The sequence below is a fragment of the Narcine bancroftii genome, chromosome 3 (genome assembly GCF_036971445.1).
Source record: "Narcine bancroftii isolate sNarBan1 chromosome 3, sNarBan1.hap1, whole genome shotgun sequence".
NCBI classification, from domain to species: domain Eukaryota; kingdom Metazoa; phylum Chordata; class Chondrichthyes; order Torpediniformes; family Narcinidae; genus Narcine; species Narcine bancroftii.
The window spans coordinates 79,775,115-79,919,293 of NC_091471.1; the positions used below are offsets into that span (position 1 = coordinate 79,775,115).

The window sequence follows — 144,179 nt, forward strand, 5'->3', positions numbered from 1 at the left end:
TGCTTAAAGCTCTCCATCCTACTCTCCTTCTTTAATAGTTGACGATTTGACCAATTCCTATCCAATATCTCCTGATATGCCTCAGTATTATTGTGATTTTTTAAATCACAGGCTTTCATTGAATATTCTATCTTCTGATGCCATGTATCAATAGATCGAATGTTGATCATGGAAAAAGCAGATCAAACCTTATTTAATCCATTAAAATGATTACACATTCACTTTGAAATAGTTCAGTCCTTTTGGGATGAGGCCAAGGGGAAACTTCCACTGACAAGAGAATGAGACCTACTTGAGCAGGAAGAAGCTGGTGGAAATACACCCACAGATGTGGGGTCTGAAAAAGTGCATTTCTTGGTGTGTTGGGAAGAATTAAATGAGTCGGTTGGCGCTCGTCACGTTGTGCCTAACCGAGTGAGCGAGCTGCTCCCTTGCCCTGCCCCTGTTGTCGGAGCTCGCTTGCTCAGACTGGTTACGTGGGTTTTTCCTCTCTGATTGGGGCAGTCGGTCGGACAGACAGAGAGGCTGGAAGTTCTCTGTGAAGGTTCTCGGTTCCTCTTCCCCGTGGTGTTTTGTCCCCCGTCTCCGGGACCCCGCGGGGAGCTGATCCTCTGTTTCTCTCGCAGGATTTGTGTACATCTGGTGTCTGAAGCGGCCGCTCATTGGAGAGAGGAAACAAATCGCCGAGCAGCAGGGAAGGGGGAGGGAAACGAGCAGTCGCCCCGCGCAGCCTCTCCGGCGGCCGGTCCGGCGAGGGAGCGAGGGAGCCGTGCGTGGGTGAGCTGGAGGGTCCGCCCTAGAGGGGACCGACCGAGCGCAGCCCGCGGGACTGTGGGGGGTGGTGGGGGGGGGGGGGGGGGTGATGGCGCTCCAGGCTCGGGCTCTCTACGATTTCCAGAGTGAGAACGTGGGCGAGATCTCGGTGCGGGAGGATGAGATGCTCACCGTGTACAGCGAGCATGACATCGAGGGCTGGCTGGAGGGAGCCAACAGCCGCGGCGAGCGCGGCCTCTTCCCGGCCTCGTACGTGCAGATTCTGCGGGGCGGCGGGAGCAGCAACGCCGAGCCTCCCGCTTCCCGTTACGCCAACGTGCCCAGCGGCGTCGGCTATGACCCCCCGGCCTCGGCGGTGCCGCCCCAGGCCCAGCCCCCCGGCGGCTTTGCGCTGCCGGCATGTCCCGCCGCCAGCCCCTTCTGCCCGCCGCCTCTGGTGCAGCCGGGGGCAGGAGGAGGAGGCGGCGGCTTCGCGGGGCTGCAGCAACAGCCATCGGGCAGCGGCGACGACGACGACTGGGACGACGACTGGGACGACAGCTCGACGGTGGCGGACGAACCGTTGGCGTCGGCGGGGCCGGGGGGCGGCGGCTGCTCGGATTTCGACGGGTCGGGCCGCTACAAAGTGAGCGTGGGCGCCGGCGGCCGGGCCGCCTCGGGCTCCGTCTCCTCGTCCGCCTCCGCCAAGAGCACGGCCACGGTCGGCAGGAACCTCAACCGCTTCTCCACCTTCGTCAAGTCGGGCGGCGAGGCGTTCATTCTGGGCGAGGCGGCCGGCTTCGTCAAGGACGGCGACAAGATCTGCGTGGTGTTGGGGCCGCACGGCCCCGAGTGGCAGGAGAACCCCTACCCGTTCTCCTGCTCCATCGACGAGCCCACCAAGCAGACCAAGTTCAAAGGGATCAAGAGCTACATCTCCTACCGCCTGGTGCCCAGCCACACCCAGAGCCAGGTCAACCGGCGCTACAAGCACTTCGACTGGCTGTACGGGCGCCTGGTGGAGAAGTTCCCCGTCATCTCGGTGCCCCACATCCCCGAGAAACAAGCCACGGGCCGCTTCGAAGAGGACTTCATCTCCAAGCGCAAGAAGGGGCTGATCCTGTGGATGAACCACATGACGAGCCACCCGGTGCTCGCCCGCTGCGACGTCTTCCAGCACTTCCTCACCTGCAACGACGAGAAGGCCTGGAAGCAGGGCAAGCGCAAAGCCGAGAAGGACGACATGGTGGGCGCCAACTTCTTCCTGACGCTCAGCACCCCGCCCACCCCCCTGGATCTGCAGGAGGTGGAGAGCCGGGTGGACGGGTTCAAGGCGTTCACCAAGAGGATGGACGAGAGCGTGTTCCAGCTCAGCCACACTGCCAACGAGTTTGCCAGGAAGCAGGTGGTCGGTTTCAAGAAGGAGTACCAGAAAGTCGGCACCTCCTTCCGATTGCTCAGCCAAGCTTTCGAGATGGACCAGCAGTCGTTCTCGGTCGGACTTAATCGTGCCATTGCCTTTACTGGAGACGTCTACGACACCATTGGAGAACTTTTTGCAGAACAACCGAAGCAAGATATAGACCCAGTTGTGGACTTGTTAGCTCTTTACCAGGGCCATCTGACCAACTTTCCTGATATCATCCACGTCCAGAAAGGTATCTGTATATTTTTTTCTGGGTTTTTTTTACCAAGAAAGGTAGCATGTTTCATCCTCGCAATTTGCGAGATATCGTAGCCCTTTCACCCGGTTGTAACCTTTGTGAGCGAAGGGCAAGTCTGTCAGATTGATTTGGTGTCTTGAGCCATTCAGGTTAATGCCAACTTTCGGACATAACTTGCATGTCGTCCACCAATGCTCAGGTGTTAGCTTTTTGATTACACTTTGCTTTTGTGGTTTGCATGACTTTAAAATGTCTCCGAAGTCACAGTAAATGGGCATACATGGTGGTGGGGGGGGGGGGGGGTCACATTATTATTTTCCTGTAAAATCTGGAAAAATACCAAATTTAGCCATTTTATCAGTTTTGTTGCACGCTTTCCAAAAGCATTTTCTGAATCTTTCATGGTGTGTGGTCTTGTGAAATGTTTCCTGGTGATTATGCATTCATATTTCGATTTGTGATGTCCTCTATTATAACGATGACACTTTGTATGATGCAACTGTTATGATTTGTATTGTGATGTTTTGGTTTAGAAACACTGTATGTTGATGTATGATGCCCTGGAGTAGTACCAAAATCTTCAGTTCTGTGAAATTTTCTTATTGGATTGTATTCTTCAACTACTTTTTTTTTAGTTTTGTTGTACAGTTCCCCGGGCCCCCATCCCAAAAGCATATGGTTTGAAAACAAAACAATATTCTGACTACTTCTAATCAGGTCCAATAATCCAGCATCCCATTGCACAGGTATCTCGATAGTCTGCCATCTGGCTCATTTACTATTCTGGAATATGAGCCAAATGCATGCGGTGTGTCCATCCAGACCCAGGGGTCCAGAGATCGATCAACCTGATGACTGATGTTTGAGCAGGTGCATGACCACTGCCAGGGTCCACAATGCTTGTCTATTGTCTTAAAGTTGCCAGGTTCATTGGGTAAAATTATTATTCTACTCTTTCATGTGTCTTTAAAAAAAGTGTTGAGATCTTGATAAGATTAACAATCAATAATAGAGAAAGTTTGCCAGCCCAGTACTACCAAAGAACCAAAAGAGTGCTGGTGTATTAGAGTTTTACTGTATTTTAGAATTTGATAACCAATTAACTTCAAAGGACAGGAAGTACCCATGGAAAGAAATGGACTTGAGAATGTGCACTAGCATCAAGGGCAATTTCTTCCCTGGTGTTGTCATGCTTTTCAATGGACCTCTTCGAAAAACCATGCTGCCCTTGTGCCATTTTAACTGAACGTTTTGTCTGTAACAACATACTCTACTGCTTGTTCTCAAGGATCGATTCATTTGTCTAGTTACCATACAAAGATTATCACTGTCTTAAAATGTGATCATAAAATATTTTGGATCAGCACATTTTTTTCCAAGTGGCATACTGATGAAAAAACATTGATTGTTCATTATTCCCTAAGGATGCTGCCTGGCTTGGTGAGTCCCGCCAGGTCTGTTTGTTTGCTCAAGATTCCAGTGTCTGCAGTTCTGTCTGTGTGTGTGTGTTTTTTTTAAGTTAAAGATTTGGAAAGCCAGAGGTTGAGTTGCTGTTTTGAGGTGTTGAAACATCATTAAAATGTCATATTCTGTATCTGATGCCCAGTCACTATTTTTATGAATTCTAAGTATAGGAGATGTTTGGGGGCCTTTTTATTTTCCTAATTGTCTGCTGAAAAATTAGTCTGTTGACTATAAAGTATTGCGTCTAATCTGTCAGGAGGTCCAGGGATTGCTAGGCTGCCAACTTATTAAAACCAGTTCTCAAGTTACGTTACACTGATGTAAAGCTTCTAAAACCAAATTTTAATATATGACTGGAAGGTCTTTAAAACTTATCAGTTATTTTCAGTCGAGAAGTTGCATGCTTTCTCTAATAACATTTGCTTTTCAGACTAGTTAACTACAAGATTTAAGGCAGTTTTATTTTCAATATTATCTTTATGATAAATTTGTCATGCAAATATGTGCCCAAAGTACTTTTGCCTCATTCATTTTTTTTTTTGCTAATCAGATTTGCAATATAAAAATAAACAACTGTTAAAATTATGTGAAGATGCTATTATTGAAACAAGACACAGCGGTCTTAAAGATTTCAGCTGAATTAGATTTGAGAACTGGTTCCATCAAATTTGAAGGCATCGTACTATTGTTAAATTTGTCCGCATTACTTGAGTTACAAGAGTGGCTGCTTTGGGAAATCTAAAATTTGACAAAGTGAGTCATGAGTTGAGCCAGATGTAGGGTTAGATTAGTGTTACTCTATACTCCATTTCCAGGGAATGTTTAAATATAATGTAAAATTTTGTGATTCTTGATCATTAAAATTCACATATTTAAAGAAGCCAGCAAGTGTATAATCTACTTTTTGTTAAACAAATTCTCTGTTTAAACCATAACTGAAATCTGCAAGCTGCTGAGTCAGACTGCTGATGCATCATCTTCTAAACGCTTACACTGTTTTTCAATTTTCATCACTAAGCTGTTGTTGGCTATGTAAAAGATGGGCATCTCTCAGCTACCCTAGTAACATTGTAAGAGTGTTCTCATCCTTTAACCAAAGACAACTTTTTAGGGAAGCATAATGTGGTCTAACTAATAAAACTGCTGTCGTTTGTGGGGCTATGAATTGAAAATGTGCTTAAAATCATTTGGTCTAATATGTTGGGTTTGAAGTTCTGCATTTGGGAAATGTTAGCAGTGTGTTATTCATTTACTCAAATGTTTTAGTTTGGGAGGGGAAGAAAGTCGATTTCACCAGATGGGATGACACTGCTATAAAATCAAAATGGGATTGGAAATAACATCACAATTGGGAACAGATGGCATGGTGAAGAGGGGGAGGGGAAGGTTTGAAATAGTCTGAAGGGAGTCAAGTGTGCACCAGTTACCCAACTGAGAAGTTTTTAATGATTCAGTTATCTAACTTGTGTAACGTTTGCAAGTGCAATCAATTGTACCATTAGTCTAATTGTGAGATGTAAAGCATAATTCAGAAGTGTAATGTTCTTGGAAAACAAACCTATTTACTTATGTTTTGTGTAGTTTAGATGCACTTAAAATCTTAATTCAGACTAGATATTACAAAATTGATACTGGGTTCTTTTACTTATTATAGTCTACAGTTTAAAAAGAAAGCATGCTTTCCAGAAAAAAAAACATTCTCTTCCAGTTGTTCACCATCTAACTGATTTAAAGACGAGCCTTTGGTGATGTTTCTACATGGATTATCTTTACTTCAATAAATTTGTTAAACAAAGAAACTCACAGCATAATAATTGGTGATGTAAATCTTTCAAATTGTTATGCATAGAGATTCATTTCTGGTACCTGTCTGTAAGTAGCTTTTATTTCAATATTTTTCTTTATGCATTTAGATTAATTGATAATTTATCTAAGGTTTCCACTATTGTAGGCATTATCATTTTGAGGATAAGTAAACACAGAGCATAGTTTGCTTTCAGCAAGAATTCAGATGATCAAAATCCAAAGTTTCATCCACACTGCCTATTAAATGCATATTAGGGGAAATAAGCAATATGGTATCTAGGCAACCGACTTGGAGATCTGATTTTCTTCTCCTTTGTGATTTTTTTTGGGATTGGATTTGAGCAAATCTGAAAGTATATATGTTTATCCTTAAAGTTGGTTTATGAAATCAAAACTGAATGCAAACTTCAAGGTTGCTTTAATTTGATATTTTCTATGTAAATAAGCTTAAAAAAAAATGAACCTTGTATGGTCTAGTCCAGCCATTCTCAACGGGGCCCCTACATCTCCCCCACTCCCTGTGGGCCACAGCACATTTAAATAAAGACCTTGTTTTCCTTTCACTTCACATAACAAATGTTTTTTTTTTGCGTAGTACAAAATAAGTCAAAACTTGACTGCCTCTAAGTAAAATGTGTGTTACGAACCCAGAGGACCCCAAAACCCAGCAGCAATAGATATTCACCAAGACAAATGGTTACTTAAAAGCAACTTTTGTTTAATTATCTTTAAACTTTAACTTATCGCTATTGACTTAACTAACCTAACTTAACCCCCTTCTAATTCCAAGTGCACGAGTATGTTCTGTGTGTGTAAGTTCAGAAAAGTTCTTTGGTTCACAGTTCAATCTCACTTCTCATTCTTTCAAGTTCACTGGTTGTAGCCAATTCTTATTATGTGCACAGAATTTAACATTTATAATGTTCACCAGGCTTTGGTGCTTGAAAGGTAAATGGTTACCGCTCAGGAAGGTTCTTGTCAGTTTAGAGAGAGCTTTATTGTTCCAGGACATCCACAACTGATTCCTTTTTAATCAGCCACTCCAGAGTCTTGCTGACGAAACTTGCCCCTTTCAGGGTTCTCCAGATGATAATCTCTTTCAGGTCATAACAAAGTTCCTTTTTGTTTCCCTTATTCCAAGTGAAACATTAGACAGCCAGTCCTCTCCTCTTGCATGAACCACAAGGGCTTTGACCAGGCTGAATTAAGAACTCACAACCTGTCTTCCAAATGGGGTTTTCCACAAGCTTGTGCCCTGTTCCAGTCCCAGCTGCTGTTGCTGACTGTAACACTGTAGGAGTGATCTCTGTGTGTGTCTCTCTGAGAAAAAGCCTGTTTTACTCTCTCTGCTTGCAAAACCACATGACCCTCTTAGAACAGCTCCAGACAATCTGTGGCTTTGACAAGATCTTTCATCTTTTGCCTTTTTGTAAACAACAATCCATGAGTGAAGTCTCTTGGGCACTCTCCAAAGCTTTTGCAAAGACTCCAAGGCCCTGACATGTCTAGCATTAGCAGAGCTCCAGCATTTCAAATAAGATCTGTTTTAAAATGTGTGTGACCTACACTAACAAACCTTTCCCAATTTATCTCCCCAAAGCATATCTATATATTCTGTCACAAGTGGTCCCATATAATTTGAGCCAAAATAAGTTGAGAATGGCTGGTGTAGTCTATAAAGTCAAACAAAGCATTACTAATCAGTTTGTATTCAAATATTCATTATTTGTGACTAATTTGGGACAATTTACATACTAGAGAATTGAATGCTATGTATATGAGGATTCCATATCTTTTTGTGTGTGCTGTTTTTTGAGGAAATGTGGAACTGAAAGAAATGGTTCAGATTTTGCCTGATTTATTTGTGCAAAATTTATTCGGTCTGGTTCCTACATGGCACTTCCCCCCCCCCCCCCCACCCCCAACTCCCACCCATCCCAATCCATTTTATTTACTTCTTTAATGTTCTATGCTTTAGACTTTTCTGACAGTAAATGATCGAGGATAAGGTGTCAATAATATTTATTGTGCTACATTCAAATGCTGTTGCCTGAATCAAAATTGTGAGAACCATTAATGTATCCATCTAAATCTTCCCAATATATTGTCTTATTTTCTATTTCTTTCCCAGCACTTGTGCTTGATAGATCAACTATTTGCTCATTGTCCTGTTTTTCTGCATTCCTTTTTAAAGCTATTCTCAAAAAGTGCCAGCCATCTTTAAGATCTTTTCACTTCTGCCAATTCCTAAGAAGTATGATGTTGAATTTGTACTTATTTTTCTCCCAGATCTGTTCTGCCAGCAGGATAAATTCTGTTATCGTTGTGTAATTTCAGCAGTGTTGGCTTGTGCTTTCCTTTATCATTTTTAAAAATAAATATTTTAATAATCTTTAATATTTTTAATTGTAGTTTTCCTAATTTAACATATAACAACAAACATGGTGGACTCTTGCTAATTCATCTCTGGGTATACTCGTATAGTGGTCTTGGTTACTGTAATAATACAGTAAAACACCATCTCTCTGGAATTCAAACAATTGACAGCCTCAAGCAGTTGGCAAAAAGCAATTTTCTATTCTCTTGATTCCTTTTCTCTCCCATTCTCTTTAAAAAAAAAGTTGTCTATTGTAAAAGGGATTAGTGGATTTTGTGTCAATAGCATTTTTGGTATTTGGTAATTTTTTTTTTCTTTCTGCGTGTATCTTCTTCCATATTTTAAGTAAGTGATGCAGTACTGGTGAATGTTATATTGCACCAGCTTTTCATCCCATTTATAAAGTATATGCTCTGGTACTTTTTCTCCTATTTTATCTAGTTCTATCTTAGTCCAATCCAGTTTTTCTCCCGTCTGGTAAAAATCTGATAAGTACCTTAATTGCGCTGCTCTCTAATAATTTTTGAAGTTTGGTAACTGCAATCCACCTTGATTATACCTCTCTGTTAATTTATCTAGCTCTACCCTCTATATTTTCCCTTTCCATAAGATCTTCCTTGTTATTCTCTTTGGTTCTGCAAAGATTTTCTCTGTTAAGGGAATTGGTAGCATTTGAAATAAGTATTGTACCCATAGGAATACGTTCATTTTAATGTAATTCACTCTCCCTATCAACGTTAGCGGTAATTGACTCCAATTTTCCAAGTCTTCCTGTATTTTCCTTATTAATGGTTGATAATTTAGTTTTTACAAGTGCTTTAGGTTGTTGTCTATCCTGATACATAGGTATTGAATCGCTTGTGATTGCCATTTAAATGGAGATCCTTTTTTGAGTTCTGTATAGTCTGCATTACTCATTGGCATCACTTCGCTTTTATTTATGTTGATCTTAGACCAAGCTATTTCTCCATACTCCTTCAGTTGGTTGTATAACTCTTATTGATTTCTCTGGTTCTGTTAGGTATACTATGATGTCGTCTGCGAATAGACTGATTTTTGTACTCATTCTCCTTTATTTTTATCCCTTTTATTTTATTTTCCTTTCTTATCAGCTCTGCCAATTGTTCTATTGCCAAGGTGAACAGTGAGGGGAACAATGGGCATCCCTGCTTAGTTGATCTGCTTAGTTTGAACTGGCTCGATACATATCCATTCACCACTACTTTTGCCAACGGTCCATTATATAATGACCTAATCCAATTAATATATTTTTCTGGCAGATTAAATTTCTGTAACAGTTTAAATAAGTAGTTCCACTCTACCTTGTCAAAAGCTTTCTTTGCGTCTAACACAACTGTCACTGTTGGTCTTTTATTCCCTTGAGCTGCATGAATTGAATTAATAAATTTACAAACATAGTCCGCTGTTCGTCTTTTCTTGACAAATACAGTTTGGTCTTGTTTTACTATTTTTGGTACACAGTCGGCCAATCTGTTTGCTAATAATTTTGTTATTATAATTTGCTTTTAGTAAGGATATTGGTCTGTATGATGCTGGTGTTAATGGGTCCTTCTCCATCTGTGATTATTGCTGTCTTGCATGATTCTGGTAAGTTTTGTGTTTCTTCCACCTGATTCATTACTTCCAGAAGGGGTGGAATTAATAACTCTTTAAATGTTTTATAAAATTCTATTGGAAATCCATCCTCCCCTGGTGTTTTATTGTTTGGCATCTTTCTTAATATGTCCTGTACTTCTTCTATTTCAAACAGTTTGATCAGTTTGCTTTCATTGATCTCTATTGGGTTGTATGTGATTTGTTTATCCTTTTTCCTTGTCGCCAATACGGTTCTTTTAGCTTGCTCTATTTTAGGTTGCCAGGCCAATATTTTGTTTTTTTCACCCAATTCGTAATACTTTTGCTTTGTTTTCATTATGTTCTTCTCCACCTTGTACGTTTGTAATATTTCGTATTTTATTTTTTTGTCCGCCAACTCTCTTTTTTTCTTTATATCCTCCCTTTTCACTAATTTCTTTTCTGTAATTGCTATCTCCCTTTCCAGCTGTTCTATTTTCCAATTGTATTCCTTTTTCATCTTAGTTACATAATTTATTATCTGCCCTCTGATGAAAGCTTTCATTGCATCCCATAGTATAAATTTATCTTTTACAGATTCTGTGTTTGTCTCAAAGTATGTTTTAATTTAGCATTCAATAAACTCTCTAAATTCCTGCCTTTTGAGTAGCATGGGGTTTAACCTCCATCTATATGTTCTTGGTGGGATTTCCTCCAGTTGTATTGCTAATAGTAGGGGTGAATGATCTGAATGTAGTCTAGCTTTGTACTCCGTTTTCCTGGACAACCAAAACATATCAATCTTTGAGTATGTTGTGCCAATTCGAATAATATGAATATTCTCTCTCTTTTGCATGTTGCATCCTCCATATAGCCATTAGTTTCATTTCTTGCATTAATTTAACCATACATTTGGCTACTTGATTCTTTTTGTTAGCTATCTTTCCAGTTTTATCCAACACTGGATCCAAATTAAGGTTAAAATCCCCTCCTATCAGTATGTTTCCTTGTGTATCTGCAATCTTCAAAAAAATATCTTGCATAAACTCTTGATCTTCATCATTAGGTGCATATATATTGAGCAAATTCCAAAATTCTGAGTATATCTGACACTTTATCATTACATACCTTCCCGCTGGGTCTGCTATTTCTTCCTTTATCTTGATTGGTACATTTTTGTTAACTAGTATGGCTACAGCTCTAGTTTTGAATTATATGATGCTGCCGCTACATATCCTACGCAGTCGCACTTCAATTTGTTATGTTCCACCTCGGTTGGATGCGTTTCCTGTACAAATGCTACATCTATTTTTTCCTTTTTCTGTAATGTTAGTATCCTTTTCCTTTTAATTTGGTTATGTATTCCATTAATGTTTATGGTCATATAATTTAATGTGGCCATTTTATATCTTTGTTTTCACTTCTTTTCTGCCTCCTCAGCACCCCATCCCCTTTCTTCCATTATTGTTGTTTTAAGTTTTCCTTTTTAATCTCAATATATGACAACACACTTAAAACATAAAATACCCCAACAATCCCCACAACCAATAACACTTTAACCCCAAATGAACCCCCCTCCCTTTGGGTTGCCCCTTGTCCCTTGTCGGGCAACCACAACTCCCCTTTCCATTTGGTTTGCGATAATACTAGCAAGTGTCTACTGATTTTGCAGTGACCGTTGTTCTTCCCCCCACCCCTCCCCCACCCCGAGAACACTTTTTCTGTACATATAACAAAGCTCATATTTGGGAGGGGGGGGAAACTATTTATTAACAGTTGAAGGACAAATACGGAATGACTCACGGTACAATGTTTACATACTATTAATTGAAAGCTTATTTAAAGGACAAATTGGGAAGCAGACTGAGACTACCAGAAGGAAGCAGCTTTGAATATGTAATTACAAACACAATGATAATTAAAAGATTTATAAAAAGCGTGTACATTAAGCTGCAAGGCAAGGAAAATGATGAAATGAGGTACAAATCTAAACAAAGGTGGGAAAAGGATTTAAATATAAGGATAAAGAATGAAACATGGGAAAAGTTATGTTCTGGAACTATGAAGAACACAATAAACACAAGACTACGTATGATACAATATAATTGGTTACACAGGCTATGTATCACCCCTCAGAAATTAAAAGAATGGGACCCAACAATATCGGATAGATGCTTTCGCTGTAAACAAGAAATTGGAACAACAATACACGCAATTTGGACATGCTCAAAAGTGACTACTTTTTGGGAAGAGCTAAATAAGATATTAAAACACAAAAAAACATGCCCAAAAAATCCAGAAATTTTTCTTTTAAATAACATAAGAAGAACTAGGTCTCAAATTGGATAGAGCAGAAAAATTATTCATTATGATAGCCTTAGCAGTAGCAAAAAAATGTTTAAAGTCAACTTGGAAAATGGAAGAGAGCCTGAAAATACAACAATGGTACATGGAAATGAATAAGTGTATTCCATTGGAACATATAATTTAAAATACAAAGTTACATTGTTTGAACAAATTTGGGAACCATACATGAAATATAACAGAAAATGCTGGCCTCGAACCTCCACCTCCTAAAATGATAAGAAGATAAACATGTCTTTCATTTTTGTTTTTCTTTTGTATGAAGATGTTGTTTTGTTGTATTTTATATGTTTAAGATTTATTGGTTTTGGAGGGGGAGGGAAAGGGGAGAAAAAAAGGAAAATATCACTGTTTATATTTAATGAGAAATATTTGTACATATTTTGGTTGATATGGTTCATAACGATAATTAAAAAGTTACAAAAAAAGCAGCTGGCAAAAAAAATTGATAAAAATAAATAAATTGAAAGAAATGTGTTTTTTTAAAAAAATGCACACTTTTAAAATTGCAGAAGTTCTCTGAAGTAACACATAAACTCTTGGTGAAGACGGGAGCAAATATTCATTCAGCGGAGTTCTTCGGTCATGCTCTGCTCATAGCAGCTCTTTAAATAAAGTTGTGTGAAACGGCAATGGCATCTTGCAGGATGAATGAAGAGCTGGTTTTATGCTGGCAGCTGGTTAAGAGTGAGACTTGGAGCTTAAGTAGTTCTGCAATGAATTGATCTGCAAACCTAGGCACAGCCATCTTGGTTATTTCAGCTTGGCAGGTTGCCAGAAAACTATTCTTGGCACAGCCTTTTGTTAAGTCTTGGAAAATCAGGCCTCGCATAGTAGTGCCTGTTTAAAATTTGACCTGTGATTCAAGATTAAACTTTACAAAGTTAGGGCACTAGGCAAAATCCAGAATTATTGGCATACTCTAAGGCAGCCATTCTCAATATGGGCCCTCCGCCCACCCCCTCCTCTGCCAAACCCACCAACGGCCACAGCACATGAAAGTAAAATTATTTTCTTTTCACTTAGTGACAAATATGTAGTTGGTAGGACAAAAGTACAGAAGAAACCATCTAAACTTGACTGCTTTTGTCATAAATTTTGAGCAGAGTCCTAAGGGGGCCCATAGCCAAAAAAAAAAGATTGAAAATGGCTGCTGTAATGAGTTGGTGATATTCCATGCAAAATAAATTGTTAAAACATTCAAATCATTGTAATTTTGCCATTTGGTAGAATATAGCTTTTGCTACAACATAATTTCATGAGGATTAGAATAAAGCCATCTTTAGAAACTTAATGGTTTTAAAGAGAGGAGTGCAAGTTTGTGGTTTTTAATGTCTGGATATAGTGGTTCGTGCACTACATTTGGCACCTACTAATTAATATGAGATCTCACTTGAGAGTTTGCTGTTCTATACATAACGTACGGATGCACCAGTATTTTTGTGGCAGCTGCACAGGCTTTTTCCTCCAGTTTTGATTCTTTAGGCCTTTGCACCTGACGAGGGGGAAAAATTTATTTACCAAAACCCCCGTGAAGTCAATGTACTGTGCTTCTGACACATTCTCCAAGGTAAACCTTTTTTAAAGCATAAGAGAAGAATTTGGCCATTCAGCACATTAAAGTTTTCTCCCCCATTTTGAATGTGGCTGATGTATTTATCCACTCAACCCCATTCTCCTGGCAACTCTTATCCCTTTTGATACCTTTACTAATCAAAGATCCTGTCAGCCTCTTTTTTTAAAAAATATGCCCAATAATTTGGTCTCCACAGCTGTTTGTGGCAACAAATTCCATATATTCATCTGCTGACTGAAGAAATTTCTCTTCATCTCTGTTTAAAACGATGTCTTTTTATTCTGAGGTTTTGCCCTCTGGTCTTGGATGCTCCCAATAATGGAAACCATATCCACTCTATCCAGGTTTTTCAATATTCATAAGATGTCAATGAGACACTTTCTCTTAACTCCCCCCACCTCCACAACAACTACCCTTCAGCAAATACATTTGCAGAGCCATCAAGTGCTCTTTGTATGTTAATCCTCTCATCTCAGCAATCATTCTCATACACCTCCTCTGGTCCTTTCTTGCATAAGGCCCCCAAAACTACACACAATACTCCAAGTGTGGCCCAACCAATGCTTTACAAAGCCTCAGCATTACATCCTTGCTCTTGTATTTTAGTCCTCTCAGATTGAATGCAATTGTTGCACTTCTGTTCTTTATTATCCACTCAACCAACAAGTTAACCATTAGGAACTGCACTGGAACTCTCAAGTCCCTTTTGGACCTCTGCTTTCTGAATTATTTCCATTTAGAAACTAGTCTATACCGTTAATCCTATTCCAAAGTGCATCACCCTACATTTTCCTATGTTGTATTCTATCTTACTTTGCTCATTCTGTCAATCTATCAAAGTCCCTCTGAAGGTTCCCTGCTTCCTGATCACTATCTGCCCCTTCCATCTTCATATCATTCACAAACTTGGCCAAGAAGCCATTAATTCCATTATCGAAATTGTTTATATACAGTGTAAAAAGTGGCTGACCTAGTACTGACCCCTGCAGAACACTATTAGTTGCTGGCACCCTGCCAGAAAATGCTCCCTTGATTTCCACTCTCATTTCTACCAGTCAGCCAATCTTCTATCCATGTCAGCAACCTTTCTGTAATACCATGGGCTTCTGTTTAGCAGCCTTGTGGGTGGTATATTGAGGCCTTCTGAAAATTCAAGTAAACAACATCCACTGACTGCCTATCCTGTTTGTTAGTTCAAAGAATTCCAATAAACTTATTAGTTAAGATCTCCCTGAGATCTTTGGCCTATTTATCATGTGCTTTCAAATACCCCAAAAACTCAATAATAGACTAGAATGTTTCCAACTGAATTTAGGTTAACTGGCCTATAATTTCTTCTGCCTCTATCCCTTCTTAAAGAGTAGAGTTACATTTGTAATTTTCCAGTCAGATCATTCATCAAGGGGAGTTGTCTTGCTGTAGCTCCATTTCAAATATGATTTATCCTCTTTGTATTCTAATCCTTTGGTAAAGTGTCACTTGCCTTTTAGAAATTTTTTTCCTCATGACCAGATTACCTAAATTTCAACAGAGTATATTGTATTGCACCCATAATGACTCTCTGGACAATCAAGATCATAAATTGAGCAGATTATAATTGCCTTTGGAGGCATACAAGAGATAATATAGTGTGAGAAACAGAAGTACCTTCACAGATTTCGCTCGAGACAAAAATTGAGAACAAAGAACATTTATTGTACAACAGTGCAAAGTTGGGTGCTTCCCCTTACCATGGGAGTACACACACATACTTTTATACAGTTCATTTCAGTGTAGAGGTACCCTCCCCCCCCCCCTTAACATTCTTCTGCCTCCTGGATTGGTTTGGCATTTGGTAATTCTGTCTGCCTACATGCAGTTTCTGTAAACTTGAAAGACCACCATGGGGTCCCATCATGTCACTGTCTGGGTCCCATCATGTCATTGTCCTTATTCATGAATCTGCCTTTATCCTTATTCACACAATTCAACCCCCAGGACTTACTAATTCTGCAGAACTTGCTAATTATCACTATAACCCTTATTCTATTATACTTGCGTAACCCTTCCTCACACTCTTATCGGAATTCATCCTTATCGGAATTCATCCCTACTCAGCACTTTCTTAACTTCCTCTAATCTAGTCTAGTATTCCTTATATTCATTCATACTAGCTTTACTTCCTATATTCTATTATCTCTCACAATCCACATTTTTTCTTTAGCTACGTTAGTAAATTCTCAACTGGAAGCTTGGTCTTTTTTTCCAGCGGGTCAGCAAATGAACTGCCATCTCAGCATCATATGCAGACGGAGTTTGGGAAACATACATCCTTTGGGTTGCAGTGATCTGATGAAGGGTCTGTTGAATTAAACACTGCACACAAGTCATTAGGCAGGGAAGTATCATGATGGCTAAAATAACGAGTCCAACTGCTATAAGTCACCAGTAAAAAGTTCAACCGCCTGACCATTGTGACCGTTGTCATCAATTGATCTTCCACAAACGCTGCCCTCAGCAGCCAACAAGTAATCGAGAGCCAGGCGGTTTTGATAAACTGTAGCTCGTATGTGTCATTGTTCTTCAGCCAATAAATCCAAGGCCGTCACTGTCTGTTTGGTGATAATCTCCAAAACTGCCTGGAGTCTGATTAAACGGTTTAAATGCCAAACAGCTGTGGTACTCTGGAGCAGCTTGAGCCGTTGACAACTGGAATTCCCCTTATAGTGATGGCTTTTAGCCTTCCGAATGTATTCGTGACCCAAAGGATGATTTACAAGATGCCAAGTTGGGGGGGGAGCGTTTATTGTTACCTAACCTGTGAGTAGCAGCTTGTCTGCGAGCATTAGCATATACACCCCCTTTATCCCTACTCCAGGTATAGCCCTGACTAATGTTCTGCCTATCATTTTCCCACCATCTTCTTTGTACCATATTCTTAGCACTCATCTCTTTAATATCTGTAGAGGCCGGGACGCAAACCCAATCCACTCCCCAGGCAGTTCTGTTTCCCTGGTCCATGTTGGGATCCTAAATTAAGCCATACTAAATAAGGTACCCCACTATGAATATACTCTATACCTGTGCCCTGTCTGCATTCTAAAGGTAAACTTGTCCATTCCTCAAAGTAATTATCACCACTGCTGCCCCTATTCCAGGAGGACTTAATACATTGTGTACAATTGGGTGGTTTCCCAAAAATTGGGAACCAGCAGAAAAACAATACAGCAAATAATTAAAAAAATTACAGCACCTTTTCCCAACGTAGCATAACTTTCAGACCAGAAGGATGCGAGACTGCACGCCAGGTGGAGGGTATATTATCAACGTCTTTAGTCCGTGGATTAGCTTGTTTAATGCGTTGTATGTGAGTCCACCCCTTTTCTTTTGTTCGCACTGCAGTGTCTGTAATCAGAAGTACACAGTAAGGGCCGTCCCATATTGGTTTTAGTTTATGGTCTTGCCACGCTTTTACATATACCCAATCACCAGGTTTAATAGAATGAATAGGATAGTCCAGGGGTGGGTTTTGAGCTAATAAACCTTTCTGTCTTAAGTCATATAGAGAAGTAGAAAGTCCCCGTAAATATTTAGATATGTACTGGTCATTAGCCTCAGGGGTAGGGGTAGCAGTGTGGAATCCCATGTAAGGAAGACCAAAGATCATTTCATATGGTGAGACAGCAAGGTCCTTACGAGGAGCTGTGCGAGTCCTAATTAAAGCTAAGGGTAAGCATTTAATCCAGGAGAGGCCAGTTTCCTCATAAAGTCGAGTGAGTTGATTTTTCAGGGTCTGATTCATCCGTTCAACACGGCCTGACCTCTGGGGGTGCCATGGGGTATGTAACTGCCAATCTATTCCCAGGATTTTACACACACCCTGGAGTACCTGAGAGGTAAAATGTGTACCAAGATCTGAGTCAATGGTTTGAATAATGCCATAACGCGGAATAACAGACTCTAGTAATATCCGATAACAGTGCTAGCACGATCATTAGGGGTCGGGAAAGCCTCAACCCATCGAGTAAAATGATCCACCATCACCAGGAGGTATTTATAAGCCCCTATCTTAGGTAATTCTGTGAAGTCAATCTGTATTCGTTGAAACGGGTGTACGGCTATATCGCGACCGCCAGGCATTACCTAGCACATGACTTTCTTATTCACTCGCTGACAGATTGGGCACCCCCGAGTACTTTGCTTGGCTATAGTGTATATTCCCGAGCAATTAAAGGACCGTACAAAAGCATCAACAAGTGCCTGTGTTCCCCAATGTGTCTGCTGGTGGAGCTGATCAATAATTTGCCGAGCCAAGGCTTTGTTCAGTACTTGCTGTCCCTCTGCCGTCCACCACAACCCATCGGCAGTTTGACGCATTCTCTGGTCTTTCATATAAACCTCCTCTTCCCGTTAAAAGATGGGAGTCTTTTTAACCTCATGTGGGGTGGGCAGTAACGGCTGCATGTCTATTTTCTCTGTGAGTGCAGCCTGTTTGGCAGCTTCATCTGCCCGTCTGTTCCCCTGTGCTTCAGAACTGTCAATAATTTGATGGCCCCGTACATGAACTACAGCTATCTCCTCAGGTAACATAAGAGCATCCAAGGATTGAACAATTAAGTTTTCATTGATCAACTTTTGTCCTTTCCCAGTTATCATTCCCCACTCTTTCCAAATCTTTCCAAAGGTGTGCACTACACCAAAAGCATACTTTGAGTCGGTATAGATTGTGCCCACCTTTCCCTCTAAATCCTGGAGAGCTCTACAGAGGGCATATAATTCACAGGATTGTGCCGACCAATGACCGGGAAGACGACCGGCTTCAATCACAACTCCTTCATTCCCATCCACTACACTATACCCGTTATACCGAATGCTGTCAATGCAGTGGGAAGATCCATCAATAAACCATACTTTCTTTTTCTTTCTCTAACTGTGGAGGAGGAGGGGAAGGTAAAGAAGGGTAAAGCGGAGGTGAGAGGGGGAAGATAGGAGCCGGCACAGGGGGAGCATAAGGTGGAGGAAGGGAATGTAACACATCCCATCCTTGTACTTCAGGGGCAGAAGGTTCCTCATCCTTGTTCTTACATTCCTTTTCGCTCAAAATCATTTGATCAAACGATCCACTGAGCCAACAGGCTGCATATTCTCTGCTCTCGGTACTACCTTCTTTAATTTGCGAGAGCCAGATGTTCAATGCCTGACACATCCAGTCCTCGTCGGATCCGAACTTTGGCCAATGTACCGAACTCCCTTTTATCGGATTCTTAACCCATTCCTGATAGCAATACCTGACCATGGTCTGTTTATCTTTCCCACGGGTTTTACCCGCACCCCAATCAGATAACATTAATCCTAACGGACTATGTTTAGGTATCTGATCTTCCTGTCCTTCTTTAGGACTGTTTCCCTTGCTACTTACTCCTCCCATACTAGCAGGTAAATAAATTCCTAGCGCGCTTCCTTAACGTTCTCCCTTCGTTTGTTCTCAATGCCTCTTCTCGGATATCACTCACTTCATCCACTAACCAGTCACCCGTCGTCCATGAGTCCAGCTGAATCAGCCGGGGTGCACCTACCCTCGTCGTCGGGCACTCTGTCAGTGGAGGGAGTGGGATCCCGGACGAGCCCCCATTTGTGAGAAACAGAAGTTCCTTCACAGATTTCGCTCGAGACAAAAATTGAGAACAAAGAACATTTTTTGTACAACAATGCAAAGTTGGGTGCTTTCCCCTTACCCTGGGAATACACACGTACACTGGGGCTCACCCAACTTTTATACAGTTTCTGTAAACTTGAAAGACCATAGGGTATCCTGTCTGGGTCCCATCATGTCATTGTCCTTATTCATGAATCTGCCTTTGTCCTTATTCACACAATTCAACCCCCAGGACTTACTAATTCTGCAGAACTTGCTAATTCTTTCTATCACTAAGACCCTTATTCTATTATACTTGCGTAGTAACCCTTCCTCACACTCTATCGGAATTCATCCTTACTCAGCACTTACTTAACTTCCTCTAATCTAGTCTAGTATTCCTTATTTCATTCATACTAGCTTTACTTCCTATATTCTATTATCTCTCACAGTAGTGAATTAAATTTTTTATTGTGGATGCGGAACAGCCCTTGCTCCAAACATATCTTGGCACTGCCAATTTTTTCCTGTTACATTACCCCATGTCTGCTTCCTCCACTAATGCATAACTCTTCAATTGTATCAACCTCCACTCCACTATCAAATTTTCAAATTTATTTGGATACTTTTTCCCACTTCTTTTCCCTTGACCTGCCTGTCTCCATCTCAGGAGACAAACTGTATGCTAACATTTACTACGAACCCACTGGCTCCCACAGCTACCTGGACCTCACTATCTCCTAAACTGTGTGTTCTGTAAGAATAGTATCCTTTCTTTCCCTGATGAGGCTCTCTTGGACATATGAATTATCCTTTTTTTTAGTGAATATCGCTTCCCCTGTACCATAGAGCAATCTCCTGGTTTTTTTTTCCATTTGAGTTCTTGTTTTTCCCCTCCCCTCCCACCCCCCCCCCCGCCAAAAAAAAAGACTTTCCTTTTGTCTTCACATTTCACCCCATCAGCTTCTATTTTCAGCACATTGTCCTTTGTCATTTTGGCCAGATTCAACTTGATCCCACCACTGGCCACAATCACCCCTTCACACCCCTTTGTCTTCCGCAGGGATTGATTACTCTGTGACTCCTTTGTCTGCTCTACCTTCCCCACACACCTCTCCTTAATGAATCATATTTTCCCCTTCAACTGCAGGAGGTGCCACACTTACTCTTGTACCTCCTCCCTCATCATTATTCATGACCCAAACAATTCTTCCATGAGGCAAAGATTCATGTTCAACCAATGTAACCTTATCCACTGCATTTGATACTTCCAAGATGACCTCCTTGACATTGGTGAGACCAAGCATAGACTTGTCAGTTTTGCAGAGCACCTGCGTGTTTTCCACAATGTACTGGAAAATAGAAGACATAACAAACCTCTGCTCTTCATTGGGTGGGGGTGGTGGTGGGGGGGTGGGTGAGGAACAATGCTGCTTGTTATTTTATGGCTTTGAAATTTAGATACTATAAATTACTGCATTAAAACACAAAGTCACTTTCTTGGTTTTTAAAAACAAGTTCTTGAAACGGAAAAAACAAAAGTATTCTTAAGTTGTGGTCTCTGATCTTAAAACCTTGACTTGGTGAAGCCCCTAACACGGAAGTTGCAACACGTTAAAAGCATTTGATTTATCATAGATTTTATTTTGTTCTGCAAAAATGATTTTTTTAACTCTAATATACTGTCAGATATGCTTTTCTTATGGCTTTCAACTGGCCATGTAAAATTAATACTTCTAAATATTAGGGCAGTTTTGAATAGGTACAAATATCGAATGATTTTCTGCTTTAAATTTATCTTAAGCGACATTATGTTGAGATATTAGCTGTGATAACATCAGCTGAATTTTACAGTTGTAGGTGACATTATGGAGTTGATATTTTTATTAGTCCTTTGATCATTGCTAATTTTGGACTGTATGGTTCAGACACCTATATTTAAATACAATTAAAGTTCTACAGTAAGGAAGCGATCTGTGCCGACTAGGCTAGTCCCATTTGCCAGTTTTTGATCTACATCTCTTGATCTTTCCTATTGATGTATCTGTCTTTTGATTCTATTCCTTACCCTCAATTCCTTTGTCTCCACTGCATCTCTTCCCAACGTGAGATCTTCCATTGTAGAGCATCTGAGGTCTTGTCATCGTCCTGCTTCAGGAAAAAGTGGCTTCCCCTCTACTGACATTTACGTGGTCTCAGCTGCATCTCCTCTATTTTCTGTACATCTACCATTGGCCCATTCCGTCCCGAGATGCAACAAGGTCAGGATTCCTCTTGTACTCAACCAGCAATTTTACAATCTACAATGGGATTCCACCATCAGATGCTCTCCTCTCCCTCTCTGCTTTCCATAGGGGTTCTGGGAATCATTTGTCCACATCTCTGCCCTTGAATTGCTCTCTTGGTACTTATTTCTGTGACAGTAAGAAATGTTACCCTTGCATCAACAACTCTTCCCTCTCCACTCTATTTGGGGCCCAAAGCACTCCTTCCAAATGAAGCAGCACTTCACAAGATCTGTAGGGGTCATTTACTGCACCTGGTGCTCCCAATATGACTTCCTTTGTGTTGAAGAGCTGGATGCAGACTGGGAGGTTTTTTTGAGCTCCTTAGCTCTATCTGCTGCAAGAAAAAGACCTCCCAATTGCCATCCATACTAATTCTATATACCTTTCCCACCTGACATGTCTGTTTAAGGCCTTGTGTACTGCCAGAGGCCACCCACAAATTGGAGGAACAACACTTTGTATTCAGTCTCTGCAATCTTCAGCTAGGAGTATCAACATAGATCTCCAAAATCCTTTAACCCCCTTCCTTAGCCTCTCTCTTTCCCTATCCCTCCTTTGCCTCTTCCTCCAGTTCCCTACCTCTTCCCTTTCCTCTGCTGCCAGAGAGCTGCAATCTCTACCCTTAAATTTATTAGTTATTTTTCACTTTTACTCGCTTGCCTTTATCTACCCATTACTTCCTGCCTGTTAGCCTGTGCTCCTCCCTTCCTTCCTCTCCTCTTCTCTCTCCACCCCCACCTTTTTATTCAGGCATCTGGTTGTTTTTTCTTGTACCTGACGAAGGGTGTAGGCACAGAACATTGGTTATCCATTATATCCTATGGATACTGCCTGATTTGCTGAGTTTCTCCAGCACATTTGTATATTGCACTTGACCCCAGTAGCTGTAGATTTTCCTGTTGAAAGCCCTGGTCTCTTTGTTCAGCACATTCCCCAGGGCCTTGCCATTCACTGTACAAATCCTACCTTATTTTAATCTCTGAAACTAAGACACCTTGCACTTGTCACAGTTAAATTTCATCAGTCATCCTTGGCTCACTTTCCTCATTTATTGGGATCCTGTTATGATCTTGGATAACCACCTTCTCCGCCACTATTACCACTAATCTTGGTATTATCTGTAAACTTACCCCTCCATAAATCTTCGTCCACGAAGCCAAGCCAAAGAGAGAAGAGACTTAATAACCATGGTTTGTGCCTAGACCCTTCGTCAGGTATGAGAAATAACAACCAGATGGCTGAATAAAAAGTGGGGGTGGAGAGAGAAAGGGGAGGAGTACAGGCGAACAGGCAGGAAGCATGGGTGGATAAAGAGAAGATGGTAGAAGTGAAAATAACTAAGTTAAAGGGTAGAGATTGTCATCCATGTCATTAATGTAGATTGAAAAAATCCGTAGAACCAGCACCGATCCTTGTGGCACATCATGGATGACAGTCCTCCGATTTGAACCCTCTGCTAACACCTTATATTTTAGATCCAATATTTGGAAGCACTTTCGCAAATAGTCAAATTTGATACACTTTATAAAAAATGTCAGTGGGATTTTCAAGATTTTATTTTGGTGTACATTCTTTATCTAATGAGGTTTTTCAAGTGGGTCTGTGGTAGATCTATAGAATGTTCATAATAAAATTTTAATGTTCTAATTGTAATATTGTTTAAGTGTGTCTGGGACAGGATCAAATCTAAAGTGGTGCATGACCTAGATGTAGATGGGCTTGTGTTAGGTGAATACTCTTGAATGTGTGTGGGTTGTATTTTTTGAGGTAAGAACTTTTAAAGCTAACTGGGAGGATTTTGGGAGGAAGAATTTTCCACCATATCCTTCCAGAAATTGTGAAGGAATGGTAGGTGACCATTAACAAGCAGCAACAGTTGAGGAGAGCAAGGATGCAACTGTGGAGTTGGGATATTTATGTTAATATCACAAGAAGAGGATAATTGAATGACTACAAGACATTGAGAAGCAAGTGGTCATCCAAAGGGAAAATGATGGTTGGGAATGGTGATATCTATAATTGTTTTTTAGTAGAGCTAACCTTAAATGTCAGATTACTTTTTAATGGCCAAGCTTCAACTCATCAGTGCAAATGCAAAATATTTATTAAATGGGTGGTTGAGCAACCGGAGCTAACTCTTTATGATATTCATCTTGAACTAAACACATAGAAAATCAGAACCTCATTCATTCCTGTCTAAGGGCTTAAATGGATATAGGATCTATAAAGCATATTGAATCTGCTTGGCTATTCATCAATGGAATTTTGTTCCCAGAGGTTTCCAGGGTTGAATGAGGGAGATGAGCTAGGACTGAGGTGAAGTTGTCAAGCTGTAGGCAATAAAAAGTTCATTGAATGTTTCTGGAACAAAAGAGGCAATGAAGGTTTTGGATAATTATGGGGGTAGGCACTCTTGATGATGGTCCTTGTTGCAGAGATTGAAAGCAGACCGATTCTGTTTCACTCATGGTAGACAAGAATTAAATTAGTTGCAAGAGAAGCATGGTTTTTTTGGTAATATTGGAGGAAATTGCTATTTACTTGTACTGGATGCAGTTAAATAGCACCTAGAAATGGAACTGGATGAGGATCAGTATGCAGCTAGAAGAAATTGAGTGTTTTGGAACATAACAGGCAGCATGAAACAAAGTTGGAAGAAGGATGATGACTGAGGAGTAACCTAAGAGAATAAAGCAAAGAGCTATGGATATGGAACCTTATTGTAGATGTGCCTCCAGCTTAATAGGTGAGACTGGAAGCAAGCTGGTGCAGTCCACAAGACATTATAAGCAGATAGTGGAATCAAATAAACATGATTGAAAGGAATTACATGAAATATAGATGTGAATTTGGAGATCTGTGGCACATTTGACTTTTGGAGAAGCTTTGAGATAGGGTGGTAATTGGCAAGGATCCGGAGTCTTGGGTGTTTTTATTTTTTTTCACACTATGAACCATATTAACCAAAATATACACAAACATTTCCCTCTTGAATATGCAGTGTCATTTTCTCCCCTTACCCTCCTCCCTTCCCCCTCTCCTTCCCACCCCCCTACCCACCCACTCAACGTTCAACATATATGATACATTAAACCCATTAAACAATGTCATCACACAATGAAAATAAACAAGAAAATTGTGTCATCTACTTTTACACACTGGGTCAGTTCATTTCGTCGTCTTCTCATTCTGTCATTTTAGGGGGTGGAGGACCGCGGTAGGCCCACTCTGTTGTGTTCCATTTATGGTTCCCAAATTTGTTTCAATACTGTGACGTTATTTCTTAAATTATATGTTATTTTTTCCAATGGAATACATTTATTCATTTCTATGTACCTCTGCTGTACTCTCAGGCTTCTTCTGATTTCCAGGTTGACATTATACATTTTTTTGCTACAGGTAAGGCTATCATAATAAATAGTTTTTGTGCTTCATCCAAATTGAGTCCTAGTTCTTTACTTCTTATATTACTTAGAAGAAAGATCTCTGGATTTTTTGGTATGCTGCTTTTTGAGATTTTATTTAATACCTGATTTAGATCTTCCCAAAACTTTTCCACTTTCTCACATGCCCAAATTGCATGCACTGTTGTTCCTGTTTCCTTCTTACAGCAAAAACATCTATCTGATACTGTTAGGTCCCATTTATTTAACTTTTGGGGCATGGTGTATAGCCTGTGTTATTTTTATTTTTAAAAAAATATACAATTATATTGTATCATGCGTAACCTCGTGTTTATTGTATTTCTCATAGTTCCAGAGCATAGTTTTTCCCATCACTAATCTCTTTCACAATAGATAACCTTTCCTTTAGAGAATGGGAGAGAAAAGGGATCAAAAGAATAGAAAATTGTTTTTTGGGAAATAATTTATCTTTTGAACAAATGAAGTACAAATATAGTATAACTCACGGTACAATGTTTGCATACCACCAACTGAAAACCTACTTGAAGAACAAATTGGGAAGCAGGCTGAGGCTGAGGCTGAGAAGGAAGCATCTTTGAATATGTGATTATATGATAATTAAAAGATTTATAACAAACATGTACACCAAACAAAAGTGGGAACAAGATCTAAACATAAAGATAAAAAATGAAAAATGGGTAGTTTTTTTTTGAGGAATGAGCTGGTGTGGTTTTATTTAAAAGCCAAATTGAATTCCAATTCAATTTCTCTTTGTATGATCTCTCAGTAGTTCTGTGGCAATCACAATGCAAGTTTGGCATAACAAGCCAAGTTCTTGTATTTGTTTGTGGAATGGGACCCTCAATAGCAATAAAATCAAATTAAGGTTGGCTTCATTAAATGTGATGTTGGATAAAGCATAAAGCTGAAATAACAGATTGAAAACCTACATCTCTGTGACTACCTCACCTATACTCCAGCCTGCAAAGAATGGTGTGCGTGCGTAGGACTGTTTTGTGTAAAGAACTGTAGGATTCGACAGAACATTTTCCCAGTGTTTATACTTTTTTTAAAAAAAACACATATTTGAGGACAGTGGTCAGTTTCTGCAATGGATATATGCTAACAGAAGAGCTTATGTTTAATTTAGACATTGTCTTTGTTGCAGACATAGTGGCTGAAGGACCTATTCCCTGTGCTGTCCTGTTTTCAGAATCAAAATTTATTGTCATGAAGTTCAGTGTTTTGCGACAGCGTTGTAGTGCAAATATTCATATTTACGAACCATTTTACAACAATATAAAAATAATATTAAAAATAGTAATGCACAAAAAGGAAGGCACTATCTTTGGTTCATTGATTATCTGATGGTAGCAGGGAAGAAGCTGTCCTTGTCCCACTGAGTCCTCATCTTGAGGCTCCTGTACCTTTTTCCCTGGTGGTAGCAGAGTGAAGAGGCCATGGACTGAGTGGTGGGGGTCTTTGAGGATGAAGGCTGCTTTTTTTAAGACACCGCCTCGTGGATGTCCTCAATGGAGTGGAATCTGATGCCTATGGTGTTGCAGCTTGAGTTAACAATCCTCTGAAGTTTTTCCTTGTCCTGAGATTTAGCGCCTCTATACCAGACAGTGATGCCATCAGCCCGTATGTTCTCCACTGTACACCTGTAGAAGTTTTCGAGCGTCTTCAGTGGCATACCGAATCTCTTCGAGCACCTCACAAAGTATAGCCGCTGGCAGGCCTTCTTTGAGATTGCATCATCGTGGAGGCTCCAAGACAGATCCTTGGAGATGATGACACTATTACAAGCTCCCGTTTTGGTAAAATGGGATTGTCACTGTAAGGGGTAGTATAGACAGGAGGGACTGAATGGTCACATTTAACATTTCACATAAGCACAAGTCGCAGCCCAGCGATAATTCAATAGATTGGAAGAACTGAGGGAAAGTTTATCAGTCTTTCCAGAATTTGATACATTTGCAGACACATTGTGATTTTGCAAAGGGAGAACCATTCTGATGGCTGGAGAGAAAACCGCTTTTGAAAGGAGCTCTTGAGGCAGCCACTTTTGTGAAATCAATAGCAAAGCATGCTCTGTGAATTACTGGGCCTTTTCGGTGGATTGACCTGTGCCAGGGGGGTCTTTTGGGAACCAAAGTTCTTCATTTTGATTGTGACTAACAGTGAAATTCACTTGGAGAGACTGCTTCATTTTAAGTGAGTTGCAGTGAAGTTACTTGGAGAGATCGGTGCCAGGGTCTTGGAAGCTTTGTGGAGGCTGCCCATTTTGTCTCTTGCCTGCAAAAGGACTGGGATTGTTATGACCACAGCTCATGTGGGTGGACATTTCTTCAAAGACAATGCAAGGAGAATTTGAGTCTGTAGCAGCCACGACTCCTGTCTCCCCATCAGTTCAACATTAATTCTGTGCATCACATTTCAAAGGCCTACACTTCAACTCTGAATTTAAAAGACTGAACTTTGAAGTAACTTTTTAGATGTTGGAGGACTGAGTTGTGTTCTCGTGACTTCCTTCTGAAGTCCACAGCCAGCGCCTTGGTTTTGCTAAGATTAAGTGCAAGATTATTGTTGTGACACCACTCAAAGAGCTGCTCTATCTCCCTCTTGTACTCTTCCTCTTTGCTTTTTGTGATTCTGCCGACATCTGTGATGTCATTGGCAAACTTATAGATAGCATTGGAATTATGCCTGGCCACATAGTCATGGGTGTATAAGGAGTAGAATGGTGGACTAAGTATGCATCCTTGGGGTGTGCCTGTGTTGATAATCAAGATTCAATTTATTGTCATAAAAATAAAACAGTCTCCTATTATATAAAATTACTTTTTGCCTGCTGCAAGGCATATAGATTTGTCATAGGCAGAAATTGCCTAGGTGCCTCTTGCATTTCTTTGAGAAAAAGAAGCAAAAGAGAGTTGTGTTCCCCCCCACCACCCCCACCTAGAGTTACCAAGTGTCTGTAGATTCGCCTCCAGTGCTTCCGCAGCCACCCAGAGTCCAGTCCAAACCATTGGCAATCTGAGCTCCATATCCGAACTTGTGACGTGTTCAGGGAACCTTCGGCACCCTCAGCACTCCTTGCATCCCGGTTCCGATACCTGGTACTCTTTTGTCTCCAGCAGTCTGGCGCGAGTCTCCCAACAGCAGTCTCCAGCAGCCTACCGCTTCCATGGGTTCCACGCTTCAAGTCACCAGCAGCCCACCACTGGTCCATGGCCACAGTCCCATGGATTGTCTTTCTGCTTCTCCTTCTCAGATGGGGGGGGGGAAATTGGTCCTCCCATCCTCTGGTGTCCTGCTCCAGTCTTGCGCTTCTCCAGAGTCTGCAACTCTTCATGGTTGCTACCGATTATTAGGTGCTGCCATCTTGGGCTCAGACCCCGTGGTTGCAGGATTTCAAATAAAACCATTGACTCCATCAACGAGCCGTTCAAAGTCCATTCGGAGCTGATGGCAGTCTACTGGGTGGCTGGACCCCGTGGGAGCACTGCATCTTCGCTCCCTCACTCCCCGTGGGTCTGCACCAGCGGCAACGCTGCCATCTTCTCCTTGAGGAGGATGAGTTGCTTCCAATTCATACTGACTGTGGTATTCCGATGAGAAAGGATCCAGTTAATTCTGACCATGACCTGCCTCTCAAAGCAGTTTCTCACAGTTGAAGTTAGTGCAACTGGCCGATTAATCGTTGAGACAACTCACACTACTCTTCTTGGCCATCGGAATGATTGATGCTCTTTTTGAAGCAGGTGACAACCTCCTGACTGATGCAACGAGAGGTTGAAAATGTCAGTTAACACTCAGGCTAGTTGGTTTGCGCAGATTTTCAGAACCCAAATAAGTACGCCATCAGGGCCTGACGCCTTGCAAGTGTTCACCCTCTTGGATGATGTTTTAAAGTCATCCTCAGAGACAAAATTCTACAGTATGTTCTGCAGAGAACCGGTGAAGGAAAGGCAATATTCTTAACAATGGAGTAATTGGTGGAGGAAATTTGGCGATCTAGCCTCACGATTGACCTTCCTTACAACTAATTTGAATCACTAGAGCAGGGGTGTCAAACTCAAATTCACGGAGGGCCAAAATTAAAAACTTGGACTAAGTCGATGGCCGAACTAAATATTTATTGAAAATTTTCAACAACATCTGCATGTTTTCTCTTCTTTCAACATATGTAATGTTAAACTTTTTCTTATTAAAATAAATGTTTAATAATAGTTTTGGATAAACTCTTTCCAGAAGCATTAACAAATGAGAAATAAAATATTCAATAAATAATATTTCTCTATAGAGGATTTGTCAAATGTTGCTAGTGTGCTGTTGAATAGTAAAATCTGAGGGCTATTGAGAAAGTGGGAGAATAACATGATTCCTGAAACAATCAAATGGGTGACTGATTGTGGGCATGAACTCTAGCAGGGTTATTTGCCATGCCCTTTTTCCATTGGTACAGATATCCTTTGATTTACACACTTTTCAAGTTTTATGCCTAATGAGCTTGTATCCAGGTGCAGGACCATTTTGTTTAAACTTTATTTAAAATTTTATGACATAAATAAAATAAAAATTACATTTAAAGAAATAATAAAAAATAAGATAATAAAAATTAGAATACTACATCATTAAACTACACAAATTAACCCCCCCAATAATTATAACACAACATTAATCATCTAATTTAAAATTAATCCAACCCTCCCCCCAAAATAAAGAGTGAAGAATTAATTAACAATGTTGTAAATAAAATAGAAAAAACCCCACTTACGAAAAAAAGGATAAAACTTAACAACAACAAAAAATCAATACTAAAATAATACCCTTAAACATATATTTAAATCAAACATAATTCATGTATTTAACAAATGAAATCCACTTTAAAACTAAATTCAAATATTAAAATAATATATCAACCACATATCTGTTATACAAAAAATCATAATTAATAATACATAAATACAGAATTTCCATTAATACCAAGTTTCCTTTATAATTCATCGAGAGAACAAAAACATCCCTTAGAAAAACAATCAGATAAACTTTTTATTCCCTTCCCCTCCCCTTATATAAAAAAAAGAAAAAAAGTTCAAACTCTTATAAAATTCTCCATATTCTTCATTTATAACATCTTCAAAATTCTCTATCAAAATTAACTTAATTTTATTAAACTCTTCTCCCTCAATGTATTTGTACTTAATTTTCTTCTTCTTCTTATCACCTTTCCCCTCATCTTCCTCTTCATCTAATTCAACATCCTCAATTTTTGACTTATTATCTTCTGTGGCATCATCCTCTTAAAAAAGAAAAAAAAACCCCAAAAAAAGAGAAAAAAAGGAGAGAAAAAAAACCTCCTAATTCCCTCTCAATTACAATCAAAACAAAAAGAGTTTAAAAAAAATTACTTAATTTAAAAAAAAATAAAAATAAAACCTTAACTTCTTAACCCAAAAATTAAAAAGAAAAAAAAACAGGTCGGAGGTCACAACTACCTCCTCCTGTTTAAATCGCCCAAAGCGCTAACTCCCCCAAAATATTGGGTGTGAGATAACTCACAGGTAGCTGATGACTTCTGGAAACTAGTGCCCACCCAGTTCCCTCTCCCAACTCCCATTTCATTAAACTATCATCATTATTTAAACTATTTAAACTCTTTTCAAAAAAAAGATAAAAGATTTATTTTTTTAAATCAACGTTACCACTTTGAAACGAAGAATAAAAAACATGCCCAACCCATTCACGTTTGAGTTTCAAATGTTCCTTATCTATTAAATGAGTTTCCTTTGCCATTGCTGTCACATTTGTGGCCCGAAATGTAAAGTTAATAAAACATCGAACGCAAGTTTTATCAGGTAAACTTCTCAGTGTCTTTATTTTCCAGTTTCCTTTGTTCTCCTGCTTGTGCTCTTATCTCTCCCTCATACCACGTGACTTCCGGTACATCTCATACATATTCATTATCATGACATCCCTCTTTTAATCAGAAATAAACTTTACCTTCACTTACCAATATCCCTCGGAAACCTACAAACATCGTAACTAATGGTAATACAATAACTCAACTACATAAAATTTACTTCCTACAGCTCTCATACATGCACTTTATGATATAAGATTAAAATACTGTCCCAAAGTTCTTATTAAAACTATGGCACAAAGTCTTCGTATCGTTTGGGCGCTTTCCGGTTTCGTTTCGACCTGCCTGCGATATTGTCGTCGCTTCTCGGTTGTTCACTCTCAGCGTCGGAAATACTGCTCGCCACGGCTTCGGGTGTTTCTGGCGCTCTAGTCACTTCATCAGGAGTGCTGGTAACTGCCTCTGGAACATCATCAGGTCTCTCAGTTTCAGCATCTCGTATTGGCCTTTCAACCTCTTCGCTCGATGTATCTCTGGACTGGTACCTTTTTACACCTGATACATTTCTCTTATACAGGACTCCAGTTGGAGACTTGACTGTCACCATACTGCCACTTCTGGATACGACAGTATAGGGTTGATGGTAATAAGGTGTGTCTAGCTTACCACCAGTTTCATGCCTCACTAGAACATTATCTCCTGGCATGATGTCTGAGTACTTGGCTCCACGTTTCGAATCTGTGTACAGCTTTGCTGCACCTTTCTTTTCAGCATCGTGGTCCCTCATCTCCTGGTCGTCTCGGATTTCCTTTATTTCTGGCATTTTTGTGCATATTTTTCTCCCAAAAAATGCTTCTGCAGGACTTTTTCCAGTGGTTGCATGAGGCATTGCTCGATATACAGCCACATAAGATAGCAATGCTTCTCGCCAATTTTGTCCTTCTGCGTGTGCAATCCTCAATGGTTTTTCAATGGACTGATTTTGTCTCTCTACTTCTCCGTTGGCTTGCGGCCATTTCGGAGTTACTTTATGATGGTGGATACCTGTGGTCCTCATGTATTCTGCAAATGTCTCTGAAATGAATTGTGGACCATTGTCAGAATATAATGTAACAGGTAATCCATATCTTGCGAATATCTCTGCTAATGCTTGTATTGTTTTTTTCAGTGGTTGTGGACTTCAACACCATGTACTCATAGTATCTGCTGTAGTAATCTATCACTACCATAATTGATTCCCCCGTCGGTAAAGGTCCAAGAAAATCAATAGCTACGTCGATCCATGGTCCTGTCGGGAGTTGCGTACTCCGGATCGGTTCTGGCGGATTACTCCTACTTGTGATTTGACATCCGTGACAAGTTTTAACAAATTTCTCGGCGTCTTTATCATAACCTGGCCACCATACCTTGGTCCTGAGGTTTTGCTTGGTACCAACAATACTTAGGTGTCCTTCATGCGCTAAGGATACGATCTTCGGTCTCAATCTTTGCGGTATGACCAATTTGCAACCTCTTAATACACACTGTCTGATGCAACAAAGTTCGTCTCTAATGGGAATGTAAGCCTTGTGAGTACACTTGTCCCATTGTCCACTCTGTATGCATTCTCTTACTTCCATGAGTTCTGGATCACGTTCGGATTCTCTCTCGACTTCCTTCGTAGTCATAGCTTTCGGTGTCGACTGAATAGCTACGAAGCGTACAAAGCTCTCTGTTTCTGTTCCCAATTCTGACTTGGATTGTGGACCACCAACCTTCACCAATCTGGACAGCGGATCAGCAATGTTTGCTTTCCCTGCAATGTGGATTACTTTATATTTGTAGGGTTGTAGTCTGAGTACCCATCTCTCTATTCTGGCACATGGTTTGGATCTAGGTGCATAGATCACCTCTAATGACTTATGATCTGTGATGAGTTCAAATTCAATGCCGTATAAATATGCATGGAACCTCTCACAGGCCCATACAAGTCCGAGTGCTTCTTTCTCTGTCTGAGAGTACCTTCTTTCCACATCTGATAATGATCTGCTGGCATAGGCAATGATTCTTGGTCCTCCATCATACATCTGGACCAACACGGCTCCTAAACCAACCGGGCTGGCATCCGCTATGACTTTGGTTGATGCCGCCGGATCGTAATATCCAAGAATTTTTGCATCTGTCAGGCTTTGCTTCAGCGCTGTGAACGCTTTCTTCTGCTCAGATCCAAAATGAAAAGGTACACCTTTCCTGGTTAGTTTCCTTAGTGGTTCTGCCACTGTAGCGAAATTAGGAATGAACTTTGCACAAAAATTGACCAATCCCAGGAAACTCCTCACCTCTGTTGCGTTCTGAGGTGCACGTGCCTCTTCAATAGCTTTCACCTTGGCCTCTGCAGGGTTTAGTCCTTCCCGTGTAAGTCTGTGTCCCATGAAGTCCATTTCTGACTGACACACCGAACTGGCACTTGTTTCCATTCACGGTAAGGCCTGCCTCCTGTAGTCTAGATAGTACACGCCTCAACCGTTTGTCATGCTCTTCCTTCGTTGGTGCATGGACTATGATGTCGTCAGAAATGTTGGCAACTCCAGGAATGCCTTGAATCACTTGATGGATTTCATACTGGTAGATCTCCGAAGCTGCATTAATTCCAAATGATAGTCTCTTGTAACGATACAATCCACAGTGAGTCACAAATGTTGTGACATCTCAGGAACCTGGATCCAGCTCTAATTGATGATGGCCCCATTTCAGATCAATTTTTGAGAATACCTTGCTGGTAGTTAGTTCTTAAAGTATTTCCTCCACTGTTGGTATAGGGTGTCGTTCTCTAATTATAGCTTCATTGGCCATTCTCATGTCAACACATAGTCTTATGTCACCCTTTGGTTTGGGCACAGTCACTATGGGACTGACCCATTGTGTCGAATGTTCCACCGATTCAATAATGTCTTGTTCAATCAATTCTTTAATTTTGGCTTCGACTTTCCCATGAAGTCCAAACGGAGTTCGGCGCATTGGTTGTGCCTTGGGTTTGACCGTTTCATCTACCGCTAGCTTCAATTGTCGACCTTTCAGCTTTCCTACTCCTTGGAAGACTGCGGGGAATTCTTGCTTCATATCCTCGTATGACTGAATTGAATTGACACAAGCTCCAATATGAAGTATTGCCAGGTCTTGCGCTGTGCTTCTACTCAGCAATGGTTCTTTCCTCTCTTCTATGACCATAAACTCTGCTTCGGTGTACTTATCTCCAGCTTCAACAGTTGCAGTAAAACATCCAATGGTCTGCAATGGCTTGGTTGCTGTGTATGGATACAGTTTCTTGGAACACTTCTTTGAGGTACAGATGATCTTTTTCCATTTCAACTTCTCCCATAAATGTCGATCAATCACATTACTGTCACTGCCTGAGTCTACAGTGACCTGCACTGTCACTCCACCAATGATCACTGGGACCTTCTCATGATGTACTTCATTCAACGTAAATTGGTAACAACTCTGTCCCTCCTGGGTATCATCATCGTCACCGTCTATCTGGCGAATGGTATCTTTCTTTCCAGGATACTTTCCTTTCCCCCAGGCTTTGCCTTTGGAAGTTGTACTCTTCCTCTTCTGGTCTGCATTGGACTTGCTTTTGCACTTCTTTGCAAAGTGGTCTTTACCTCCACACTTTCTGCAAACTTTGCCTTTGGCTGGGCAATATGGGTCTTTTCCAAAGTGACCTCGGTTTCCACATCGATAACACTCCACGTCCTGTGTCGACGTATATCTTGGCTGGTTATGGCGATGTGAGAGCCTCTTAATTTGCTGGCTTGAGTTGTCTTTCAGGGTCATGGTATGAAATTGCCCTTCAACAGCCTCTAATGCAGCAGCAATGGCTAAAGCATCGGTGAGTTCCAACTCACTCCCTCTTTCCAGTAGACGTCTTCTGAGTTTATCTGATCTGCAGTGCTGTACGACTTGATCCAATAATTGGTTGTCCAAATCAGTGGGCATGTAATTGCATCCAACAGCTAGCTGGCATAGTCTCGTCACGTACTGAGCAATTGTCTGGCCATCTTCTTGTCTCGTTCTCCGAAACAAATGGCGTTGAAATGTAGCATTCGGTGTCACTACATAGTGTGCATTTAATGCATCTACCGCTTTCCGGTACTCATCCTTTCTTCCAGTATTCAAAAGTGTCTTAAATGTTTCCCGAACTGCGGGTCCCGCAGTGAAAAGAAGTAACGCCCTCCTCTGCGCTTTTTGTTCAACTGTACCGGTATCTAGAAATAGGCCACGACTGTCGGCGTAGGATTCAAATTCTTCCAGCCATGGCTTCCACTTCACACTTACAGTGCTTGCATCACCCGTTGGGTCAAAATGAGCAATTCCACTATGTGTTAGAAAGTCACCGTCTGCCCCAGCCATGAGGAAATATTCCAGTCCCAAAAGTACTGAGTCAAAGAGAAAATTCTTATCACCTTGAAGTTCTCTTTAATCCTCTGTAATCTTTAGTCTTTAATTTTCTTTAAGCTTATCCCATCCTCGTCGCCAATGTCACATTTGTGGCCCGAAATGTGAAGTTAATAAAACATCGAACGCAAGTTTTATCAGGTAAACTTCTCAGTGTCTTTATTTTCCAGTTTCCTTTGTTCTCCTGCTTGTGCTCTTCTTTTTCTTTCTTTGGCTTGGCTTCGCGGACGAAGATTTATGGAGGGGGTAAAAAGTCCACGTCAGCTGCAGACTCGTTTGTGGCTGACAAGTCCGATGCGGGACAGGCAGACACGATTGCAGCGGTTGCAGGGGAAAATTGGTTGGTTGGGGATGGGTGTTGGGTTTTTCCTCCTTTGCCTTTAGTCAGTGAGGTAGGCTCTGCGGTCTTCTTCAAAGGAGGTTGCTGCCCGCCAAACTGTGAGGCGCCAAGATGCACGGTTTGAGGCGATATCAGCCCACTGGCGGTGGTCAATGTGGCAGGCACCAAGAGATTTCTTTAGGCAGTCCTTGTACCTTTTCTTTGGTGCACCTCTGTCACGGTGGCCAGTGGAGAGCTCGCCATATAACACGATCTTGGGAAGGCGATGGTCCTCCATTCTGGAGACGTGACCCATCCAGCGCAGCTGGATCTTCAGCAGCGTGGACTCGATGCTGTCGACCTCTGCCATCTCGAGTACTTCGACGTTAGGGATGTAAGCGCTCCAATGGATGTTGAGGATGGAGCGGAGACAACGCTGGTGGAAGTGTTCTAGGAGCCGTAGGTGGTGCCGGTAGAGGAGCCGAACAGGAGTGTGGGTATGACAACGGCTCTGTATACGCTTATCTTTGTGAGGTTTTTCAGTTGGTTGTTTTTCCAGACTCTTTTGTATAGCCTTCCGTGAACTACTCTTTGCAGACGATGCCGCTTTAGTTGCCCATTCAGAGCCAGCTCTTCAGCGCTTGACGTCCTGCTTTGCGGAAACTGCCAAAATGTTTGGCCTGGAAGTCAGCCTGAAGAAAACTGAGGTCCTCCATCAGCCAGCTCCCCACCATGATTACCAGCCCCCCCACATCTCCATCGGGCACACAAAACTCAAAATGGTCAACCAGTTTACCTATCTCGGCTGCACCATTTCATCAGATGCAAGGATCGACAATGAGATAGACAACAGACTTGTGCTCTTATCTCTCCCTCATACCACATGACTTCCGGTACATCTCATACATATTCATTATCATGACATCTGCGACCACTGTTTCTTCCATTTCTTCCAGAAACCAAATTCCCTTCTTGCAGCTCTGCCCTCTTTGGAGACCGTGGAGGACTACGTCGTTCCTGGAATTGCATAATTGGTAAAGACTGAACAAAATCCATAGCTTCTTTAGGATTATCAAAGAACTTTGGTTGATATCCATCCTGAAAAATCTTCAGTACCGCAGGGTATCTAAATGTTGCCTTGTATCCTTTTTTCCACAATAATTCTTTCAAAGAATTAAATTCACGTCGTTGAAACATAATTTCCTGACTCAAATCCGGATAGAAGAAAACACGATTACTCTGAACCATCAAAGGAGATTTGTTTTGCTGTGCATTTTTAATAGCCATACGTAAAATAGTCTCTCTATCACAGTCATTTAAACAGCGAACCAGAACAGGTCTTGGATTCTGTCCTGAAAAAGGTCTCCTTCTCAAAGCTCTGAGCCCGTTCCAATATTAAACCTTCAGAAAACTTATCTTGTCCCAACACTTGTGGAATCCATTCAGTGAAAAATTTTCTTGGATCTGGCCCTTCTATGCCTTCTGGCAAGCCGACAATTTTCACATTATTCCGTTTGGATTGGTTCTCCAAATAATCAACCTTTTTTGCTAAATTTTTATTCTGAATCTGTAATGTTTCAATTGTTTTATTCAAATCTTGCAATTGATCTTGTACATCAGATAATCCTTGATCACACATCTCAAGTCTTTCAATAGTTTCAACTTTAAAAGCTCCATAATCAGCCATCTGTTGAGTATTGACATCCACCAATGGATTAATCTTAGAAGTAAGATTATTCATAGAATCACCTAAATGCATCATTGAAGAAAATATCTTATGTTCAAGACTCTTGAAAGGTATATCAACATCAGTAGATCCAGACATGGTGGGATCCTGCTGTTCTTGTGGAAACAGAGGACCTTCTATCCCATCTTTTAATTTAGTAGCTTTTCTTGCAGTTTGACTCCGTGTAAGAGCCCCTGCCACAGACCCCCCCAGAAGTATCAGGAGGCTGATGATCAGGGTTATCTTTGATCCAAACCTCCTTTAAAAGCTTTGTTACGTCAGTATCTGGAAGAGCTGTTATAACTGGTGGTATAGCAGTCAAATAACAACTCTTTAACTCTCCAACTGGTGGCGCCCCAGCTAATTCAGCAGTCAAAGTCTCAGTAGACGTTGTTTGAAATACTGGCATCCGGCCAGCCCTTTGTTCTAAAGGCAGCTGAAAACGACCTTCCGAAAGACTTACGGAATCAGAACAGAGCTCCAAGGCCGAATTCTTCGCTTGTTTTCCTGGATCCATTTCACGCTGAGTCGTGGCTTTTTGTAAACAAGCAGGCTCAGATAATTTCGGAAAATATAATTTTTTAAAAATCTGTTGATGTTTCCTTTTACTTTTTTTTAAACAAATGTACCATTAGGTATTAATTCAACATCTCATACTATTTATAAACTTTTAAAAAAAGTTTTAACGGGCACTTATAGACAAAACAATAAGTTAGAGTCAGGAGAGGACTGGAAGGCACGTCTGTTCCTTACGCCATCTTGCCACGCCACCATCGTGCAGGACCATTTTTAACCAGGAATATATTTATCACTGTGACATGAAACTATTGGAAGATCGTTTTATCCTGAGATTAAAGTTCATAATACTTACTCAGGCCTGTGTGCGGGTTGGACAACGACAGTGCGGGGGCATCTCGGCGGATCAGCGGCCCCGTCACCGTGAGTCGCGGGTCGGCCTGCGGCAGAGAGGGGGAGTGGGCAACGGTCCTGGCGAGGTCAGGCCCCCCCTGAGTTTCTGCCGGACCCCCCTTGACCTGCTGAGTTTTTCCCGGACCCCCCTTGACCTGCTGAGTTTCTCCCGGACCCCCCTTGACCTGCTGAGTTTCTCCCGGACCCCCCTTGACCTGCTGAGTTTCTCCCGGACCCCCCTTGACCTGCTGAGTTTCTCCCGGACCTCCCTTGACCTGCTGAGTTTCTCCCGGACCCCTCTTGACCTGGTGAGTTTCTCCCGGACCCCCTCCCCTTGACCTTCTGAGTTTCTCCCGGACCACTCCCCCTTGACCTGCTGAGTTTCTCTCGTACCCCCCTTTGACCTGCTGAGTTTCTCCCGGACCCCCTTTTCTTTCCGTGCCGGTGTCCCAGGACCTTTCCAGGGCAGTCTCCACACTCAGGACTGCGCTGGGATCCCGGTCAACGGTGGAGGAGCAGGTGAGCGCGGCTAATCCCGATCCAGCCCACGCCACTCCCCAGATTGGCGGGGGGTTCCACCCTACCTGCCCGACCAGCCTCGCTCTCCACGTGTACTCCGGGCACCCACCGCTGGTCCGGTGGAAAGGCGCAGGGCGGCCGGCGGCCGGCGCCCCCATCGCCAAGCGGGGAGCTCCAATCTTCCATCCGGTGTCCCGACTCCATCTGCAGCTCCAAGAAACACTGTGCCACTGGGGTTCCGTGCGCTGGGAAGCGGCCTTGGCTTCCCCTGACACTGGCCAGGCCGCGCTGAGGTTGGCGGGGGGGCATGACAGCGTGTTTATAAAACCACCCACCACTACTTTTCAAGGACCAGGATTTTTCTCTCTCTCTCTTACCCTGGGACACAGCGGTTACTGTGCATGCACTATACTGGCGCGGCGGCCAGCGGGCCACCTCTAATACATTTTTGATATGATCTTGCGGGCCAAATATAATTATATCGTGGGCCAAATTTGGCCCGCGGGCCAGAGTTTGACATGTATGCACTAGAGTAATAAGGACATGTATCATCTATGATAGAATAGAGATTAAGTTATGGGGCCCACAGCTAGAATGCAAGGATATTGATTCAGGTACTTGTTAGAATCCCTCACGGCAGCTGGGGAATACAAGATTGCTGTTGTTTAAACCTAAAATTCAAAAAAATGCTATTCTTAGTAATGTTGACTGCGAATTAACTAGAAACATGAAATAATTAAACCCATATGGTTCATAAATGCACTTATGAAAGCAAATATGTCATCCTTGCTTGGTCTGATTAATGTGAAATTTCAGATCCACCATTGTGATAGATTCTACTTTGTTTAGGTAGAATTGTAAGTTGGTACAACATGCCAATGTTGCTAACAACCCAAGAGCCACATCCTATGTATTGATGAATAACAAAAAAAAAACACTTCATTCACAAGATTAACCAAGTTGGGAAACCCACAGAAAACTTGAGCCAATTCTTCCAATAGAGAATTTTTGCTATTAATGAATGGCACTTTTCATGTATTTCTACTTGTGCAGAAGGCCTGTGATTGAATCTTGCCCACCCAAAACTATCTATTTGCTTTCTTAAAGGCTAACACCTGTAAGCAATATTTACACAGGAATGTGTAACTGATGTAGCACATTATGATTGTTGTACATGCATTTGTTCACATTTATTTTCAGTAGCAAGTTAAAACTATCTTTAATAATAAGCATTCAGGTTAACTCTGAGAGAAGAGAGCACAAGCAAATCTAATTATAAATAAATCTTTTTCACCTGTATATTATTACTTAAATTTCTATTTCTTGAAAACAACATGCTGTTTTGGAATTCTGCATTCAATGTTTCCTGTCTTTCTCTGCAGGTCTCCATTTAGGGGCTAGATATTTAACCAAAGCAGCTTTGTAATCGAAATCATTTGTGGAAATATTCTTTCATGTTGGACTTAATAATAGCAAATTAGTCCAGTTTACTTTGGATATCCAGTGGTTCTTTCGTTGCAGCATGTGATGATTTGCTTTCCATCTATGTAATTACAGTAAGGACGGGTTACACTTAAATCCCAGGGGGACCAGAATCCTGGCAGAGGTATTTGCTAGGGCTACTCAGGATCCTTTAAACTAGAATGGTTGGGGGGAGGGAACAAAATAGTACAGAGCAGTAAGGAGAAAGTTAGAATGCAAACAAAGAAAGTTTGTAGTAAGTATTTGAATATGGATGGGCAGGTGATAGAGAAGGGAAATGCTCTGGAAGAAGATGAAGGGCAATTGGCAGGAAAAGTAAATAATGTTGTTCTTAAAGATGAGGGAAAACAGGGATTAAAAATTGGGAAATCCCTGAAATTCATATATTTTAATGCCAGGAGTATTGTAAAAAAGGTGGATGAGCTGAAGGTGTGGATTGATACTTGGAAGTATGATGTGGTAGCGATTAGTGAGACATGGTTGCAGGAGGGATGTGATTGGCAACTGAATATCCCTGGGTTTCGTTGTTTTAGGTGTGATAGAGTCGGAGGGGCAAGAGGAGATGGGGTTGCATTGCTTGTCAGGGAAAATATTACAGCGGTGCCAAGGAAGGATAGATTAGAGGGCACATCCACGGAGGCTATTTGGGTGGAACTGAGGAGTAGGAAAGGAGAGGTTACACTTGTAGGGGTGTATTATAGACCACCCGGAGGGGACCGAGACCTAGAGGAGCAAATCTGTAGGGAGATAGTAGATATTTGTGATAAGCACAGGGTTGTAATTATGGGAGATTTTAATTTTCCACATATAGATTGGGAAATACATTCTGTGAAAGGACTGGATGGGTTAGAGTTTGTGAAATGTGTGCAAGATAGTTTTTTACAACAATATGTAGAGGTGCCGACCAGAGAAGGAGCAGTGTTAGATCTACTGTTGGCAAATGGGATGGGTCAAGTGATGGAGGTTAGTGTTGGCGAGCGCTTCGGGTCCAGTGATCGTAATGCCATCAGCTTCAATGTCATTATGGAAAGAGAGAAATCAGGGCCAAGGATTGAGGTTTTTGATTGGGGAAAAGCTAGATTTGAGGAGATGCGAAAGGACTTGCAGGGTGTGGATTGGGACAATTTGTTTTATGGGCAGGATGTAGTAGAGAGATGGAAGTCTTTTAAAGATCAGATTTTGAGAGTGCAAAAGCTTTATGTTCCTGTTAGGTTAAAAGGAGGGGAAAAAGGTTTGAGAGAGCCGTGGTTTTCAAGGAATATTGGAAACTTGGTTCGAAGAAAAAGGGAGGTGTACATTAGATATAAGAAGCATGGAGTTAAGGAGATGTTTGAAAGATACATTGAATGTAAGAGGAATCTTAAGAGAGGAATTAGGAAAGCTAAAAGAAGGTACGAGAAAACTATGGCAAGCAGGGTGAAAACTAATCCAAAAGAGTTCTACAAATATGTTAATGGTAAGAGGAAAGCTAGAGACAAAATTGGTCCCTTAGAAAATCAGAGCGGAAAACTGTGTGTGGAGCCTAGAGAAATGGGGGAGATATTGAACAGTTTCTTTTCTTCGGTATTCACTAAGGAGAAGGATATTGGGAGATGTGAGATAAAAAAAGCAAATTGGGTAAATATGGGGAATATAGAGATTACAAAAGGTGTAGTTTTAAGGCTTTTGAAGAATATAAAGGTGGATAAGTCTCCGGGACCAGACGGGATCTTCCCCAGGACATTGAGAGAAGTGAAGGAGGAAATAGCAGAGGCTCTGGCGGTAATTTTCCAAATGTCATTAGATATGGGGATAGTGCCGGAGGATTGGCGCATTGCGCATGTGGTTCCGTTATTTAAAAAGGGTTCAAGGAGGAAGCCTGGCAACTATCGGCCTGTAAGTTTGACGTCTGTGGTAGGTAAATTAATGGAGAAAATTCTTAGAGATAGTACTTATAAACATCTGGATAGACAGGGTCTGATCAGGAGCACTCAACATGGATTTGTGGGAGGAAGGTCATGTTTGACCAATCTGATTGAATTTTTTGAAGAGGTGACTAGGAATGTGGATGAGGGTAGCGCAGTGGATGTTATCTATATGGACTTCAGTAAGGCCTTCGATAAGGTACCACATGGAAGGTTAGTTAGGAAGGTGCAGTCTTTAGGTATAAATTTTAAGATAGTCAAATGGATTTAACATTGGCTGAAAGGGAGAGGCCAAAGAGTGGTAGTGGATAATTGTCTGTCAGGTTGGAGGCTGGTGACCAGTGGTGTGCCTCAAGGATCTGTATTGGGCCCATTGTTGTTCGTTATATACATTAATGATCTAGATGATGGGGTGGTGAATTGGATTAGTAAATATGCAGACGATACTAAGATAGGTGGAATAGTGGATAATGAAGAAGGTTTTCAAGGATTGCAGAGGGATTTGGGCTGCTTAGAAAAGTGGGCTGAAAAATGGCAGATGGAATTTAATGCTGATAAGTGTGAGGTGCTTCATTTTGGTAAGAAGAATCAGAATAGGACATACGTGGTAAATGGGAGAGCACTGAGGAACACAGAAGAGCAGAAAGATTTAGGAGTAACGGTACATCGTTCCCTGAAGGTAGAAACTCACGTGAATAGGGTGGTGAAGAAGGCTTTTAGTATGCTGGCCTTTATCAATCATTGCATGGAATATAGGAGTTGGGAGGTGATGTTGAGATTGTATAAGACGTTGGTGCGGCCTTATTTGGAGTTCTGTGTGCAGTTCTGGTCGCCTAATTATAGGAAGGATATAAACAGAGTGGAGAGAGTGCAGAGAAGGTTTACCAGAATGTTGCCTGGGTTTAAGCATCTGGAGTATGGGGAGAGATTGGACAGATTGGGTCTTTATTCTTTGGAGCGTAGAAGGTTGAGAGGGGATTTGATAGAAGTATTTAAGATTATGAAAGGAATAGACAGAATGGATGTGGATAGACTATTTCCGTTAAGTGGAGGAAAGATTAAAACAAGAGGACATGAGTTAAGAATTAAGGGGCAGAGGTTTAGAGGTAACATGAGGGGGAACTTCTTTACTCAGAGAGTGGTAGCAGTGTGGAATGATCTTCCGGGAGAAATAGTGGCGGCGGAGTCAATTGTATTATTTAAGAAAAGGTTGGACAGGTATATGGATGAGAAGAAGATGGAGGGTTATGGGCATTGTGCAGGGAGGTGGGACTAGAAAGGGGTGTTTGGTTCAGTGCGGACTAGAAGGGCCTAATGGCCTGTTTCCGTGCTGTAATTGTTATGTTATGTTATATTGCTATGTTCAGCTAATTATTTTGGTTTGTAATCTTTTTATATGCTGAATAATTTTAATATCTGAATTTGATGCAACCTTTCAATTTTAATGTTGCATGATATCATTTTGTATCAAATCATTTGCAACTGGATAAGATATTCACTCATCTGGTAATTACAGCGGTTCAATATTGTCATTTTGATTTTTCCATAAAATGTATTTAAGTTTCTCTTAAGCCTTGAGTATAGCACCTTTGGAAACTGGATTTTGTTGAAAGAATAGCTTGGTTCTTAGAAAAACTGAAATGTCTTTTTAATTTTGTAACTTTTGCTAAGATCAATGAATAGCTATTTATAAATGTATTACATTAGTGAGTATTTTCTTTAAAAGTTGGATTAAAAGACTAATGCAAGCCTATTCATAAATATTGCATGATTTCTAGAATTGTGTACTTGTAAACTTTTAAAAATTTGTTTGGTTGGTTGACTGTGGTTTCTATTTACAACAGGTGCTCTCACCAAAGTAAAGGAAAGTAATCGACACGTGGAAGAAGGAAAGATGGAGCTGCATCAAGCAGATGGGGTCCGTGAACGTTGTGACACTATTTCCTTTGCTACATTAGCAGAAATTCACCATTTTCACACTATTCGTGTATCAGACTTCAAGACACAAATGCAGCATTTTCTTAAGCAGCAGATTCAATTTTATCAGAAAGTAACTCAAAAACTGGAGGAGGCCTTGCAAAAGTATGACTGTGTTTAACTACTGAAAGTCTGATCCTTTTTTCGTGGCCTTTCTCACATAAATGACACAAGTAATCTGCAGGTGGTCAAAACATTCTTGGGTTAGCCTTGATGTTTATGACATTGAGCTTCATTGAGGTTGGGTGATCTAGCATCAAAGTTTGAGCAATCTTTTGTACAAAATAAAACACATGGAGTTTAATTTATTTTGCTCCAAATTGTGTCAGGAAAGAGATTGGGAAGATGATAATTTAAATATTATGTACTGTATGCTAACACTACCATACTAACTTTGTTTTGCAAAATGCAGTATGTCTATACTATCTAAAAATTTGCTTTATTTAACAAGGCTATCCAGGGGACATTATTAGACCTGAATCCTGTGTGTGACCCCCCTAAGACTGGGTGGGTGACGTATCAAGTGTACGTTCAACATATGGCCTGCTCTAACTGTTGAGGAAGCCAGTAAAATTGTTAGTTTGTTCTACCAGAAATGAAATGCAAATGTTAAAACATGCTGATAGATTCCAGCCTCAGCAGCTTTATTATTCGTGCCTTTTCAGTCACTTCAGTCAATTTTATTAAAACCTTCTGTGAAAGGCAGAGAATATCATGAGTTTCCTCTGCTCAAACTGCACCAGAGCGTGAAGAAGAATAATTCTGACCTCTGACTTGTCAGGGAAAGAAGACAACATAACTGAGTTGGCAGAATAAATACTCATACATTTTCACTCAGGAAAGCAGAGGATGCAACTTATTCTTAAATACAACCATTATGCAGGCAGGAATGGCATGCAGGTTTCAGAGTGACTTTCCCACATTTGTTGGCAATCTCTAGGTTTTCAAAAGCTAGGGAGAACTTTATTTAAATTGTGAAACCTTATGAAAGAATGTGGAGCCACGTCATATTCCTCAGCAGCTCAAGTCTATTAATGTTGTGGATCAACAGAATACTTTTATTTAGCTAATACATTTTAAATTAAAGGACATTTCACAATGATTTAAAAATGAGTAACTAAAATTGCAAATTATTAGTGGGAGTTTCCTAAATTCCAAAATGAAAATGAAAGAAACTTAAATGTGGTTTTAAATTACACATTTTAATTCTTGTTTTTGACAAATCATTAAAGTCAATCCATTCTGCCTTTTTGCACTCCTTTCCCCACTCCAGCCTTGGGTTGCCACAATGCCTTGTCTGTTAAGCATACATATTCTGACATGAACTGAAATGTGTTTCTTGATGGGAGTTGTTGCAATCCATTGTATCCTTTGAATACAGTAGCTGACAAGGAGTTATTGTTAGCCATCCTGGGTAGAACAACCAAAGAAGTGGCTTTTTTAGGCTTTCATCTGGAAATGAAGGTATTATATTTCAAGCAAGTGCATTGTAATCCCATAAAAGAATTGATATTCAACTGAAGTTACCATTTTAATTCGTATTCAGTTGCACTGAAATAGTCTGGCATTACTGGTCAGTGTACAGTTGCAGTTTCATTGACCAAAGGAAATTTTTTTTTGGCTACTGGTTAAAATGTCATATTGGATAATAATCCTGTTAGCAAAAGTAATTGGTGCTTTGCTGCAGTGTACACTAAATAGCCATAGTGTTATTACAAAGGATATTTATGGGAAACCAGAAGGATATGAAGATGTTTACAGCTTTTGTATTACTTGTCATGGCTCCTTGTTTGCAACTCTTTGATAACCAGAATCTATGTAATAGTGATTTGTTCATCCATAAGACTTGTATCAAAATGTCAGACTTTCTGTGAAAGTGCTCTTTATATGAATCGTTAGCACAGTTAAAAATAATTTCATTGTATGCAATATATAGATTAAAAAAAATTACCATAACTGAGATGACTGGGCATTATTAATTTACCTGTATGGGTATGTTTTTGTAAATTTGGTCTCTATAGCATATTTTACCTTATTTTTCTGATAGAGGCTTTTTTGATTCACTACTTCACCCTGCATGGTGAATCAATATGGATCTTTACATCTTTTGGGTTCTTGCCCATTCTAGGTCTACTCACTACATGCTGCTCGAGATGGTTATTTTTTTATTTCCATTCCACTCTTAACTAACCTTGAACTTGCAGGATTTTATTCATTAAGTACTAACCACAACATTAATTAAACCCGTGGACAAAAAAGCTGCTATTGCAAATATTGAATGTCAGCTCTGATGCCTGTAGCTCCCATTGGTGTTTCCCATGTGTTACCTTGTTCCTGAGATCTACAAACTGACTTGCTCAGAAGCCTATCATTGTTATTTGGTCCAGTCTCAGGATGTGCTTTGTTTTTTGATTTTTATTTATTTCCCTTGTTCAATCTCAGCTACATCTGAAGTACTTACCTTGAATATTTTTGCCAGGGGCATCCAATTCATTCTCCCAATTCAGTAAAACCCCTGGTATCTGGTACTTATGGGGATTAGTAGATGCCAGATAAGTGTATTTTCTGGCTGCTTGAGAATGTGTGGATTGGTGAACTAATGGTGAGGTGCACCAATTTAAATGTGTATTTTTTACCAATTTATTTTTCTCAATTTTATTTTGTGATTGCTGGAGGCTGCAAGTTGCTTGAATTCTGGATACCAGGGGTTTTCTGTTGGGGCCTTTGTAGTGGCTTGTTGGTGTTTCGGCCCTGATAATTTTCCTCCTTCAGTGTCGAGATGAACTTTATTCTCTCATTGGATAATTGAATGGCTTGTCCTATTGTCCCATCCAGCCTTGATGTTAAATAGATTGTATGTCATTTCCAACACCTCCAACATTCTGAAGTCACCATTCACTCTAGTATCTCCAATCTCCACAGCACCTGGCTTTGTAGCTGTAAAAGATAAATTGCCTGACCTTTTACTACCCTTTCTCATATCCAGGGCCTAAATTTTTAACAAATTAATAATTTACTTATAATTATTTGAAATGGTAGGGAATGCTATTATGAAGGTATTTGGACTTGGCAACAAGATTTTAAATAGGTTGAATAAACTTGGTAAATGGGGTTTAATGAAGGAAAATGAAGTAATGTTCTTTAATAACAAGAATGAAAAAGCAACAATATAGAAGGATAGAGATGGCAAATGAGTGACATGTTCAAGCTGTACTCGTGGATAAACCAATTAACATGGCAAGTAGTTAGACATAGCAAATTGGCTTATTTAGAGTTTAGGAAAGGAGAAGTGTGATCATAATTATGCAGGGAGGAGGTAAGGCCACACCTTGAGTAATTTATTCAGTTTCTGGTTCCTTTTTTAAAAAGGATTTATTATTATTGGAGTAAACCTGGAAGAGATTCATGACTTATTCCAAAGAAAATAAATCTTATTTATTGTGATTTTTTTTTAATAGAATAAATCAGCTTAGGAACAGGCCCTTTTGACAACCTCCTATATTTTGACAGTAATGCTTATCTATATTCATCCTGTTTGCCTGCATTTAGCCTTTATCCCTCTGCCTTTCTCTTTCAAATCTGTATCTGAAAGCCTTTTCAGCTTTGTCATTGTGTCTACTTCCTCCACCTCTGGCAGCTTGTTCAAAACAACCACCACTCACTGTGTGGAAAAACCTCTACCTCATATTTTTAAATTTCTCTCCTCTCACCCCGAACCTGTGCCCTCCAGTTCTAGAATCTCCTAGTCTTGGAATAAAGATTGTGTTTAATGTACCGATGACAATCATAAGTTTGTAAATTGCTATAAGGCCTCTGCTCAACTTCCTACATTTGAGTGAGAATAAACCCATCTTATACAATCACTCCTTGTAACATCCTTCAGTTCCAAGCAATGCCCAAATGAAATGCTTCTGTAGTCTTTCTATTGCTACCACTTCATTTGTAGTGGGGCAACCAGAAGCCTACACAGTACTCCAGCATTGCTCTAACCAATGTTTAGAATAGGTTCAATAGTACATCTTTATACACAATGTTCTGGCCTATGTAGGTAAATGAGGGTTGATCTTGCAAGACATTAAAGATGCCACAAAGGCACAGAGATGTAATTGTTGAGATTTTTCATTATTGAGACTGAAATGTGTATGTAGGTGTGTGTAGTGTTCATTGAAAATCAAGATTCATTGAAATTTCTTACTCTAAAATTCTAGCCTGATTGATTTTTCAATGTAAGTCACTAAAGGTACTTAAAAAGACATTGATTTTGTTTTTAAAGATTGGGGAATTGAGACTATGTGGAACTGGCACAGAAGGGCATTTTAGTCCTAGAGCAGTGTATCTATGATAAGGCAGACTTGAAGGGTCCAGTAGCTTTAATGTTCTTATCCAGTTGCCTGTATATAGGGAAAATGCAGATTGATTGACTTGCAGGACCAAGTCTCTTGTATATAGTCCATTGCATGAAGCATTGTTTGCACATAGAAGGTCCCTTCTCTCTGTATTGGACAATAAACTTGAACTTGAGATCAATAAGCAGTATTTCAACTTTGAAACCTTGAGGTCTCAACCCCAAGTGTACCACATCAAGAAATTGGCATTCCTAGAATTCTTATTTTGGATTTTCTTCATTGACTTATTACATCCCTCTGGTAACTTTAGTTAATCTCTCTTCTATCACTGCTAAACATCAATTCCCTAGTCCATTGCCACCACTTTTCACTTGGCATTTAAAAATTTTCCACAGTCATCCATTCAGTACCTCAATTAATATCGCATTCTTCTCTCTCTCTCTCTTTATGTTGAAATCTGTATCTCAAAAAATCTCAGGGTACCTTGAAACATTCATGTTTTTCTCTTTCTACATGTGGCCTGACCTGCTGAGTATCTTCATCTTCCTGTTATTTAATAAAGCTCATGAAAGTGTGTAAACTTTATCAACTCATCCACTTTGTCTAATTGTTTGAATAAAATATTCTGTTTATTTCATTGTTATGTCAAAAGCTTTCATTCCATCAATTGTGTTCCATATTTGGGGTTATCAGTCGAATAAAGTTGTGAATTCTGGAACTATTACCATTAATCTGTTCAAGAACTAGACTGTTGTTGGTGGTTCATTATTTTTGTGTGCTAATGTTCTAAGATGTGGCATGATTAATCCTGTTAATAGAAAGCAAAATGCATAGAGTGCTTGAAATTTGTTTTGAGTCTTTGGCAGAAAGAAACCCAATTCATAAAGCAAAAGGGGAAAATATTGGTGACTTTAAAGAGATGTAGGTTAAAAATAAAATAATTATTTTGGGTTAAAATACTAGAAAAGTGACCATCAAGTCACTTAACAGGTCAACTATTTCAGTAACTATTGAGGAATGGACATGGGTCGAATGGGTAGATTATGGCAAATTAATTCTAATGCTGGGAAATGTGAAGTGTGGCTTTAGGAAGAAAGGTGGTGAAGTAAACTAGAGGGCAGAATTCTAATACTGGTGTATTTGTGTATAGTTTGTCAAAGTTGCATGGATTTTGAGAAATTGTTTAAAAGAAGCAGATGGTATTTTGAGCTTTGTAAAAATAGATGTGAGCAAATAAAGCATGATGAGCCTTTATAAAGTACTGATTGGCTACAGCTGAAATATTGGGTCCTGTTAGTGCTATACAGGTAACGGTACAGAAGAGTTTGTTGAAAATCATCCCAGGGATGGTGTTCTGTGGTAGACTGGAGAAGTTTGGGCTGATTTTCTTGAAGTAAATCATTATAAAGCAGGTAGAGAAAATAGAGAGAAACCTTCCATTGATGATTGGGTCAAGAGATGAGGCACTGGAATAAAGATAATTGGCTAACTTGACACAGAGTTATCAGGGTCTGGAATGCACTGCCAGATTTGTAGTCAAGACATTATTCAATAATTGCATTTGGAGGGGAATCCCTTCTCTATCTGAAAGAACTTGCAGGACTATTGAGGAATGGCCAGGTGAGTGGAATTAGCTGAGTTCTCATACAGAGCTAATATGGACTTGACAATTCAAATGGCAGTTTGCCATGCTCTTCTATAATTCTGAGATTCTGACTATGAATTGGAGAAAAAAAACAAAAAGCTGCTGGAGTAGTTGCTTGTATGATTTTTGAGTATGTTAGCTCCGAATTGTTAAAGTTTCAGCATTCAATTTCAAAGTCTTGGTGGGGGGTGGGGGGAAGGAGCTGTGTAATTTTGATTTCGGTGTTGATGCTGACCTGTTATTAACTGAGCTAAAAATCTTTGGTTATCTTTCCATAGGTGTGCTGTTTTGAATTTATTTGTTCTTTAATAATGAACTTGGAAAGTCTAATGCTTAGCATTTACAATAATTCAGATCTTAATCAGGCATGGCCTTGGTCAAACCTGCTATTTAACACAGTTGAATCTAGTGCACAGTACTCTGTTGCACTGGCATGATACTGTGTGCACTATTTGGCTCTCATGACCATTTGTTGGTTTCAAAGCAAATTTAAATAGTCAGTGATTCAAAGTTTATCTGGAATGATGAAGTGATTAAGCTGTGTGAACTAGAGATTAATTGTTTTAACTACTAAATTGTAGTTTTTCAGAGATTCACAGTGGCAGCTTTGATCCAAAATTGGCAGGGCAAGGAAAGCAGGATGTTGGCTTTCCAGAAGAGATACGTAGTAGTGGACATGAGGTCCTGTATCTGGTGACAAAACTTGGTAATGTGGTAAGCAAAGAGTAAAGTTGTTGACTTCATGAGGCTAATAAAATTGGTAGACACAAATATGTCAAAAGATGCATTGAGAGGAAGAATAAGAGTTGATTGTAATTAAATGGTAGTGTTAAAGAGGGCAGAGCCTGTTTAAACAATAGGATTATTGTGCATTTTGTAAATCGTATGAAGTACAAAACGATGGAAGTCATAATATATCTTTGTAAAGCACTCTGGCTAATTTTGGGCACTACACTTTATGAAGATTGCCAATTTGTTGGGAAAAAAATAGAATAAGAATTAATAGATTAGTATCTTACATAAGGGGCATACATCATCTGAAGTAATTGCAGTTGTTTACCTTAGCAGGGAAATTGTTAAAAATAGATTAGACGTGTTCAAAAATAGTGAATGGTTTTAATGAAAGCTTCTATGGTCTCAGATTTAAACAGTTTGGAAAATGAACCAAATGTGACTTTTTTTTTAAAACACAGGAAATTCTTGAGATCTTTAATAGTCAGCCATTAGAATGGGAAAGTGGATTAAATAATAGCATTAAAAAGAGATTTGGATAAATACAAGAGTGAATAAAAATGACACGGCACTGGGAAAGAGCATAATGGTGGGACTAATTGGATTGCTCTTTTAAAAGATGGACGGTCATGATCTCCTTTGCTATGTGATTCTGATATTTTTAAACAAAAAATGTGAAACTGAATTTTCATCCAGTTCATAATAAAACAATCACTTTTGTCAAGTTTTGATCATGGATTTTTTGTTGTTTCAGTGTTGATTTTTGGATGGTAATATACTTATGAAGCACATTGGAGAGTTGAAGCTGTTTTGTGTTCAATTGGGAGTGGTTTGTAGTTGGTTTAAATAGCATTTTAAATTTTGCATGTTTTTTTTAGAGCAGGATATTTAGATGTTATTAAAATGACAACTATTACAATTGAGGTAATAAATGGAGGAAGGGACTACATTAGATGATATTCCTTGACATTAGTTTTTATTGCACGACATTTTGGGGGTAAATTTTGGCAAACATGCAAAATTTCCCTGCGATTTTGAGAGCAACGTTATTTATTTTAACTATGTATACCAGCATAATTTTACCTTGTAATATAAAAGTTATCATCATTTTTGATTAATCTCATATGCCTTAATTGCTGAATAAACAATGGATTATCAAATAATGGGCTCAGCTTAACGTGATTTCAATATGCCCCATCTGGAATTGTAGTTTATTGCTTTAGAATGTGTGGAGCCAAGAACTATTTCAGTTTACTAATTGGCCTTTTACATCTCGGCGAGAGTAAATTAAATATCTCAACTATTTCATTGTTAGTGAACATTAGCACAATGACAGATGTTCTTTAGCTGAGAGTTGCTGCCAAAACCAAAACTCACTGAGCTTGCTTGGCAGACAGCATGAAGGGCATTATGTTTTATTAGTATTTTAAACAACATAAGATCCTGCTAACCCATTCACCTTTCTTGTTTATCACTAATCAGACATAGTTATGCAAAAATTGTTCCCATTTCTGGTTTAGGCTATGTCTTAATGGGTGAAGCAATTAATTCCCATATAAGCTGCACTTGGTTTCTCTTCTCAACAATAAACAAGAAGAGATGGTGCACCTAAGTTGTTAAATTTTAGAAAAGGGCTGCATGGATGAGTTAGGCCAAAGGGCTTCTTCCATGTTGTATGACTCTATTACCTTTTTCTAAGTTTAACCATAAGGCATGGGCCAGAAATGGGCTGTTCAGTCCATCAGGTCTGCCCCACCATTTAATCATGAGCTGATCCATTTTCCCATTCAGCCCCATTGACTAGCTTTTTCTCCATAACCTTTGATGCCCTGGCTAATCAAGAACCTATTAATCTTTGTCATGAATAGATCCATCTGCCAGTGGCAACAAATTCCACAGATTTACCAAATTTTGGCTGAAGAAATTCCTGCACATTTCTGTTCTAAGCCGATGCACTTCAATTCTGAAGCTGTGCCCTCTTGTCCTAGACTATCCCACCATGGGAAACACTACATCTACTCTGTTCATGCTTTTCAACCTTTGGAATGGTATGTTTCCTGTTATACCATGAGCTCTTGTTAAGTAGCCTCTTGCTTTGTTTCCACATTTTTGTGCCCTAAACAGGAATTCAAGAACAGAAACCTTTCAAACTGCATGAGTGTATTTGATTGTAGATATTACACAGTTAACCTCTTTTAGGCTAGTGAACCTAATTCTGGGTTAATTTTTTTCAAAATTTAATTGGTTTTATCAGTCAGTGGTGACAAAAATGATTTGGTTACAAGCTGCTATAAAATGTATAATCACAATTAGTTTAAGACTGATGTCAAACCAGTAAATGAACACTTGTGAATGTAGTTCTGTTTCATCAGGTATGCAAGTAGGATAAGCCTGAATGTAAAAACACTGAAGGAAACCATGCACTCAGATTTCAATTTATTGTCAGAGTACATGACATCCCATATAATGCCTATTCTTTTTTCCTGTGTGCGTGGCAGAATTACCACTTTCTGGGAATGCAAAAAAAAATGATACATAATGCACAGTTGTAAACAAATAAAGAACTGTAAACGGATAACTGTAAACTGCAATATAGAGAGAATTTTAAAAATCAATAAAATGCAAAAGTAAGTTCTTAAATGAGTCTGAGTTTATGGCTGATGAGTCTGATGGGGGAGGGGGATCAGCTGTTTCTTAACCTACTGATGCAAGTCTTATGGCACCGATACCTCTGTCCTGATGGTAACAGAGAACAGAATGTGTTAAAACACTGAATTGCTGGAGGAACTCCGCTGATTTAGTCAGCGTCTATAGGAGACAAAGATGTATTGCTGACGTTTCAGGCCGGAGCTCCTCTTCAAGGAAAAATCAGAAAAGGCAGGATATCAGAATGTGTCAGAATTCAAACAATGAGGGAGGAATCCAGACCAACATAAGGAGCTAATTGGATGTGATAAGGGCTAAGGAATTGCTTAAGGTGGTATGTGGGTGGAAAAGAAAAAGTTTGTAAACCACTGTTTTAATTGTACTTAATTGACTTGTTATGTGCAGTTTCATAACTCCAAAGGAAATGGATGCGTGACAATTTTTCTAAAGCAAAATAGTTCACTAGCAATTGGGTCTAGAGCAGTGATTCTCAATCTTCCCTTCCCACTCACATTCCACTGTAAGTAATCCCTTACTAATTACAGAACATCTATCGGATATGGATTCCTTAAAGTGGTATATGAGTGGTTAAAAATAAGGTTGCAAACCACTGCAGTACATATTTACATATATAAATAAATATTGTTTAATAAATAGTAGAGACTTGGGGGGAGGTGGGGGGAGAGAGATTATATGAGCAGTTCATTCAGTTGTTCACCAGTCTTACTGCCCACTGGAACAAGTAGTTTCTGAGCCTGATGGTGCTGACTGATACTCCTGCATCTCTTTCCCGATGGGAGTTGCGGAAAGATTCTGGATGCAGGGTGCTAGCGGTCCTCACGGATTTTGTGAGCCCTCTTCAAACAAAGATCTGGTAGATAAAGTTGGTGTGGGGGGGAGAGGAGGAGACTCCAGCAAGCCTCTCTGTTGCTCTTGTGGTCCTGTGGATTGCCCTCCGATTCAATACTTAACACAGCAACCATGATGCAACTGTCCAGGCCGCTTTCGATAGAGCTTCTGCAGAAAGTTGATGGTATGGAGGATGGTACCCTTCCCGCCTCAAACATCCCAGGAAGTGTAGTTGCTGATGTGCTTCCTGACAAGTGAGGAGATGTGTATCCAGGATAAGTCACTTGTTAAATGGACTTGTTCCTTCCTGGCTACTGTATAATGCTCATGAGTCTTTTCAGTCTGTTGTTTCCTAAACTACCTTTATGTTTCCTTGTTTCCTCTTAACAAGCTGTCTCACTTCTTTTGTCAACCACAGTTCCCTTATTCTACCATCTTTTCCCTTATCCTGCCTCAGTGGGACAAACCTATCTAGAACCCCATGCAAATGGTCCCTAATTATTCTCCATATTACTTCGGTGCTTCTCCCTGAGAACATGCGTTCCCATTTTGCTCTTCCCATTTCCTGCCAAATCCCATTGTAATTAGTCCTACCCCAATTAAACCCTTTATCATTTGTTATACTATCCTTGTCCATAGCTATGGGAAAGGACAGAGAGTTGTGATCACAGTCATCAAAATACCCCTCCACTAAGAGGTCTGTCACGTGACCAGGTTAATTACCCAGTACTAGATTCAGTACTAGACATACTGTGTCAGGATCCTTCTTGGACACACCTGTCAAATTCTGCCCCATCTATCCTTCTTGCAGTAAGGAGGTGCCAGTCAATATTAAGGAAATTGGAGTCTCCCATAACTATTCCAAAATCTGCTATTGCAACCCTAGAGACCCTGTCCTTCTATTTGGTGCTTAAATCCTATTCATGTTATTGCTCCATACTTCCTACCCATGTTATTGGTCCATACTTGAACTATGGTACCTGGCTGCTCTTCCTCCCTTTTTACAATATCATGGAATTGATCTGAAATATCCCAGACTCCGACACCTGGGAGGCAACATACCATTCGGGATTCTTAATTTCTTCCACAGAACCTATCATCTCCTCCCCTAACTATGGAATTCCCCATGACTACAACTTGCCTCTTCTCCCTTCCCATCTTAGCCACAAGGCCATTCTCTATGCCAGAGATCTGACTGCAGTGGCTCATCCCTGGTAGGTCATCTCTCCTAACTATCCAAAATTGTAAAACATAGAAACATAGAATATAGGAGCAGGAGTAGGTCATTCGGCCCTTCGAGCCTGCTCCGCCATTCAATGAGATCATGGCTGATCTTAAAGTTCAGTACCCCATCCCCGCCTTCTTCTGTAACCCCTAATTCCACTTGTTATTGAGGGGAACAGCACAGGATTGCCGGGCACTGACTACCTGTTCCCTTTCCTTCTGACTGTCACCCAACTACCTATTTACTCTTTCGAAGTGTGATTGCATCACCCCTTCAACTTCCTGATTGATCCAGAGATAATCCAATTCCAGCTTCAATTCCCTAACTTGGTTTGTAAGGAGCTGTAGCTGGATGCATGCCTTGCTGTTGGCTTCCATGACTATCCACATTCTGCAAGAACAACATGTGCTACCCTAGCTGCCAGTGACCAAAACTGCACACAATACTCCAGGTGGGGTCTCACCAAGGCCCTGTACAGCTGCAGTAAGGTATCCTTGTTCCTATACTCAAACCCTCTTGATATGAAGGCCAACATACCATTTGCCTTTTTAACCGCCTGCTGTACCTGCATGCTCGCCTTCAGAGACTGGTGTACAAGTACCCCTAGGTCTCTCTGCACTTCCCCATCTCTTAAATCCATCTTACTTAAATCCACCCCAACTAGGTGTGTGTTTAGTTTGCTTAGGCATAATTCTGGAAAGTCAATTCAAAATTCAGTCTTAGAAATTCTGTATTGAAACTCAGACTTTAAACTGGTGCTCAGAAGTAATTACAAAGAAGTTGAGGGAATGAGTGATCAGATGGCTGAAAACTCACAAATCCTTATGAAGTTGCTTCCAGAGAAATGTCCTTTCATACGAATGGTTGTCGCAACTCCCCTCTTCCTTGCATAGGGGAGACAAACTGTATGATTTCCACGATTATTCCAAAACCCAGGCACGGGACATCAAAATGACCATCTCAATGGTCATGATCTAATTCAGGAATTTGCTTACTTCCTTTACCCAGATATGGATAAATCAATATGACCATTACAATGGTCACGGTAGTTCAATAACTCCCCTGATAAGGAGAATCAGCAGAAAAGTCTATTTCCACTGAGTAATTCCACTTCTGTGTTTATCAGATGGCTGGCTGATCAATACTGAAAACTGTCAAATGTCCCAATTGCATGTGACTCATTATCACATGACTCTCTAAGTGTCCCATCTTTTTTCCTGGATAAACAACCATTGTTCTTTTGTTCTTAGTTGAGAGCATCAACTTTGTTTATAGTTTGGACCTGATGGGTCCGCCAGTCTGTGAAATCTGTGAATGTTTGCAGCCTGTGCCACCCCCAAAGTGTGTCACTAAATAAAACAGGAGCTTATAATACTATTCTTGCAGAAGCCTCTTAGCCAAAGCTTCAACTCCTCACTCTAACTGGCCCACTTACACTATGGCCACTCCTCTAGTACTTCTCACCTTCTTAAATAGGCCTGTTCTCATACTCCCTCACTTCAACTTTTCTATTCTCTGGAAAAAGCCCAATCACTGATATTAGGCTAATTAGTCTGGCTAATTCATGCTGCCTTGTATAAAATAACCACATTTTTTTTGTTCTCCAGTCATGCACCACTTCACCGTTAGTGAGTAAAGATTTAAAATTCTTCATCAGAGCCCAACAATCTCCTCCCTTGCTTCACAGGGCAGTCTGGAATATATCTTATCATGTCCTGAGGATTTATAAACTTTGATGCCAGCTCAGGCATCTACTACTACCGCCTTTTCACTTTTAATGTTCTCTCTAGAAATTCACCCTCTGTATTGAAATCTTTTACTTTCTCCTCAGTGAATACAGATGCAAAATATTTATTTAGGATCTTGCTCCAAAATAGCTTGTTTGGTACCTAATTGGCCTGTTCTTTCCCTGGTTACACTCTTGCTCTTAATATACTTCTGAAATGCTTTAGAATATTTCTTATTCCTATCTGCCAGTGATATTGTGACAGATTATGTTGTGTTTGTATTGTACATAGGTATGTTTTTGGAAGATATATTGGGGCAGGTTTTTTATTGTAGGTCACCTACAAACACTTTAAAACAGATCTTATTTAAATTACTGGAGCTCTGCCCATGCTAGACATGTCAGCCCCAGAGCCTTTGGAAAAAGCTTTGGAGAGTGCACAAGAGACTTCACTTATGGTTGTTGTTTACAAAAAGGCAACAGATGAAAGAACTTATTGGAGCCGCAGAGTGTCTGGAGTGGAACTTGCTGTTCTAGGATGTCATGTGGTTTTGCAAGCAGAGAGAGTGAAACAGGCTTTTTCTCTGTGAGAGAGAGAGACAAACAGACAGACAGAGATCAGTTCTTCAGTATTACAGTCAGCATCAGCAGCTGGGACTGGAACAGGACAAGCTGGCAAGCTTGTGGAAAACCCCATTTGGAAGACAGGTTGTGAGTGCTTAGTTCAGCCTGGTCAAAGCCCTTGTAGTTTATGCAAGAGGAGAGGACTGGCTGTCTAATATTTCACTTGAAATAAGAGAAACAAAAAGGAACTCTTTGGTGACCTGAAATAAAGCAGTTATCATCTGGAGAATCCTGATGGGGCAAGTTTCTTTGGCAAGACACTGAAGTGGCTGATTCAAAATGAATCAGTTGTGAATGTCCTGTGAACAACAAATCTCTCTCATAAAACCAACAAGAACCTTCCTGAGCGGGTAACCATTTACCTTTCAAGCACCAAAGCCTGGTGTGAACTTTATAATTTTTAAATTCTGTGCACAGTATAAGAATTGCCTGCAACCAGTGAACTTGGAGGAATGAGAAGTGAAATTTGCCTGTGAACCAAAGAGCTTTTCTGAACTTACACATACATATTACACACACACAACACACACACACACGTGAGATTATTAGAAGGGGGTTAAGTTAGGTTAGTTAAGTCAATAGTGTTAAATTAAAGTGTGATTCTGTTTTCATGTTTAAAGATAATTAAAAGCAACTTTTGTTTAAGTAACTATTTGTCTTGGTGAATATGTATTGCTGCTGGGTTTTGGGGTTCCTGGGCTCTTAACAATATTTTGTGGTCCCTCTGCTTTGGTGTTCAAGATTAAATTTTTACTTATGATTACCCCAGACAATTCCATTTCTCCCGGCTGTTCCTATTGATCCTTGTCATAAACACTCAATCTCTCAGCCCACGACCATCATAAGCTTTAGGTGTTCCGGTTTTTCAGTATTCTAACAACTACCCATTCAGTCTTTGAGGCGCTTAATTATCTTCAAACCATAATATCTGTTTGAGCAGTTAAATTCTCTGTGTGATTTCCAAGAACAAATTTTTTTTGTTTCTTCAGTGAAGCATAAGAGGAGCAAATGCTGGGCTGTACTTGATTTGCTTTCGAATAGTATTTTGGTTGATTTCATGTTAAATGGAGTTATCACACAGCTGGTCTGTGATTAACAGATGGATGTAGCGGTCCACTACCTAGCAAACGAACCAGCACTCAAAATGGCAGACTAATGCGGCAAGCGTGGAAAGCCTGCGCACACTAATGGCCTTCATTGGCCAGGAGCCTGCACGGCAGGAACCACAGCCAGCTTGCCAGTGATGTCACATCCACCCGCTGCAACGGGAGTACTGGGCCCAGTGGTGGGAAGCTGGATCCATAAAAGCAGGGCAGGGGAGATCAATAAATCAGTCATGGCTTCACTTACACTAATGTATGTGTCATTCTTCTCTTGATCTGCAGTAGCACCTCGCTACATTGGTGAACGCAATTGGTCCAAATGGAATTTGGACCCGAAGATAACCGATCCGTCTACACTCCACACAATTTCGCTAAAACTGCCAACGTTCTGAACATTGCAACCACTGGTGTGGTTCGAATAGACTAAAACTAAATTTCAACTGTGGTAGATCTCCACCGATTCCATGAAGTACTATTACACGGTGATCTCACTAGACCAGGATGCTGCAGCAAGGGTCATTGATTCCCTACAGCAGCCTCCAGAACAGGGCAAATATGAGGCCCTAAAAGAGCTATTAACCTGCACTTTCTGGCTCTCAAGGTGTAAGTGTGCTGCCTGTTTGCTGAACGTGGATGGCCTGGGGGACAGGGCCCCATCTATCTTCACAAGCAATACATTCGCTTTGGCTGAGAGGCACAAGCCTTGCCTGCTCTTTGAGCAGATTTTTCTGGAGCAACTGCCTGAGGTCGTCTGACTGCTGCTGGCCACCGAGGATTTCAGCGACCCCCCCCCCCACGGAAAGTTACAGCCCGAATGCCCGAATGGACATACTCTGGAGAGCAAAGTTGGATAACAGTGCATCAGTAGAACAAGTCGCTAGGCCCTGCGTGCAGCAACCAACAGGGAGGGCTGCATCCAACGATGGAAATATAAGTGGAGTCTCCTGATGCACAATACTATTTCTGCTACCAACAATGGGGTATGGAGGACAGCTGATGCTGCTACCCCCCCCTGCGCATTTCAGGGAAACACCATAGTCAGCTGTCGCTGATAGCCACGGTGGCTGACCAGCGAGATAGCTGGTCAGGGACACACTCTCAGGTCGGTGTTTCCTGGTGGACACAGACGTGGAGGTCAGCATACACCACCCCCACCCCAGCCCATGACACCCGAACGGGAAGCTGTGCCCGATTTCAGCACCTGCACCATCCCGCTCCATTTTGGTGGCAGACTCTTCACGTGGACCTTCAGGCTGGTGGTGGTGGCACAACCACTCCTGGGCACAGACTTTCTCTGGGCACACTGCCTACTGGTAGGCCTGAAAGGGCAGTGGTTGGTACATGCCAAGACTTTGCAGTCATTTTCCCTGGGTGAGGGAAAGCTACCAGCCCCCCACCTTGACTCAATCACCCTCTCAGGCAATGAGTTCACCTGCACCCTAGCAGAATTCTCCTCGATAGTGGAGCCACAGTTCACCTCACCCGAGCCCAAGCACTGGAATGAGGCACAACATTCTCACAGAGGGGCCTCTGATTCACACCAGGGCACGCCACCTCCCTCCAGAAAAACGCAACTTTGCCATGGAGGAGATGAGGATTGTGCAGCATTCTGACAGCCTTTGGACCTCCCCACTGCACATAGCAGCAGGAGGTTGGAGGCCATGAGGAGACTGCCACCGCCTGAACATGGGCACCATGCCAGACCGATATCCTATACCACACATACAGGATTTCACAGCAAATTTACAGGGGCTGCATATTCTCCAAAGTTGACCTCGTCCGGGGCTATCACCAGATCCCAGTCCACCCAGATGACGTGCCAAAGACTGCTGTCATCACCCTGTTTAGCCTGTTTGAGTTCCTGAGGATGTCCTTCGGACTCAAGAACGCAGCTCAGATGTTCCAGAGGCTGATGGACTCAGTGGGACAGGATCTCAAGTTGGCATTCATCTACCTGGATGACATCCTAGTCGCCAGCTGCGACCGCAAGGAGCACTCAGCCCACCTGCGACAGTTATGCATCTGCCTGAAGGACTTGGGCCTAACAATCAACCTGGACAAATACTAGTTCAGGCTTGAAACCGTCGACTTACTGGGCCACAGGATCAACAGGCATGGAGTAACACCACTGCTGGAGAAGGTAGAAGCTGTCAGGCTCTTCACCAAATCTCTCACAGTGAAGGGCCTATAAGAATTCGCTGGTATAATCAACTTCTACTGTTTCATATCAGCAGTAGCCCGCATCATGCGCTCACTATTCACGTAATAGTAGGCAAGAAGAAATAAAATCACCTGGGCCAAGGAATCATTGGCGCCCTTTGATAAGGCGAAGGAGGCTTTGGCCAACACCACATTGCTGATATACCCCAGGAGAGATGCCCTGACAGCCTCATGGTGGATGCATCGAGCACAGCGGTCAGAGGAGTGCTAGAGAATTGGTCAAGGAACAATGGCAGCCTCTGGCGCCTTCGACCACCCGAAATGAAATGCAATGCCTTTGATCGCGAGCTCTTGGCATTGTACTTCACGATCTGACACTTCCACTACTTTCTGGAAGGAAGACAATTCAAAGTCTTTATGGACCACTGACTTTTGCATTTAATTAAGTGTCAGACCCGTGGTCGGCTCAGCAGCAGAGGCACTTGTCGTACGTGTCAGAGTTCACCACTGACATCGAGCACATACCCGGGAAAATCAACATGATGGCCACTACTTTATCAAACCCAACAATGCAAAGCATACAGACCCTGTCCCAGGGGGTAGACTGTATGGCCCTGGCAGAATCGCAGAGATACCAACATACAGGACCACAGTGTCAGGGTTCTGCCTGGAAGACATCTCGATAGGTCCAGGTAACACAATGCTCCTCTGTGATGTACCCACTGGCCACCCCACACCACATAGTACCCATAGTACGGGAACAAGTTCGATGCGATACACAACTTGGCACACCCGGCCACCAGGACAATCATTTGCATGGTAGCGAGCAGGTTCATGTGGCACAGCCTCCGGAAGCAGGTCAGCCAGTGGGCCAGGCCCTGCAAATATGCCAAGCGTCAGAAGTCCAACAGCACACCAGGGCACACTCCCCCCTTCCTCCCCCTCCCCCCCCCCCCACCCCAGTCATTGGAGCTGGTACGATGAAGGTTCAGCCACATACACATAATCATTGTGGGACCACTGCCAGTGTCACAGTGGCATGAAACCTACTGACAATGGTTGATCACTTCACAAATTGGCTGGAAGCAGTCCCACTGATAGAAACAATGACAGAGGCCTGTGGCAGAGGCCTGATAAACACTTGGGTGGCAAGGTTCAGAGTCCCAGAACATAGTGTTACAAGATCAAACCAGCAACCACAAAGAAGGCATATCACATAGGGGTAAAAATGAACAATTACTTTATTAACAAAAATTCACCTTCAAACTTTAATTAAAAATCCCCCCTTTTATAACAATGCCCACTGGTTACTATGCAAATTTTGATAACAGTGTAAAACTAATAAATTCCCCAGCTTAAATATAACATTTGTAATCAAAGTCTAAGCTACACTTCCAACCAACCCACAGAAAAACTTAGACACAAAACACACAAGACTCACAAAACTTCAATCTCAACTGAAGCAAAGATCATAAACAAAATTCAGTTTGTTTGGTAAACTGAGGCCAAAAGATCTTTGTGTGTGAGAGAGAGAGAGAGAGAGAGAGCGAGCACAAAATTTGAAGTTGTCTTCTTGTGTTGCTTGCAGAGAGAGGAAACAACTGGCTTGGTCTGGATCCTTCTGGCTGCCTTTGGAATGTTCATTCTTTTTGAAATCCCAACATTCTAAACTGTCCTCCAGATCATGACTCATGCTCTGGACCTTCTTCCACTCCAAAGCACCCCCAGTGGTGGTTTATCGTTGAAGTCCAGAAATTTTTAGATCATTTTCTGCACATGCTCAGTCCATCTCCCACTCTCTCAGCAGTCCACCTTTACTTTGGCTCTCTAAGGCAAACTGTCACTTTTGAACATAAAGCCACACAACATATAGGCCAATACACAACACAGAACTCTGTAACAATATGACCTCGGACAGAGGTGCACAGTTCAGCTCAAGCCTTTGGTCAGCGCTGGCAAGCCTACTGGGGAAGCAGCTTCACCATACCACAGCATACCACCCACCCCCTGGCAAACAGGCTGGTGGAGTGGTTCCATAGACACCTAAAAGCGGCACTGATGGCTCGGCTCAAGGGACCCAACTGGACTGATGAACTTCCGTGGGTCCTGCTGGGGATCTGACAGCCCCCCCAAAGAAGAACTAAACACCTCAGCAGCAGAGCTAGTGTTCGGCACACCTTTGGTCATTCCTGGGGAATTTATGCCTGTCCTGGTAAACTTGTACCTCTCACTTTGTTCGTTTTAGATTGGTCACAGTCTTTGAGCTACCGAAAGAAAACCGAGACACACGCTGAGAATACTTCAGTTTATACATATCTTTATTACTAAATCTAAAGCTGATTTCAAACTACAATATGCAAGCCCTTCCCAATTATACTTATCAACTGCCAAAGCGAGGCAACGACCACACACTTGTATTAGGTTGTCAAGGCGCTGGTAGCAGCTTCTCCACCTCCACCGACCAGGACGTTGGTTGGAGTCTAGAAGTTCTTCAACTTTGCTGAGAGAAGTTTCCACCCCTCAGAGAGTCTGAAACTTCAGCAGCGGGACCATGGCTTATATTACCCAAAAATTGTTTACTCATAGCCCATCATCCTGAATAAATGTTGGTCTCCTGACAGTCTGCGACCAACAAAAGACAACTGCATCTCTGGGCCCCATGGTGGAATTTAGATTATGTTTTCTGATTCACATGTATACATTCTTGCATAAGCTGGTCTAACTTCTCCATTACATTCCATCCCTTGGTCGCAGTCTGTTACTTACGAGACCTAACAAGCATTTTAGTACAGAAGGAACGTAAAAAAGAAAAAAAAACTACAATAATCACAAATATAAGCAATAACGCGAGCAACCAATGGAGAATAGTGTGGGCCAATCCCTCAAATGTACCAGTTCGGCCTACCACCAGCTCCCGATCCGCTGCGAGGACCTACCATTCACAGCCTTTGAAGCAAATGGGCAGCTATATCAATTTCTCAGGGTACCATTCGGGGTCACAAATGGTGTCGCGGTCTTCCAGTGGGAAATGGACCGGATGGTGGACCAGAACGGGCTAACCGCTACCTTCCCATATCTGGACAATATCACCATCTGCAGCCATCTGCAGCCACGACACGCAGGACCACGATGCCAACCTAGACAAATTTCTTCAAACTGCCCGTCGGCTGAACCTGACTTACAATTTGGACAAGTGTGTCTTCCGGACCACAGGTTGCGTGGTGGAGAACGGGATAGTCATGCCAGATCCTGACCGCATGCGTCCCCTAATGGACTTCCCCCCCCCCCCCCCCCATACCCAGAAAGCGCTCAAACGCTGCCTGGGCCTTTTCTCGTATTACGCCCAATGGGTTCCACACTACGCCGACAAGGCGCGTCCTCTTATCAAGACCACCTCCTTTCCCCTCTCGACTGAAGCCAGAGCGGCTTTCGATCGAATCAAATCCGACATCGCCGCTGCGATACTGCACGCAATCGATGAGTCTGTCCTATTTCAAGTCGAGAGCGATGCATCCGACTTCGCCCTGGCAGCCACCTTAAACCAGGCCGGTTGTGTGTAGCCTTTTTCTCCTGAACCCTCCAGGGTCCAGAGAGTAGACACTCCTCAATCGAGAAGGAGGCCCAGGCCATAGTTGAAGCGGTGCGTCGTTGGAGACATTGCCTCGCTGGGAGGCGCTTTACACTGTCGACTGATCAACGTGCGGTCTCCTTCATGTTCAGCAACACCCAGCGTGATAAGATAAAAAACAACAAAATCGCCAGATGGAGAATCGAACTCTCCACCTTTAACTATGACATCCTGTACCGGTCTGGTAAGCTCAACGGCCCGCCTGACGTGCTCTCCAGGGAGATGTGCGCCAGCATACAGATGGACAGACTACAGAAACTCCATGAGGCGCTCTGTCATCCAGGGGTCAGTAGGTTTGCCCACTTTGTGAAGGCGCGCAACCTACCCTATACAGTCGAGGAGATCCGCTCCATGACCCGAGCCTTTTTGGTGTGCGCTGAATGCAAGCCCCACTTCTTCCGTCCGGATAACTCCCACGTTATCAAGGCCACCCGCCCCTTCGAGCGTCTTAGCATAGACTTTAAGGGGCCCCTACCGTCGACCAACCGTAATACCTACATCCTTACGGCCATCGACGAGTCCTCCCGCTTCCCGTTCGCTGTGCCCTGCCCAGACACCACTGCCACCTCAGTGATACAGGCCCTTCACAGTATTTTCGCCATCTTCGACAGTACAGATCTATCACCATTGTACATAGTGTATATAGTTACTGTACCTAGACTGTGCTTACAGCGATTGACTGAGAGCTAAGCCACGCCTATTGTCTGGGCCTTAAAGGGTTGTGTCCCTAGCCAGGTCGGATCATTCCGGACTGGTCGGCCACCTGTGAAGAGCTCCTGTCTTTTGCTAATAAAAGCCTTGGTTTGGATCAACAAGTCTTTGATTCTTTCAACGAGCACTACAACCTGGGATCAAGGTACCAAAGAAAATCTCGGCACCTGAGAGGGCACGTTTATGCGAAGGACAGGGGTCATACGCATAAGTGAGGGATGATCCTGTAAACGGGAAATATGATGCAGGTAGGGGACGGCGTATGCCAAATAGCAGCAACCACCCCAGGTAAGGGGTAGCCATGCAAAGGCACGAGACCCACAAACCCAATAGGTCCCGTTCATAGGGTGCTTGGAAATAAAAGGGGAATATGCCAGACAATCACTGTATCCCAGTGCATTGGCAGGCCTGTCGGGGAACTTACAAAAGCAGACAGAGCCCTTCACATGTTGAGAAACAATAAAATAAGGGGGTGTCATATAAGGCGGGATACAAATATGCCATCCTCGAAAAATACCCAAAATGTCACGTAGACTGAAGAACTGGGCCTCCTCAGGCTCAGGCTTATTAACATCAATGTGAACCCTGCTATTGGAGGGATCAAAATATTTCCAGGCAGCAACCTCCTTTCGGATGGAAGGAATGGGGATCATGGGAATCCCTGTACCGGTATGCAAAGGGCCTACGGTACAAATCCAACAATCAGAAACATTCAATCGGTGAGCGTGCGCATAGGAAACATGGAGAAAGGAATTGTCGGACAAATCTGAAGGAATGTTTGATGATGAAGTAGGCAACCAACCCTCCACAGAACCGGAATCCTCCCACCACTTAGTGACAGGCGGTTCAGAGTTATCACAAGATATTAAAGCGGATACAAAAACGACCATCACAGAAGTAGGGGCCGACCCCATCAGTTGGTCTATCCACACACAAAATAAAGGATCCGAGACCAGCAATAACATATTTATATAAGCTGCACTTGAGGCGGATGACTGAGGACCTCCTTGGTGTAATGCATTGGGCAGTGTCCCCCACGGGCAACTCCCTCGGAATGTCCTCAACATTACAAACCAATTGCTGGCACCAAAGCAGCTGTTAAGCCAGATCAGCAGGAGCGCAAGATGGTAGACCTGGAACAAATAAGCCTGACATAGGTCACTCACGATGCCATAAACGCTCAGTATTTAAACAAACTAAATCTTCCTGTCCCTCAATAGCTACCCACCGAGTGTTACCCTGGGCAGGTGTCACTATTTCCCCTTTTACAGGAGGGCCACTACCTGGTGGTGCCACCCATACCTTTTGTCCAGCATTCTCTAGCTCGGGAATGGGGAGCAATGACTTTTTTCCTCTGGAATAGGTTGTAGCTCGGTAGAAAGGTGTACCTCCCTTTAAAGGACGATGCTTCAAATTATCGACTGCCTGCTGCAGCACATGGCACCACCCCTTCAGGGTCCCCAGTGGTGTTAATAAATTAATATGTTTATTCAGTAAGCCATTCATTCGTTTAACTAACCCGGCAACCTGCGGGTAATAAGGAATATGGTGGACCCATAAGATACTGTTGTCAGTTGCCCAATCACAAATTGCTTTCCTGAAGAAGTGCGAGCCATTATCGGACTAAATTTCCTCTGGTACATCATAATGAGAAATTAAATGGTTTAGTCCTTGGATAGTGCTAGCTTGGTCAGCCGTCTTGGTGGGAAAAGCAAAAACCAGGCCCGGAAATGTGTCAACCATTACTAGGACGTAACGTTTTCCCATACAGTCTGGCATGGGGCCTATGTAATCAATTTGCCAAGCCAAGCGAGCTCCCTGTTTTATTCGGCCATGCAGACCAGGAGGAATGGTGCGTGACTTCACAAGCTGGCATGCTGGGCATGTACACACGACCATGCGGACATTGTCCTGATGGACGGGTAAGGTATGTGTACGAGCCCACATAGGTGATCCCTTCTCCCCCAAATGGCCACTCTGTTCATGTGCCAATCGAGCCAGGGGGATGGTATCGACGCAGCTATTAGTGGGAAGTGGTGGGAGAGTGAACATAGCTCTGAGGGAGGCGGGTGAAGGTATACTGGCGCCCCTTAAGGCAAAGGCGAACTGATCCTGTGAGACCTCAGCTATAAGAATACTTATATTCTTATAGGCGTTAGTGAGATCAATGACAACATACCATGCTCCCGAGTTCCCAGTAGCAATGTTTTCAATAAGGGTAACAATGTCCGGAACTGCCGAAGCAAGTGGTGGGGCATGTTTGTTCAAAAAATGATAATCAACTGTCATTCTCCAGGAGCCATCTGGCTTCTGGACCGGCCAAACAGGGCGACGTTGCAGGCCTCACTACCCCTTCTTCTTGCAAAGCATCAATGGTGGCAGTAATCTCTTCCTGCCCTCCAGCGAGGCAATATTGTGGAATGCATACTGGTTTCGGGGGGGAAGGCACCATTACAGGATCCCACTTAGCCCGAATCACCACTAGTCTTTTTGTAATAGTCCGAATTCCAAATGCAAATCCCCCATGACTAGTATTAAGGACTGTACCGGCCAACATATTGATATCCAGGATACACTCGTCAGTGACAGCCACCAAGGATATAACCATTCAGGGGAAGGGCCACCACCCACCGTGGCGCGGGCTTTTATTTCCTTCGCCAGGGTGATCACTCCTCCAATCCCCTCTATTCGAAATGTCAGTCCAGTCCAGAGGTCGGGGTTACCCGGAATCACCGAGTGTTCCGCACTGGTATCGACCAAGGCCAAATATTAGCGGTCATTACCCCCACCCCAATGGATTGTTAACGGAATGTAGGGCCGTTGGTCCCCGTGTATCCGCCGTATCTCAATGGAGTAGACACAGGAATCCCGCCTGCACCCTCATGCCTTAGTATGGTTCGGGGGCTTCCAGGAGTACATGCTACTATTATCCATAAGAGCCTTTTTAACCAATTGTTGTATCTCATCATGGGTCACTGGAGTAAGAGAAGCTGGCTCGATAGGACCAGCAGTTGGAGCAGAAGGCACAGCTGGGCCAGGAGAACTCAACAATTGGGGATGATGTTCCCCTGCCTTCCTCTTATAAAGGGCATAAAGGACCGCGGTAGGTTTCCCATCAATATCACTTTTAGGTACGTCTAAACTTTAACAAGGTTAGAAAAAGGTCCTTTCTTGTCGGTCCGTAATTAGCAGCAGACCCTCTCTTTTCATCCTGCTTGTCTAATTTAACCTGGGTTGTACGTGTGTGGATTTTACCTCCCAACTCTAATTCTCGAAACCCAGATAAGGCTTGCACCGCCTCAGACACAGGGTGCCCAATTAGTGGACAAGTTACAGACGGAACTAGTTCCCCGTACAGTGGGTTGGGCGGAACGAACCAATCGGATATGCATTCCGGCTCTGAACATCTCTTCGTCAGGGCTCCCCCCACATACCCACAGTCTCAAATGCCCTGCATACAAGGCAGAGGCCAGGGCCTGTTGATGAATTACTGCTATACCCTCCTCTGGGGTGCCCCAATTATTCTGCAAATGTAAATCCCAATATACTGGTGACGGGTATACTCGTAACAGTGCATCCCCTAGATTGGCAAGTAAGTAATCCACCCCTCCTACTACGTAGCTCAGCAGTGACCCGGATATCAGTAGTCAATGTTCCTAATCCCAACAATTCCTCAGGGGTTAAATATACATTACCCCCTCCTTGTTCCCAAACACGCAGGAGCCAGGCCGCCTGAGTTTCTCCCGTCTTTTGCCTAAATCGATCTCCAATGGCGGCCAGCTCTTTTATAGAGTCGTCACGAATTGTTGACTGCTCCCGATCCCTGTTCCCACTTTGGCCCACAAAGTCCTCTACCCAGTGGACGGGAGGAGGCCAAGGCCATCCCGTAAAGGGGGGGGCGGGCATAGAGCATAAGCAGTGGTTCGGGTATCTTCCCCTGGGTCTGCTAACGAGGCCAGGACATCTATCCCTTCTATCTCATCAATTACATCTAGATCGTCGTCATTCCTTATCATGGTACGAATACGATGTGGATCGGGTTCTACCCTTGCTTTTCCTTATCTGCACAGAGCTGCTGCCAGAGTTCATTATTACGGCAGATTGTTTGGACATGCTTATCCTCCCATTCTTTGGCTCAGTCCTGACTGGTGCGAACAATCTCACTCATCATGGAACAGCGTTGTCATATGGCTTCAGCCAAAAACCGTCCGTCAGCATTCCCTTTTAATAGGAAATTTACTTTCTCAAAGGAGAGTGGCAACCTGCTCTCCCTGAGGTGCCCTTGATGGATCTAACCTCTCATCCCAACTAATGGGTGGTCCCAATAAAGACAGGGTATTGGCCAACATGCCAAAACCATCGTCTTTGGAAGTCCATCCCGGAATCAAGAACTGCTCAGGGCTCACCTCTTTCTTTTGCTGAAACATCTCGAGACCAATCCTACCGACTACGCCAATTGTCCTGGTAAACTTGTACCTCTCACTTTGTTCATTTTAGATTGGTCACAGTGTTTGAGCTACCATAAGAAAAATGAGACACACGCCGAGAGTACTTCAGTTTATACAAATCTTTATTACTAAAAGATCTCTAAAGCTGATTTCAAACTACAATTATACTTATCAACACCTGGACTGGTCCCAAATGCTGAAGCGAGGCAACGACCGCACACTTGTAGTAGGGTGTCGGGGTGCCGGTAGCAGCTTCTCCACCTCCCCCATCCGGGACGTTGGTTGGAGTCTAGAAGTTCTTCTTCTTGCTGAGAGACGTTTCCACCCCTCAGAGAGTCTGAAACTTCAGCAGCGGGACCATGGCTTATATTACCCAAAAATTGTTTACTCATAGCCCATCACCCTGAATAAATGGGTTTACTTATCTCAAGTCTCCTGACAGTCTGCGACCAACAAAAGACAACTGCATCTCTGGGCCTCATGGTGTAAATTAGATTATGTCTACTGATTCATATGCATCTCTGGGCCCCATGGTGGAATTTAGATTATGTCATCTGATTCACATGTATACATGTATACACACCAAGACACAAGAGAAACTTGTCCGTGAACTACTCTTTGCAGACGATGCCGCTTTAGTTGCCCATTCAGAGCCAGCTCTTCAGCGCTTGACGTCCTGCTTTGCGGAAACTGCCAAAATGTTTGGCCTGGAAGTCAGCCTGAAGAAAACTGAGGTCCTCCATCAGCCAGCTCCCCACCATGATTACCAGCCCCCCCACATCTCCATCGGGCACACAAAACTCAAAACGGTCAACCAGTTTACCTATCTCGGCTGTACCATTTCATCAGATGCAAGGATCGACAATGAGATAGACAACAGACTCGCCAAGGCAAATAGCGCCTTTGGAAGACTACACAAAAGAGTATGGAAAAACAACCAACTGAAAAACCTCACAAAGATAAGCGTATACAGAGCCGTTGTCATACCCACACTCCTGTTCGGCTCCGAATCATGGGTCCTCTACCGGCACCACCTACGGCTCCTAGAACGCTTCCACCAGCGTTGTCTCCGCTCCATCCTCAACATCCATTGGAGCGCTTACATCCCTAACGTCGAAGTACTCGAGATGGCAGAGGTCGACAGCATCGAGTCCACGCTGCTGAAGATCCAGCTGCGCTGGATGGGTCACGTCTCCAGAATGGAGGACCATCGCCTTCCCAAGATCGTGTTATATGGCGAGCTCTCCACTGGCCACCGTGACAGAGGTCCACCAAAGAAAAGGTACAAGGACTGCCTAAAGAAATCTCTTGGTGCCTGCCACATTGACCACCGCCAGTGGGCTGATAACGCCTCAAACCGTGCATCTTGGCGCCTCACAGTTTGGCGGGCAGCAACCTCCTTTGAAGAAGACCGCAGAGCCCACCTCACTGACAAAAGGCAAAGGAGGAAAAACCCAACACCCAACCCCAACCAACCAATTTTCCCCTGCAACCGCTGCAATCGTGTCTGCCTGTCCCGCATCGGACTTGTCAGCCACAAACGAGCCTGCAGCTGACGTGGACTTTTTACCCCCTCCATAAATCTTCGTCCGCGAAGCCAAGCCAAAGAAAGAAAGAATACATTCTTGCATAAGCTGGTGTAACTCCTCCATTACAATATCTGCTGTCAAAACCCAGAAGAGCCGCGTGCAGCAACCCTGGAGAAGTTCATGGAAAGTCTGGTACCCTGGCCCCAGTGTCACATACACAGCATGGACAAACCAAAGCTTTAATCCCCATGGACTTGAGGACCGCCAGTATGTCTTTGGCCACACGAGTGCACACCAGGCACCATTACAATGGCTGTATGAAGGAATGTACAAGGTGATCAGGCACAATGGATCAATGTGCTTACAGGATATAGGCAGGAAAGAAGAGACATTCACTGTTGACTGCCTTAAACCAGCACACCTGGAGGCGAACCAACCAGTCTACACAAAGCCACCATGTCGCAGGCGCAGGTTGCACAAGCAAAGGGGGATCACTACTGAAGATGACAGTGTCTGCATCGCTGGTTCTGGAAGGGAGTGGGGTGGGGTGTGTAGCAGCCTGCTGCCTAGCAAGCGAACCAGCACTCAAAATGGCAGACTAACGTCACCAGCATGGAAAGCCGTGCACACTAATGACCTTCACTGGCCAGGAGCCTGCATGGCAGGAACTATGGTCAATCAACGGCCAGCTTGCCGGTGATGTCACATGCGCCCGCTGCAGTGGGAATTCCAGGCCTAGTGGCGGGAATCTGAGTCTATCAAAGCAGGGCTGGAGAGATCAATAAATCAGTCTCGAGTTCACTTACACCCAAGTGAGTGTCATTCTTCTCTTGCTCTGCAATAGCGCCTCGCTACATGGAGAATGTGAATACTTTTTTAAATATTTACTGAAATTTTAAACTCCTTAAGACTGTCACTTAATTGGAGATCAAAAAATTAGAGAAATAATTGGTTTTGATGTGATATTATAAATATTATTAAAGCTGAATGATTGACAGCATGAAAATAGAAAATGAACATATCTACTCATATTGTACATGACCCATATAGATGTGTTTTGGGTATTTTTTAAAAATCTCTACACATCTTTACCTCTTCACTTATTTAATTCCACTTTTATTTCTTATTTAAACAATGCTTTCTGAACTGATATTGCAATGTTATCCTTGGTTGTTAGGTTGTTATTTATTTGTTTGTTGGAAATATGGTTTGTTGGAAGTATGGTTTGTTGAATTGATTAATTTCTATATCTGGTTTAATCAATGCTACATTCTCAGAATATTTTTGTTCATTTTTCTTGTGGATTCAAAGCCTAGTCTTAGTTTATTGCAAAAAAAATTGGCACCTTTAGTGTTTTGAGGGAAGTTTAATGAGGTAATTTCTGTTGTCACACCAGCTGAGCATTTAATGAGGTCATTCTTTCCTGTCTCATTAATCGCCAGACACCCCTCCTCCAGTTCACCCTCTCTCTGCCTCTCTAATCCTGGACTCTTGTTCACTCCTTTTTTACCATTGACACCTGGGTTCTTTCCAAATCCCATCACCTCCCCAAGTTACTTTTCTTTTTTACTCCCCATGGTCAATATTTTGTTCACCTCTGGTGATAAATGCTTTTAGCTTGGTTTTTAATTCTTTAATTCTATTTCCTCAAACACAGCAACACTTTTTTTCAGAATTTAAATGTGATGACCAAAGGCAAGCTTGGAAACTCTGTCCAAGTCTTATGTAGTCAGAGTAAATTGACCACAAGCAGTCAGATGACATGCTTCCTAGGGCATATGGGAAATTCTTTTGTGTAACTTGTAGACACTACATGCAAATCTCTGGTCTGGTTCCACTCTGCTTTATGATCAACAACAGCATATCCATCAAGTTAATCTGGTTTCAGTTTTGTGTTTTTATTTGCATTATGATATCAGCATGCCCTATTTTCATTCCTTACAGGCTCCATTTTCAGATTGTTTACTTTGAGGTGAACACAAAGAATCTTCCTTGAAACCAGGAATATTCCTTACCTTTATTTTGTGATGTGGCGGCTCTAGGCAGGTGAACCAGCCTCACTTGTAAGCCATGCGGCAGGGCAGCCGGCCAAAATGGCACCATCGGGGGTTTTCCCTTCCTTCCAGCATGGGGCTCAGAAGCCTGCGCTGGGGGACCACGTGACGCCCGGGTGACGTCAGCGCCCTCCAGCGCGGTTCTCAGCCAGGTCCGGGCTGGGAGTATAAGTCCAGCCCAGCAGCCTGCAATATATTAGTCTGCTCACTGAGCTCAACTGGTCTGGTTGTGTGTGTTCTTTCAGGAGCGGTGTAGCCGCCGCGACATGTGAATTTTGTTTATAGGTGTGAAAGACTTGCTTCTACTGACAGTTTGCACAATTAAAAATGCATTTAATTTTCACCTTCAAATGCAAGGTGTTAATTCATGCTGAGCTAATTTCATGATCACAAGTGGTTGGTTTTTAAACGTCATCCCCAAGAGCCAGGTGGTGATTGGTTGCTGGCTTTTGGTTAACTTTGTCAGAGCAAAGTTTATTGTCTGTTTTTGACTTTTCTTAATTGTGATTGTTTGATATAATAAATAGCTTCCAAAGCTATTTCAAAGGATAATTGTAAGTGAACCACATTCATTTGTTCATTTTAATTGGATTATAGGCATCGTTGATGAAATCAGCATTTATTACCCATCAGTATTTGTCCTTTGAAAAGTTGGTCAATAAGTTGCTTTCATGAATGACGACATGAGGTTAAAATTGCCAATGGTCCTGAAAGTTTTATGGCTTTCTGTATCTGAAAGTTGTTGTCCTGAATTATATTGATGTTGGGCAGCAATTTTCTCTTTAAGTCAGTGGAGACGTGGGGGTGTGGCTGGGAATCTTCAGGACAATCACAGTTCCATAAATGGAGTGACCACTGACGTCATCACTCAGTTCACATCGAAAACCTGTGTGGCATAATGACTGGGAAAGAGAGCAAGGATGCTGTGGCTGGAAATTCAAGATAAGAACTCATCTCTCTCATTCCTGTAGGTTTTCAAGGCTCATGAGACCAGCTTGAGCCGAGGGACTACCTCACCCTCCTAGGTTTGTTTGTAGCGGCAGGCAAAAGCTACATTACCTTGAGGGATTCCCAGATGAAGTTGACACCATGAAGTACCATGGTTCTTGAGTGTCAACAGAAAGGACTTATGCACAGTATCATTACTTGAAGTGGGAGATGTTTACTTTTCGAGATTAAAATGTAAGCAACTAGCTTCCTGACAAATAAAAGCCTTAATTTTACACCTGATTTCTAAATAGCTTTCAGTTTTGTCCTTGGAGTTTGATGGTCCTATTTCTGGAGAGAGTAACCAGCAGAGTATATTTTGTATATTTGCCTCTATTTTTTATGTGCGCCCACATTTATAAGATATACTTTGGGACCTTTTATCTGTATATCTCCAGGACATTCTGTTGCACAGTAAGGTTTGATATGGGCTTGCCCGCAATGTCCCAGTCAAATGACCCATTCATAGCAAGCCCTACTCACAACCTTTCCCTTGTTTCAAATGCCAAAAAACAGTACTGCCTTTTGGCCCACAATATCTGTGCTGACCATGATGCCAATTTAAACTAATCCTATCTATCTGCACATGGTCTTTATCCCAACAACTCCTTCCTATTTGTGACTGTCTAAATGCCTCTTGCATGTCACTATCATACCTGCTTCCACCATATTGCCATGGCAGTGTATTTCAAGCACCTACCGCTCTCTTTTTAAAAAAAAATGTGCCTTGAAAATCTCCGTTAAACTTCCCCCTTATTCCTTAAATTTATGCCTCTAGTTTTTGATATTTCCACCTTGACAAAAAGCCTCTGATTATCTACCCTAATTATTCATCTCATAATTTTATAAATCTCTTCTCAGTTCATATCCTGAGTATCCAATGATCCAGAGAAAACAAATTTGTTCAGCATCTCCTTATACCTCATATTCTCTAAGCTTGTTAAACTCTTCTGCAACTTCTCTTTCCTATAATGTGGTGACCAGAACTGAACAAAAACTCGAGATGTGGTCTTAACCAAAGTTTTGTACAGCTGCGACATGACTTGCTAACTTTTATATTCAAACTCTTGACTGATAGATGTAAGGAATACACTGTATCTTCCTTTACAACTCAGTCCACTTGAGTTGCTACATTTAGGGAGCTATGGACATGCACCTTTCTGTATATCGGTGGTCCTAAGGGCCATGTCATTTGTTGTGTTATCCTCTTGCATTTCACCTCCCAAAGCAGAACAGGTCTCAATATTCCAGATATAGCTCCATATACCATTCCACAACCCCACCAATTTTTGTTTAATCTGCAAACTTGCTTATCAGTCGAACTACATTGCCATCCAACTTGTTTATATATATCTCAAACAATAGACGCTCCACCACTGATCCCTGTGGAACGCCATCAGTTACAGTTCTCCAGTCAGAATAACCTCTCCATTACTTCCTTTAGTCTTCTATGTCCAAGTTAATTTTGAATCCAATTTATCAAGTCTCTATGGATCCATGCGCCTTAATCATGAGGGACCTTATTGAATGCTTTAAATATTTTACTAGTGTCTATGTAGATCAGTGGTTCTCAATCTTTTTCTTTCCACTCACAGACCACTTTAAGTATTCCCTATTTCATAGGTACGCTGTGATTATAAGGGATTGCTTAAGGTGGTCTGTGGGTTAAAAGAAAAAGTTTGAAAACCGCTGTTTTAATTGAACCTAATTGATTTGTTATGTGGACCATTTCATGACTCCAAAGTAAATGGGCCAATAACAATTTTTCTCAAGCAAAATATTTCAGTAATAATTGGGCCTAGAGCAGTGATTCTCAACCTTCCCTTCCCACCCACATATCACCTTAAGCACTCCCTTACTAATAACAGATAATCAATAGCGTAGGGTTACTTAAAGTGGTATGTAAGTGGAAAGAAAAGGGTTGAGAACCACTTCTGTAGAGGGAATATAGTTGGGGACTGAATACACAAGCTTGAGGAGTGCCATCATACAGGACACGAGGTGTTGCAACAGCTTGCTGATGCTCCAAAAAAAAATTGTTTATTGTTGAGAAAATTTATACATTAACTACTCAGACACGACAGTTATAGTATGAAATGTTATGCCAGCAAGAATAAATTTGGAAATGTATTATTAAAATAGGAATTTGCCAATCTGAAACCCCAGTAAGCATTTGCAATAGTATGGAATCTTTGAAAACAAAACAATCTCAGTGAACTCGAAGTGTCTTCTGGTGATTTTGTGGAATTTGAGGAAGTTTGGTACGACACCAGAAAAACTGGCAAATTTCTATAAAGGTGTGGTGGAAAGTATGCTGATTGACTGCATCATGGTCTGGTATGGAGACACCAATATCCCTGAGCATAAAGCCCTCCAAAAGGTAGTGGACACAGCTCAGGACATCACAGGCAAAACTTTTCCCAATATAAAGTACTGGGAACACTGCCATCATCAAAGATCCACACCACCCGGCACATGCTCTGTTCTCACTGTTGCCATCAGGAAAGAGGTCTAGGTGCCACAAGACTCACACCACCAGGTTCAGGAACAGCTGCTACCCCTCCACCATCAGACTCCTCAATGACAAACTCAATCAGAGATTCATTTAAGGACTCTTACTTGTGCACTTTATTGATTTTCTTTTTTATTCTCTCTGTATTGCACTGTCGGTTTACATTCGTTATCTGTTTACAGATCTTTGTTTGTTTAGATGTTTACGCTGTGTACAGTTTTTTTTTGCACTACTGTGAGAGATGGGAAAATTAATCTAAAATTATGAACATGGAAGAAACTAAAGTTCATCAGTAAAATGGCTGTAACCAGTTCAAACAGGATAAGCTTGGGGCTTAGGATGCAGGAAAGCAGAGTCAGCATGATTAACATAAGAATCTTCTAGTCTTTGTGACAAGACCATAGGACTAAGATAAGGAATGGTAAGGTACAATAGAATGTAGGAAGTTGAGGTAGTCTGGATCAGATAAGGGTCTCCTAGCCCTGGACAGAAGTACCAAGTCATACATTTCTAATTAGCTAACCATACACAGATTTATACATATGAAATTAGCCAACCCTAGATAGAATGAGTCAACTCTGCATATCAAGAGACTGTAGCCCAGAGAATCAGGAAGGTGTAAATAAGGACAATGACATGATGGGGCACCCACAGGATACCCCCTGGTCCTCCAAGTGTACTGAAACTGCACGTAGGCAGGAAGGATTACCTATGCCAAACCCATCCAGGGGGGCAGAAGAATGTAAGGGGGAGGGCATTCTGATACTGAAATTGACTGTATAAAAGTTGGGTTAGCCCCAGTATGTGGGTGTATTCCCAGGGTAAGGGGAAGCACCCAACTTTGCATTGTTGTAGTAATAAATGTTCTTTGTTCTCAATTTTTGTCTCGAGCAATTTCTTTAAAGGTACTTTAATTCCTAACACTACCAATTTGTCATAATTCTTGCATGCCCACAGGAGGAAGAATCTCAGAGTTGTATGTGATATCATGTATGTTGTTACAAGCCCAGAGGACCCCAAAACCCAGCAGCAATAGAAATTCACCAAGACTACTTAAACAAAAGTTACTTTTAATTTGCTTTAAAGATAAAAGCAGGATCAAACTTTAACTTATTACTACTAACTTAACCCCCCCTTCTAATTCCAAGCGCACGTGTATGTAATGTGTATATGTTCAGGAAAGTTCTTTGCATTAATAGTCCAATCATTCACTTCTCACTTCTCCAAGTTCACTGGTATCAAGCAATTCTTATACTGTGCACAGAATTTAACATTTATGAATTTTCACCAGGCTCTGGTGGTAAAAGGTAATGGTTACCACTCAGGAAGGTTCTTGTTTGTTTCAGAGAGAGATTTTTTGCTTGTTGGACACACACAAACTCATTTCCTCCAATCAGTCACTTCAATGTCTTGCCAAAGAAATTTGCCCCATCATGGGTTTTCCAAATGATAACCTCTTCTGCCAGGTCACCACAGAGTTCCTCTTGTTTCTCTTATTTCAGGAGAAACACTAGCCAGCCATTTCCTCTTGGAAGGACCACAAGGGCTTTCAGCACAAGGGCTTTCAGCAGGCTGAACTCAGAACTCACAACCTGTCTTCAAAATGGGGTTTTAAACAAACCTGCCAGCTTGCCATGTTGCCGTCTCAAAAGTTACTGAAGAATTCAGTTCTCCCTCTCTCTAAGAGAAGAATCCTGTTTTTCTTTTCTCTCTGCTTGTAAAAACCAGAGCCCCTCCTAAGGTTCCAAATCCCCCCCCCCCCCGAAAGATCTTTATCAGCACTTGAGCCTGAACTTTTCCATTTGCACCTGCTTTGGAAATTCTTTCTGAAGCAGTTCCATTGTCTCTGGAAAGTCACAGAACCTGAATGTCTAGCTTCAGCAAAGCTCTTCCATTTTAAATGAGATGTGAAGTGTTACTCTGTGAAGTGACCTAAACCCCCATATTTATGTATAATATACAATATAACCTGTAACAATGTATTCTTACAAATAAATCTGAAATCTGAATCTGATGATTCCAGTACTGCTCATTTTCCAGGACCAAATGAGGGCTAATAACATATATCAGTACTGAACCCAATCCACTGCTTCAAAGACCGTCAGAAGAGAAGCTTCAAGTGCAGCCAGTCTGTTCTTTTCCATGTTTTAGCTTGTTTCAAAAGGTCTGATTCATGGTTGTGAGAAACAGAAGTACCTTCACAGATTTCGCTCGAGACAAAAATTGAGAACAAAGAACATTTATTGTACAACAGTGCAAAGTTGGGTGCTTCCCCTTACCATGGGAATACACACACACACTGGGGCTCACCCAACTTTTATTCAGTGTAGAGGTACCCTCCCCCCATCCTGGATTGGTTTGGCATTTGGTAATTCTTTGGTCTGCCTATGTGCAGTTTGAAAGACCATGGGGTATCCTGTCTGGGTCCCATCACATTGTCCTTATTCATGATTCTGCCTTTGTCCTTATTCACACATCTCAACCCCCAGGACTTACTAATTCTCTATGCGGAACTTGCTAATTCTGTCTATCACTATCAGACCCTTATTCTATTATACTTGCGTAACCCTTCCTCACACTCTTATCAGAATTCATCCCCCTACTCAGCACTTACTTAACTGCCTCTAATCTAGTCTGTATTCCTTCATACTAGCTTTACTTCCTATATTCTATTATCTCTCACATGGTTGTGTATAATGTAGAGTCAATGCTGGCAGCATTTCTGGTAAAGCTATGTTCCTCTGCAGATTCACCATATGTATTCTGTTTTGATTTGTTTACAGTTTAATGAAGAATATATCCACAGCTAATAGCTTGGTATAGGTCTGCACCAAAAGCTGTGGTCCACTGAATCTGCTTCTGGTGCTCAGCATTGTTTGCGTTCCCATTTCAGCTGTGCCACTGGAATTGTGGAGGCCACACCCCTATCCCAAAGAAATCAAGGACCAATGGTACTGTTCCCATTTTACTTGCTTTTCTATATTTTTCTCTTTCAAACGTCTACAAATATTAAATCTTGACTGAGGAATGGTTCAAAGATTTGTATTTTTCTTACCAAACAATATCATGCAGGAGCCCAGACAGTGAGTAATATTGTGGCAATTGACCATGAAGATATCCCTGTTTGCCAGCCATATATGAATAATTCCAGCTGCAATTGATTGATGAAAATGAATCAATTTCTTCCATCTCTGGAATATGAACCAGCACTGGATAAACCAGAACAACCCAGGGGGAAAACAGAAAATTCAGCATTGCTGCATGGCTTAGACGTAACTTGCTTTTATTACCTTCTGCAGAATGCTGAGAACTGATATTCTTTGTTGCAATCTATAGCCTGATAGGAGGCAGAGTATAGTATGATCAATGCTACATCAACCAACAAACAATAAACTAAGACTAACAATTATATTTTCCAAAGATATAGTTCAGTCAATGTACCAAACACTTCAAATCATTCCCATAAAATGTTAGGAGAGTTTATTGCCATATAAATAAGTACAGTGCACAGATACACCAAAATTCTTGTTTGCTGCCGGTAAGCAGGTATATAAGATATACCAACTACAATTAAAGAAATTAAATGATCATAATATGCCAAGACAGAAAAAGAGATTTTTAATATAAAAGGATTGATGAATAAACATTCACAGCTGCAGTTCATGCAAGAATGGTAATGTTTCAATTGCACAAACAGATCTTTTGGTGGTCCTGGACTAATTTATGGTTGGGGGAGAAGAGGGAAGGATCAAGAGTCTGATAGGTGTTGTATGAACACTTCTTGAACCCAGAGGTACTGGCCTTCGGGCTTCTGTACATACTGCCTGAACCTAGCAGTGAAAAGAGGGTGTAACCAAGGCGGAAGGATTCTTGATCTCCTCTTAGAGAACCAGGCAGGTCAGGTGGCAGCAGTGTTGTGTAGTTGAGCATTTTGGGTCCAGTGATCATAATGTCATTAGTGTCAAGTTAATTATGGTCTGATCCTCGAGTTAAGGTTCTAAATTGAAGAAAGGCCAATTTTGTGGAAATGAGAAAGGATCTTGGAAGAGTTGATTGGAATAAGCTGTTTTCTGGCAAGGATGTATCTGGCATTTGGAAGGCATTCAAAGGTCAGATTTTGAGTGTGCAGTGTTTGCATGTTCCTACCAGGATTAAAGGCAAAATTAAACAGGCCTAGGGAACCTGGGTTTTCAAAGGATTTTGGTGATATGATTAAGAAGAAGAGACAGGTGTATAACGGTATAGGCAACAAGGAGCAAATGAGGTACTTGCAGAGTATAGAAATGTAAGAGAATACTAAAGAAGGAAATCAGGAAGGCAAAAAGAAGGCATGAGGGTGTTTTGTAGATAAAGGGTTTCTACAGGTATATTAAGAGTAAGAGGATAAAAAGGGTCAAAATTAGTCCCCAAGGGGATCAGAGTGGTCAAGTATGTGTGAAGCCTCAGAAAATGGGGGAGATCTTAAACAGTTTTTGTGCATCAGTATTTACTCAGGAAACTGGCAGAGTGGATAGGGATGGAAGCAAAACAAATAGAAGGGTCATGAAATTTATGGAAATTGAGGAGGAGGAGGTGATTGCTGCCTTACAGCAAATAAAGGTACACAAATCCCCTGGACCGGATATGATATTCCTTTGGATCCACGAGGGAGACAAGTTTTGAAATTTCAGGGGACCTGATGGATATATTTAAATTGTCCTTAGCCATGGGAGAGGTGCCGGAGGATTGGAGAGTAGCTCGTGTTCTCCTGCTGCTAAAGAAAGGCTCCAAAAGTAAAACAGGTAACTATAGGCCAGTGATTTTGGAAGGAATTTTGAGAGGTAGGATTTTTAAGTATTTGGACAGCCATGGGCTGATTAACGACACTCAGCATGGCTTTGTCTGTGGTAGGTCGTGTTTAACAAATCTTGGAGATTTTTTTCAAGGAAGTTACTAAGAAGGTAGATGAAGAAAAGGCTGTAGATGTTGTCTACATGGACTTTAGTAAAGCCTTCAACAAGGTCCCTCATGGGAGATTAATTCACAAGATTAAGACACTAGGTATACATAGAGAAATTGTAAAGTTGATTCAAAATTGACTGTGGGAGAAAACAGAGTGGTAGCGGATGTTGCTTCTCAGACTGGAAGCTTGTGACTAATGGTGTGTTGGGACCATTGTTATTCGTTGTCTATATCAATTATCGAGATGATAACGTGGTAATTTGGATCAGGAATTTGCTGATGACCCAAAGGTAGGGGGCACAGTGGACAATGAGAAAGATTTTCAAAGCTTGCAGAGGGATCGGGACCAACTGGGAGAATGGACCAGTAAAATGGATGATGGAGTTTAATGCAGACAAGGGTGAGGTGTTGCATTTTGGAAGAGCAAATCAAGGAAGGTCATACAGTGTAAATGGTAGGGAACTGAGGAGTGCAAAGGAGCAAAGAGTCCTGGGGATACAGGTACATTGTTCACTGAAGGTGGTGTCACAGGTGGACAGGATTGTAAAGAAAGCTTTTGGTATCTTGGTCTTTATAAATCAAACTAGTGAGAAAAGGAGTTGGGATTGTGAGAGATAATAGAATATAGGATGTAAAGCTAGTATGAATGAAATAAGGAATACTAGACTAGACTAAGGAAGTTAAGTAAGTCCCTGAGTAGGGATGAATTCCTGAATTCCGATAAGAGTGTGAGGAAAGGTTACGCAAGTATAATAGAATAAGGGTCTTATAGAGATAGACATAATTAGCAAGTTCTGCATATAGAATTAGTAAGTCCTGGGGGTTGAGATGTGTGAATAAGGACAAAGGCAGATTCATGAATAAGGACAATATGATGGGACCCAGACAGGATACCCCATGGTCTTTCAAGTTTACAGAAACTGCACATAGGCAGACAGAAATGCCAAACCAATCCAGGAGGCAGAAGAATGATAGGGGGGCAGGGTACCTCTACACTGAAATGAACTGTAAAAAGTTGGGTGAGCCCCAGTGTATGTGTGTATTCCCAGGGTAAGGGGAAAGCACCCAACTTTGCACGGTTGTACAATAAATGTTCTTTGTTCTCAATTTTTGTCTCGAGCGAAATCTGTGAAGGTACATCTGTTTCTCACAAATGGGGGCTCGTCCGGGATCGCACTCCCTCCACTGACAGAGAGCCCGACGACGGGGGTAGGTGCACCCCGGCTGATTCAGCTGGACTGCCGGACGAGGGGTGACTGGTCAGTGGATGAAGCGAGTGATATCCGAGAAGAGGGATCCCGGTAAGAGGAATTGTATTTACCTGCTAGTATGGGAGAAGTAAGTAGCAAGGGAAATAGTCCTAAAGAAGGACAGGAAGATCAGATACCTAAACATAGTCCATTAGGATTAATGTTATCTGATTGGGGTGTGGGGAAAACCCGTGGGAAAGATAAACAGACCATGGTCAGGTATTGCTATCAGGAATGGGTTAAGAATCCGATAAAAGGGAGTTCGGTACATTGGCCAAAGTTCGGATCCGACGAGGACTGGATGTGTCAGGCGTTGAACATCTGGCTCTACCAAAATCAAGGAGGTAATACCGAGAGCAGAGAATATGCAGCCTGTTGGCTCAGTGGATCGTTTGATCAAATGATTTTGAGCGAAAAGGAATGTAAGAACAAGAAGGATGAGGAACCTTCTACCCCTGAAGTACAAGATTGGGATGTGTTACATTCCCTTCCTCCACCTTATGCTCCCCCTGTGCCGGCTCCTATCTTCCCCCTCTCACCTCCGCTTTACCTTTCTTTACCTTCCCCTCCTCCTCCACAGTTAGAGAAAGAAGAAGAAAGTAGGGGTGATATGATGACCCGCTCACAGAGTACAAGATTACTGCCTCAATTGACACGAGAGGGAGGAGGCTTTGATTATGAGGGTCATTCAGAACAGTGTGAGACCCTTCGGGAGGAAAGGGCAAAACCCTTTGATTTGTCTCCCGGAGGGCAGGAACCTAAACATCATAGAGGAGGGGATAAGCCAGAAATTAACTGGATGAGACCTTTACGAGAGGTTCCCTTGGGAGGGGATGTGGAGGGGTCTTGGATTCGTAAATGTGCCTCTGACTAGTATGGAGGTGTGCAATTTTAAGAAGGAAATGACCTCCCAGAAACACCAAGGGGGACCAGAGGCGATACCTGGGGAACTTAAATTCCCCCTGGTAAACCCGAATTGGGATAAGAACACTAATGATGGTCGCACATGAATGGAGGAGTATAGGATTAATCTAATAAAAGGAATGAATGAGTCTGTTCCAAAAGGACAGAACTTTAAGAAGGCATTTGAGGTTCCCCAAGGTCCCGAGGAGCCCCCTCTGCATTTCTGAATAGATTTCGTGCAGCCATACAGCAATATATGGGGTTGGATATAGAATCCCCAGCAAGTGAACAGTTGGTATTGACAGGCTTTGTTACTAATTCAGCCCCAGATATCAGGAAGAAATTACAAAAGACAGAGAATTGGCATGAACAGGGAATAACACAGCTTTTACAGATCGCACAAAGGGCATACGTCCAGAGGTCTGAAGATAAACAGAAAGGAAAGGCTAAGATTTTGATGCAGGCAGTCAAGGAAGTTGTGGAGGGACAGCAGGGAAATGTTAGGAGCTGTGTACCAGCTCCTGGACGTTGGGAGGAGCGCCGGGAGTGGGGAAGTAGAGACCAGAGCAGAGGCAGGGGTAGAGGAGAATTCCGGGGACGACGACCATTCCCGGGACCCCGTGGAGACCCTGGTAGAAATTGGGAAACAAGAACATTAGTTTGCTATTATTGTAAAAAGGAGGGCACTTTAAGAGGGAGTGCCCAATGCGAGCAAGGGAGACGCGATCTTACGCATTGATGGAGGCAGATTATGAATAGGGGGGGTCACGGTTCTCAGTCAATACACACCGTGGGGCTGCACGGAGAACCATTGGTAAATTTAAGCATAGGACCCCACAGTGACAAGATGGTATTTTAAGTAGATTCTGGGGCAGCCCGATCTAGTATTTTACAACGGCCCGAGGGTGTTAAAACAGAAGGGACAGAGATGATTTCGGGAGTGGGAGGAAGAGATTTTACGGTCCCTATACTAAAGAATGTAAGGATACAAATGGGAGAAAAGATAATAACAGAGGATATTTTACTAGTTCCCCAAGCTGGAGTTTGCTTGTTGGGATGGGATTTACAGGACGAATTGGCTATCGGTACCAGACCACAGGAATCAGGTATCGGGGTTCAATTTTATGTACTAACAGAGGAGGATCGAGATCTAATAAATCCTAGAGTATGGGCAAAAAGAGGCAATAGAGGAGGGTTAGATGTTCCTCCCCTCAAGTTACTTTAAAAGACCCTGACCAAGTAATTAGACGAAAACAGTATCCATTTCCTATGGCTGGCCGAAAGGGGCTGCAGCCAGTAATTGACCAATTGGTGAAAGATGGTATACTCGAACCTTGTATGTCACCTTTTAATACCCCAATTTTACCTGTCCAAAAACCAGACGGTACCTATCAATTAGTGCAGGATTTGAAGGAGTTAAACAAAATTATTCTCACCCATTATCCAGTTGTACGATAATGGGTAAAAATGATCCCCTTAGTATGTGGTTTAGTGTAATTGACCTCAAAGATGCCTTCTGGACCTGTCCGTTGGCAATAGACAGTAGGGACATGTTTGTATTTGAGTGGGAGAATCCTTTTACAGGACGGAAAAATCAATACCGGTGGACAGTCCTTCCCCAGGTTTTTACAGAATCACCAAATTTGTTTGGCCAAGTTTTAGAACAGGTACTAGATGAGGACCCCCGGAGAGAGGATTGTCAATTAATACAATATGTTGATGATTTATTAATCACGGGAAAAACATATGATGTGGTTAAACAATACACTGTTGAATTTTTTAATTTTCTAGGGAATAAGGGTCTTAGAGTGAGCGAATCAAAGTTACAATTTGTTCAATCTGAAGTTAAATACTTAGGTCATCTAGTTAGTCAAGGAATTAGGAAGATAAGTCCAGAGAGAACAAGTGGTATTCTGCAGATCCCGCCTCCAAAGAGTACTCAAGAGCTTATGAAATTCCTTGGTTTAGTGGGATACTGTAGAATTTGGATTGAGAATTATTCTAGCCTGGTCAAATTTCTTTATGATAAACTTGCGACTCTAGGGGGCAAAACTGTTGTCTGGACGGAGGAAGAGATAAAAGATTTTACCTTGGTGAAACAGCGTCTTATTAGTGCCCCAGTTTTGGCTTTACCTGACCTAAATAAGCCATTTGACCTATATACCAATGCGAAAGATGGTGTGGCCATGGGAGTATTAACACAAGAGAGGGCAGGCTTTAGACAACCAGTTGCCTTTCTGTCAAAAATTTTAGATCCTGTTTGTCGTGGTTGGCCAGAATGTGTGCAAGCAATTGCAGCCACTGCTATTTTAGTCGAGGAAGGACGAAAGATTACGTTTGGTGCCCCGATGATAGTTCATACCCCTCACACAGTCCTCACCATTCTCTTACAACATGCCGGAAGGTGGCTTACTGATTCTAGAATTTTAAAGTATGAAGCGATTCTTATGGATAGGGATGATTTGACACTAATTATAAACAAAGAACAGAAACCAGCCGCCTTCTTGGTTTCTCCAGATTCTGATACTGTCCCCAATGATTTAGAGGATGTATGTTTAGAAGTGATAGATTTACAGACAAAAATTAAAGATGATTTAAGTGATGAACCTTTACGGGAGGGTGAAAGATGGTTTATTGATAGATCTTCCCGCTGTATTGACGGCATTCGGTATAGCGGGTATAGTGTAGTGGATGGGAATGAAGGAGTTGTGATTGAAGCCGGTCGTTTCCTCGGATGCTAACCCTGCCCACAAAATTAGCACTTGGAGAGAGATCTCCCACCATGGCAGATGATGTCAAATCACTAGAGTAGTGGGACACTAGGGGACTCATGGGGTGGGACATTGCTTAGTCCCAGGATAGTGGTACCCACAGCGACCAAGTGGCAGAGATCTCATCGGAGGTCTGGAGGGCCAGCTCCAGAGTCCCTAAATTCAACCGCCCTTTGCAGACCGAGAACCTTTTGTTCCAATAGCTGTTGCTGTATGTACCTGGAGCAGATACTGGTCACGTATGTGTCTCTGATAAGCTCCTCTGCATTTTGGGTGGCCGACACAGCCTTACAGTCACACTCCCTCCACAGGATCCAAATAGCTTCCAGGTTTTTGGCACTCAACTCACCAGGTCGCTGTTTTCTGGTGGTCAGGGTGTGTCTGGCATAGGCTTCATTAACCTTCCTGTGATACTGGGCCTTGAGGGTCTCAAGGCATTGTTGATCAACTGGAACACTTGGGGGCCTGATACGCGAGAGTTGTCTTATTCAGTTTGCATCCATGGTGATAACATCTGTGGCCACCGTCAAGAAATTTTTGAAGCTGCGTAGCCAAAGTTCGATCGTGTTCGGGACGTCCGGTGACTGGGGGTCGATGATGAGCTTTTCAGGTTTCAGGTATTGTTCCATGATTTTTAAAAAAATTTAATTAATAAAATTGATGCACCATCAATAATCACAAAAGGCTGATACTGTGAAACTATCAGGCTTTTATTAATTAAAGGCAGGAACTACCAGCAACCTCATTGACTGATCAAAGCAAAGAGAAAGGGGAACATGCAAGGGTCTATGGGTTGGATCAGTCTTGGGAGGCATGTCCAGCTGACAGCAGCCAATCATGGCACCACAGTGGTTTACCACACCTCCCACATTCCAAGATGCAGCAGCTGTGGTTGGGTCATAGCGGTGGATTTCCGCAGGCTTCAGGCTCTCCCACGTCCCAAGATGGCAACGCCGTGGTAATCATAAGGCAGCTGCATTGTTGGCTGACTAGACATCATATTTTTAAGGCAACCTCCAGTGTGTCTGCTAGTTTAACTGCCCTCTGTAAGTTGAACTCACCCTGCTCCAACAGTCTCTGCTGGATATAGCTGGATCTGATGCCTATGACATAATCGTCTCTGATCATGCCCTCCGTATTCACTGACGCTGTCATGGCCTTTCAGCCGCAGGCCTGTCTGAGAGCTCGCAGAGTCTGAAAGTACTCAGTAGCTAGGAGGTGTCTAGCATCGACCTCGCTTACCTTCTTCAAGTACTGGCTTTTCAGTATTTCCATCACCTCTGCGTGTGACTCGGCATCCCTAATCCATGAGCCCAACTCTGGAATATAGTACTTGCAGTCTGTCCTTCTCTGATCGAACAATAGTCGAGAAGACCTGCAGGAACCCTTCAAAGCAACCCAGCCAGAGTTCAAAGTAGTTGTATGCATCAGGCAATTGTGGGTTGAGGTCTAGCTTTTCTGGTTTCAAAATCTGCTCCATTATCAAAAAAAACTGTTGTTCATAAAATTGATGCACCATCAATTTCTTAAAAAGACTAAAAGTTATATAGAAACTGATAGGCCTTTTATTATCAACAGAATGGAGTCACATCCATGCTGGTTGGCTGTCCTGGACTGAGGAGGGAGCTGTGCCACAATCACCTTTATTCAGGGGTCTGTGGGAGGAGCCACAGGCATGGTCAGAAAGGGGCATGTCCAGGCAGGCTTTAACAATTACTAAGACAGTCAAAACATAAATGCAGTGGTTTATCAGAGGCATGAGGTAAAAGCAAATTTTATGGAGGACACACAGTCCGCAAAGAGATATAGTTAGGTTAAATGAGTGGACGAGAGTCTGGCAGATGGAGTACAATACTGGGAAAGTATTTAGGTGGTGAAAAATTGCAGTACACTGTTGTGCAGAGATGTAGGAGTGCTTGTGCATGAATCACAGGTGGGTTTGCAGGTGCAACAGGTTATGAAGAAAACAAATAGAATGTTGGCATTCATTGCCAGAATGGTCGAATTTAAGAGCAGGAAGGTTCTGCTGCAACTGTACAGAGACAGCAAATGTTGGAGAGCTGTGTGAATTTTTGTTTTCCTGACATGAGAAAAGGTATACAGGCTTTGAAAGCAGTGCAGAGGAAGTTGACCAGGTCAGCTTATGAACAGAGATTTAGTCGCCTGGGACTATAGTCATTGGAATTTTAAAAGGAGAGGGGGATCTTCATTAAAATGTATAAAATAAAAAGGAATAGATAAAATAGAAGCAGGAAGGTTGTTTCCACTGTTAGAACAAGGACAGAGCCTCAAGATTTGGGGAAGTGGATTTAAAGCAAAGGAAGATTTGCTTCACCCAGAACAGTGCTTCTCAATTTTTTTTCTTTCCACTCACATCTTTGGCTTGGGGATTGCTTAAGGTAGAATGTGGGTGGAAAGAAAAAGTTTGAAAAGCACTGTTGTAATCATACCTAATTCACTGGTTTCACAACTCCAAAGGAAATGGGCCAATGACAATTTTTCTCAAGCAAAATATTTCAGTAACAATTGGGTCTAGAGCAGTGATTCTCAACCTTCCCTTCCCACTCACATACCGCCTTAGCAATCTCTTACTAATCACAGAGCCCTGATGGCATAGGAAATACTTCAAGTGGTATGTCAGTGGAAAGAAAAAAGATTGAGAACCGCTGACTTAGGTGAAATGTCAGAGGTGATTTTTACACAGAGTGGTGGAAGTCTGGAATGGAGGCTGGTACAATGGGAACATTTAAAAGACTTTTCAATAGACATTATTATGAGCTTCCATTTCATTTAGTGTATCACTTTAGGGGAAGTACAAGCTTCAACCATTCACAGCTGTGGAGAAAGTGGGTAGCAACAGCTAGTACAGTCTGTACCCAAATTCACTATTTTGGAGAGGAGAAAGTACATTTGTTGCCTTTTCTAGGGACATAGGTGGTGAGGGAGTCATGTGTCTGGAACGCTGAAGGAAGCAGCACATTTGACCAGCAGCTATCTCATCAAACATGGAGCAGGAATACTCTGCACATGATCATGGACAATTTTCCTAATTCTCCATGTCAGGAAAAGGATTGTGACCAAAGTAATGATAATTTTGATAGACCTGCACCTGAGTTTCAGAGGCGTCGTGGAAGTCATGTGTTTCATTTCCCCTACACAAGGAAAATGGGAGTGTGACAACTTTTCATATGAAAGGATATTTCTCTGGAAGAAACTCGACAAGTATTCGGCTGTCCGATCTCTCTGTCTCTCCCACCTCCTTCTGTGCATCAGTTTAAAATTTATATTTCGACAATGGATTTCTAAGATTTAACTTTGGAATTACTTTCCGGAATTGTGCCTAAGTTCTAATGGATATCTCACATATGCGCGCGCGTGCACACACACACACACACACACACACACACACACACACACACACACACACACACACACACACACACACACACACACACTCGCATATAGTCGGGTTTGATGTGACATGTGTTATATGTTAGTCGTTATTAATAAATATAGAATTTTAAAAGAAAAAATATAACACTGCTATGGTGAATTTCCATAGATGAATGAAAAATAGAGAGTTATGTGTGTGAGGTCAGGAAAAAGCAGTTTGTTGTAGAGTAGATTTATGTAGAAATTACAAATGCTGCTCTGATGGGTTTAAACTAGATTTGCAGGGGGAAGGGAACCAGAGTGCCAGAAATCATGTGAAAATTGCATGTATTATTAGAAGTCAACGGGTTGAACATGGTGGAAATGTTTTCAGGTGCATCTATTTCGATGCAAGTTGTAGGAAAGGCAGATGAGCTTAGAGTGTAGATTGGCATGTGGAATTATAACATTGTGGCCATTAGTGAAACTTGATTGCAGGTGGGACAGGACTGGCAGCTCAATGTTCCAGGCTTCCATTGCTTAAGACTTGATAGAATGAAGGGGTTGAAAGGGGGAGGAATGGCATTGCTCATCAGGAAAAATAACACAGCTGTGCTTAGTCAGGACAGACCAGAGGGCTCATCTACTGAGGCTATATGGGTGGAGTTGAGGAACGGGAAAGGTATGATCACATTAATGGGGTTATATTATAGACCGCCCAATAGACAATAAGAATTGGAGGAGCAAATCTCCAGAGAGATAGCAGATAGATGCAGGAAGCATAAGGTTGTGATAGTAGGAGATTTTAATTTTACACATATTGACTTGGACTCCCATACTATAAAATGGCTGGATGGCTTGGAATTTGTCAAATGTGTTCAGGAAAATTTTCTATATCAATATACAGAGGGACCAACTAAAGAGAGTGCAATACTGGATCTCCTATTAGGGAATGAGACAGGACAAGTGACAGAAGTATGTGTAGGGGTATATTTTTGTTCCAGTGATTATAACGCCATTAGTTTCAAGTTAATCATGGAGAAAGATAGGTTGAGATTCTAAATTGGAGAAAGGCCAAGTCTGAGGAAATGAGAAAGGATCTAGAATGTGTGGATTGGGATGTTGTTTTCAGACAAGGATGTGCGAGGTAAGTGGAAGGCCTTCAAAGGTTAAATTTTGAGAGTACAGAGTTTGTAAGTTCCTGGTAGGGTCAAAGGCAAGGTAAGCAGGCTTAGGGAACCTTGGTTTTTGAGGAATATTGGGGATCTGCTTTGGAAGGTATATAACAGGTACAGGTAACATGGAACAAATGAATTACTTGAGGAGTATAAAAAATGCAAGAAAACCCTCAAGAAAGAAATCAGGAAGGCTAACAGAAGTCATGAGGTTATTTTGGCAGACAGTGAAGGAAAATCTTAAGTATTTCTACAGGTATATTAAGAGCAAAGTAATGGACAAAATTGGTCCCCTTGAAGATCAGAGTGGTTGGCTTTGTATGGAGCCAAGAGAGATGGGAGAGATCTTAAATGTTTTTTTTTTTCATCAGTATTCACTCAATATACTGGCACAGAGTCTTGGGAAGTAAGGAAAGCAAGCAGTGAGGTCATGGAACCTATACAGATTAAACTGTCTTAAAGCAAATGAGGTGAATAAATCCGCAGGGCATGACAAGATATTCCCTCAGGCCTTGAGGGAGGATAGTGTAGAAATTGCAGGGGCTTTTGCAGAAATATTTAAAATATCCTTTGCCACGGGTGAGGTGCTGGAGGATTTGAGGGGAGCTCATGTTTCCATTGTTTAAAAAATGCTCCAAGAGTAACCCTGGAAATGATAGGCCAGTGAGACTGACATCAGTAGTAGGTAAATTATTGGAATGTGTTATAGAGATCGATATACAATTATTTGGATAGCCAGGAACTGATTAAGGATAGTCAACATGGCTTTTTTCATGGTAGGTGGTGTTTAACCAATCTTATAGAGTTTTTCGAGGAGTTTACCAGGAAAGTTTACAAAGGAAAGGCTCTTGATGCTGTCTACATGGACTTTAGTAAAGCCCATATGAGCAGTTAGTCAGGTAGGTTCAGATACTAGGTATTCATGGTGAAGTAGTGAACTGGATTCAACAATGGTGGGAGAAGCCAGAAAGTTGTGGTGGTGAATGATTGCTTCTCAGACTGGAGGTCTGTGACTAGTGGTGTGCCACAGGGAATGGTACTGATATTATCTATATCAATGATCTGATGATAATATGGTAAATTGGATCATCATGTATGCAGATAAAACTAAGAATGGGCATGTTGTGGAGAGTGAAGAAGGTTTACAAAACTTGCAGAGGGATCTGGACCAGCTGGAAAAATGGCCTGAAAACTGGCAGATGGAATTTAATGCAGAAAGGTGAGTGGTGTTGCCTTTTGGAAGGACAAACCAAGAAAGGACATACATGGTAAATGGTAGAGTACTGAGGAGTGTGGCAGAACAGAGGGAACTAGGAATACAGATACATAATTCCTTGAAAGTGGTGTCACAATGGATAGGGTTGTAAAGAGAGCTTTTGGCAACATTGGCCTTCATAAAATCAAAGTATTGAGTATCGAAGTTGGGATTTTTTGTTAATGTTGTATAAGTCATTGGTGAGGCCAAATTTGGAGTATTCTGTGGAGTTCTGGTCACTTACCTATAGGAAAGATATCAATATGATTAAAAGAATGCAGAGAAGATTTACTGTACTAGTATCATGCATGAACTTTAGGAAATGAATTACAGGGCCAGATTAAACAGCATAGGACTTTATTCTCTGGAGCCTAAAAGAATGAGGAGAGATTTGATAGAGGTATTTCAAATTATGAGGAGATAGGATATTCCACTAAAGGCAGGTGTGATACAAATCAGAGGATATTTGTTAAGAGCGAAAGGGGAAATGTCTAGGGGGAGCATGAGGGGGAATTTCTTCATTCAGAGATTGGTGGGGGTGTGGAATGAACTCCCAGCTCAATTTTAATATTTAAAAAGAATTTGGACAGGTGCAAAGGTATCGAGTGCTATTGGCTGGGTGCAGGTCAGTGGGACTATGCAAATGAAGTCGTTCAGCAAAGTCTAGAATGGCCGAAGGGGTCTGTGTCTGCGCTGTAATGCTCTATGGTTCTATGAAGGTCGACACAACACTGTGGGGCACAGGGCAAAAACTATGCTGTATGTTCTATGTTCTAGTATTTGCACAAAATGACCAATCCTTTAGATTATTTTATGAACGTTTTTAAAAATTTGATGTTTATGATTTACATATTTGGAAATATGTTCGGCGGGCAGCAACCTCCCTTGAAGAAGAACGCAGAGCCCACCTCACTGACAAAAGACAAAGGAGGAAAAACCCAACACCCAACCCCAACCAACCAATTTTCCCTTGCAACCGCTGCAACCGTGCCTGCCTGTCCCGCATCGGACTTGTCAGTCACCAACGAGCCTGCAGCAGACGTGGACATACTCCTCCATAAATCTTCATCCGCGAAGCCAAGCCAAAGAAAGAAATTTGGATAATAAAATATTTATTACACCAGAGATCAAGGACTATCACCAGATGTGCAGCAGGTGATTCAAATCAAAAGTTCTCTCTTTATAGGACTTAATTCAATATTCAAGATTATTTTATTGTCATGTAATAAAACAGAAAATGTGATATTACATGATATCTCCTTTAGTCTACCGTGAGGCAGACAAAGAATTGCTATCAGCAAAAATGACCCAGTGCTTCACAGCCAGAGAAAGAGGCACAAAAGAAAATCCCCCCAGGGTCATTGCATGTCCATGCTTTTACCTCCTGCAGCCTCCACACTCACACAACCTTCATTCTGAACCATCTGCAACCTGAGCTCTAGATGCACACCTCCTATAGCATCAGGAAGCCTCCAGCACCTCTTGCATTCTGGTTTTGATATCCCACACCTCTTCAGCCAGTCTCGAGCCAGTTTCCTGGCATGAGTCCTTTGACCGCAGTTGTAGGAGCTAGCATCCAACATGGGTACTTTGCTTCAAGTTACCAACTGCCCACCTCGTGTGTGTTCTTCAGTGTGAGAGTCCCTCACTGGTCCACTGCCAAGGCCACTGTCACATAGGTCATCTGCTCTACTCTCCTTCTCAAAAGCTTACTTAACAGGCCATTTAAAGTCTGTACAGAGCTGACACCAATTGGACTGGTCTAGGAAACAGTCACCTTAGCTATTCAGGTCACCTTAAATTTGAATGTAAATTTCAGAACCTAAACTTACTGGGAAACATTGAAACTAAAATTGGCTGTTGTTGCAACATTGCCCATCTTATCCCTAAATTTTAATGAGATTTGATTGAAGCCCTATCATATTTCAACCATATTCTGATTATTTTAAAACCTATTCTTTTGATCGTTTCCTCGGTATTGGCAGTAATCTTTCAGTGGTCAGTCAAAGTAAGATTTTTTTTGCTAAATGGAGCTTTTGTCAAAGGATGGGCAGAAAATAACTGTAGCATGGAAAGCACTACTTGACAAATTCGACAGGAACAGGAAGGGCTTGAAGTAATTTCCTGAGAAATTACAAAAATTCTTACACATTTTCTCTCTTCCTCTTTTTCTCTGGCTTTAGTCTTTTATCATGGTTTATCTGTATTTGAAAACCTCAGAGAAAGTATTTACTAGTAGTTACTAAAATGTTCACATGCTATTTCTAATCATGCGGAAGATATAGACCCTGAGTCAATAAAAAGTGTTCATTTATGTTTTGGGTGTTGTTATGGCTATACTCCAATGAGAAGTTGGTAATTTTAGAGTTGCCCATTTAGGGAACACTTAACTTCAAAACACTGTGCAACATGAAACAGGAAAGTTCTTTGTCAACGTTGATTTAGTTAATCTCAACATCATGAATAGCTTTGAAGTCACTGCACGGAATAAATTTGCCAGTACTTTTTCCTTCAATCACTGTTCAATAGTGCTATGAAGAAAATGGTTAGTAACTAAGGAGAGAGCTTGAAACAACTGTGATTCATTCCCTGCTATGTTCGCTGTAACTGTTGACAATCACTATTGGGTTTCATGATAAAGTGAGTCATTGAACTTCAGGACTCAGTGAGAAGACCAGGAGATGGAGGTGGCAAAATTTAAAGAAATGCCTTTCTGCATTTAAGATTAGTGTAACAATTAAATTTAAATTTAGACATTCAACACGGTAACAGGCCATTTCGGCCCACAAGTTCATCCCACTCAATTTGCACTCAATTAACCTATACCCCGGGTTCATTTTGAATAGTGGGAGGAAACCAGACCCCCCTGGGGAAAACCTATGCAGACATGGGGAGACTGTAAAATCTACTTATAAACTGCATGGGATTCGAACTATGATCCTGATTGCTGGTGCTATAAAGGCATTGTGCTAACCACTACGCCAACTGTGCCACCCAAAGGAAGCATTGTAATGGACAGCTGTATCAGAGCATACTGTAAATTTCCACTAATAATTGAATCATCTGTTTCACCTGTCATTGATGATCTACGTACTTTTACGGATCAAAATATGTTACTCCAAACTCCATTTTGAGTCCCCAAGGACCTACCTGGCTTGGTTGAAGGTTGGGATTGTCCATTGCATACCCATCCTGTTCAGATGTCTATTCTGATTATCCCTTGTGAGAATGTGTGGTGGTGCAGATGTGCACTTGCTTCAACATCTGTCTACTGATTAAGTTCAAGAATTGCTGCTTGTTTACATTCTGGCCAAGGTCGACGATGAGTGTTCATTTATCTTTTTTATGGTCCTAGAAATCCCAAATGTATCCTGCAAATACTGGAAATGCAAACTGTTCAGAGATTGTTGGGAAAACAACAAGGGGGGGGATCAATATTTTATGCATAACTATGACATGGAATCAAAGGTGTAATGTGATGATGTAGATTGAAATTCAAACTATTTCCCGATGCTATGTATGCAGTTGATATGTGAAAATGAGTGATGGCCTCAAGCAATTGGATTTTCATAGTATGCCAGCTGGAGTCTTTGGATAGACTTGTCATCAACTAAAGCCTTTGGGTAGACTACCTGTCAGCTGGTCCATTGGGTAGACTGGAGATAGCCAGAGACTTTGGATTGGCTACCCATCAGATGCCTGTTGGCTGCTGTTTGCTTAAGGTGTATTTATTCAAGGAGGAAGGAGAAAATACAGTTCTTGAATAAAAGGATCTCATCCTCAAAATAAGAAACAAGTATCAAGAAACCAAATAATGGATGGAGAGCAGAATCAAAAATAGGACATGGTGTGGAGAGAGACCAAGACTACTGGCAGTTCAGCTGTGCTGGATGGAGTTCTCAGGCACAAGTGATAGAGTAGGGTGGAAAGTGTGTGTGTGTGTGTGTGTGTGTGTGTGTTGGGATGAAGTTGAAGTATAGAAAAATGGCAATTTGGGGTTTGTTGCTGTATGGAAGAAAGATTTTGAAGTCATGTATTAAAGGGACAACAGTATATTTTGATTAATACAAAAAATGTGGCAAATATACGTTCATACGTTACAAAAAATTGAGAAAAGAGTAGAACTCTCGGTTTCAATTGCATTAAAAATTACTGCCAGCAAGCAATTCCTAGCTCTCATCAGAACTGGGCATTCAGGAGTTAATGTGAGCTTTATCACTTTTGTGAATGAGCAAGGCTTCAGTGAAGGACACCATCTGACTTGCTGTGATTTGGTCCAGAATGCACATCTGTTTCCCTATTACATTGCTAAGTCATGATATATAATTTTGCTTTATAATATTTAAAAAGAAATAAAAGAATTAAAAGTTATTGAGTAGTTTTACAGCAGAGAAAGGAAATCATTTGGCCCAAAATGTCTGTACTCATGAATGTTTTATCAGTGCAACTCATTAGTTCCATCCTTCTCCTAAAGCTTTTTTTTTCTCATCATTTATTCGTTGAACTGGTGAGTAGCAGCCATACACAGCAAAAAAACAAAAGATTTTCATCCTGCCACTCTTCATTCTGTTAGCCTTTACTTTAGTACCTGTGACCTTTGGTCCTTATCCTCTCTGTCACTATCCACTGTGTCAAGACGCCTCATCATTTTGTGTCTTTTAAAAAGTCTTCCCTCATCTTTCTCGAAAGGAAATAGTTCCTGTACTTTAATCTGTCCTTGTAACTATAGTTACACATCCTAGGAAAAATTCTTTTAACTATTTTCTGATTACAGATCCCAATCTAATTGCATCATATCCTTCCAATATTAAGGCAACTAGAATTGGATACAATACTGCAGATGAGGGCATAATTTCCCAATTTTTATACTCAATACCTCTACTGATAAAGCTCAGAATTGTCGATACCTTATTATAGCTTTCTCAACCTGCCCTGCCACATTCGAAGATTTGTGCAGCATTCATCAAGGCTCCTCTGTTTCACGACGACCCTCCGTTACTTTGTGAACTTTATATTTAGCTTTGTTGTAATGTCTGTAATGTGGCATCTTATTAGTGCTGTGGAATTTCATGTACACCACATCAACACTATCCGTTACCTTATAGAATCTTATAGCTTGACAAAGAGCTCAGACCCGAAATGTTGACCCTTTGCTTCCTATGGATGCTACATGACCTTCTAAATTTATCTGGCACTTTTGTGCATTGCATTATAATCTCAGCATCTGCAGACTTTCCTATTTAAAACCAATATTTCTCTTATACAGGTACACAATCCTTTATCCGGAACCCTTAGGGGACAGTGTGATCCGAATTTCGGAAAGCCCTCTTGAATTGTGCTGCCTATCCACCCCCACCCACTTCCAGCCACCCGGCAGTCTCCCCCAATGGCCACCTCCCCTGACCGTGGTCCCCCGGCCACCTGCCCCGACCGCCGGTCCCTCAGCCACCCAGCCACCTTTCCCAACTGCCGGTCCCTCAGCCACTTCCCCCAAATGCCCATCTCTCAGCTACCTCCCCTGACCGCCTGTCCCTCGGCCGCCTCCCCCGACCGCCGGTTCCTTGGCCGCCTCCCCCGACCGCCTGGCTCTCAGCCGCCTCCACCGACTGTGGTCCCTCGGCCACCGAACGTCTTCCCCAGACTGCCGGTCCCCTGGCCGCCTTCTCCGACTGCTGGTCCCTCAGCCGCTTCCCCCGACTGCCCATCTCTCAGCTGCCTCCCCTGACCGCCTGTCCCTCAGCCGCCTCCCCCAACTTTGGTCTCTCGGCCGCCTGGCCGCCTCCCCCGACCGCCAGTCCCTCAGCTAACTCCCCTGACCGCCGGTCCCTTGGCCACACGGCCGCCTTCCCCGACTGCCGGTCCCTCAGCCACCTCCCCCAACCGCCCGTCCCTCGGCCGCCTCCACCGACTGCGGTCCCTCGGCCGCTGGACGTCTTCCCCCGACCGCCGGTCCCCTGGCTGCCTTCCCCGACCGCCTGTCCCTCAGCCGCCTCCCCCAACTGTGGTCTCTCGGGCGCCAGGCTGCCTCCCCCGACCGCCAGTCCCTCGGCTGACTCCCTTGACCGCCGGTCCCTTGGCCGCACGGCTGCCTCCCCCAACTGCTGGTCCCTCAGCCACCTCCCCCGACTGCCCGACCCTCGGCCACCTCCACCGACTGCGGTCCCTCGGCCGCCGAACATCTTCCTCCGACCGCTGGTCCCCCGGCCGCCTCTCCCGTCCGCAGTCCCTCAGCTGCCCAACCGCCAGTCCCTCAGCCACCTCCCCCGACTGCCCGTCCCTCGGCCATCTTTCTCAATCGCCGGACGTCTTCCCCTGACCGCCGGTCCCCCGTCCGCCAATCCCCCAGCCGCCTTCCCCGACCGCCTCTGCTAACCACCGGTCCCCACTTGCCGGATTTTGGAGCTGTCCGGATAAAGGATCGTGTACCTGTACAGTATCTTCTGGGGAATTTTGTTTTGTTCATGTGAATGTGTCTCAGTTGTGTCTGAACCATCTCTTCCCTGAAAAAAACCCCTTGCTCTGCAGCAGTTTTGCCTGTCAAGTTCTGGTTTCAAGTTACTATCGTCCATTGAAATCAGCTGTCCTCCAATATGTTATATTTAATTTGAATTTCTCCTCCTTAACGTGACAATCACTCATTCCAAAATGTTTCCCGACTCAACAAATTTTGTCAAATTTTATCAAGGACAAGTGGTGAGGAAAATCGTGATGAGGTTTCCACAACCATACACCCTCCATAACATGGGTGTGTCTTGTCATAAATAAAATGCAGTTCTTTCATTTCTATTTGCACAGTAATATCCATTTTTGCTGACGTAATCTAGTGTGACCGTCTTCCTCATTTGTTTTCCTTCGAATTCCATCTCTATCACTTTTCCTGACTCGGTCTCTATTTCCTGATGCATGGTACTTGCATACCCTTGCCCTTTCTTGAGAAACTCAGACTGCGATTACTTTTACCTTCCTGGATATCTCCTCATGTGAAACCCTACCTTCTATGGTTTTTTTCCCCCTCAGTAAGAGATTGATAACTTTGATTGAGTTTCCTTTGCCTTTTTCCTTTATTATAAACTTTCAAAAGCCACCAGAAGAGGCAGGTTACTCATTTGAAAATGTTTCACAAATTTTTTTATAATTGTGGTGCAACCACTGTATAGCTATTAGCACTGTCTGTACATAAGTATTGTATGAGCTGGCCCGCCCCTGCACCTGTGACTCCTTCCCCTGAAAATCCCCATAAAGGCCGTTGTGCCCAAACTCTTCCTCAGTACCTGCCTTTGAACTGAACTAGTAAAGTGTGAGATGTGTTGATGTCTTTAGGTGATTAAAGCCTATTAATCAAGACTCTCAGTCTAATGTGGTTGATCTATAGCGCTACAATAATAAAACTCTGAGGTTCTTAGACTTGCTGATGATGCAGTTAGGGCAGCAATCAAAACAAAAATAAAATGAGAACATTTGCTCAGCATCTGTGGAGAAAGAAAAGACAGTCTATCTTTCAAGCAGCAGTGGTTCATGGAAAAAAATATTATCTTTTCTTTGGGCCACAAATGAATGACAATAAATGCCTCCTCAACAGTGCTGTGGATCACATGAGAGTGAGAAAAGGAAAATAATGCTGTGTTCCTTGAATCTATGACTATTTTCAGCTTCTCTCAACATTAAAGAACATCCATAGCAAGATAGCCAAGACCATCTATTTTCTAAACAGACTTATAAGGAAAAAAATGCTGAGCTAAATTACGGAAAAACTCTCAAAGAAAACATTTCTGATATTTAAGTAACATATGAACCAACATTAACTTTGATATATTTGTTCACTGTTGTTAACAACCCCTCATTTAAGAGTAATTTATTTTTTTCTCCACTCAAGCCTGGTGACAGCAGCCCTATTTTTAATTGTAATTAAGTTAACAACCACCATGCTGTCTCCAACAATCCAACCTTTTGCTTTCAAAGGATCTACATTTTTAAGTCTGATCTAAACTTGCTGCCAGAAGCAATTTCTTCTTCATTAGTTGTTACAAGCTGTTGGTCTTTAGATTGTGCTACCTCATCAGCAAAAGGCAAAGTCCTGATCAGTTCCTTTTAAACATTAGTGCTCAAGCAAAAATCAAGATGGTAATAATAAGTACATTCGTTCCTGATAGGTGAACTATATAAATGCAGAAGGCAGTCTTGTTGGGCTCCACTTGAAGAAATCAGATGCTGTATTTATTGTTAAACTTTGTATGTGTGGTGATATAACCACCACTATAGCCACACTCCTACCGGCCTACTACGGGGGACAACCATTGTTCCTGCAGAGAGGTAACCTGGGAGGCTGGCCCCACCTTGCTGACTGTCAATCACCGGCCCATATAAAGACTTGAGCCAGCCCTTTCCTAAACCATTCGGGCATGTGGAACTGGAGGATGCACACATATCTGGTGCTTTCTACTTTAAGCTGATTAAAGGCTGTTGAACAGTCTTCTGAGTTTTGTGATGCTTGTTGCACCACAGTATGTGTTTATGGAATTGTGCTCTTATGTCTTTTATTCAGTGTCAGCCTGTTATGAAGGCATTTGGTTCCCCCACCATTCCTGGCCAATAATGTTAGAATTTGGGTTTGCAAAGATGATTATCAGGCCTCCTTATTCTTCAACAGTGTTAACTGTTGCCAGATATTCTATTTATTAGCTTTCTCTCAACAAAATGATAGAAGTAAACATACCAGCATCCATATGCATAATTTGAGAATCAGCTCTCCCAATTATCAGGATGATTGATAGTTTTATAAATAGATTTATTGGTAGTCGTGCTCAAAAATAAGCAGAATCTTCCATAATAAATTGCATGAAGTACTTTTATTTTGAAGAGAATTTTAAGGTGTTCAGAAAAATTGAAGGGAGCTTAAAACATTAGAGGTTTGGAATGAGTGGTTTTTAAAGATGGTGGAGAGGTTTAAGAAGGCAAATGAGAGAGCAGCACTGAAGCAACTGGTGTAACAGGAAATGGGATCATATAAAGCTAATTTCTGAGACATACAAGTGATAGACAACAGACTCGCCAAGGCAAATAGCGCCTTTGGAAGACTACACAAAAGAGTCTGGAAAAACAACCAACTGAAAAATCTCACAAAGATAAGCATATACAGAGCCGTTGTCATACCCACACTCCTGTTCGGCTCCGAATCATGGGTCCTCTACCGGCACCACCTACGGCTCCTAGAACGCTTCCACCAGCGTTGTCTCCGCTCCATCCTCAACATCCATTGGAGTGCTTACATCCCTAACGTCGAAGTACTCGAGATGGCAGAGGTCGACAGCATCGAGTCCACGCTGCTGAAGATCCAGCTGCGCTGGATGGGTCACGTCTCCAGAATGGAGGACCATCGCCTTCCCAAGATCGTGTTATATGGCGAGCTCTCCACTGGCCACCGTGACAGAGGTGCACCAAAGAAAAGGTACAAGGACTGCCTAAAGAAATCTCTTGGTGCCTGCCACATTGACCACCGCCAGTGGGCTGATATCGCCTCAAACCGTGCATCTTGGCGCCTCACAGTTTGGCGGGCAGCAACCTCCTTTGAAGAAGACCGCAGAGCCTACCTCACTGACAAAAGGCAAAGGAGGAAAAACCCAACACCCATCCCCAACCAACCAATTTTCCCCTGCAACCGCTGCAATCGTGTCTGCCTGTCCCGCATCGGACTTGTCAGCCACAAACGAGTCTGCAGCTGACGTGGACTTTTTACCCCCTCCATAAATCTTCGTCCGCGAAGCCAAGCCAAAGAACAAGTGTCAATAACAGACAAGGGGTAGAGGTGGATTGGGGCAAGAGCATGGATGAATCAATGGATGGGGATTTCGGACAAACCAACAGATCAATAACTGCTTATTGATAGGTTATTGTGACATTGTTACAGACTAATATATGCTGCAGGTGAAACTTAGGATGTCAGATATATATGACCTCCTTAAGTTTGAGATCTTACCTTAAGAAGTCTAACCTTAAGGCTGGTCATTGACTTCAGAAAGCAGGGTGGAGTCCATGCCCTTGCATGTTTCAGTGAAACGGAGATGATAGAGAGCTTCAGGTTCTTAGGAATGGCCCAACCACATTGGTGCTATGGCTATGGCCAAGAAAGTGCACCCCAATGCTTCTGATTCCTCAAAGTCAATGTCTCTTGCCAATATTTATACAGGTGCTCCCCAACTTATGATGATGCTATGTTCCAGCAAGCCCATTGTAAGTTTAAAAAAGATTGTAAGTCAAAAAAGAATGCTGCACCTACCATTTTATTATAATTAAATTTTGGATACCTTTATTCCACACTGAAAAAACCATTAATGTACACAGCTGAAGGCACACTGGGCATGAAGAATGTTTGAAGCATTTAACTAAAATTAATTGCTTGATGGTGTGGATGGTTAGGATGCTAAAGCGACAGGGTCATCAATTTCACTCTCTTCTGATGTTGCTCAAGAATAGCTCCTAGAACGCAATGCGTCATTGACACTTGTTGAAGGCACTGGGCATCAACACTAGTTGCTGTTTTAACAGGCATGGTCTTCAGGAAGATATCAATTTTTGACTGGACAGATTGTTTCTTCTTTTCATTGTAAATTTCTCTGTTTTGGCTCCAGAGTAATTGCTTTCCTCTTTATCTTCTCACCAGAAGCAGGGGACACACATGGGCATTCAGTAGACATGATGGGTTGTTTAGAGTGCATCTGTTTGCGTGATCACTACAGAGTCTGTGAGCGTGTTTGCATAAGCATCACGAGAAAGTATACTGTATGATAATCTTGCGTGATGCTGCCATCGCCAAACATTGTGAGAGAGTAGCCTACCGCACATTGCAAGCCCGGGAACAGATGGAAGTTCAAAATTGAAAATATGGATTTGAACTATCAAAACTTTGAAAAATTGTATGTTGGACCGTCATAAGTTGGGGAGCACCTGTATTTGGTCCGGATGCCTCACAGCTCAGAAACTGCTCGGCTCAAGACCACAAAAAATCTGCAGAGTTCTGAATGCAACTTAGGCCATCATGTAAAACAATCTCCCCTCCATCAACTCCGTCTAAACCGCTCACTCCCTCAGGAAAGTTGCTCCGCACATACCTTGAAGAAGAGCTCAGTCGCTAGACGTCAGTTCTATATCTATATCTCCTATGGATGCTGCAAGAACTGCTGCGTTTCACCAGCATTTTTGTATTTTTACTACAATCTCAGGGTCTGCAGACTTTCATGTAATATATTTAAGGACCCATCATGCTGAAAACAACCTCTCCTCTTTCCTCCACCACCACCTCCCCAACCTTCTGTCAGGCAAAGAATTTCTGAGCTTGAAAACACAAACCTCTAGATTTAAGGAATAGTCTCTTTCCTGCTGTTCTCAGGTCGAGAATTCCCCTTATTGGTAAAAGATGAATTCCCTACTCTACTTAACTGCACTTTTCTCCATACCCAGCACCTTTTGCCTCACCATAAGATCATGAGATATCGGAGCAGAAGTAGATCATTCAGCCCATCAAGACCATGCCACCATTCCATCATGAACTGATCCATTCTCCCACTCAGCCCCACTCCCCTGCCTTTTCCCCATAACCGTTGATACCCTGACTATTGAGATATTTATCAATCTCTGACTTAAATACACCCAACAACCTGGTCTGCACAGGCAATCTTGGTAGCAAATTCCAGAAGTTGACCATTCTCTGACTAAATAAATTCCTCCACATCTGTTTTAAATGGGCACCCTTCAATCCTGATGTTGTGCCCTTTTGTCCTAGACTCATGTACCATGGGAAACAATTTTGCCACGTCTACTCTGTCCAGGCTCCACCTCCTTTTTCTGAACTCCAAGGAGTAGGGTCCAAGAGTGGTCAACCGTTTCTTATCTGCTAATCCCTTTATTCCAGGAATCATTCTTGTGAATCTTCTCTGAACCATTTCCAATGCCGTCAGATCCTTTCTTAAATAAGGAGCTGAAAATGATATCCTGTACTTCAAGTGAGGTCTCATGAATGCCTTATAAAGCCTCAACATCACATGCCTGATCTTTTATTCTATTCCTCAGATATGAATGCCAACATTGCATTTGACTTCTTCACCACCGACTCAACCAGAAGGCATCTTGCACAAAGAATCCCAAGTCACTTTGCACTTCCGAAGTTTGAATTGTAGAACCATAGAACACTACAGCACAGAAACAGGTCTCTTTGGCTCTTCTGGTCTGTGCTGAACCATTTTTTTTTGCCTAGTCCCAATGACCTGCACCCAGTCTGTAGCCCTCCATACCTCTCCCTTCAAGGTACCTGTCAAAATTCTTCTTAAATGTTAAAATTGAGCTCACATTCACCAATTCAGCTGAAAGCTCATTCCAGACCCTCCCAGAACTCTCTGTGTGAAGAGGTTCCCCCTCATGTTTCCCCTAAACTTATCCCTTTTCACTCTTAACCCACATCCTCTGGTTTGTACTCACCTACCCTGAGTGGACAAAAGCTATCTACATTTGCTCTGTCTACCCTTCGTAATGTTAAATATCAAATCTCCCCTCGTTGTTCTACACTCCAGGGAATAAAGTCCTCACCTGTTTAACCTTTCCCTGTATCTCAGTTCCTGATGTCCAGGCAACATCCTTGTAAATCTTCTCTGCACTCTTTCTAATTTATTGATATTTTTCCTGTAGTTAGGTGATCAAAACTCCACACAATACTCCAAATTTGGCCTCACCCATGTCTTGTACAACTTTACTATAACACCCCGAATCCTATACTTAATACTTTGATTTATGAAGGCCAATATGCCAAAAGCTCTCTTTACAACCCTATTCCACCTGTGACACCACTTTCAGGGAATTATGTATCTGTATTCCCAGGTCTCTCTGTACTACCACACTCCTCAGTGCCCTACCATTCATCATGTACATCCTTTCTTGATTTGATCTTCCAAAATGCAACACCTCACACTTGTCTGCATTGAATTCCATCTGCCATTTTTCAGGCCATTTTTCAGCTGGTCTAGATACCTCTGCAAACTTTGAAAACCTTCTTGGCTGTCGACAACACCTCCAATCTTAGTGTCATCTTCAACCTTGCTGATCCAATTTACTACATTATCATCCAAATCATCGATATAGATGACAAACAACAATGGTCCCAGCACTTAACCCTGAGGCAAATCACTAGACACATGCCTCCAGTCTAAGAAGCAATCATCCACCTGCCTTCTCCCGTCCAGTCAATGTTAAATCCAGTTCACTACTTCACCATAAACATCTAGTGTCTGAACCTTCCTGACACACCTCCCATGTGGGACCATTTTTCTCCATCCAAATAATAGTCTGCCCTTTTATTCCTTCTACCAAAGTACACTTTCCAACATTTCCTTCCTATAATGCTATACCTGTACTTTTCTTTTTTATTGCAATGACTGCTTTACTGAAACATAAATTGACTGGCTTGGATGATATGCAAAACAAAACTTTTCACTGTATCTCAATACAAATGACAATACGCAATTCAATTCCTATTGCCCCTACTGTGTGGATGAGTGGTAGAATCTGAAGGCAATGAACTGGGATTAGCCTGGGATTAGAGTAAAGAGAGGCTGGAATATCATTGCTGTGTTAGTGGACTGAAGGGCCTGTTTTTGTGCCGTGTGACTCCATGGCTCAAAAAATTATACATTAAAGTAATGTACAGTGACTTTCCCTTAACTTATCTGTTTACACTAGTCACACCTAATGGTAGATTTGTAGACATTTTTCAAAGGGTGGGCACATGCATATTTAATCTCAATTGTAGACCTATTGCACAACAAAAGTAAAGCTGCAACATCAGGACATCAAAAGAAAAATCCATGGCAGAAAGGCATAAAATTATATCAGCTCCTCATCCACAGTTTGGTTGTCAGGATTTTATGAAGGTGTTGTTATTGGTTGGGGTTACACAACTTTACTGTTATTGTTAAATTTATATAAACTGTGATACTGGGCATTGAGCCTTGCTGGGAATTCCAATAATTATAACATAAGGCATAGTTGTAGAAATTTCACTAGATTAGTTTATTGCCATTAGCAATGGAATTTTCTGTTTTTTTTTAAACATATTATTTTCTTTGACTTTGACTCCTCTTCCTTGAAGAGTTAAAGGAAGAAGGAAGCATACAGAAGGTTTATGAAGCAAAAAGGAGGGTGGTAGCCAGGAAGGAACTAAAGAAAGAGACATGAGAAGACCTTGGCAAGTAGATTAAGAAAAACTCTAAGACATCCTATGCATACATGAAGAGAAGAAAGATGATGTGTGTGAAGGCAGGGCCACTTAAGGATAAAGGGGGCAACATGTGCTTGGAGGCAGAGGAGATAGGGAAGGTCCTAAGTAAATACTTTGCTTCAGTATTCACCAGAAAGAGGGACCTTAGTTAATGTAAGGCCAAGAAAAGCTTATGTGCTGGAGCATGTTGAGGTTAAGAAGGAGGAATTGCTGAATCTTCTTAAAAACTTTAGGATTGATAGGTCCCCAGATCTGGACAAGCTGTGCCCCAGGTAACTACAGGAAGTGAGGGAAGAGATTGTTTGGATGTTAGCAATGATCTTTGCATCCGCCTTGGCCAAAGTGGAGGTGCAAGAGGATTGGAGATAGGAAAAAATGAACGGTCAACCAGTTTACCTATCTCGGCTGCACCATTTCATCAGATGCAAGGATCGACAATGAGATAGACAACAGACTCGCCAAGGCAAATAGCGCCTTTGGAAGACTACACAAAAGAGTCTGGAAAAACAACCAACTGAAAAACCTCACAAAGATAAGCGTATACAGAGCCGTTGTCATACCCACACTCCTGTTCGGCTCCGAATCATGGGTCCTCTACCGGCACCACCTACGGCTCCTAGAACGCTTCCACCAGCGTTGTCTCCGCTCCATCCTCAACATCCATTGGAGTGCTTTCATCCCTAACGTCGAAGTACTCGAGATGGCAGAGGTCGACAGCATCGAGTCCACGCTGCTGAAGATCCAGCTGCGCTGGGTGGGTCACGTCTCCAGAATGGAGGACCATCGCCTTCCCAAGATCGTGTTATATGGCGAGCTCTCCACTGGCCACCGTGACAGAGGTGCACCAAAGAAAAGGTACAAGGACTGCCTAAAGAAATCTCTTGGTGCCTGCCACATTGACCACCGCCAGTGGGCTGATAACGCCTCAAACCGTGCATCTTGGCGCCTCACAGTTTGGCGGGCAGCAACCTCCTTTGAAGAAGACCGCAGAGCCCACCTCACTGACAAAAGGCAAAGGAGGAAAAACCCAACACCCAACCCCAACCAACCAATTTTCCCTTGCAACCGCTGCAATCGTGTCTGCCTGTCCCGCATCGGACTTGTCAGCCACAAACGAGCCTGCAGCTGACGTGGACTTTTTACCCCCTCCATAAATCTTCGTCCGCGAAGCCAAGCCAAAGAAGAGAGAGAGAATGATGAGAAGTATAGACCAATGAGTCTTATGTCATTGGTGAGCAAACTATTGGAAAATGTTTATAGGGACAGGATTTACAAGCATATAGTCTTCTCAAGGATAGTCAGCACAGCTTTGTGAAGGGTAGGTCATGGCTCTTGTCTAATTGAGTTTTTTGAGGTAGAAATAATAGAAATTGATGATGTATATGGATATAATTGTGGTGTATATGGATTTTAATATGACATTTGACAAGGTCACCCATAGTAGACTCGTTCAGAAAGTTGTGAGGCACGGGATCCATGGAACCTTGGCAATGTTGATTCAAAATTAGCTTCCCTGCTCTTCTGCGCCATACCTTTCCAAAGGCTTCAGCCATAGCCCTGCACACAAGGAGCCCCGGAAAACTTTTTTATTTGTCACGGCTCTGGGCTAAGACCAAAATCTGAAGAGTTATGATTCGAGAACTGCTCTATGCAGATGATGCTGCCTTCGTGGCTCACTCCCAGCCAGAGCTGCCAGCGTTGTGCGATGCATTTGCATCTGCCTGCACTGGTCTAAAAATCAGCCTGGTCAAGACGGTCGTCTTTAGCCAACAAACTCACAACACTCCATCAATTACCATCAATGGGTCAGTGCTTGGCAAAGTAGAGAAATTCTGCTACTTGGGCTCCACCATGACAACAACAAACTCACTTGACGCAGAACTGGACACACGCCTGGGAAAAGCATCCACTACCTTCGGACGCCTCCATGCCCACGTGTGGGCTAACTGCCACCTCTCCACCAAGTTGAAGATCTGAGTCTATGAGGCCTGCGTGCTGAGTACTCTACTCATGGCTGTGAATCCTGGGTCACATACAGAAAGCAAGAACACCGCCTTAACACATTCCATTTTCGCTGCCTCAGATCCATTCTAGGCTACTCATGGCGCGACAGAGTCACAAACGTCCAAATCTTGGACCACCTGCGGTGGGCTAGCCACATTGTCAGTATGGAGGATGGCCAATTGCCCAAAGATGTCCTCTATGGTGAGCTACCAGATGCTCCCCACCCTGTTGGCCGCCCATGTCTTCGCTTCAAAGACGTAATCAAGTGCGATCTACAGTCATTCCATGTCAACCATACTGACTGGGAGGGCCTCGCAAAAAATCACACTGTATGACGTTCCGCAATTTGCAGTGGCACATCGTAATGTGCCAACAACTACAAAAAATTCCATGAGGGCAGAAGAGCAAAAGGATGGGCCATGATGATGATAATGAAGAAAGCAAAGATCAGTGGCTAGTGAAGTTCCATGCGATCTGTTCAGAGTCTTCTGCTCTTTATGATTTTTATAAATGACCTAAAAGAAGTAGAGGGATGAGTCAGTACATTTGCAGATGACACAATGGTTGGAGGAAATGTGGATAATGAATGTTGTTGTAGATTACAACAGGATAGGGACAGGATGCAGAGTTGGATGGAGAAGTGGCAGATGGAGTAAAATCCAGATAAGTGTGAAGTAATGCATTTTGGAAAGTCAAACTTGAAAGCAGAGTCCATAGCAAATGGAAGGATTCTTAACACTGTGGAAGAACTGACGATTCTGGGATTCCAAATTCATAGATCTCCCAAGAGTAGCAAATACCAGAAGATATCTGTACAAGATGAGGGGAAGAAAATTTAGGGGAGATATCAGGGGTGAGGTATTTACACAGAGTAGTGGGCACTTAGAATACATTGCCACGAGGGATTGCGACAGATTACATCATATTTTATATTGGATATAGATATGTTTTTGAAGGAGATAGATTGTGGGTGTAGTGGAGGTCACAAACAAACGCAAACACTTCACAAAACAGAACTCATTTAAAATTCAAGAGCTTGGCTCAGACCAGACAGTCTGGGCCCAGGGCCTTTGTAGGGACAATGAAAACTGTTTTGCTAAAGGTTTTCATAAGGAGGTTGTAACAATATTAATATTTGGGGAGAATTTATAAGATTTAGAGTAGGTCACATACATACACACATTTTAAAACAGATCTTATTTGAAAAATTGAAGAATTCACGTTGCAAGATCTGGAGAATGTAAGTACCTTTCACAATTAGGTGTTAATTGAACTGATGTCAGATGTCATAAAATGCTTGACCATTGTCTTGTTGGATTCATGCTGTCTATCAGTACCCTTTCTGCAAAGTGCTCAAAGAAAGGTTACTCCTGGATTGTTTACCTAAGATAACAATAGATGGAGCAGAAGGAAGAACTCCTGTTTGCTGGAGAAGGTGGGGGTTTTGCAAGACATGAGTCATATGCTCTCTTTGGAGTTTGAGTTGGAAAAGAGAGAGAGTTGAGTTAACAGTCAGTCAGTGTGTGGGATACTGATAAGTAATTGAAAAGTGCAATCCAGGGAAAACTGTTTGAAACTGATGAAAGCAAGATCCAGAGCAGCAGATGGCGGAAGTGCTATCTGTCTGATGTTTCTCTTGAAATAGAGGAAGGAATGGAACTCTGTGGTAGCTTGAAGAAAGACCATCTAGAAGACCCTGATGGGGCAAGTTCCATCAGTGAGACCCTGAGGTGACTAGTGGTGGTACCTCAGTTGTAGAAATCCTAGAACAACAAACCCTACAAGAACCTTCCTGAGCAGTAAACATTTACTTTTCAAGCACCAAGCCTGGTGAACTTTATACATTCTTTATAAATTCTGTGCAGAGTATGGTGAATGTCTGCAACCAGAGAACTTGGAAGAAGGAGAAGTGAGATTGAACTGTGAACCAAAGAACTTTTCTTGAATTTATTCACACATTACATACACTTGCGCTTAGAATTAGAAGGGGTTATTTGGGTTAGTTAAGTATAGAGTTAAGTTAAAGTTTGATTCTATTTTCATGTTTGAAGTTGATTAAAAATAACTTTTGTTTTAAAAACCACTTGTCTTGGTGAATGTCTATTGCTGCTGTGTTTTGGGGTCCTTTGGGCTCGTAACAAGGTGCAAATAGAAGAACCCAAGCTCAAGAGACTGCAAATAAGTGTTAATTGGACCTGCTGTAGCGTAATGGATTATTGTTTTGAAAGCAACAGATGAATGGGCTCATAAGTTTGGGTCCAGTGCAACAATCTGTCTGGTTGGAGTTTGCTGTTCAAAGAAGGTTTTCCAAACAGAGAGTGAGAGAGAGAGAGAGAGAGAGAGAGAGAGAGAGAGAGAGAGAGAGAGAGAGAGAGAGGAGACCAAACAGGCTTTCTCTAAAGGCTTCTTCAGGTGCATTCTCCACTAAGAATGCGCCTGAAGACGCAGAAACAGCCCTTTGAAATGTTGTTCAGGTAGCAGCGCTGAAAGCACAAAGCTGGCCACCTGAAGGACACAGCTGCACCAGATGCACCTCTGAGCACACTACAGCTCCTGCCCAGTGTCAGCTGTGCTCCCGCCCACTGACGTGATGTCATTTTGAGCGCGACAAGAAGGAACACAGGACAATGGCAGACCCTGTGCAGGCAGGAGACATAATGATGATGATTTCAGCCTTTCTGAGTGTTCAGAACGAGATACGGCAGATCCTTGGTAAGGCTATTTGTGCTATTGAAGCTCTTCAATCGTCCTTGAGATCTGAAAACCGTTTAGGTGCAATCAGGAAAAGATTCCTGCAAAGGTTGAGGGCAAGAAGGTAGCAGTTAGTGGTTGAACGGTGTGCAGAGCGTAAGCACCACAGATGAAGGCGAATGCTGCTGGTCAGTCAATTAACTATGATGACACATCGGTCTCTCTGGAGGTTGAACCAACCCCAGGGCACTGAGTTCTGGAGTAATGTCCTCACCAAATTTGATGATGCTGAGTGGAGGAGACACTTTCGTATGTCGCGTGGCACCTTTCACTTCGTGCTGGAACTCTTAGAACCTCACCTGAAGGCACATAGACCGGACTTGCAGCGATCATTGGAGCCTGGACTTCGATTAGCTGTGGCCTTGTGGTGGTATGCTACCCCTTGTAAGTATCGATCCATCAGTACCATCTTTAGAATGGGTGTCAGCACTGTGTGCATGGAGGTGCAGGAGGTGACTGCCGCCTTGAGGAAGTTCCTCGGTAAACATTTAATCTCCCTGCCAAGAGAAACACGTCTCCAGGAGACCATTGATGGCTTTGCGCAAAGGGGATACTCAATGTATGCTGGTGCCATTGATGGGTCACACATTCCCATTATCTCCCCCAGCGTGGATGCTGCAGCTTACTGCAATCACAAAGGGTGGCACTCAGTGGTTCTGCAAGCGGTGGTCAACCACAGATTCTGGTGAGTTGAGCCTCTATTGATCTTTATCACATCACATCTCAAATTACTATAACTTCACTGTAATTTCCATTCATCTTACATCTTCTCAGATGTGTTTGTGGATTGGCCAGGCTGCATGCATGATGCCTGAGTGCTTGCCAACTGTCCTCTGTATAGAAAGGCAGAGGACCAGGGCAGATACCTCTTCACACGTAACGTGAATGTTCACCCTTCAAAGCTCCATGTTTCAATGTTATGCGTGCTTGTTGTGTCAACATTCAGGTGCATGAATTAACTACATTTCTGCATTGTTGTGCCTGCAGGTGTCCAAGGATGTTGATGGAGTGGAGATTCCAGCGCATCTTGTGGGTGATGTAGCATACCCCCTATGAACCTGGCTGATGAAGGGGTTCACACAGCACCGAGTACTGGATCCGGAACAACGAAGATTTAACAAGCCCCTTAATTCTGCAAGGATAGTGGTGGAACATGCGTTTGGCCGTCTAAAAGGCCGCTGGCATTGGCTGTCCAAGCATCTAGATATCTCTACCGCCTTGGTCCCAGATGTTGTGTTTGCCTGCTGTGTACTGCACAATATATGTGAGATTAACAAGGAAGACTTCCCTTCAGAGTGGACATTGGTTGAAGCAGATGGTCCTGCACCCAATAGCACAGATTGTCATGAACAGCAAGCCCATGGGCACCAGGACATCCATTCTGCCATTATGTCCATCCTGTGAGAGTATGTCCCTGCTACCCAGCTCCTCATCCAATGCGGCGACATGAGCCTGCTGCCTGGCATGTTATGTGCTCTTGCAAAGAAACGGGTGCATATAAATGAAACATGAGACTTGTGTGCTCGTCAAAAAATTAATAAAATTTAATAAAAGACGTTCTTTGAGAAATCATACTACTTCATAAATATCTGAGGTAGATAACGCAATGTAAACATTTCACATCAGGCTTAAACTAGAATGAAACCATGGAATGGACAAATAACAGTGCAAATCCACTCCACACTTGAACACTGCAGATCAAACACTAAAACAGTAAACACAACAACCACCACCACCCGGCACCATAGCATCTCACTGCTGAATGTTTCCATCCTTAAAGTTCGCACTTAACATTGCACTTATGAGGGGCTTCATGAACAACAAAGTAAACAGTGAGTTATCAACATTATGGATGTTTATTCAGACACAAACCTCATTCCAGCATTGAGAGGATGCTCAATGTCCTCACATTGAGGGGGGATGAGGAACCTGTCCCGGACCCCAGCATCTCAGTCATGCCCAAGCGTCCACTGGTGTAGAATGAAATGGCATACTGGATGGAGGGGCCAGGTACATGGGATGAGGCTGACCATATGACTGTGGGAATGGGGATGGGGAGGCCTCCATTCATGTGACCAATCTGTTGAAGATGACTGACTGCCTGTCCATTGCGGCACTCAGTTTCCACAGGGAAGCTGCAAACTCAGGCAGTGACTGGGCTTGTTTCTCCACTTCGGAGCGGCGCGTTGCTTCCTCGTCCTCCCTCAGGTCGACGAGCATGGATCTTTTGTGATCCAGTGCCTCCTCTGCACGCTGCCGGTCTCTTTCACTGTCCTCCCTGTCAAGTGCCAACATCATCACCTGCAGCTTCTTCGTGAGAACCTGACCCTTGGTCAGTCGCTGGTGCTTGTGTCTGGGACCAGGAAAAGTGGATCAGCATTGGACTTGGGTGCTTCTCCATAAACACAACCTCCATGCTACTGTACCTGAGTTCTCTATTGAGAGTGCTGTCTCGCCACTTCCAGGGACAGTGACCTCTGCGCTTCCTCTCTCGGGGGCATCCAAATCCGTGGCTGCCGGGTCCTCAGCGGTAGCCTCCTCCTCCTGGACCAGCATGCTGGGTGAACCCTGAGATCCCTCAGGGATGGGCTCTGGGGAATCAGGGTTCTCCAGAGTGCTGGCTACATTCGAGGGAGTAGCTGAGCAGCTATCCCCCCAGAGAATGTGGCACTGGTCAAAGTACTGCCTCTCCTTGCGCCCATTGCCGATCCTCCTGTTGTGGTCCAGGACTGTGTGGAATTTCTTCCTCATGCTCTTCAGCTTCGTGACCACCTGTTTTTTACTGTGGCAGTGTCCTTGGGTTGCGAGCACTTCAGACAGCTGCTCAAATGTGGGACCATCCCTCACTGTCTCAGTGAGCTCCCTTTCCTGGGATTCCTGAGTCAGAAAGTCTAGAAGCAGTCTTACCTTTTCAGACCAGTTACAAGCCTTTTTTGGAGCCATTGTTCAAATACACTGTTTTCCTGCCCTGCTAAAACAAAACGACTATATCTGCACTAGCCTGCCTGCACAATGTGCTTCAAGATTCGCGCCAGACATCTCAGGCTGATGACGTCAATGCCACATCAGCAGCTCGCACCTTTGACAGCCGCTTTCAGCTAGCTGCATTCAGATGGCTGGGGGAGCTGCTGTGCTGCACTGATTATCCCTCTCGGAGGAGGGTTAACAAGCTCGCCTCGCAGGCGCCTCCTGCACATTCATGTGGCCTCTCCACAGCTGCATATTGCAAAAATATGCGGCTTTACAAGCGGGGCAATTGGTCATCTGAAAGTGCCTTGAGAGAGAGAGAGAGAGAGGATTAAAAAAAAAACATAACATATTGTTATAAAGAGATTGTGAGAGAGAGAGAGAGAGAGAGAGAGAGAAAACTAGTTTCTGCAAGCTGGCAACTTGTTGAAACCCCATTTTGAAGATGGTTGTGAGTTCTGAGTTCAGCCTGTTGAAAACCCTTGTGGACAATACAAGAGGAAATGGCTGGCTAGAGCAGCGTTTCTCAACCTTTTTACCCTTGTGGAACCCTTGAAATAGTTTTCATCTCTCAGGGAAACCCTGCATAAAAATTATTATATACTATTATTAATATCTATCTCTTTTATATTTTTATCATAATTCTCATGGTAAACATTATTTTTTTTTTGGATAACTTGTTTAAGGGATAAATGACCCCCACTTTTTGTCAAATTTATTGGCAATGCAAAAAAAAATCATACTGCTCATTCATAAGACCTCACACAGAAGTTTTCATTTTAAATAATATGAAAACTTATTATAATAACCAAGGATTTTCCAACAAAGTGCCACCTATGTCTAGTAAAATTATGAATACAAAAAACAAAAATTACTCAAAAATGCATTAGCCTATTTATCATTGTTTCTCGCGGAACCCCAAGTGACCTCTTGCAGAACCCCAGGGTTCCAGGGAACCCTGGTTGAGAAACACTGGGCTAGAGTGTTTCAACTGAAATAAGGGAAACAAAAGGAACTTTGTGATGACCTGCAGAAGAAGAGGTTATCATTTGGAAAATCCTGATGGGGCAAGTTTCTTCTGCAAAACACTGAAGTGGCTGATCGGAGGGAATCAGTTTACGTGTGTCCAATGAGCAACAAATCTCTCTCTGAAACTGACAAGAACCTTCCTGAGTGGTAACCAATTATCTTTAAGCACAAGAGTTCGGTGAAAATTCAGAAATGTTAAATTCTGTGCACAGTATAAGAATTGCCTGATACCAGTGAACTTGGAGAAGTGAGACCTGAGATTGGACTGTGAATCAAAGGACTTTCTTGAACTTACACACACATTACATACATGTGCGTTTAGAATTAGAAGTGGTTTAAGTTAAGTTAATAATAATAAGTTAAAGTTTGATCCTGTTTTTATGTTTAAAGAAAATTAAAAATGACTTGTTTAAGTAACCATTTGTCTTGGTGAATTTTTATTGCTGCTGGATTTTGGGGTCCTTTGGGCTCGTAACAAGGTGCAAATTAAAGAACCCAAGCATATTCCTTTCCCAATGGAGAGAGCATGAAATCAGCAGACTTATACCAATTCTGTACTTTTACTTTTACCATTCACCTACTTCTCAGCGCAGGTCAGGTTCACTGTGGAGGACATTGCCAGCATTAACAGATGTCTTGTGGAATACAAGATAGGTGAACAAGAAATATACAGATGCCATACTCAAAATGCTGGAGGAACTCAGAGAGACGGGCAGTGTCCATGGAAATCAACAGGCAGTCAAGGCCGGAAATTCTTAATCAGGATGTTGTGGAACAGCCAATATAAAAACTGAAAACCTGTTCTGTTCTGCTGAAGTGTCTCAGAACTGACATACTTCCCTTTCCACAGAAGCTGCTTGATCTGCTGGCTGTTTTCTGTATTTTCTGTTTTTATTTCAGAATTCCAACATCTGCACTTTTTTTATGTGCACTTTTTTTGTGTGGCCCAAACATTTGTAAAGCCCTTTACTCCTGCTTTTCTTTATCTTCCTTCCTATACTTATTAATATTTTTAAATTCTTATTTTTTTCTTGCTATCTATACTCATCTTCCACTTTATTTCAACAATTAAGTTTACAGAGTTTTTGTTTCAATGTAGTTTGATTCCAAATTTAAATTTAGACATACAGCACAGTAACAGGCCATTTTGGTCCATGAGTCCATGCCATCCAATTTACACCACTTAACCTACACCCCCAATATGTTTTTGAACGGTGGGAGGAAACTAGAATCCCCGGAGAAAACCCACACAGACACGGGGGAGAATATACAAACTCCTACCAGACAGTGCAAGATTCGAAACCCAGTCCAGTCAAGTCCCAATTGCTGGCGCTGTAAAGGTGTTGCATTAACTGCTACACCAACCGTGCCGCCCTTAAACTTCTGAATTGCAACATTTATCTGGAAATTGCAGTTATTGGTTGAAACTGGCTTCAATGTTTGACTTCCTGCCAACTGAGTAATGCTTTGGCCAATTGTACAGTCAAATTATGAGACAGTCAAATTACATTGAAATAAAATTGTTCCTAACTATAACTATTTACCATGCTGGTAAATGATGGCATTTAGCCAAGGAATGGATACAGCTGTAAATATTATCACCACTCCTAAAGCTTCATTAATAACAATAAGGCAGTATAAATAATCATCACAGTTTTCTTTTCCTTACATGTTATAAAACAATATGCATTTGCAAAGTCAAATATAATGTGTTTAATTGCTTCTCTGTTTATTTGAAAGAAGGGTAAAATTTTGCTGGCTGATCAGTTTTGCACATTTCATAAGATGTGGAACAAGTTTCACCAGTTCAAGCTAATTGGATATTCATCAAGGATAAGTTCAAGTTCCAGTTTATTTATAATCCGATTGTATACGTACAACCCAATGAAACAGCATTCTCTGGTCCTTGGTGTGTAAAAAAAACATGCAAACATTGCTGAGCTTAAGACCGAGAAACAAGAGATAATGAGAAATGCAGGTAGAAAAGAAAATATACTCTGATGCATTTGTGATGTGTCCTCACAAGTAGCTGGAGGCTGGGCCTGTCACATTTCATTGGCTCAAATAAGAGAACTATTAGGAATTTACTGCTGCTGGCTACGTTATTTAATAAAGATAGAGAACCAGGAACGGACAATTGGGGTGCAGATGGTGGTGGCAGGATGATGAATGTTGTTGAGGTTGCAGTATGGTGGAGTAGTGCTGTGACGGGACAATATTATTCAGTTACAGCTTCATTGTACAGTAGAGTTAATAAACTACAGATGAATCTGGTTATATTTAAGGGGCAAAAAAGGAGCTGCTATGTTGCTGGGAGTAATAGGAAAAAACAAATTTTTAAAAAGTCCATTAACTGGAGAGCTGTGGTAATGAATATATACCATTAAAGCATTGACAGTAAGAGAACAGGGGAAGGGAAATGGGGCAGAAAAATGAGAAGAAAGGAAGCCAATTGAGGAAGGAAACAATGAAAGGTCTAATTCTTTTGACAAGCTTTGGGTAAAATAAATGATCATATCAGACCTTGTGGAACATAAAGATTGGCGAGACAGAGCTCAAGCAAGCATTTAGGAAGGCTGAAAGTGACCATGAAATGTTCTTGGCGAGTTAGATTAATGAGAATTTGAGGACATTTTATAAATACATTCAAAACAAGAGGATAACAGGGAAATGATAGGTCCACTCAAGGGCAAAGAGGGGAATTTGTGCTTTTGGTCAGAGGAAGTGGGCAAGGTATTAAATGATTTGGCATTCAAGGAGAAGGACATGTAGGAGAGTTGAAAGCAGTGTGGAGAGTGTATTTTAATGTGTTAGTTATTTTGCGATCATAAAGAAAGGGTGTTGGGCATTTTGCAGAGCATTAAAGTGGATGTCCCTGGGGCCCATGAAATAAATCCATGGTTATTGAAAGAGGCAAGTGAAGAGATTGCTAGGGTCTTGGCAATAATCTTTATGTCTTCACTAGCAACATGGGAGAGGCTGGAAGACTGGAAAGTGGCTAATGTTGTTCCATTGCTGAAGAGGCAGAATAGGGATAATCCAGGAAATTGTAGGCCCATTAGCCTCTCATCAGTAGTAAGGAAGCTGTTGGAGAGGATACTAGGGATAGGGTTTACACATATTTGGAAAGGCATAGTCACATTAGGACCAGACAGGATGGCTTTGTGAGGGTAGGCAAATTTGTTTGAGATTGTTGAGGAATTGATGAAGGTGGTTGATGTGGAGAGGGCAAGGGTTTTTCTCCATTTGGAATTTAGTAAGGCACTGATAAGATGAATTGATAGCTTGGATTTAGAAGTGGATTGCTCATACAAGACAAAGGTTAGTGATGGGAGATACCCTGGATGGAAGTCTGTGATCAATGCCTTTCTGGTTGACTCAAAAACTGGGAAATAAAATGTAAAAACAATAAGAAAGGGAATATCCTTCTCAAACTTGGGTGCAGAAATTTACCTTCCATTAACAACTGCTTCATGATGCCATGTAAACATGATACTCAATGGGTCCACAGAAGAATAATGTCCAGTGAATAGTGGATTAAGCAAGACTTTGTAATCCTTTAAATCAGTAGTTTTCAAATGTTTTCTTTCCGCATGCATACTTTAAGTAATCCTTATGCCATAGGTGCTCCGTGGTACATGAATGGGGAGAAAAAAGGTTGAGAACCACTGCTCTAGACCCAATTTTTACTAAAATATTTTGCTTGATAAAAATGATCATTGGACATTTCCTTTGGAGTTATGAAGTCTTGTACACAGTGAGTCAATTAGGTACGATTAAAACAGATTTTCAAATTTTTTCTTTCCTCTCACATACCACTTTAAGTAATCCCTTACTAATCACAGAGCACCTATGGAATAGGGATTACTAGGTATGTGAGTGGAAAGAAAAAGTTTGAAAACCACTACTTTACATTTTCACTGCTTGAAGTTTTATCTCCACACTTTGAGTAGGATCTGAAGAGAGTATTGTGGAACAGAGGAACATTGATGCACAAATCCAAAGATTCCTCATGGTGAATGTGCAGGGATATAATGTGGTTTTAAAGATATATGGAATGCTGGCCTTTAGTGGTCAGGGCATTGAATATAACGCAGGGAGGTTTTGTTCTAGCTTTATAAAGCATTAGTCAATTTGCTTCTGATCTACTGCATATAGTTCAGATTACCAGTCTGTAGAAAAGGTGAGGTTGTGGCGGCACACTACTAGGCAGGCGAACCGGCCCCGCTTGTAATCCATGCGGCGGGACAGCCGGCCAAAATGGTGCCGTCAGGGGTTTCCCCTTCTTCTCAGTACAGGGCTCAGAAGCCCATGCTGGGGGACCACGTGATGCCTGGGTGACATCAACGCCCCCCAGTGCAATTCTCAGCCAGGTCCAGGCTGGGATTATAAGTCCAGCCCAGCAGCCTGCAATAAATCAGTTCTGCTCACTGAGCTGGACCCGTCTGGTTGTGTGTTCTTTCAGTAGCGGTGTAGTTGCCGCTACAATTGGTGACCCTGATCATGAACGAACCTGGGATCAGTGCTATAGTCGTCAAGCTGCCTGACTTCTGGGTTCAGGAGCCGGAGACCTGGTTCGGCCACACGGAGGCTCAGTTTCAGCTCTGCTAGATTTAGTCCGACATGACCAAATCCTACCATGTGGTCACCGCCCTGAACCAGGCCACAGCCAAACGCGTGCTGCACCTCGTTCAGCACCCACCCGCCAAAGACAAATACGAGACCATCAAGCGAGTGCTCACTGGATCCCTCGGACTATCCAGGTGCCAGTGTGCCGCTCAGATGCTGCACCTCGACACCTTGGTGGACAGGTTCCCAATGGAGATGATGGACGAGATGCTTGCGCTCATAGGTGATCACACCAACTGCCCACTCTTCAAGCGCATTTTCCTCGACCATCTGCCCGAAGACATCCGGCCATTACTGATCCAAGAGAGCTTTACCAACCCGAGGAAGGTCGCTCAGAAGGCCCAAGAGCTATGGCTCAAGTGATTCCCGGAGGGCTCGGCGGTTCAGCAGGTCACGAGGAACGGGCATGACCATACCAAGCCCGCCCCTAGCACTGCGGTAGAGCATCCGGCCCCTACAGGGGCCACCAAAAGCATAACCAGGGGCACGGCATCTACTCTAGGCCTCTGCTTCTACCACCAGCACTGGGGAGCCAAGGCTCGGAAGTGTCGTCAGCCCTGCTTGTTCCAGGGAAATGAGCAGGCCGGCCACTATTAATGGCTGCGGTGGCTGGCCAAGGACACAGCCTCCTCTACCTGCGGGACTCAGTCAGCAGCTGGCGGTTCCTCGTTGACACTGGGGCCCAGGTCAGCATCATCCCGGCCACAGCCATCGAGTCCAGGAACCGACCTCGAGGACCTCCCCTCTGTGTGGCCAACGCAACAGAGATCCGGATGTATGGAGACAAGACAATCCACTTAGATCGGCTGACGAAAGTTCTCATGGAGCTTCACCGTCTCATTCCTTCCGACTGCCATCCTGGGTGCCGACCCTCCTCACTCACGGGCTTCTGGTAGACATTTTGTGTAGGCATCTGGTGGATGCCCGTATGTTCCAGGCCGTTCGCCTCGAAGCCTCCAGCACAGAGCAGCCGCAGATGGCCATGATCAGCACACCCAGAGACATGTTCCAGTGAATCCTGGACGAGTTTCCAACCTTCCTCAAGCTACAGTTCTCCGCTGCCTCGCCGCGCCACAGGGTGTTCCACCACATCCCCACCCAGGGCCCACCGGTTCACGCCAAGGCACGCCGGCTTCCGCTCCAGGTGGCGAAGGAGGAGTTTTCGCATCTGTTGGAGCTGGGGATTATTCGGCGGTCTGACAGCCTGTGGGCCTCGCTGCTCCACCTGGTCCCGAAAGCCTCCGGTGGCTGGCACCCCTGCGGAGACTATCAACGGCTCAACAAGGCGACAGTCCCTGACCATTACCCCATCCCTCACATCGAGGACTTTACGGCCAACCTGCTTGGTGCAAGGGTTTTCTCCAAGGTTGACTTTGTGCGCGGGTATCACCAAATCCTGGTGCATCCTGAGGACATACCCAAGACGGCCATCATAACCCCCTTTGGCTTGTTCGAATTCCTTTGCATGCCATTCGGGCTCAAGAACACCGCCCAGACCTTCCAGTGCCTCATGGACTCAGTGGTCAGGGACCTGAATTTCGTCTTCATTTACTTGGACGACATCCTCTTTGCCAGCAGGGATCAGGCGCAAACAAGGCCCACCTGCGCACCCTCTTCTCCTGGCTGGCCGACTTCGGCCTCACCATCAACCCAGCCAAGTGCCAGTTTGGAAAGAGTCCATGCAGTTCCTGAGCCATACCTTCACAGCCGAGGGAGCCACGCCCGCCGCTACGAAGGTCACCACTATCAAGGATTTCCCACGTCTGAAAAATCTCAAGGGGCTGCAGGAGTTTGCGGGTATGGTTAACTTCTACAACCGATTCATCCTGGAAGCTGTGCGCATCATGCAACCGCTATTCGTCCTCATCGCAGCCAAGCATAAAATGCTCACCTGGACCCCAGAGGCCTGCAGTGCATTCAAGGCCACCAAGGATGCCCTCGCGAAGGCTACCATGCTTGCCCACCTACTCACCGATCTCCATATGGCACTCTTTGTCGATGCCTCTGCCACAGCCGTCAGCGCTGTCCTGGAGCAGCAGGTGAATGGACAATGGAAACCGCTGGCATTCTTGAGCCAGTTTCTCTGCCCACCAGAGGCAAGTATAGCGCTTTTGACCGTGAGTTACTGGGAATTTACCTGGCGGTGTGGCATTTTCACTATTTCTTGGAGTGGAGGACTTTTATCATCTTCACTGACCATAAACCCCTCGCCCAGGTACTGCGATGGCAAAGGACCCCTGGTCGGCCTGCCAGCAGTGTCACTTCTCCTTCATGTTGGAGTTTACCACCGACATTCGGCACCAGGCAGGGAAGGACAACGTGGTCGCCGATGCACTCTCACGACCAGCCATCTGCACGCTGACGCCTGGCCTTGACTTCGACCAGCTTGCCCAGGACCATAAGTCCGACAAGGAGACGTGAGTCTTCAGGACTGCCATCATGGGCCTGCGGTTCTGAGAACTCCCAACTCCGAGAGGCAGAAGCACTGTCCTGTGCGATGTCTCCATGGGCACCCCGCGGCCTGTGGTTCCCCAGCAGTGGCACAGGCAAGTCTTCCATCACATTCACGACCTTTCTCTCCCATCATCAGGTCCACAGTCTGGATGGTGGCAGAGCGGTTCATCTGGCATGGGCTGAGGAAGCAGATCGCGGGCTGCGCCAGAACATGCACCCATTGCCAGATGTCCAAAGTACACAGGCACACCAGGGTGCCCGTGCAAGAGTTCGAACACGTCCAGGAACGGTTCAGCCACATTCACATGGACATAGTCGGGCCCGTACTCGTTTGCCGGGGCAACCGTTACCTGTTCATGGTAGTGGACTGCACCACTCGTTGGCCCGAGGCAATCCCGATGCCGGACGCCTCCACTGACTCCTGCTCCCGAGCCCTGTTGCACGGTTAGGTCAGCCAGTTCGGCGTTCTGAATCACCTCACCAATGATCGGGGCACCCAGTTCATCTCTGCGCTCTGGGGTCAGCTTGCCAACAGATTGGGGTTAGAGGTACACCACACCACGGCATATCACCCACAGGCCAATGGGCTGGTCAAGCGTCTGCACCCCCACCTTAAGTCGGCACTTATGGCCCGCCTCACCGGTCCCGACTGGGTGGAAGAACTCCTTGGGTGCTCCTGGGCATCCGCTCCACGCCCAAGAAGGATCTGCAGATATCATCAGCTGAGCTGGTCTATGGCGCACCACTGGCACTGCCTGATGAGTTCACCAATGCACCTCACAACCCCAGTGGTCGCCGCACAAGCTGCTTCCTCACCTCCGGGCCCGCTTGGACTCCTTCGCACCCTCACCACCGCCCAGACACGGCACACAGCCATCTCATGTCTCCAGAGAGCTGCTTTCCGCAGAGTATGTTTTTATTCGGCGGGGCCCACCCGTGGCACCTCTGCAGAGACCATACGAGTGGCCGTACAAGGTTGTCCAGCATTCAGGGTCTACGTTCACGCTGGACATTGATGGGAATTGTTTACTGTGGACCGACTGAAGCCAGCGCACCTTGACCCCACCGAATCAGTGATTGTGGCCCAGCCAAAGAAGCGAGGCCACCCAGCTAAAAAGGACATTGGCGCCGGTTCTGAGGGGGGGGCTGTCTGGCGGCGCACCACTAGGCAGGCGAACCAGCCCCACTTGTCATCCATGCGGCAGGGCAGCCAGCCAAAATGGCGATGTCGGGAGTTTCCCTTTCTTCTCAGCACAGGGCTCAGAAGCCCATGCTGGGGGACCACGTGATGCCCGGGTGACGTCAGCGCCCCCCAGCGCGGTTCTCAGCCTGGTCCGGGCTGGGAGTATAAGTCCAGCCCAGGAGCCTTCAATAAATCAGTTCTGCTCACTGAGCTGAACCCATCTGGTTGTGTGTTCTTTTAGTAGCAGTGTAGCTGCCGCTACAAGGTAATGCTGGAGAAGGTTAAGAAAAGATTCACCAGGAAGTTACCTGGGACAGAGTGTTTCTGTTTTGAGGAGAAACTGGAGAGGCTGTGTTTGTTTGTAACTGGAGTGGAGATTAAAAAGAGATATGATTAGGGTAAATAAAATTATGAGGGATATCAGTAGGTAGATTGCAGGTAGCTCTTCCGCATATCAAAGGTAGATAAAATTAGAGAAAGTAGATTTAGGATAAGAGATGAGTCAGTTAGAGGACATCAGAGGACATTTACTTTTTGTTCCCAGAGTGCTGAGTAGATAGAATGTACTGCCAGAGAGGTGGTGGAAGCAGAGTGGCCAACAGCATTTAAGATGTGCTGAGACAAGTACTTGAATTGCCTCTGCATAGGAATCGATGGGCCAACTACTGGAAGATTAAATTAATATGGATGAAAGTCCACTGTTGGTATGGATGTGATGGGCCAAATGGCCTGCTTCTATGTTCTATGACTCTGTGACGTTCTGACTCTAAATATGGCATAATAAAACTCTTTGCAAATTTGAATCCCATGTGATGAAATAACAGTGGCACTGTGGTTATATGGTGCACAATTTCATTTTTTTAACGAGACTAATCAGAATGCAGGAGGACATGGAGAGACGTGAAATGGCTAGACACCTTGGCAGTGTGAAGTGATCTACTTGGTAGAAGAATGTGAAGAGGCAATATACATTTCAAGTGAAGTCCAAAAACTGAGAAGTCTTGGAAGGGTTTGAAAAATCTTTAAGTCATGGAGTCATTTAACTTACAGCACAGAAACAGGTCTTTTGGCCCAACTCATCCATACCAGCCAACCATGTGTCAGGACAAGATGCGAAGGATAGGTTTTTAAGGAAAATTAATTTATATACAGAGGAAGTAACGATTGCATGTATACATCAAAAAATCCTCAGCTAGAGTATTGCTGCCAATTCTATTCAGAAATTATGTGGAAGAAGGAGAAAGGATGGGCTTTTTTCCCTGGTAGGTGACTCCAAGAAGAGTTTTAATTGTATGGTAGTTCTTGATGAAAGAGGCAATCGGAGGAGAAAAAACTTTGTGAAGATCATTGTAATCTGGGATTCACTGCCTGAGAGGCTGGTGGCCAATTCAAATACATATTTTAATAGAACAATAGAAAGAAAACTTTGCAGGTTATGAGAAAGTGCAGAAGACTGGACCAAATCTTTACCACTATCAGAGAACTACGGGAGGCAGGATAGGTTGAATCTCCTCCTTCTATGCTGTTCAATTCTATGATTCTGACAGATTGATAGAAACAGTAGCTTTACCCTTTGATAACCAAGGGAGTGTGGCACCCTTACTTAAGTGTAAAATGCATAATATGTTGAGGGATTTATAAAAATTAATTGAAACATTAATCCCTGATTTGCTTCAACTTTAAATTAATATTCCAGTAGTTTGCCCTGAGGAAAAAAAAGAACATAATTCATCCTACCCTGTTACATTTAGAGAGTGCATGGAGTTACAAAAGTGATCATTCTCTGTGTGTGTGTGTGTGTGTGTGTGTGTGTGTGTGTGTGTGTGTGGTCCCACGAAAGGAATGCTGCGTCAGCTCTGGAGATTTAGAACAACCTTTATTTCTTCGGCCATATCCTGAGTTGTTAACATCAGTGACAGATATTTCAAGGAGCATTGCTACCAGATGGAAATACTGATGGTCACAAAGACTGTCTTCATTTCATCATTAAGATTCTCTTAAGATTTATAGATGTTATGGATAAGGGAGCGTTGTTTTCATCTTTCTATTTCCATTTATGTTTGTGAGCATTGGTATATACAGCACATAACTGTGGGGTGGATTTTAATCTGAGGAGGCATTTTTCAGAGCAAGTTATGTATAAAAGTTACACTTTAACATTAGATTGAGGCACAGCATATTTTAGAGTCATAGATTTACAATTTCAGCACCCGGGTAGCCCTCCTGGGACCCGGGTGAGATGACTGGGTCATGTGGGCAGGATCCACCTTTTCAAATAGCAGACTAACCTACCTGTTAAATCACCAACCCAATAATTTAAAGGTAATCTTGCCCCTGTGTTGACGTGGTGAGTGACACATCATGCAGTCACAGGCAGCCCTACAGAGAATCCCTTTCTGTTTAAAGTTCTCCTAAATGCCCCCCAATCCCATCATCACTTGCCGTCACTCTCGGCCTTCAGTTGCACCTCTCCCGTTCCCAGCTGTCAGTTGCCCCTAGCTGTCATCGGCAGCCTACTCTTGTCATTTCCCCCCTCAGCGACATGCCGCTGGGGGAGTGGGGTGGAGCTGCCGCAATCAATAGGGGATGTCGCGACATGCCGCTCTGTTTCACGATGATGGCTCAATACAGGAGTGCTGGAGCAAGGCCGTCTTCCTTACCCGTAGTCCCCCATGCCGCAGGAACTGTTCGGTCAATGCCTGAGTAGTTTCAGAGGCCAGGGGATTATGGATAAGGAAGATGGCCATTGCTCCTGAACCTCATTGAGCCGTTGCTGTGAACCAGAGTGGCATCTTCCCCCCCCCATTTGCAGTACCCCCCCCCCCAGCATATTGGGGCAGCACCGCGACACCATCCTGTTTTGAGACAGCCAGGGGCTTCACTGTGATGCATGCATACAAATACTGAGTTTCCAGAGTAACCAGGTCCGCCATTTCCCCTTTCAAACCACCGGAACAGGATGCCTGGGTAAGTTTTATTGGGTTCCCTGACCACCTCTGAGGTAGGTCTGGGACCCAGTTGGGTTTTGACCAGGTTGACCTCGTTGGGAACTTTCAAATAGCCATGTACCTGGGTCATCAACTGAGCAAATTGTCCGGTTAACCCCATTTGATGTGGCAATTTTAAACAGAGTTATAGAAGGCCTTTTCACACCGCAGTGTAAAATGAAGATTCTTGGGAAATTTTCCCAGGAACCGTCCCATGAACCTGCAGTGTTAAAAGGTTAGCCTAGGAATTTTAAACGGGTCCGTGGCCCTGTCTCGTAGGTAGGGCTGCAGCCCTGGGAAATTTTCCTGGACCACCCTCACCCTGCAGTGTGAAAAGACAAATGGTTACATAGGGGAAGCCTCGTGATGTCAGTGCTTGTGTGCTGCATCACGAGAGGGATTAAAATTAAAAGATACCTACCTCTTGAACAGTGGGCTTATCTGGCATGTCGTGACAGCAGCACTATGCGGGATGAAGGGCCGTCCTCACTAATCATCATGCAGCTGGATTTCCCAGAGCGGTTCTAGCTGTGTGAGGAATTATGGGAAATTAAGTCGGGCCTTGTGCTGCTGTCACAATGTGCCAAAGTGCGGGGGTGAGGGGAGGGTTCAGGTGCAGGCTGATGGCTGGTGGGGGAAGGAAGGGAGCTAGCGAGTGAGTGGGCGAGTGACTGACAGACCGACAGGGCGTGAACTTACTCTTACTCTTGAGAATGCGTAACACGACATTGGTTTTGGGGGGGTGGGGGGGGGGGCGAGGCCCCCCCCTAAATTGCTGAGGGCAAATCCCAGGAATATGGACTGTGGTGTGAAAGGCCTGAGAGGTCCTGAATTACTGGGAATTTCACCAGGACAAAGTAGTGTCACCACTTGCCTGTGGTGTGAAAATGGCTAGAAATACAGCATGGAAACAGGACTTTTGACCCTTCAAATTCATCCTGACCACTAACTATACTTTTACTTTAATCCTACATTAACCTAATTTTTTTTAAAAATCTCCCCATATTCTCATCAACTAACCCCTGTTTCCACCACTCATTAATTTGCTGGAGGCAATTTTCAGTGCCCAAGTGCCTAACAACCTGCATCTCTTATTTTATTTCCTAGACGTTCTACATTGTCATATAAACCCAGTAAGTTCACTTTGTCACTCAGTCAAAGAAATCATCAAGATTCAAGGTTCTTTTATTGTCATGTAATAAAACAGAAAATGTAATATTACACAAAATTTGCTTTAGTGTACAGTAAGACAGACAAATATTTGCCATCAGCAAAAATTGTGCAGCACCCCTTACAATCAGAGAAAGAGAAATAAAAAAATGTCCCCCAGAGTCATTGCTATCCATGGATTCACCTCCAGTGCTCCTGCAGCCTCCACAGTCTCACGGACTTAAGTCCAATCAATCAGCATCCCGAGCTCCAGATCCGAATCTCTCACATGATCATGAAGCCCTCAGTGCCCTTGGCACCCTCTTGCGTCCTTTCAGCCAGACTCCAGCAGTCTGCAGCCTGGTGCAAACCCATTGACCGCAGTTGCCAGCAGCCCACAGCCTGCACGGACTCCTCAACTTGAGTCACTTACAGCCCGCTGCACGTGGCTTCCTCAGCCTCAGAGACCCTCACTGGTCCGCTACCACAGTCGCCATCCTGTAGGGTTGTCTTCTCTACTTCTCCTTCTCAAATGCGAGTGTTCTCTTTGTTTTATGGTGCCCCACGCCAGTTCTTTACTTTCTCGGAGTCAGCAACTCCTCAAAGCTCCTGCTGAACAAAGGTGCTGCAATCTTGGGCCAAGACCCCAGGGTCACAGGATTTTAAAATAAACCACTGCTGGCTCCTTTTTAACAGGCCACTTAAAGCCTGTACAGACCCAATGGCAGTTAGACTGGGTTGTTGGACCCTTTGTGGGAGTGCTGTGTCTCTGCTTCCCGCTCTCCGGAAGTCCGCTCCAGCAGCACCACTGTCTCCTTGTCCTTGGTTGCTCTGTTCTTGGGTTTTATTCATTTTTTTGCAGTCTCCCATTGTTGATCAGGTCAATGCTTTTGTCCTTCATTAATCAGTTCATGTCTGAAGGTTGTCAGGTCTTGCCGAATGCAGGCGTGGGCTATTCAGGGTGGAGCTGAAACACGATGTAATCATCAATGAACATTCCTCCTTCTGACTTTATGATGAATGGAATCATTGATGAGGTAGCCAAAGCTTGTGACATTGTCCTGTGGAACTTCTGTATAAGTGGCTTAGTCCTGGGGTAAACCTCCAGCAGGCACATCCATGTTGCTTTCTGTAAGTTATGAGTGTTATTCCATTGATGGCCATTGCCCTCAGTTTTAGCCAAGGCTCATTGCCACACTCAGAATATCAAGAGTAGTGATTCATACCTCACCTCTGGAAGTCAACTCTTTGGTCCAAGCCAGTGATGTGTGAGCTGATCCATCAAAATGCCCTGAATAACCCACCAGTGCCAGCCTGGCCAGGATCCCCTGATCCCCAAAAGTGAATACAATGAAATAAAGATCTTGACCTGCTTTCTAACCAAAGAGGCCAGTTACTGTTGAGTATCCCTGTACAGGGGATTATCTCACCTGGTAATGGATTGGTCACAGGGAGCAGGCTTCAGGAGATCTAGAAGGGGTAGTATGGGATAGTTGTTGAAAAGAAGGCTGAAAGTTCTGTACTTGTCTCGAGGTAACTCTTTTATCTATCAAACAAGTGCAGACTTTATTTCCAACAGAACTCAGCTCAAGTACAATGTTGTATCCTTCTTGATCTAGTACAACCTTTTTCTTTCCACTCACATACCACTTTAAGTATTCCCAATGCCTTTGGTGTTCTGTGATTAGTAAGGGATTGCTTAAGGTGGCATGTGGGTGGAAAGAAAAGGTTTGAAAACCACTGTTTTAATCGTACCTCATTGACTCATTATGTGCACGGTTTCATAATTCCAAAGGAAATGGGCCAATGACAATTTTTTCTCAAGCAAAATATTTCAGTAACAATGGGGTTTAGAGCAGTGATTCTCAACCTTCCCTTCCCACTCACATACCACCTTAGCAATCCCTAACTAATCACAGAGCACCGATGGCATAGGGAATACTTAAAGTTGAATGGAAAGAAAAAGGTTGAGAACCACTGATATTCTAGTGTGACCTTGACCTGCCGAATGCAATCTTTATGGAGTGTGCAGATAGCATGTGTGAAATATTGGACCTTGCTTTCCAAGTGGTGAAGTACAGCATAACTGTGTATCTCCTGAGAAAGAATGGAATGGGCATGTAGGCCTGCTCATCCCACCATTAACTGGAGTTGCTGTGGAGAGTCATGAGGCATTAGGTGAGTGAGGTCTCTGTGCCTGAACACTTTGTCAAAGAAACCTCATGTTGACTTGTTGTGAGATTTTGGTGTTTATTGTGGGTGCCGAATGAATAGGGGGCTGTTCTGCAAAGGAACATGCAGAATTAATTGTGGGACTAATTTTTGTTAATTACAATTATTTTGGGACATCTTTTCACATTCATAATATGGCTTAATCAAAGATTCTTATATTTTGGAAAATTGTACTAAGTGTGCTGGAAGCCATTTTCTAATTCCATTAATCTTGCCCCCTTGCCCTCAAAACCGTAGCTCCAGTACCATTTGTACAAGTCCTAACTATTTTTGCAAAAACAGGAACTGAATGAGCCGAACAAGATACTGTTTGGGTTATTCTGATATCTGCCTTGTGTTCCAGGGCTTTATTCATGAAGTCCACCCGGGGCTCTTCATTGGTTGCAGCTCCCTGGAGTTTGTGAGCTCCACCTTAGGGAAGGAAGTGTGGATAGCAATGTTGCCTAGGTCAAGCTGAACCTTGCAGATTTTTAAGCCCAAAATGTTGGTGATGTATCTTTACCTTTGCTACTTAAAGACAGTTTGACCTGCTGAGTTTCTCCAGCATTTGTGTGTTTGTAATAAATTCATCTGGTCATCTTAATATTCACCACCTTACTACAATGCTTCAGATGGGAATTTCAGGCAACTTCTGAACCCTATAATTTAACATAACAATATTAAGTTGCAATATCAAGTTGCAGACTAAAAGATTATTGTTTTATTGTTAGGAGCCCTCTTGGTTCATTTCTACTAGGTAAAGAGGGTTCAAATGGACTATTGAATGTAATGCCATTGTAGCAAAAACAACTGTCATCTCTCTCCCACCCCAAACCTCCATCAAAAGAAATTGATCCCAGAGCATTGAACTAATAAGTGTAATTGTGTAGTTAGAATTTTATCCTCCAGCTAATTTTGCATTGCAACAAAGTAACTCAAGCACAACAAAAGCTGTGCTTCCTGTTGCTTTAGGAATCCTACTGACTCAGCATGCACAAATGAATCCAAGCTGATTCACTCCCCTGGGCTTCACTGTTTCCAGATTTGGTTGTCCTGCTGCAGGAAGTGGTCAAAAGAGAATTCTGCTCTAAATGATACTGCAGTTTACATCCAGCTACCCCACATTCCCTTTAATGGGTATCTTCAGAATTGTCACTGTGGAGACCAGACCTTTTCTGTTTTGTTTAGGTTGTTGACAACAGGGGGTGAAGAGGGAATATAAGGAAGACGTAAAAGGCACACATTCACAAAGGAAGTATGCAGTAGAATTAACAGCCACATTTATATTCGTAAATTACATAAGCATGGTGCATTTCATGTAGCATTTAATAGCATTATGCAAATTACCTAAGTTGTCCCTAGCAGCCCTGTTCCTTCTCAATCTATGATAAAATACAAATGAACTTTACTTCAAAAGGTTCCACAGCAATTCAACTAATTTACAAAAAGTATTTTAGGTGTCATTTTAACCAAGAAGAGATTGCATGAACTATGAATATATTCCCTGGAATTTGGGTGATTTGATTAAACTTTGAGAATCTCTGGCAAGGGCCATAGACTAAAAACTAGACTTTTGAGAAGAGAAATAAGACTACATTGGTTCTCACTGAAGAATACTGCTCTTAATATAGTTGGGTGAATATAAACTTTAGGATCCATTGAGTTTTGTTAACTGATGTTATCATGTTGACTGAGGTATTCTTTTACTGAAGATTACAATAGGACATAAATCATTTGGGGAAGTGGGAATAAGAATGGCAGATATGTAGTGAGTTGTGCGTGAGTGCAGTGAAAGAAATGAGACAGCAGACTGTGAGCTTGTTTAGCACAACTGATTTACTTTGAATTTCGCTGTCCAGGGCCCACCCCTCATGTCCTAGAACTTATGTCATGCTGACATAAGTGTGTACGCGAACTTCCGGTCTGTACCGGAAAAGAAGGACCCGTGACGCCATCTTTGCCACTCGTGGTCCCGCTGACCACGAGTGACAAGTGGGATTGGTTCCCCGCTGCAATTATGTGTGCCCTCCTCCCCCAGAACCAGCACCCGTAGTCTCACAGTGCATTGTGGGTGAGGTCTGCTGCTTCAGTGGCCGACCTCTATGTACTGGCGGCGGGACCTTTGTTGGCTCTGACAAGTCCAAATGTGCTGGTTTGAGGCGATCCAGTGTGAAAAGTTCCTCTCTGCCCCTCATGTCAAGAGTGAAAGTAGATGCATTTCTCTGGAGCACCTTGCAGGGTCCCTCACAGGTCGCTGGAGGGGTGGCCTGTGCCCGCCCCTGCGGACAAATATGTAGTTGCAGGAGTTTAAGCTGACGAGGTAATTGGAGGGTGGTGACAGTGTCATTATGATGGTGGTGGTGTGAGTGGTCCAAATTTGTCTCATTCTTTCCAGTACAATGGTGGTGTCAGACACTTAGCCTGGCCAGTTGGGTGTATCGTTCTCCAAATCAGTCGAGACAGAGTGGAGTGACAAGGCTAAAGCATCATCAGTGGAACAGTTCTGTCTGTAGGAAAAATGAAATGGGTCCAGTGTCTCTGAGAAGTGCATTTTGAAGGATTCATCAAAGCTTATCTTCCTGGTCACTCCATCCCATCAGAGACGTCCCTCCTCCTTCACACTCCCTGCAACTTAATGTGGTACCTCTGTCTCCTTTTCTGTTCTAATAAAGTATTCGGACTTGAAATATTAATTCTAATTCTCTTCCCACAGATGCAGCCTGACCTGCGGAATATTTCCAGCATTTGCTGCTTTTGTTTACACCCAGATTTGCCATCTGTCAAAACTGTTCAGGTAATAGAGTCTAGAGTTTTATGGAAATGGGCTCTTTAGCCCAAACCTGTCCCTGTTTAGCAACTTGTCCACCCAATCTCATCCCATTTACCTGCATTTGACCCAAACCCTTCTAAACCTTTCCCATCCATGTACCTGACTAAATGTCTTTCAAACATTGCAATTGTACCCACCCATTTCTTCTGGGAGCTGGTCCCATCCACCTACCCATTACCTCTCTAGGTAATAATTTTATGTATGGGCCACAAATGTGGGAAAAGTTGCAGAAGGCCATGAAGCCAAGTGACATGCAACATCAAGGTTAAATCAGGAGAGGGAGTTGTTCCTCAGTGTAGGGCAACAGTAATCATTCTCAAAGGAAGGAAACTGGGTGCTCAGGCACACAATTTCTGAGATTATTTAATTGGAACATTCAAAAGATGGCAATAAATAAAATGTGTTTGATATGTCAGTGACCGGATCTCAGGGAAATTTGTAGAGTCGCAGGGATCACGTAAACAGCACAAACTCCTTGAAAGGGTTAAGGTTAAAAGGAACAATTTGAGATATTATCAGAAGTTTATAAAGAGCTCTTTTGAACGTTGAAAGAAAAGGATAGAGTAAATGTAGAAAGGGTTTATTTTCCAAGTTTCTTCTTGGGAAGGAGGGTACAACTTCAGGCTTGGAGGGTGTCTGCTTCGAACAAAGATGTGCAGGAACTTCTTTAGCCAGAGCGTAGTAAATTTGTAGAATTTGTTGGCACCTAGGATTGGGAGGGCAGGTAACTGGGTGTATATAAGGGAGAGATTGATAGATTCTTGATTAGCCAGGGCAACAAAGGTTATGGGGAGAAAACTGGGCAGTGGGGCTGTGTGGGAAAATATATTAAATGGTTGGGAAGACTTGAAGGGCTGAATAGCCTATTTCTGCTATTATGTCTTACGGTCTAATGGTCTCTGTATTTTACAAAATTTTAACAAATTAGCTCTCATTCAGAAAGATTTGGAACTACTGGGGTAGATGTTGTGATGTTGTTATGAGATTCTTTTACATTCAAAAGAGTTGTAAATGTTGACCTTGCAATAGAAGGAGGGTGACTAATAAAGCAACCAAGAAGGTGGCCTGGAGACTCTGTCCTGAAGAAATCTGGATTAATAGGCCCTTTCAAACTGCCTCGTAAAATGAGGTTAACCGGGAAACCTGCTCAATTAGTGCCCCAGTCACGCTGCAGTTTGAAATGGTCTGACCCGGTCAACCCTGTCGGAATCCAACCGAGTCCCTGTCCTACCTCAAATGTAGTCAGGGAACCCAGTTAAACTTACCTAGGTCACGTCCACAGGAGATTCAAAAATGAAAATGGCCAACCCGTTTATTCCGGTGACATCAGCCCTTGCGTGCGTGCATCACCGGGCAGCCAGCATCTGAACAGTCGGCAGTACTTCCAGTGAGTACATGATGCGTCATTGCGGGGGGCGGGATTCCCCCTTAAATTGCCGGGCTGGCTTTTTAATGGGTCGACCTCCCTGCAATTTCAAAAGTGCTTCCAGCACCTTTGCCCCATAATTGCACCTGAGTCCCAGGAGGGCTACCCAGGTGCTGCAGTTTAAAAGAGGCTAATGTGTTTTGCTGCCTAACCCATTTTCCTTTGTTGTAAGTTGGACACCAGCCAGGAGATAGATTGTCTCTCGATTCTATTGATCTATCCTACTAGAAACCATTAATGCTGAGTGTTAAGCCACTGGTGACAGGTGCACAGTTATAAAATCACTTGTCAATTATTATTTTACTTCTTGCTGCTGAGTTAATTATGGATTCAACAATCTACTTGGATCTCAGGAACTTTTATTTTTTTGACTAACATGCAAAGTGGGGCTTTGCTACAGCCTTGCTAACATTCACAAGGATTAAGTCAAATTCATTTCCCTCATTCACCATCTTTTCACCCCTGCTCAAACAATTCAATCAATTTACCTGACATAAACTTACTTTGTTAAATCCATGCTGACTATTGTTGATTAATCTTCTTTCTAAAATATTTATATTATCTTCAAACTTGATTCCAACACAAAACAATCAAAGTAACTGGCCAGCAATTCAATTTCCTTCATTCCCATTTAAGAATAAAAGTGCCCTAATGGCAGAATCCAAGAAGAAAATGTAACAGAATAATATTGTAGTCCTCCAGTCCTTTGGCACAAACCTTTTGCCCAGGGTAGATTTCTTTTAACAAACTGGGATACAGTTCATCTGAGCCTTTTGATTTATCCATATTTGCATGTGCTAAACTCCTCTAATGCTCCCTCCCTTATTATGTTTATCTATCCAATGTTTTGCACTCTTCCTATGTAACTACAATATCAATGTTTTCCCTCTCTTTTCTCATTACCCATGTGCTAAGTCTCTTTTCCAGTGTCAGTGCTGCACAATTGCTCAGCCAAAGGAGGTGTAAGGCACTCCTTCCGTCTGTTAGCCTCCAGGTCACCCTTGGGCAATGTGTAATACCTATGTAGCTTCCCAATCAGGGTAAGGTGAAGCCATGGGTTGCAGATGGTGGATGGTTTTTATAAGCAGATTCTAAAAAAATTGAATTTATGGTGACCCTGATCGATGGCCAGGGTCACCCATCCAGTATGGACACTACAACTGAAGAGGGCAATGGGAAACCACTTCAGTATTTTTTTCCATGTATAATCAATATCGACTGCCGTCTCAGCTCAAAGATGGAGCCTTCACCAAAGGAGAACAGGGGAGGCAACAACTACAATTCGGAGGGTCAGAGATTGTGACAGGTGGAGAGACATGATCGCCCACACCAAAATGAAAGACACCTGAGTTAAGTTAAGTCTCTTCACGAAGGTTATTTTTTTGATTCCTCAAAAGGCCCTAATTTTTATTATCCACTTAGTATTTTGCTTTTACTTGTCAATGATTTATTCTCTCTCTCTTTGCTTTCCTAACTTCTCTTTTAACTTTTCCCAATATGTGAGTTCCCAGGGTTATGAAGAATATGACTTACGGAAATCCATTGCAAGTTCTTCCTTGCACATTAAAGGAGTTTTTTAAGATGATGGTTATACTGATAAAATGTTAAAATTACAGAATACAGCGATCATATTCAGTTGGTTGCCAGTTGCTAGTGGTATTAGATCCATTTCTTTTTATGTTGTATATCATTGATCTAGATTATGGAATAAATAGCTTTCTGGCCAAGTTTGCAGATGATACGAAGGTAGGTAGAGGAGCAGGTCGTGTTGAGGAAACAGGGAGGCTACAGAAGGACTTGGACAGATTAGGAAAATGGGAAGATAGGTGGGAAATGAAATATAACATTGGGAAGTGTATGGTTATGCACTGATTGAGAGAATGGATCACAGAGAAAAGGTTTCCTTTTGCTTCACCTTACTCTTTATGCGTGCAGTTAAGCAGAAGGCTCTAGCTTTGGTAATTCTGCCTTTTATCTTTGTGGAATATGTTTCTCCTGAATCACCTTCTTTGTAGGGAGAGAGAGGGATCGGAGGGAGGAGTATTGAGGTGGATTGGAGGGAGTGGGGGGAGGACGGATTTGGCATATACCAGATTGTTTTTTGTATATGAATTATTATATTTGAATGTAATGTAGCTTCAAATTTTAAATAAAGAATTTGAGGAATCATCTTCTTCAATATGTCTGACCTTAAGCAGCTGATTCCAGTTCACTTTTGTTTTCCACTTCTCAAGGTAGTAAAATTGATATTAGCCTAATTTAATTTAGAACTTTTTAAAACCCATTTTATCAATGAAATTTTGAATAACCAAGTTAAAGGTAATTGCTTTTTATTATTACCATTAAAAAATCTCCTGCTTCTTGTGAACATTTTGGTAGCTGTGCTAAAATTTCTCAGCAAGTGGTGTGGCCAGTTCTGGAGGAGAAACCTTTAGTATCCATTCCAGTCTGGTCATGTAGCCTTTGCTGCATGCAGCCCTCTCAGCATTTTCACGAGAATCAAACCAGCTGAGGACTGGCTTCCTTGATAGTTGTTGGATGGAAGCCAAGAGTGTCCATCCCTCAAGACTTCTGGCTGTTCATGTTTCAAGTTCTTCAACTTAATTGATGCACTCGTGTGCTGAGTTCTATCATCATTAATGATGAGTATATTTTGGTATTCCCACTATTCTATTTGCTCTTTGATTGCCCACCATTTATGATCAGATGTGGCGTGAACACAGTGAACAAGCTGATCAGTTAATAGATGAGAATGCCAAGCTCTATCTCCTTTATTTACCTTGTGGGCTTGTTCCTGTGCTGTATCTCTAAATTAAAAATGAAAAGTCAGGGGGACAGATAAGAGGTTCTGTGGAGGAGATCGAGTATCCTATATGGTATGTTGTCTCGCTGGTGACAGGGTTCCAGATATCTCAGATCGAGTTCACGGCATTCGCAGGAAGGAAGGTGAGCAGCCAGATGTCGTGATCCATGACGAAGGGAGAGGTGAGAAAGTCCTGCACACAGAAAGCAATAAACATTGTAAAGGACTTCACACACCCTCACGTAAACTTTTCTCCCTTCTGCCATCTGGTAAGAGGCACCATATCACTCAGGCCCTTGTGTCCAGATTGGGCAACAATTTTTTTCCCCCAAGCCATCTGGCTCCTGAATTCCTAGGATATATGTGGATAGTGTACCATGGATTTTTATTTTATACTGTTATGTCTTCATATTTTAACTTCTATTGATATATATATCTGCTCCGTGGTCCTGGAGAAACGCTATCTTGTCTTTACCATGCAATGCATGGTATGAATGATAAATAAAGGTGACTTGACTTGAAAAGAGAGTTCAGATAGTTAGGTGCTAGGTTGAAGGAAAGGACCTCCAATGTCATGATCTCAAGATTGCTACCCGTGCTAGTGAGGTTAGAAATCGGAAGATAATGCATCTTAACACGTGGCTAAAGTCAGGGCTTCAGGTTTCTCGATCTTTGGGCCCTCTTCTAGGGAAGGTGGGACCTGTTCTGACTGGACAGTTTGCAACTGAACTGGAGGGGTAGAAATATTCTTTTTTTTTTGAAAATTTTATTTAAAGATTTTATAAAACATTACAAACAAAAACAATACAATACCCCCCTTCCCCCATCTACTAGACTATCTCATCCCAACCCCCCCTCCCCCACCCCCCGGAGCCTCAAAAAAGTTTTCTTTCGAGTATTTAAAATTAACTGTTCAATATGTCAACTCTGTCCATATCATTTACTTAAGATCTATAGCTGTATATTCCAAATATAAACTCCACATTTTAACAAAAAAAGAGTAATTATTTTGCAAATTATAAGTTAATATTTCCAAATATAAACACAATTGTAATTCACTATGCCATCTTTGTATATTCAACTCTACATTGTTTTTCCATGTAACAGCTATAGATTTTCTTGCTAACCCTAATCGCACAAAAGCCAGTTTGTCTGCTCGTAACCCAGCAATAACTACATTCATATAACCTAATAAACACATCATTGGACCTAATTGAAAATCAATTTTTAATAAATCTCTCAAAAATTTTATAACTTTTTCCCAAAAAGGTTTAACTTTCCTACATGTCCAAACAGAATGGATAAAAGTACATGTCTGTTCCCCACATCTAAAGCATGATTCTGATGGACTAAATCCATATTTCTTCAACTTCTCAGGAGTCATATACAATTGATGAAGAAAATTATAATTAACAATATTATATCTCACATTAAATAATTTTGTAACACTATTTCTTGCAACAACATATGCATATCTGATATAACCCCTTTCATTCCTTATCTGCCATTAAAATCTCAAATTTCGTTTGACCTGCTAAAACTAAATCCCTACCAAATTGTATTTATAAAAAATCTTGAACTTGATGGTAAGCCAAAAAAGAATTTGATGAAATACCAAATTTCTCTTGTAATCTATTAAATGTAGAAAATCTACCTGCCTCAAAACAATCCTGTATACTACTTATTCCTTTCATTTCCCAATTTTTCAAAAAAGGATTATTTAAAGAAAATGGTGTGGTGGCTCACCACTAGGCAGGCGAACCGGCCCCGCTTGTAAGGCATGCGGCGGGGCAGCCGGCCAAAATGGCGCTGTTGGGGGTGTTCCCATCCTCCTAGCATGGGACTCAGAAGCCCGCGCTAGGATACCACGTGATCCCCGGGTGATGTCAGCTCCCTCCAGTGCGGATCTCAGCCAGGTCTGGGCTGGGAGTATAAGTACAGCCCAGCAGCCTGCAATAAACTAGTCTGCTCATTGATCTCAACACGTCTGGTTGTGGGTGTGTTTATTGCAGGAGCAGTGTAGCTGCTGCTACAATTGGTGACCCCGACTGGTTCAAACGTCATTGAACTCATCATGAGCAAGCCTAGGATCAGCGCTATAGCCGTGAAACTGCCTGAATTCTGGGTTCAGGAGCTGAAGACCTGGTTCGGCCACGCGGAGGCTCAGTTTCACCTCTGCCACATTTAGTCTGACACAACCAAATTCTACCATGTGGTCGCTGCCCTGGACCAGACCACCGCCAGATGCGTGCTGCATCTTGTTCAGCACCCACCCGCCGAGGACAAACATGAGACCGTCAAGCGAGTGCTTATCGGGTCCCTCGGACTATCCAGACACCAGTGTGCCGCTCGGATGCTGCACATCAACGCCGTGGAGGACAGATCCCCAATGGAGCTGATGGATGAGATGCTCATGCTCATGGGTGAGCGCACCAACTGCCCACTCTTCAAATGCATCTTCCTCGACCATATGCCTGGGGACATCCGGCCGCTGCTAGTCCAGGAGAGCTTCACCGACCCGAGGAAGGCCGCCCAAAAGGCCCAAGAGCTATGGCTCGTACGATTCTTGGAAGGCTCAGTGGTCCAGCAGGTTACGAGGCACGGGCACGACCATGCCAAGCCTGCCCATAGCGCTGTGGTAGAGCACCCGGCCCCTCCTGGTGCCCCCAAGAGTATAACCAAGGGCACAGCGTCCACTTCAGGATTTTGCTTTACCACCAGCGCTGGGGAGCCAAGGCTTGGAAGTGTCGTCAGCCCTGCTCATTCCAGGGAAACGAGCAGGCCGGCATCTGTTAATGGCTACGGTGGCTGACCAACAACACAGCCTCCTCTACCTGCGGGACTCAGTCAGCGGCTGGCGGTTTCTCATTGACATTGGAGCACAGATCAGCATCATCCCAGCCACAGCCATTGAGTCCAGGAACTGACCTCATGGACCTCCCCTCCGTGTGGCCAATGCAACGGCAATCCGGTCGGATGGAGACAAGACAGTCCACTTCCAGATCGGCCAACGGAATTTCGCGTGGAGGTTAACTGTCTCGTTCCTCCCAACTGCCATCCTGGGTTCAGACTTCCTCCTCGCACACAGGCTTCTGGTGGACATTTGAGGTAGGTGCCTGGTGGATGCCCGTACCTTCCAGGCTGTTCGCCTCGATGCCTCCCACTCGGAGCAACCGCAGATGGCCATGATCAGCACACCTAGAGACGAATTCCAGCGGATCCTGGATGAGTTCTTGACACTCCTCAAGCCACAGTCCTCCACTGCCTCACCATGCCACAGGGTGTTCCATCACATCATCACCTAGGGCCTACCGGGTCACGCCAAGGCACGCCGGCTCCCACCTGACAAGCTCCAGGTAGTGAAGGAGGAGTTTTTGCACCTGTTGGAGCTGGGGATCATTTGGTGGTCCAACAGCCCATGGGCCTCGCCGCTCCACCTGGTCCCAAATTCCTCTGGTGGCTGCCGCCCCTGCGGTGACTATCAATGGCTCAATGAGGCAACCATTCCTGACCGTTATCCCATCCCTCACATCCAAGACTTTACGGCCAACCTGAACGGTGTGAGGGTTTTCTCCAAGGTTGACTTTGTGCGCGGATATCACCAGATTCCAGTGCACCCTGAGGACATACCCAAGATGGCCATCATCACCCCTTTTGGCTTGTTCGAATTCCTGTGCGTGCCATTCGGGCTCAAGAACACCGCTCAGACCTTCCAGTGCCTCAATGACTCTGGGCAGGGACTTGGATTTCATCTTTATTTATTTGGATGACATCCTCATCACCAGCAAGGACCGGGCTCAACACAAGGCCCACCTACATGCCCTTTTCTCCTGGCTGACCGACTTCAGCCTTACCATCAACCCAGCCAAGTGCCAGTTTGGGAAAGAGTCCATGCAGTTCCTGGGCCATACAATCACAGCCGAATGAGCCACGCCCACCGCTGCGAAGGTCACCACTATCAGGGAGTTCCCACGCCCGGACGGCCTCAAGGGGTTACATGAGTTCGAGAATATGGTCAACTTTTACAACCACTTCATCTCGGGAGCTGCACGCATCATGCAGCCGCTATTTGCCCTCATTGTGGACAAACACAAGATGCTCGCTTGGAACCCAGAAGCTAGCGCTGCATTTGAGGCCACCAAGGACGCCCTCGCGAAGGCCACCATGCTCGCCCACCCACACACCAACCTGCATATGGCACTCTCTGTTGATGCCTCTGCCACAGCCATCGGTGCCATCCTGGAGCAGCAGGTGAATGGACAATGGAAGCCGCTGGCATTCTTCAGCCGCCTGCTCTGCCCACCAGAACACAAGTATAGTGCCTTTGACCGCGAGTGACTGGGCATGTACCTGGTGGTGCGGCATTTCCGCTATTTTTTGGAGGGGAGGACTTTTACCATCTTCACCGACCACAAACCCCTCACCCAGGCGCTCGCGATGGCAAAGGATCCCTGGTCGGCCTGCCAGCAGCGCCACCTCTCCTTCTTTTTTTTTTAAATTTTTTTATTTTTCACACCATAAATCACATTAGCCATGATATACACTATTTCTTTTTCACACATATACAGTGACTTTTTCTCCCCCCACCTTTCCTCCCAAACCACCCCCCCACCCCCCCCTCCCTCATCCATTTTAGGTATACAATCTAGGTTGCATTAAGCCAGTCAGACAATGTTGTCATTCAACAAAATTACACCAGAAATTCTACTGAGTCCATTCTTTTCTTTCCTTCTCCTTCCATCAACTTAGGTAATGTTTGTCCCCGGTAGGTTTTCGCTATTGTATTTAATGTACGGCTCCTGTACTTGTTCGAATATTTCAATATTATTTCTTAACCAATATGTTATTTTTTCTAATGGAATACATTTATTCATTTAAATGTGGTAGTTTCTTCCTTTTAATTTGGTTATGTATTCCATTAATATTTAAAGACATATAGTTCAGCGTAGCCCTTTTATATTTTGTTTATCTTCTCTTTCCGTTTTTCCATCATTACCTTTCCTCCTTTTCCATTTCTGTTTTCTTATTTTCAACTCTTTATAAGACAACATTCCTACAACATCCAACATTTTCCTTATTCTCCTATTTCTATCTTATTTATCCCCAATCTCCCCTTCACCTCCTGAGTTGTCCTTTATCCCTTGTCGGACAACCACATCTCCCCTCTCCATTTGGATTTGCGAATCCACTCGCAAGCGTCAACTGATTTTGCAGTGACCGCTATTTCCCCCCACCCCGCCTCCCCCAGAAAAGATTTCACTTTTCATATGTCACAAAGGTCACTCTTTTAATTCCCTCCTTATTCTCTCTATTCCATTACCTTCCCTTATTAATTCTTGTCTATACTATCTATATTTTCCTCTAAGTACAGATACATTCATGTATGCTCATTGTCTCTATTCACTCTTATACCTCTTTACCCGCATACATATCAATCGTGATCATTTTTACTCTCATTACCCGTCTTCATCCCTCAGTCTATTTTTGTCTTTACCCACATACATATCAATCGTGATCATTTTAACTCTCATTATCCGTCTTCCTCCCTCAGTCTATTTTTGTAATTGTTCTGCAAATTTTCGTGCTTCTTCTGGATCCGAGAATAGTCTGTTTTGTTGTCCTGGAATAAATATTTTCAATACCGCTGGATGCTTTAGTATAAATTTATACTCTTTCTTCCATAAAATCGCCTTTGCTGTATTGAACTCTTTTCTCTTCTTTAGGAGTTCAAAACTTATATCTGGATAAATGAAGATTTTTTGCCCTTTATACTCCAGTGGTTTGTTGCCCTCTCTTACTTTTTCCATTGTCTTCTCCAGTACCTTTTCTCTTGTCGTATATCTTAGGAATTTTACTACAATAGATCTTGGTTTTTGTTGTGGTTGTGGTTTAGAGGCCAATACTCTATGTGCCCTTTCTATTTCCAATTCTTGCTGTAGTTCTGGACATCCTAGGGTCTTAGGGATCCACTCTTTTATAAACTCCCTCATATTCTTGCCTTCTTCATCTTCCTTAAGGCCCACTATCTTTATGTTGTTTCTTCTGTTATGGTTTTCCATTGTATCTATTTTTTGAGCTAGTAGTTCTTGTGTCTCTTTAGTTTTTTTATTAGATTTCTCCAATTTCTTTTTTAAGTCTTCTACCTCCATTTCTGCTGCTACTGCCCGCTCTTCCATCTTGTCCATTTTTTTTCCCATTTCTGTTAAGGTCATCTCCATTTTATTTATTTTCTCTTCTGTGTTGTTTATTCTTTTTCTTAAATCCTTAAATTCCTGTGTTTGCCATTCTTTAAATGACTCCATGTATCCTTTAATAAGAGCAAGTATATCCTTTACCTTGCCTTTCTTTTCTTCTTCTATTTCACCATACTCTTCCTCTTCTTCTTCCTCTGGGTTGACCATCTGTTGTTTCTTTGGTGCCCTTTCCTCCTCTTCTTTCTTGTTTCTATTGTCTTCTGTGGTCTCTTCTTGCTGCAGGTGTTCTGCAGCTGTCGTTGCCGGCTGTGGAGATCGACTCCCCAGCTGGTCCCCCCTCCCGTCGGTGTGTTTTTTTTCATTCGCATCGCGCATGCGCGAAGTATCGCGCATGCGCGGTTGCGCACTTTTACTCGGCTCTGCAAGCCATTTTTGTAGTCCATTATTTACCGACCTGAGGGAGCGGGTTTCTCTCTCCGCAGCGGGCCTCTTCGGACAGGTAAGGCCTTCACCTTTTTCCTCCTTTGTCTTCTCTTCCTCTCTTCTTACCGTTGCTTTCGATTTTTCTTTTTTTGTCGCCATCTTCTTTCCACCTTTATACTCACTTTTCTGTAACTTTTATTTCTGTGCCTTTGTGTTTTCTCTTGTTTTTCCCGACTTTTCTGGAGAGGGCTGGAGTTCAC

The 144,179-nt window shown here is 42.8% G+C and overlaps 1 protein-coding gene and 1 long non-coding RNA gene across 6 annotated transcripts; one reads left to right on the top strand and one right to left on the bottom strand.

Annotated features, from left to right (window-relative positions):
• The first annotated feature begins 862 nt into the window (after window positions 1-862).
• snx18a (sorting nexin 18a) lies at window positions 863-113,203 on the top strand. Of its 5 annotated transcripts, XM_069924342.1 has the most exons (6): window positions 863-2,411; window positions 43,895-43,968; window positions 79,846-79,903; window positions 83,014-83,194; window positions 112,242-112,319; window positions 112,622-113,203. In XM_069924342.1, exons 1-6 carry the CDS (start codon window positions 863-865, stop codon window positions 112,674-112,676), a joined length of 1,995 nt encoding a protein of 664 aa, XP_069780443.1. In that variant the 3' UTR covers window positions 112,677-113,203. The 5 variants fall into 5 exon arrangements, with proteins under 5 accessions (XP_069780443.1, XP_069780444.1, XP_069780445.1 ...); XM_069924343.1 differs by lacking the exons at window positions 83,014-83,194; window positions 112,242-112,319; window positions 112,622-113,203 and adding an exon at window positions 80,025-82,969; XM_069924344.1 differs by lacking the exons at window positions 79,846-79,903; window positions 83,014-83,194; window positions 112,242-112,319.
• LOC138757288 (uncharacterized) lies at window positions 45,211-48,871 on the bottom strand. The gene is made up of 3 exons (XR_011353486.1): window positions 48,784-48,871; window positions 46,489-46,964; window positions 45,211-45,479 (listed from the first exon to the last, which is right to left on the bottom strand). It is a non-coding gene; the product is annotated as an uncharacterized lncRNA (long non-coding RNA).
• Window positions 113,204-144,179: the final 30,976 nt, after the last annotated feature.

Coding starts and splice junctions, on each gene's coding strand:
- snx18a (XM_069924342.1), top strand. CDS start 863: ATGGCGCTCCAGGCTCGGGCTCTCTACGATTTCCAGAGTGAGAACGTG. Junction 43,969..79,845: donor AGCTGCATCAAGCAGATGGG/GTCCGTGAACGT, acceptor TTCCCATTTCAG/CTGTGCCACTGGAATTGTGG. Junction 83,195..112,241: donor ATCCGAGAAGAGGGATCCCG/GTAAGAGGAATT, acceptor TATCTCCCCCAG/CGTGGATGCTGCAGCTTACT.